General features: G+C 40.9%; 1 long non-coding RNA gene across 1 annotated transcript; it reads left to right on the top strand.

Moving 5' to 3' along the window:
* Nucleotides 1-123,765: 123,765 nt before the first annotated feature.
* Nucleotides 123,766-124,132, top strand: LOC139435966 (uncharacterized). The gene is made up of 2 exons (XR_011645176.1): nt 123,766-123,853; nt 124,094-124,132. It is a non-coding gene; the product is annotated as an uncharacterized lncRNA (long non-coding RNA).
* The last annotated feature ends 20,047 nt before the right edge of the window (nt 124,133-144,179 follow it).

Raw genomic sequence — 144,179 nt, 5'->3', positions numbered from 1 at the left:
AGTCCAGAGACTTTGACACCCTGCTAAATGTTTCCGCCTGGCTGCCACTCAGTGATAATGGTAGGCTGGTGCTTGGAAACACAAGCTTCAGCCTTCCCCCGGTGCTTACACTTTACATTTTAGGGCCAAGGGGTGCAGGGCCACAGCCAGTATTAGCCCTGTGTGACCGCTGTCAGTGGCCGGTGCTTATCCTGGGCATCCATCGAGTCAATGGATGCACAGTATTTCAAGTATACTGTCCATTGCATTGCATGGTAGGTCCCTGCATTGGGTTATGGGCCTATTGCATGTGTATCGATGTCTGGTAGGCAGAGGTGAAAGATGTACTGAGATATTGCACTTACAGTATAAAAGTATTATTTATACATTATATGTCTTGATTATAATTATTGATGCATTAAATTGTTATCAACGCTGGTAAAGGTGCAGCTAGTCTGAATGACTTTGTAGACTGCAGGGTAGCTTGTGGATTTACTCCAGGTGGAACTAAAGTCTGATTCAACACTTGATTATATTTCACATCATTCATCCACATCAAAGTAGCAAAAAAGGGTCTCAGGACCCCAAGCGCACGACACCAGAACCAGGTCAAGATCAACAAAGTCTTTTAACTAAAAAGGTAAAAATACAAGAAAAACACAAATCGCAAAGGCGAAAACAGAAAATGCTCACTTTGAGGATCAAAAACTGAGAAACTTGGGGATCAAAAATGCTAAACAAAAAAACACTTTCTTGAAAATCAACAAACTGAACACAAGGAGTCTGTCAAAGAATACTTAGTCATGAGCAGAGTCACGAGGGAGGGCTGGCCGACTTGATATGACGAGGCAAGACCAACTGTAAAATCATTTTAAAATCCGTAAATCTACCCGGTTTCTGAATTTCTGAATTTAAGGTTTTACATTAGAGGTAGACCCATGTTGTTTTTCTAATTTACAAAATGAATTATTGGAACATTATCTTTCTCATGCCCTTTTCTAAATTATTTGTAGTCTAATGTGAGGGATTGGTTGTTGCTTAAATTAACAGATATTCATGCCTTCAAAATATGTCACATTTAATTTTATATTGATAATATGGAATCTTCAATATCTGATTTGGTTAATATAAACATCATTTTGGTTGAAACATACAGTGCTGTTAATGGAAAGGTAGCAATCCATCCTTTTTTTTGTTTTATTAATGAATTAAAATAGTTTTTTCTGTCTCTTAAAAAAATACAGTCCTGGAGAATTGCTAAAAATATTCATAGTGATATTTCTACATTTGTATTATTTTAAGTAAGCCTCTTTCATTATTTTGTGTTATTTTTTTAACCCCCTGGCTCATGTTGGATGTGTTATTTAGGTTTATTGTCTTTAATGTGAATTAACTCTTATTTTGAAATGAAAAACAACAGGTACAAAAATACAGCTTCCTGTGTTCAGCTGCTCCGACCCTCGGTCCTGACGGACTCCAAAAGTCCGACATTATACAATCAAACAAATAAATAAACACAAGGATAATTATGTCTTAGTCTGTTATTTAGAAAAAATAGAACAAATTAGAAGGAAAAACGTATAAAAAAAAGCCCCATTTATTTTCCTCACGGACAGCAAAAAAAGTCAGACATTATAGAATTTAAAATAAAAACAATAACTGGCTTGATATTGAGTAAGAACATGTTTTTATGAACCACACAGCTTCCGGTCTTCCAAGACCCGACCGGACAAAAACACGTGCTGCAGGCACGAAACATACTACCAATAGAAATACATTGCTTTTAAAATCGTTCTGTGTGACACAAAAAAAAGGGGAAAATAGTGTTGGTGAACACGAATCAATAGATTACATGTCGTGACTATAACACGAAATGCCGTGGCACTGGGTTGATCAATAATAGCATTTGTACAAGTTTGAAAATGACTCATAGCATGAATAAATCACCATGTAAACTCAGTGACATCCATTGGAGCAGCGTTCTGTCATCAGCCTCAGAGTCTCAAGAACAACACAAAGCTACTGTTTCAAAATCAGATACATGAAATAATCAAAGTCAGAATGTAGCACTATTCTGGATCGTTATTATACTCTGAATCGAACAATCCTCTGTCAAAATCAGCAGGAAGTGGCGCTTTCTCATGTGTTCTCTGGCACTTCCTGTCTCTGGACTGTTCCAAAGGGTTGAAATATATATTTCCAGCCACCAAAAAGCCAGCAAGCTAAGAAACTGAATTGTGTCTGTCTGCTGTCGATTGATCAGAAGAATCAGAATGCCTTTATTCGTCCTGTCGAGGGGACATTGACATGTGACAGCACAAGTGAACAGGAATACACTGTGCTCTGTTTCAGGTCTGCAGACAAAGCAGCACACATTTAAATACTATTCAATTGTTCTGTGTGCATTAAGTGAAACAAGCTGTTGTCCAAGCAGTGTGTGCATGGTTACAAAGGATGATTTGCTTTCCACTCAATATAGTATGACTCACGGCTCTGATCACATGGTGAGGTTTTGTTGTTTCGCTATTTCTCTTTAGAGACGGCAATGCTAAAACAAAGGAAGATCAATACCAAAATGATTTGACCATCTCGACTATCTACATTTTGAGTCGGCTTAATCTTCTTTGCTGCTCCTTAACTTAACAAAGCAGCAAAGCTGAGAGATGTTTGGCTACACCGGATTTCAAAATGTGGAAGGATGGTGGGGCTAAGCAGTCCATCGTGAGGGATCGCACGATGAGAGCAAAGACACATTATGAAATGGTGCCACGGAGACACGATACATCACGGCGTAATGTCAGAGCCACCATTGTGCATTGCAGTGAGTTTGACCTTTCTCTGGACAGCTGTGCAGGGAAGACGGAAAACCTTCAGCATCTGGTTCTTCCATAGAGGGGAGAACAACACGTCACTTTCAGTGAGTGAACACCTATTTTAGAACAGGAAATGAGCCTCAGAAAGAGCCAACAATATTAGCCAGGGCCCCCACCTACCATTTAACAACAATAACAAAACAACCAAGGACGCGTTGAGAGAGCTGTGTGAGGAGGATGCTCCATCTGCAAAGACTGTGTTTAAAGGCACCACACAACTGACAACTCCGGACGAGATGGGATATTAACGCCTCCAGGAAATGTTATTGCTTTTGTGTATGTGTTGTTGTTTGTCAAAGATGTTCATATACTTTTGAAGAAAACAAGCACCTACACATGAGCACAACGACAAGCAGTCCCAAAAGAGAAACACAAAACGCACTAGGGCTGGAGAGATACTTCAAGACACTCAGAAGCATCACTCTTTGAACTGACTTCAACCAATAACACCCTGAAGCTGCTGAAGACTGTCTGCTTTAGAGTCAACTACATGTCATCTGATTTGATGCATGTATGAGACCAGTTGAATACGTTAAGTACGGGATCATGTGCAGCAAGGCGGTCATTGCTGGAGAAATAACAGCCGACAGGCGGTCGTGATGATGTGATGCTGGAGGCTACGGTTACCGTAAGCTCTCATCAGTACTGAACAGAGACCCTGCCTCAGCGTGGGAGTTACACACACCTCTCACAGTATCCCAGTCTGATGCGGAGTGTGCACTGAGCCCTCTCCCGACACGCTGCATCCACATGATGTCCAGTTGTTCTGTCTGTCAGCACTGAGGGAAATCCACTTCTCAGAACCCCACCCGTTCCTGGCCTACCAGTGAGAGGCTTTCATTGTTAGTGCACGAGGCAGGGGGGACAAGACCTCCTCCGGCTGAGCAGTGAATCACTTCTGTTAAAAATTGATCCGTTAATCACAACCTCTGACTTGTCCAGCGTATAAAGACAGGCTTTAAAGGACTGTTCCCTAACACACTGCCTCACAGCCTGCACTCTGCCATGTGAATGTAAAATATGTTGCACACAAACACACAATGAAACCCGGCCGAAAACCCACTGTTTTTCCTGCAAGAAAAATGAAGTGGTCGCAGTTTGTACCTGAAGGGACAACCTGCGGTGTGTGTGTGTGTGTGTGTGTGTGTGTGTGTGTGTGTGTGTGTGTGTGTGTGTGTGTGTGTGTGTGTGTGTGTGTGTGTGTGTGTGTGTGTGTGTGTGTGTGTGTGTGTGTGTGTTTTAGGGTGTTTTTCATTGGGTGGCGTTGGCATTTTGTGTCATGTGTCCAGCAGTGTGTGGTTGTATTTGAGAGTGAGTGTTCGTGCAAGAGGTGGGGCAACCTGTTAGTGGTAAATGTAATGATTCGCGGGCGGGCATGTGGTGTTTCTGTTACCCCTTTTCCACTGATATTCAGTTCGGTTCTAGCTCCGTGCTGGTGCTTGTTTGGTTCTCAGTTAGTTTTAAGTGAGAACTTGTTTTTTTCCCACCACCCAGAGCCCAGTGGCACGTCATGCCATCACCGTTTACGTCGCTGATGTTCTGGTTACGTCGTGTCGATGCTCATGTTGCTTTTAATCATACTTGACTGTTTGTTGCTCTCAAATGTTGGCATATGCCGTTAAGTACTGGCATATTTGACTAAAGTATTTTTCATTATGATCCTACTTTGTAACATGGCAACCTGTGTAGCCCATGTATCCACAACACCCAATCGCTGCTATAATAAATAAAAGGAAACAGGAAGAACGGTTCTTTATGGGGCACTGGCTCCGAACTGGCCCTGGATTCACTCTGGTGGAAAAGGGGTATGCAGGCTTATTATCAGCCCTTCTATAACTGAGGATGCCACTAGTATAAAGGGTACTGATGGCGAGAGATATATTACTGTACCTGTGTTCCTCTGCTTCTCTGATATGACCTGCTTCCTGAATTAGCAAGATCAAATAATCATAGATACATTACTCAAGTTACATGTTATAAAGATTCATTTAATATTATTTACATTTGATTACATTTAAATATTGTACTATGTCACTATCTGTTACCTATTTTATTTTGAAAAGTCTTCACTCCCTGTGTCATGTCTTTGTTTACTTCCTGTCTCTGAGTTTCCCCTCCTGTTTGATCAGCTGATTCTGTTCAACATGTCCCTTTGTGTGTTGCCTTCCCTCCCCAGCTGTGTCTTGTCCTTGTGATTAGTACGATGATTATGTATTTCAATTCGAGGTGTCTCTCAGTTATTGTCAGAGAGTACGTTCAGTTTCTTTTTGCCTTACCCTGTTTTTCTGAGACCTGGCCCTAAAGGTACTGGAACAACTGAAACGTTGACTTTAATTCAATGTATTATGTCAACACATGTCACACACCTGTATATTAATTTGAACCTAATATTGTTTTATGTAAACTTAATATTATTGCTTTCAACTAACCTAATACAATGATGTGTAATTTGTAAACAATACATGTATTAAAGTCAACGTTTCAGTTTTCAGTTTTTTCTGACGCACCAGATGGTTTGTTACGCAGAACCATCTGAGAAGCTGTCGTTGGGAACAGCTTGGAAAAAGAAATGAAAAACACACTCTGTCAATCACTGTCTTCACGGGCTGACAACATATATTTTCTGATATCATTGAACTCCAGTCAAATGTCCCTTTGCATGAAAAAAGAACATCAATAAAGAAAAGCCACTGAGCTGGCGTACGCCACTCTGCTCACCTCTGCTCACCTCAGCTCAGACTTTGCTGCATTTTCTCCTTTCTTATTGAATAAATAATGTCTGCTGCTGGGCAAACCAGGAGATCAATATCAATTTCAGATCCATTTGGCCACAATACAGTGGCCTGCCCAATTGCTGCGACCTCGGCTCAAGGTGCAGACAGATTGATCTGTGACAATCAGATTGCAGCACAGTAAATACTCTGAGTACAGACTGATCAATTCCTGCTCCTGCGGCGGCGGCGCTGCGTTTGGGCTCGCGGAGAGGAATCAGAGCACACAGCTGCACACTATGTTTCACTTCAGATGAGCACAGTCAATGTTTATTAAAGATGGGGAGGCTGAATGATGAATCACTTCATCGCCTACTGTTGTGGAAATCTATGCTTCATGCAGTATGAAGCATAGCGATGGCTGCCTTGCAGAAGACATGTCTGTTAATGTCATTATTCTGCATTGTGGAGTTGTTTATCTGTATGTGAAAGTTATCAAAGCAAACATATTTAATATACATTCAAGTCCGTCTGTGAGTGAGTTTCAGATAGCGTGTGTCTACGTCTGGTTTCAAAAAATCATGACATTCTCCTTAAGGCGACGCTTTGTGGTGTTGGACTCTCTGCACGACAGACTGCTAATCACTACTTTCACATACACGATTAAAAAATGACCATGATGATGTGTAATGTGAAGGAAGCAGGGTTATTAACCTAATCCGAGTACCAGAATATAATGTTATCTGATTTATTTTGTGGCTTTATTGTTATTTTATGTATTACTTAAATATCAAATGCAATGCATAAAATAGAAAATAAGTTTTAAAAAACGTTTATTCAAGTGTTTTTTGTACTGATGACAACAGGACAATGTAACCTTTGAAAAGAAGAAACAGAGATATTTAGTTACACAATTAGGAACACCTGCCTTTCATTCAGCATGTTCCGGCAGCAGCCAACACTGAAACACATGAGCACATACTACAGTTTAAAAAAAAGAAATCAAATCTGAGCTGACAGAAAATACTCCGTTTTAGTTTAATACACACGGTTAAGCTCACACACACTGTTCTATGAACATATAGGTTCACCTGCTGAATTAATCCTCCATGGGAGAATGCTAATGTTAATCAAGCAGCAATATCTGGATCTTACAAGTGAAGCCAATACGAAAGTACCTTCAACTTGCGTCGTCTATAATGGCAAGCAGGGTGCATTCTATTTTGTGAAAGAATATGTCAATTATATAGATGTTATATCACAAGTCATGTATGATGGCATTATATCCATTTTGTAAATGATAGTCCCATTTAGAGCAAAATAGAGGATGAAGAAGGGTGTACCCATATGATTGACAGGTTGCTGCTACGGCATTGTCCGTTTTAAGAGTTTGACATTGTTAACATTGTGTTTTCACTTCACAACACTTTATTGTTAGGTTTTCACCACCTAGGCAAGGCACGTTTATTTATATAGCACTTTTCAACACAAGGAAATTCAAAGTGCTTTACAAAAAATGAAAGACATTAAGCATTAAAAAAGAAAAGCTAATAAAATAAACATTAAAAGAAAAAATACATGGATGAAAGTTACAGTGCAGTTTAAGATATGAATAGTTCAATTAAAAGCAGTGGCAAAAAGAAAAGTCTTCAGCCTGGATTTAAAAGTAGTCAGAGTTGCAGCGGACCTGCAGGTTTCTGGGAGTTTGTTCCAGATGTTTGGAGCATAATAACTGAACGCTGCTTCTCCATGTTCAGTTCTGACTCTGGGGACAGAAAGCTGACCAGTCCCTGAAGACCTGAGAGATCTGGATGGTTCATCATTTAGCAGGAGGTCAGAAATGTATTTTGGGCCTAAACCATTCAAAGCTTTATAAACCAGCAGCAGTATTTAGAAATCTATTCTTTGACACACAGGAAGCCAGTGTAAAGACTTCAGAACAGGAGTGATGTGATCCACTTTCTTAGTGTTAGTGAGGACTCGAGCAGCGGCGTTCTGAATCTGCTGCAGCTTCCTAATAGATGTTTAGTGAGACCTGTGAAGACACCATTGCAGTAGTCGAGTCTACTGAAGATAAAAGCATGGACACGTTTTTTCAAATCCTGCTGTGACATTTTCATTTCATTTCAAACCTTTATTTATCCAGATTGGTCCCATTGAGATCATAGATCTCTTTTTCAAGGGAGACCTGCAGCATATAGGATCCACATGAAACATAAAACAATAAAGACATAAAAGCTGTCTTACCTAAGACAGTCCTTGCTCTTGGCACATCTAACAAGACTACATCATGTGACATTAGTCTTTTAATCCTAGATATGTTCTTTAGGTGATAGTAGGCTGATTTAGTAACTGTTTTAATGTGACTGTTGAAACTCAGGTCAGAGTCCATGACTACACCTAGATTTCTGGCTTTATCTGTTGGTTTGAACATGGCAGACTGAAGCTCAGCGCTAACTTTTAAACGTTCTGCCTTGGCTCCAAAGACCATTACCTCAGTTTTATCTTTGTTTAATTGGAGAAAGTTCTGACACATCCAGTCATTGATTTGTTCAATGCACTTACTCAGTGTTTGAATTGGAGCATAGTCTCCTGGTGAAATTGTTACGTACATTTGTGTGTCATCTGCATAGCTATGGTAACTTATTTTGTTGTTCTTCATTATCGGAGCCAGTGGTAGCATGTAGATGTTAAAGAGAAGAGACCCCAAGATGGAGCCTTGAGGAACCCCACATGTCATATTTGTCAACTCAGATGTGTATTTACCGATAGAAACAAAGTTGTTTCTGTCCTTTAAGTAGGATTCAAACCAATTTAGAACTGTTTCCGAAAGTCCCACCCAGTTTTCCAGTCGGTCTAGTAATATGCTGTGGTCAACAGTGTCAAACGCAGCACTGAGATCTAATAATACTAGCACTGAAGTTCTGCCACTGTCTGTGTTTAAGTGGATGTCATTAAAGACCTTTACAAGAGCAGTCTCAGTGCTGTGGTTTGGACGAAAGCCTGACTGGAACACATCAAAACAGTTATTTAAATGCAACAAATTACTCAACTGTTGAAAAACAACTTTTTCAATGATCTTACCTAGAAATGGCAGGTTTGATATGGGCCTGTAATTGTTCATTACTGAAGCATCTAGATTATTCATTTTTAAGAGCGGTTTAATGACTGCAGTTTTCAGGAACTGTGGAAAAATACCTGAGTGAAGAGATTTGTTTACTATATGAAGTAGTTCTGAGGCCATGCAAGGCAAAACATCAAGGCAGCAGGAGGAGGATTTCAGAAGTTGTATAATGTCCTCTAGGTTTTTATCATTAAGATAAGATAAGATAAGATAAGACTTTATTCATCCCGAAGGAAATTGTTGTGCCAGAGTAACAGTAACAGTAACAAAATACAACAAACACAATAAACACAGCAGAAAAAGAGCAATCAAACGTCCACCGACAACATGAAACATAGAAACATAGATGGTCACACAATCAATGCAATCATTATTAGCAGTATTCAGTAGTTTTCAAGTAGTTAGTAGTGCAAAAATTAAAACGTAGTGGCAGTTACGTAATTGCACATTATCATAGCATTATTAATAATAATACTAATAATAATAATAATATAATATAATATAATATTGCACATAGTTATGTATAGCAGCGAGTGTAATTGCAATGATGGTAATTATATTGATATATTGCACATAGTGTTGGTGTGGAAGTTCTCAGTGCCCTTTACTTAGGGGTGAAGAGTTAAAAAGTTTGATGGCCACTGGGAGGAAAGACCTCCTGTGGCGCTGTGTGGTGGTTATCGGTGATCTCAGTCTGTGGCTGAAAGTGCTCCGGTAGGAAACCAGCGTGGCATGCAGGGGGTGAGACCCGTTGTCCAGAATGCCGAGGAGTTTCCTCAGCATTCTCCCCTCCGACACCACTGCCAACGACTCCTGGTCCACTCCCAGGACAGAGCCTGCTCTCCTGATGAGCTTGCTGAGTCTGTTGGCATCAGCTGTCTTCACCCCGCTGCCCCAACACACCACAGCAAAGAAGATCACACTGGAGACCACCGAGTCATAAAACATCTGCAACATAGTGCTGCAGACGTTAAAGGACCTGAGCCTCCTTAGGAAATACAGGCGACTCTGGCCCTTCTTATATAGGGCGTCAGTGTTTTTACTCCAGTCCAGTTTATTGTCTATGTGGACACCCTGGAACTTGTAGCTGTCCACAATGTCCACATCCATGCCCACGATGGTAATTGGGCTTGGGGCGGTACTCCGCTTCCTGAAGTCAACCACTAGCTCCTTGGTTTTTGTGACGTTGAGCTGCAGATGGTTCTGACCGCACCACTCCACAAAACTGTCCACCACACTCCTGTACTCAGCTTCCTGGTCTCTGATGACACAGCCCACAATGGCAGAGTCATCTGAGAACTTCTGCAGATGGCAGGACTGTGAGCAGTGTCTGAAGTCTGATGTATAGACTGTGAACAGGAAGGGAGAGAGGACCGTGCCCTGAGGAGCGCCCGTGCTGCTCAATATAATGTCAGAGGTGTTGTTCTGCAGCTTCACGTACTGTGGCCGAGCTGTGAGATAGTTGGTTATCCAGCTCACTAATCTGATGGAATCTGATGGAATTGTGTCATGGTGCTTGAATTGATATTAGGTGGACACAGAGACAACACATTTGCTGTACCTGATGCAGAGGCACTGACTGCTTGTCAGATTTTCTGAATTTTGTCAGTGAAAAAGGCAAAGTCATTGCACGCCCTGGTGGTTAGAAATTCAGAGGCGACTGACACTGGGGGGTTAGTTAGTCTGTCGACGGTAGCAAACAAGGCACGTGCGTTGTTTTTGGTAATGATGTCAGAGAAGAACGATTGTCGTGCGTTTTTCAATTCCAAATTATCAAGGCCAAGTCTCTCTTTATAGATTTCAAAGTGAACCTGGAGATTTTTTTTTCGCCACCTGCGTTCAGCTTTTCAACATTCTCTTTTTTCTGTTTTAACGGTCATGGCCTTTCTCCATGGAGATAATTTCTTCCCAGTCACTTCCTTTACCTTAATTGGAGCAATGGCATCTATAACATTTTTAATTTTTGAATTAAAATGATCTACTAGCTCATTTACTGAGATGTTAGCAGGGGCAAGTGTGGTAGAACAATTCTGAGTAAACATTTCCCTAGTATTTTCAGTTAAATATCGCTTTGTGGTTACCTCTTTTTGAACACTTGTGTGAACAGAAATAGAGCTCTCAAAGAAAACACAGGAATGATCAGAGAGTCACCACAACCTTAGAGATATTCAGACCCTTTGAGATAATTAAGTCCAGAGTGTGCCCCTTATTGTGCGTGGGCTCCGTCACATGCTGAGTCAGTCCATAGCTATCAAGAACACAAAACAGTTCTTTAGCCCCTCTGACCTGGGGGTTGTCAACATGGATGTTAAAATCACCAACAATGACTAGACGGTCAAAGTCAATACACACTATAGACAGCAGTTCAGTAAAGTCATCAAAAAAGCTTGCACAGTATTTGGGTGGTCTATAGATATTTAGGAACAGAGCTCGAGAGGAGCATTTCAGCTGAAGGGCCACATATTCAAAAGAAGCAAAGTTCCCATACGATGTCTTCCTGCATTGAAGGGAATCATTGAACAGAATAGCAACTCCACCTCCTTTCTTATGCATTCTTTCCTGACTCATAAAACTAAAGTTGGGAGGGGTTGATTCGATAAGAACAGCTGCACTGTTATTTTGTTCAATCCAAGTTTCTGTTAAAAACATAAAATCGAGATTGTGCTCAGTGATAAAATCATTGATTTAAAAGACAATTTAAAAAAGGTTTTCAGTGTTTGGTAATGCTTAACCCTCTCGTGTCACTTCTCGTCGCAAAGAAAACACATGGCGACGGCCATACACACAGATCAGTTGAGAAGTGTGAGTTAATGTGTAACTGCATCCCAACATATGTTCCCTCAAATTTGGAGAATGTTTGTTGGACAAACAGTCTAAAGCAGACATTGTCCTGTTGTTGTTCTGTTGTTTATGTTTTTACGTCTTCTTGTGGAACCTACTGCTGCAGGTCTCCCTTGAAAAAGAGATCATTGATCTCAATGAGATTTTACCTGGATAAATAAAGGTTTTGAATTGAATTGAATAAAGTTCTGACTATATTCTTAGCCTGCAGTATATTTTCGTTTAGTCCATTATTTAATCATGCAGGATCTGATCCAGATGGACAAGCATTGATATGAGATTACAATAGCAGATATTTATCAGTTGGACTTTATCAGAGGCAGAGAGGTCTTATCTCTGTGTTCAGGGCACTAACAAGATGCACCTACTAACATGCATGCACACAAAAGTGAATATTACATACTATACAAGCTTGCGAGTGTGTTGTAACCAACAAACGATTAGCACTGGACAACAATTGATCGAAATGTGCAGTTCATGTACGGTCTGAGAGGTCGGGGGAGCATTTTGTCGCCGTTGTCCGTCTTTCCTCTTCAATACATTTTAATCAACCAAACACCAGTGCAATCAATAAGCCATTTCATGCCTCCACAGTAACATGTAATTCACTCCCCACTTCTGCTCATAATGAACCACTGCTGCCCGGCTCAGATGAACAACTGTGCTTACAGTCCTGAAGAAATAGCAGGAAATGCATCAATACACGTACATTCATGCAATGCGTCATGGGAAATCTGGGCTTCTTGTTACATAAGATTTGATTAAACTGCATTCTGTGGATGGATTTCCAAAGGATGTTTACTGAGAGTATGATTATGCACTGTTTAAAAATATTGAGCATGAAAACATTTAAGATACAGTTGTTCTAAAGATCAAGTCAGAATTCTGACTGTAATCTCAGAAAAAATAAGAATACAGTATATACATACTTTTAGTCAGATATCATAAATAAATTCACATTAGACCCCAATCATCTAACGTAAGGACTGTCCAAAGAGGTACAGTCATTTGGTTATCTCCAATGTTTTTAGTTATAATTAGGGCCGGGACTTTAACGCGTTAATTAAGATGAATTAATTACACAAAAATTAACGCGTTAAAAAAATTAACGCATTTTAATCGCACTTATTTTTGCACAGCGGAACGTTTCTCACTGGATGAGTTTCAGGCGTACCGATTATACTGGAGCACCAACTAACGTTCATGACTTCAGCATGGGACTTCAAACAACAACAAACCACGGTGAACAATAGTCAAACATGAACGAACAAGCTGATGAGACCGCTTTGGTCGGCCCCGTGGATGGGACATTTTGTTTTAAAAAACGGACGGATGGAAGCGTCGACAAGAGCACGGTTGTGTGCAAATTATGCAAAAAAGAATTTGCATATCACCGCAGCACATCAAGCCTAAAGTATCACCTAAATGCAAAGCATGTAGCAGCTAGCGTGGACGTTAGCCCGACTCCGAGTGCAAGGAACCACACCCTGACCCAACCCACACTCAACCAGATGACTGGTTTCAGGGCCAGGATAAGTAAGTCCACGTATGAGAGAATAACCAGCTCCCTGGCTCACTGGATTGCACTCGACTGTAGACCACTTGGAGTAACATCCATGTGAAAATTGCTTCTCACTGTTCTCAGGTCAAATATGTATATTTGATTAAAAATGCGATTAATTTCGATTAATTAATTACAAAGCCTCTAATTAATTAGATTAATTTTTTTAATCGAGTCCCGGCTCTAGTTATAATGTTTTCAAATGGATTTGTTTCAAACACCTTTAATTGAAAATGGTCAATATATTTTCCAAATGTATCAAATCATTGAGTCAGCGGTATTTTGATCTCTAATTTGCGCTTTAGTTCTCTTTAAAAAAAGAATCCTGTGAAGGCCATTTTCAGAAGAGAAAAGGGAACAAGAGCAACCTACAACTACGACTGTCATTTTTCATTAAAACAGATCAGTTTGGTCCATCTGATTTGTTTGGTTTTCAATTGAATCACATTTGTAAAGTTATATCTACTGATATTTGGCTAAATTGACAACAATGTAGCTGTAATGAACTGACCCATCTCCCATGCCATGCTGAACACACCACTGCTGAACAATGTATAGAACAACAAGGTTATGATTAAAAGTCATTCGTTTTGAAAGTTCTTTTTACATTAAATTATCTGCAACGTTATCTCCATGAACAAATATGTATAGAAATGCAGAAAATGTGGGCAAGGGGAAACTTATGTTGGTAATGGAAGCATTCTGCATGCATGTTAACACTGCAGCCTGTCCTCCTACAAATAACGACCGTATACTGTAGGCCGATTGTTCATGCCCTCATTACGACCCAGAGACACGTTTTAAAGTGTATGTTGTTTCTTACACGACCACTAGAGGTGCTCTAGTGGTCGTGTAAGAAACAACATGCTCCCGGCCCGTTCATTGCAAACGCTCCGGAGGGACGTTTATTCACAAATAACTAGGGGTGTAACGGTATCCGTATTCGTCCCGTACCGTCACGGTTCGGACGTCACGGTTCGGACGTCACGGTTCGGCACATGCAGTCACACGGCGAATACGCCTTTTTTAACGAGTGGGAAAAAAGTCTGTCACTCAGGGCAGTATTACACTATATATAATCCAGGGGGCGGTATTGCGCCTAAAAGCCAGCTGCCCGTAAATAACAAATGAAGAACAAGAACAAAACGAACACAATACATGAAGAAGAAAAGTTAGTTGCTACGGCGAGTTCACACAACACACAGGAGCTAGAAGACCCACCTGCTTCTTTTAAATCAGCTGTGTGGGAACATTTCGGGTTCCCTGTGGAATACAATAATGATGGGGTGCGAGTTGTGGATCGGACGAGGACGGTGTGTCGGCGTTGTTCGACAGCGGTGCGGTATGCTAGTGGTATCACGTCAAACATGCTCAATCACATCCGAGTCAGTCTCAGTCCCCAGCGAGAGCGGTTTCTCGACGGTGGGTGACATAGTTACCGCCAACAGATCTGCCCTCACTACTGACAACGTGGACTAACTCGTCTTTCTGAAGAACAACTTGAAAATAGAGTAAAGCTGGAGTACCTTTATTTAGGCATAATGGCCTCACACACTCACAAGGTAATTACACATGTTAGACATTGCTCCTAAAGGTAGAGATTTTATTTAGTTTTATATTTAACATTGTATTTATTTTCTATTTTGACAGCTGGAGATGTTATACAGTTCTGTATTGCCTTTTATTGATTGTGATTGAAACTTTCTTATTATTTATTTTAATATTTTCAAGACATTCTTTTTAGTTGTTCAGCTTATTTAACCTTTTAGTTTGACATCAGCCATTATAAATAATATGGCCATCTGAGTGTGTGTGTTACTGTTTGTGGTTTGTTTTTAACTGTGTAATACAGTTAATGATTCCAAATGTTAGAGTTCCTTATTTTCATACCATGTCGCAGTGCGACAAGGTTACGCTGAGCGTCAACAGCTCTTTGAAATGGAATGGAACCACGGCAGACTTTCCAAAACTGGAATTGGACGGGTCCAGCCCCCGGCTCCAGTTTACCCCCCCCCCAACTACACGTACTGGCTGTTGTGTGTTTCGCAACATGTTCTATGGCACGTCTCTTTATAAGACGTTTTCGTATTTCCCACAATTAGAAATTGCCAGTATTAAACTGTGTACACCCTGGAGGTTTAGGGGATACGAAACACAGTGGTGTTATCAAATGTAAAACATATAATTAATAAATGGGTGAATTAATATACCCACATGACAGCTAAGGTCAGAAGAGCTTTATTTAACAGCTGGTCTTATGTCTGTGACCCCTCCTGTTGCTCATTGATAAGCCTGAAACATGCACTTGTCAAGGTTCAGAGGCACATTTAGCAAATATGGAAATGTTTTTGTTACAGCAGCAAGTACTACTTTGTTCTACTCCACTACAATTCAGAGGTTAACCTGGTATTTTTACTCCACTACATTTATTTTAGTTACTTTGCAGATTCTGATTAATGATGTGAAATATAAACAACCCTTAAATCAAACTTTAGTTACACCTGAGTCAAATTCAGGGAAGGTGATTGTCAAGTGTCAAAATAAACTGCAATATATTGGACGTTAAGTACTTTGTCAGACTTCATATTTATCTGTGGATAACCCCAACGTTTTGTTCTTATTCAAAAGAAGACCTTAACTTAAAGTATTCTTTAATGTTTAAATAAAGCCTTATTAGTGTGTCTGTTTTGCACATCCTCCTGTTAATATCTGTGGACGTCCTGCACTAGCTGTTTTAATGTAGAGATCACTTCAGTGTCTTCTTGATACTTTCTATTCTATATTTCTATCATGCCTTCTACTTTCCCCCTATATTTTATGTAGGCTACTCTTAATATTTAAATGTATTCAACAACAACAACATTCAATAACATGCATTGTACCATGAACCTGTATAGACCTGTAACAGTCAACTGCATGAGGAGTTGGAAAGGTATTAAATAATATCTTTAAAAACTACAAAAAAAATCCCTTTCTATCAGCTGTGCACTGTTATGGTGTAAATACAGCCTATCTACCAATTGGATCAAATATAAAAGTCAGATGAATTAGTGTTGATACTGCAAGGAGACGTATTGTATGAAAATAAATGGAAGATGTTGTTTAATTGCTAATATATTTATGATCCACATCACGTATTCAGTTTCGGCGGCATTTCTTACAGTTTGTCAAAAGGTCTTCTGATCAGGGCTCTATAAATAAATATCAACGGCAGATATGTAATATTTAATACAGCTGAACCGTGTATTACAATGCCGTTATGTGATGACTTCCAAAGAGAAAAGCAAGAACATAATAATATTATTATTATTTAAAAAAAAGAAAATCCCGATTTCATATCGCATAAAAACCATATCCCAACATGCATTGCGGCTAAAACAATCAACGTTTTAGCCTATCAAAACCTCTGAAAAAAGAAAGGTGCCTCTCAGAATCGAAAGAGAAAAACCTAGGGGAAAAACACAAAAGCATTGTACACAATTTAAACCAATAAATGTTGTATAATTAACTAGGATAAACTGATGTTTTTTAGTTGGTGAGTACTGCAGATATCACTGTTAAATCATTTGATCATTGGTTTTATTATGAAAACGTCGAGACCGGAAATACTGTTTTCAACCCGTAACTTTACATGGAGGCTGCCGCATACCTCAAATCATCTTCGTAATATCTATCAAACTATAGATCCTACATATCGTCTGGACGTGGATTCTAAAAGTACAATATACACTTCTCGCTAGAAATCTAATAAAAAGCGTTTTAATGGCCAAACTATCCTAGAATTTAGGATTTTCCAGAGAGGGTTATTTGTGAATAAACGACCATCTGTAACGCTTGCATTCAACGGGAGCACTAATAATGCATTTTATTTATATAGCGCTTTTCACAACTCAAAGATGCTTTAAAGTATGAGGGAGGCGACAAACAAGGACAGGCGAACAAGTAAGTATAGTAAAATAAATAAAAAGGCAGTCAAGAGGAAGTTGATTGAGAGGGGGGGGGGGGGGCTTGTGGGTAGACAGAGTTGAAAAGATGTGTTTTGAGGCGGGACTGAAAGACTGTGAGGGACTCAGAGTCACGGAGATCTTGGGGAGGGAGTTCCAGAGCCTAGGAGCTGCCACTGAGAAGGCTCTGTCCCCAAAGCTGCAGAGTGTGGATGTGGGAGTGGATAGGAGTCCGGCTGCGGTGGATCTGAGGGACCGTGGGGGTTGATAAGGAGTGAGAAGGTTTGTGAGATAAGGGGGGGCCAGACGGTGGAGTGCTTTGTAGGTGAGGACCAGAACTAGAGGGTGAAAACTTTAAAATGTAATTATAGGACGTATTAAGCGCTTGAACAAACAACATATTTGGTCGTAATAAGGGCCTGAACAATCGGCCTATTTGGTCGTATGAGTTGGAGGACTTGTTGTAACACTGTATTCAAAAAGCCAAAAGGCAGAGCTCATGCAGTCTCAGAACGAATCAGCTTTCGTCCGTAGCTCCTCATTAGCTAAAATAATGAACTTTCAACTAACTGTAAGCGGCTATTTGTGAAACGACCCGTTCTTAGAGTCCACTTCTCAACATAAACTCCAGTCTTGTGCCTCAAGTCACGAATCGATTGTAAACAATGAACAGCTCAGGAAGGAGGAGTCTTTGCCTTGATATTTTCTGAAAAAAGGTTTAACATAAGACATAAGGACGTCTCAAACAGCATCTGAATCTACCTACACCTTCATAATTGGCAGTAGTAAGAGTGAGTCTGTGCTTTGAATCAATGACATTAAAACAGCACTGCCAATCACCTGCCTCTGATTGACAGGTACAATAAGACGCCTCGGATACCTGGGGCAGTGCTCCACTCGAGGTTAGCAACCTTGTATCTCACATATTCTGAATCAAGTGCAACTGAGGTTAAATATTGCATTGGGTGGGGAGCCACCAATGTTAAGCCCATAAAGAAAAGCATCCATGTAGGAAATTCGATATAACCTTGAGAAGCATAGCAAAGCTTATGACTAATAAATACACAGAGTGTTGTGGTGCAGCGCGGACTAATACCAGGTGGCTCAAAATACACCTCATGCTTATTGTGAATACAATGTTGATTTTATTTTCTGAAAAGCATGTTGAATTTACTTTTGCTTTTCAATCGGTGTGTGCAAAGGTGAAAATGAAGACTGCAAGGAAGAGAAGCATGAGATAGACAGAGTTTACTGCCGGTATGGATATACTAACCTCTGAACCCCAGCTGTGTCCATGGCAAATATCGAATTCAGAGTAAAAAAAAACAAGCACGGGTAACAAGAAAATATATATGCATCCTTTCTCCCACAGTGAAGAATGTTTCACGAATGATATTCCAACTGAGAGAGCCGACATACTTCATTTTGTTTTTCTTGTTGTTTTTTTCATTTTAAGACAATAGCCCCAGCATTACAGGGAAATAGTCTGACGTTTCTTCACTGTCCTCTTGCCAGGAACGTCAGCAATTGACAGCCTAATCACTGATCAGTGGAGCCAGACCTGGCGAGCCGAGCTGTCCACCAGCACAGCAGAACAGATGATTGGACTGGCTATTTCTGTGAGCAATGGACCGTAAACATCTGTGTCCTGAATGACTATCACCTCCAGAATGTGTTATGAAACGTTGTTTTCCCGGCAATAACCAAGAAATCTGTTGTCTTTCTGTTCCCTTTGACTTAATATGAAAGCTTCAATGCGACCATTAATGGATGTATACACCCGTCCAGCCTTATATTTAGTCCAAACTGAGTTTAAAGGTGCCCTATTCTGCTCCTCTTCAGATTCATATCAGTGTTATGTGCTGCAGCACCTCTTTTCACCCTCTGTCTGAAACCAGAGCCCAGTCTGCTCTGATTGGTTTGCTGGCCGGCTCTGTTGTGATTGGGCAGCCGCTTAGAGATGTCCCGCCCCTTTGCCTATCAGGTGCAATGTGTTGGGGCACTAGCCGATCTTTAAAAATTATATGTGTAGGCAACAGCAGACATCTGAGTATGGTGGGTAAGTCAGTCCAACACATACATCCTTAATGTCACTGATATCTTTTCTGTTTTATCTCAAGTACAACTTAAGTTTTCCCATTTGTTCATCATCACATGAGTGAACAACATACAATGAAAAGGACATTACATAAAGGAAGCTCAAGTCAACATTAATGTGTAGTGTGGTTGTGTTAAGGAGTGAACATATTCACTTCAGTATTTTTTGAGGGTTACATGCCACTGCTCAGGTGCTGATGATGCTTTACTCTTCTGGTCATACAAGTGTGTTCTGCCACTCGTGCCACTGATATGTGGACACTGCTCAAATCAGCATGAATTCATTTCCAAACTGCACAGTCAGTATTACAAGAAGCTGAGCAAACTACTCCTATTCCTAAGATTTTATAGAGAATTACAGTTTTGTTCTCCAGGATGAAGCACAGCTGGAACAAGTCACAAGCCAGCATTCATCTTTTTGTCTCTTATTGGCGGGGCAGTGAGAGGAAGTCTCAGCATGTTTCAAAGCTCTCAAGCAATTTCAGAATGCCTGACCTATGACTCCCTGCACTGCTGCCAACTGTTTCAAAGACGTTTGATTGAAGGAAAGGAAGAGCTTCTACACATCAAAGCCTTCCAGAACTGTTCAGCACTTGTAAGACTTTGATGTGAAAGCAGTGGGAAACCCCTCGCAAAAGGAAACATGATGGCATTGGGGGAACAATACAACGCCTGGAAAGAACTAGCTTAGAAAACCTAAACTAGTCTAAACACAGACACCCCATCACTAGTGATTGTCTAAATCATAACGTTTTTAGGCAAAAGGTTCTAATCCTCTGCTCTCCTAATAACCGTGCCCACATAGCTAAGATAACTGCTCTTTTAAGTTGATGCACGCCAACTAGTAGATAACAGATACTTAGGGGTGGCTCCGTTTGCCGTTGTCAGGCACTTCCGGGTCCGGCGTCCATGGAAGTCCACCGCCCAGGGCTGTACTTCCCCCTGGGTGATGACCATGGCAGCGGAGCGCAGCTGCTCCCAGCAGGCAGCAGGTTGGGCAGAGAGCTGAAAAGAGCTCTGCCCCGCTGCCGCGTGACAGGGCGGCTGCAAATAAACACGGGTGTGTGGGCATCTCGCTCATTGCTAGAGATGCCCCCGTCTCACCAGATTAGAGCAATAATTTGGCCGCAAGGCCGAATTAGTAGCTTGGTCTACGGTGTGGCCGCCGCCGCCGCTGCCTGCCGTGTGATGTCCCTGGGGGATCACGCCACATGGCACTTAGGACCGTGTTGATCTCCTGGGAGCCCCCGCGTTTACGGAAGGGCTCTTCGATCTCCTTGGTCACGTGGGTGAGGAGTAGTCGCAGCGTGGCTGCTTCTTGCTCATCCCCAGAGGAAAGAACATTGTCCCACACTCCCCGCCCTGCCCCAGCAGGTGGGATAAACCGAAGTGCTGTCAAAGCACTGTGTGGGTTCAATAGACGCTATTGCCGGCGTGCTGTTGTCAGAAAACACACCTTGCCTGGTATAATAGCTCCGATTAATGCATTTCACCGTTGAATGTGAAACAGTGTTAATACGAGGGTGCGCGGCCCCTGTGAGAGTGGCCGCGGTGCGTTCAGGGACCTCCGCAGAAGAACGGTTGGTTACGTGTTGTAAACCCTAGTTCTATGTGTGTGTGAAAAATGCATTCAGTAAAAACGATTGCATTTATCCCAGAGTAAGAGTCATCACTCTCCACAATTCCACATTTCCCCATTTGCATTCAAGGACCTCCGAGAGATAGAGAGACACTTTGCACATAACTCACAGTAGCGATATTTTATACTTCATGCTATCTGCATGCTATCTGCACAAACTATACTAAAATAAATCATATGAAAGCTGAGAGTCCACAGATTATATTGGTATAAGTTCCATCACTGTGCGATCAAAACTCACTGTTAACCCTGTGTTCTAGTTTGATAAATAAAAGAACATTGTACCTTGAAAATCAATGCATTCTAATGGAGGGTACATTTTACCCGTTGGCGGTTTTAGGTATACAGCGACCCCTGGCGGTTCTAGTGTTAAAGCTAGGGTCACAGAATCAGCCTTTTTGGAACAGGGCTGGAATAGAGGGGTATGAGCAGTATGAGGCATGGCTACAATGGGTGATCTGTTTGGTATTTTAAGCAAAAGACGTCACAGACATGCTTTGTATAGGTATGGCCCTACAATATATTTTTCAAATATCGCATAATAGGTCCACTTTAAATAGAAAGTCAGGCATCACTAAGGATTCATGTGTGATACTGACCGTCCTGTTATATTCTGTGCCATATTTGAAACTTCAGTAAATGTAAAGATCTTGCCTGTAACCTATTTGTAAATAATTTACATTTGGTTTTGGAAATCATGGCCCCTTTTTTTCTTCAGACCAAAACTATGGATACTGTTAATAACCTTGTTTGTAAGCTTTCCGCAAATCCAACTTTTTTTATTTTTAAAGAAAATTAATGTGTCATCCGATATGGGTCAACTTTCTGGGCTCCTGTCTCCTGAATAATACTTTATTATTATTAATCAAATCAAGTAGTAACACTTTTCTACAGGGAAAATAAGAATTATGATAACCATGAGGAATATCGTACGGAGGAAAACCTGTCTGGCCAAAAACACAACTGCATTTGTCTTTTTTTAAATTATATTAGAGAAATGACAAGGTTTCAGTAAAAAAAGTGAAAAACAGCTGGATAAGGAAGTGATACTGGATTATATCTCCATTCTTCTCCAGGGATCTAACAGCCACACCGGCTCATTCAGAACGCAGACTGTATCTCCCAAGATCAAAGCACTTGGTCTTTGCTGACCTACAGCACGCCCAAAATAGCTCCTTCACGTGGCTTCAACCAGGGTGAAATGAAAGCTCTTGCTAGCACAAAATGCCCCGTACACACACTGCAATCTGTTTCAGGAGGGCTCAGGCTATTTTATATACTGGATGTATGACTTTCCTGTTAATGTACATGCGCTACTGGCTTGGCTTTCAAAGCTACAGTGCTTTACACTAATGACCTCTCAGTGCTGCTCAGCGTCCAGCAGGACCATTCATTTAAAATGCAAAGAGTTATAATAGCTCCCAGAAAAGGTCCAACAATTATAATATCTAAATTGCCTTCTATAGCCTACCCCTATGTGTATCAAATAAAATCAGCAACATACATCTCTGTATTATTCCATGTATCTCAAAGTAGAATCATTTTACACATTGAAGAGAGGTGCCTCTTTTATCTACCATAAATACAACAAGTATAAACCATAAGCTTGACCATCAAACTGGCCATTCAGTATTCTGTGACGGTTTAAATATATCGTTGCAGACATATTTGAGCCCTTCAGAAATGAATGAAATACTTGAATTCACAGGAGGAAGAGGAACGTTCTTTCAGAATGTATGTTAGGAAACATCAACTGAAAACTGTAATACACTATATAATGTTCAATGTAGTATAGAACACTTATGGGGGGTTTATGGATGATAAAGAGGCTTGAGGCATCAGCTGAGGTTGCATCAACAGACATGAAATACAGACAGTAGAGAAGGGCATTTAGAAGACATGAAATGAATAGGCCATTTACACTGAGGTGTACTTTATATTTGAGATGTCTCCAGAGCGTCTTTGGGTTACAGAAAAGCGCTATATACATATAATTTCTTCTTATTATTATTATTATATTTACCAAGTCTATAGCAAGGAAGTTGTGGTTTTGGTTTAGTTTTTTTTTTCAGCAGAATTGCAGATACACTACTTGGCCAATTTGGAAACTTGGTGGAAGGGTGTAGCGTAGAGGTCAAGGAAGAACTCATTAAAATGTGGAACAGATCCAAATCACAGGGTGGACACATGCATTATTTAACTTAAGGAAACAGCCTTGGCGGAACTCTGCACTCTCCAAGGAGTTTCTGTTTTTAGCTCAGTTTGTTTTTTCAGTTTGTTAGTCTGTCAGTCAGCAGGAGAACGGAACACTCCTGGCACAATTGTAGGAATCTTGGTGAAACAATTGTTCATCATTATTGGTTAGTTAAAGGGGGCCTTATAACGGTCCTTATAACGGTCCTTATAACGGTCCTTTTCAGGTTCCTATCAGTATGTAGTGTCTCTACATGTCTCCATGCTGTAATGTCCAAAAAGCTCTTTATCTTTCTCATACTGCCTGTGCTGCAGCACCTCTTTTCACCCTCTGTCTGAAACCAGAGCCCAGTCTGCTCTGATTGGTTCGCTGGCCGGCTTTGTTGAGCCATTACAAGTGCAAATGTTAAGAAGTTCACATCGGTTAGTGTGGGAGAGAAACTGCTGTGGCCTTAGCAGAGAGTGGTTTCATACATAAAGTACTAAACCTCTAGTCATTGTGTTATTTAACAATGGCAACATGTGAGTGCAGAACACATGGTTAAATAAACCAAAAGTGTGAAAATCCATTATGTGGTTTCAAGAAATAAATGCTGTGTGGCCTCCATTACAGTGTCAGAGATAGCAGCGTTCATAACTCCAACACTTAAATAATGTTACGGTTTCATGGAAAGGATAAATATAAATAAAACATTTCCACTCACAACTTAAGGGTCTTCGTATGGAAGAAAACAAACACATTTCAGGTAAAAAACTCCTGATACAATTGTACACGCTATGTTGCTATTTGACTTGAATTCTCATTTCTTTATGGGAGAAGGGTAAGAACACTCCTTATGTCATGAGTGCTGCTGTCGCTTCCTGCAGCTGAGTGCCATCACAGCGTCCTCGGGTTAGATTCAGTCACTCTTTATTTCGCCAATGTAGCATATAACAACATCACATTGAAATGGAGTACAGAGCACTTCATAGGATGTGAAGGACCTGTCATCTGATAGTGTGTTGAGGTAAGGATGTGTGATGAGTCAAACTGTCGTAAAGTAGATACTGGCAAACATGGAAATGGGAAAACATATTGATTTCATCTTTTGAAAACTTTGAGGAGGTTTTTTTATTTGCCTTTAGATGTGTATTGGCCTAATGTTGTTTTGCCAAGCTGTCCTCAATGTTTACATGTAAAACATATTCCATTAAAGACAATGATTCTAACAGATCAACCCTTCAGTGAGCACTACTGGATGGATCAGAGATGTATACTAATACGCCTTTGTTTTAGCATCATATGAGCTGCATAACAAATAGCATGCCATGCTCTTACTTTGAGTTTATGAAATGATCGGAGGGCGTTTTGTCTTATCACCGTGGCAAACAGTAATGCTGCATATTGTTTTTATTCTCTGGGGGAGGGGGGGGGCAGTATATTATGAGCTTCTCGTGACAGAGTGCTAATGTGAGTTGATTGAGTCACCACTCCAACACTCAACCTGATGCTGTTGAAAACAATAACAATCTGAACTGCCATTAGATCTGATTGACTGCACACATGATGCGATACGCTGTACTGTAATGAATACACCTCCGTCCCGGCTCTCAGGTCAGGAAGGTAGAGCCGTTGTCCCAGTCTGTTTGGCCTCAAAATGTGCCGTGCCTCCTCCAACCCGCAGCTGAAAGGTCAGGCGCTCAGAGTTCCTGTGGCTTAGCACTCAATTAGATGAAAATTGCCTTTTGTCTGCTGGGAGCAGGTGGTAATTGCTGTGGGTCACAAGTGATAATTGCCAGTGAACCCCTCCGAGCCGCTGCCTATTAAAAGCAGTTATTTAAATCACATCACCTTTGGGGTGCTTCTCTTTTATTCCTGTCTTTAATTGGGGAGCAGATTTATGAAACTTTTCCCATCACCTGATCAGCTTAGACCTACATTGCAGTGCTGCACATCTAAACATCTGAGACAAACTGGACAGCCCGTCCAGAACATGGTATTAGTCTACTTTTGCTCAAAGCAAATACAATCAGCATCACATTTCTGATCATGTCTGAAACTCAGCTGTTTAAATAACACCTTAATCTAAAGGGGCATCACCACAGACAGTAATGGACTGGTTCATTTGACAAAAGCCTTCATCTTTGTGTTATTCTCTTAAAGCTCTCTCGTGCTACGTTCTAATTACTGACGGCTATGGCGTTGTGCTATAAAACTTCAGCCATACAAAGTAAGATAAGAACATGAAAGCGCGATAATGGGAAAGCCTGTCACTCAAACACGTAAGGGCCAGGTCTCATCAGAAAGTGGCCCGGAGAAATTCATCACCCATCTTAGCAGAACACAGGATGTGTTTGCAGAAGCTTTGTGACCTAAGGATTACTGTAGTCCATACATTGCTCGAGCTGAAGAGCAAACGCTAACAGGCTGGACACAAGGAGGCTGGCTCTAGCCGGTCCAAGTAGCTTTCAATGCTTCTTCTATTTTCTCTTTCCTTGTCCATATTTATTGTATTCTCAGGGCTGTGCTCAAATTGAATTCAGTAATAATGAGTAATATACATCTTTTATTCGTCACTTAGTGTCCAAAGAGAGGCTGGACAAAAGTAGGCGACGTTGTTAAGTACAGGAGCAAAAAGAGAAGAAGAACACAAAGGAGGTGAAAGGTGAAAGGAAGAAGCAGTCATCGTCATCACAGCGGTTAACAGCCCTCAGAGAAATATTCTGGGGGAAAGTGCCAAGTCAGCCTTTTCTAATTATCCCTACTGTGACACAGTACATCTAATCTGTAGGGGAGGATCACACGGCCAGGACTGTCTACCTCCATAACGTCTGTGTATGTAGATCATGACCCAGAATGAATGTATGAAACGATGTTCTGCCACTTTGATTACTAAAGTAGTACAGCATCAACACTTACTGTAACGCTTAAACATTTGAACGTTTTTTATTTACGTATCTTAATCCAATAATACTATGCCATGAAAACAGAGATTTAAAGTGTAAGGCCTTTATTCCTACTGTCCATAATACCCATGATCTGACCCTTTGACTGCACTAAGGCCAATATGAAGTGCCTATGCTGTGCAGGAACACTGGGCTTAATATAAGTCTATTAAGATCAGGTCACAATCTGTCATACTGTACCCAGTACTCGAGTTGAGGGGGGATGAGGGGGGATGGCATCCCCCCTGAAATAAAAACGGTCAAAATCATCCCCCTTCTAAAACTGCCATTCCCCCTTTCCATCCCTTATGTCATTTTATCAATGGACGTGGCACTGGTATTACTGCTATTTCAACATTCATTGTGCGCATTTTGAGTAAAATACTGTGGGCGAGGGAGCACGCACACACGCAATGACATTTTTACCAAGTCACTGACGCTATATTATGCGAGTGCCCTAGAGGGCGCCAGAGCGCCGTGATGCGCCTGTTTGATCGATGCCAGAAGCGCAGGTAACGGTCATCACAATGGCCAAGCAACCAGGAGGACAACGCGATCTGAGGGACTTCATATTTAAAAATACTATAAATAACATTTCAGGTAAGTCAAGAGTCAGTAATCTTAGTCATTACTCACTACTTTAGTCACCAAAGGTGGAATCTATGGACATAAGCAGCAATAACAACTTAGTTTGGAGTTTAGCTCTCGTGTTAGCTAGCTGGTCAGACTCACAACTGTTGATGAAATGATACCACCAGCACCAGAAGAGCTGAAACCCCTCCTTCAAGCAGTGAACACTCTTTCATCCCCACAGCTGAGTGTGAACGTGGGTTTAGTCAGAGGAACATTTTAACCACAACTAGAAGCTCCCTAGAGGTAAAAAGCATGTCAGGTTGCTTTTCATCAAGTGTGTTGGCCCTCCACTGAACAAGTTCAGAACTTCAGACCAGATGTATGTCAAGACTTGGCTTCAAAGCCATTGCTTAGCTAACAATCCGAAAGCAAGAGCCAGAAAAATTGAGACCAAAAAGCATGGTTATGAAAATCTTTGGAAACTTCTATGAGATGGGGGAGAGTGGAGAAGGCAGCCATTGACAACATTGGTCCTGTTTTGTATTATCTGTATAATCTTTTAATATATTTTAATATTTTGTAAACTATTTCAATTTGCACTTAATGCCCTGTTAAAAAAAGTAACATTGGGAATGTTAACATAACATTTTTGTATTTGAACTGCTATAAAATGAGTTTAATTTACATAATGATGTAATTAATTACGATACAAATGTAACCCTTTAGATACCAGTTTTGATCGTATACCAGTAACTGCTTTTTTGAAAAAATACACTATAATTCAATATTCTAAAAACTATTTTGACTTTATTAGTAGTATAATCAGTTGGTCCATCTGAATAATAAATGAGGGACTAGATTTGTACCATATACTTCCATTATAACCACATGTTTGTATCCCCTCCCTTTAAATAAAGTGAAAAAAATATTGTGCACTAATTGTCCTCTGCATTTGACCCTAAATGTTAGTGGTGCCACGGCAGCCCGGGGACCGACTCTAATTCTGAGGTGCCTTGGTCAAGAGCAATGAAAGGAGTATCTGAACATCCATAACATGCATGTTGTTTTAGGAGTATAATAATTATCTTTATGTTGGTTGGTCTCCCACCCTCGGCGGGTTATCGGCACAAATTATGTTCCCATATGATAAAATCCACCATCCCCCCCGATTTTTTTTTACACCTTGAGTACTGACTGTACCGTCTTGGAGCCAGATGGTGCATATGGTATTACATGTATAACATGTAAGGTCAACCTGATCTCACCAGAATGCGTGACTCCACCACGACTCCTTAACACTGCATTGCGTGGTGGACTCACGAACTTTGTTACATTTACGTGTCGGCACCACGCAAACAACCCCAATGTAAAGTGAATGAGGCTCCTTTGTCGTGGTGCACACACGCATTTCTACAACGTCCTGCAGTGAGCTTTTATTCTATACCATGTTTTTAAAATATACTTTATAGCTTGTAGTAACTCGCGGGAGGCTTCTTTTATTTTATTGTATTCATAATCATTTTTATTTTTCGTCAGAATGTATTATGGTGCATTAGTTACGATTTTGTGTTCTCAAAAAACAGTGCATTGTGTGTAATACAACTGTGATTTTTATTAAATTAGTTTGTTTTTAAGGAAGGCCAGAGCTTCAGCTGTGCCAAATAGATTGTTCCCTTTAGTTAACGTTTTTTAAAAGAACATTATATTCCTATTTGATCATGTCCCCTTTATTGTATTACGGAGAGCAATGTGAGCGTCCATTCCCATTGGATAACGGAGGATTTTACACCCGGAAGTAAGTATTCTCTTTACTGTCGATTAATTTTACAGTGCCATCTGCACTACTCATCAACTCAAAAACATCAGATTATCCTTGTTGATTACACAACATTGATTGGTTTAAATTGTGTACAATGCTTTTGTATTTTTCCCCTTCGATTCGGAGAAACAAATATGTGTTCAGTTTAGGATGGCCGAAGACACTACACTACCCAGAATCCTCAGCTATCATTTGGGACTCCACCATGTGCTTTGCTTGACAAACCCCGTGATTTGTCCTCAACCTCTGTGATTGGATGTTGGAGTGGCAGTGCGCGAAGCTTACGCTGAGACAAACAGCATTTTGAAATGAAATGAAACCGACGGCACACTATTCAAAACAGGAATCGAACGTCTCCTACCCCCCCCCCCCCCCCCTTAGGTCACAGGCTCCTCCAACAGTGCAACACAATAAAACAGATAAACAGAAAAAATAGTGTGCACGTCAATACAAAAAGAAAATTAGTAAAAAAGTGAAATAGTGCAATAAGAGTCTATACAAGTGATTGGAATATGATATATTACACAAATCATTTCTAAGTAGCAGCCAGATGAATGTTATGGATGTTATTTCAAAGTTCAGGTGTGTAATAGTCTTATGGCCTGTGGGATGAAACTGTCCCTGAGTCTGGTGGTTTTAGTCCGGATGTAAGATAAGATAAGATAAGATAAGATGGTACTTTATTGATCCCAATTTGGGAAATTGTTTTTGTTGCAGCAGCACAAAAGACAAGGCATTTTACAATAAAACAAAACTACAAACAAACAAGAATAGAAAAAAAAGAAAATAGAAAATATAGGCTACGTGTTGAAATAAAAAATATACATGTAGATATTATATATGCAAATATACATATTCAAAAATATATGACAATGGAATATGTAATATCAAATATTGAACAGATTATATATGTGTACAATGTACAGCGATGTTGTATTAGAGAAACTATGGAGCAGAGAGTTCTCTTCCAGCCAGAGGTGATTTATTGCACAGAGTTATGGCGTTCCACTAAACTTGAAGAATCTCGTTTAATTTGGCATATTACTCTCAATGAATATAAGAAAGCACTGCGTAAAGCGAGAGCAGCCTACTACTCTTCATTAATAGATGAGAATAAGAATAATGCAAGATTTCTTTTCAGCACTGTAGCCAGGCTGACAGAGAGCCACAGCTCGATTGAGCCTTCTATTCCCATAGCACTCAGTAGTAATGATTGTATGTGCTTTTTTAACGATAAAATTGTTACTCTTAGAAACAAAATTAATGACCTCTTGCCTTCGACCAGTATAGTGTTATCAACAGCTCCCGGAAACGTAAGTTCTAATATTACACTAGATAGTAAACTAGAATGCTTTTCAGCCATTAACCTTGAACAATTACATTCAATGATTCTCTCTTCTAAACCATCAACGTGCATGTTAGACCCAATTCCAACTAAGCTGTTGAAGGAAGTTTTTCCATTAATTAGCACTTCTTTATTAAATATTATGAATATGTCTTTATTATCAGGCTATGTTCCACAATCATTCAAAGTAGCAGTGATAAAACCGCTTCTTAAAAAGCACAACCTCGATCCAGAGGTTTTAGCCAACTATAGACCTATTTCTAATCTTCCGTTCCTCTCAAAAATTCTTGAGAAAGCGGTCGCAAAACAGTTGTGTGATTACTTAAAAAACAATGATTTATTTGAAGATTTTCAGTCTGGCTTTAGAACACATCATAGCACAGAGACAGCTCTGGTTAAAGTCACAAATGATATTCTAATAGCCTCAGACAAGGGACTTGTCTCTATTCTTGTTTTGCTCGATCTCAGTGCTGCATTTGATACTATTGACCATGATATCCTATTGCAAAGACTAGAGCACTTAGTTGGCATACAGGGAACTGCTTTAGGCTGGTTTAGGTCCTATCTATCTGAACGCTCTCAGTTTGTACGTGTTAACGATGAATCTTCCACGCAAACCAAAGTTAGCTATGGAGTGCCACAGGGCTCAGTGCTTGGACCTATTTTGTTCACATTATATATGCTTCCGTTAGGCAATATTATAAGGAATCATTCTGTAAACTTTCATTGTTATGCGGATGATACTCAACTATATTTATCAATCAAGCCTGATGAAATTAATCATCTAAATAAAATTCAAGACTGCCTTAAGGACTTAAAAACGTGGATGACCTTAAACTTTTTGATGTTAAACACGACCAAAACTGAAGTTATTGTACTTGGCCCGAAGAATCTACGAAACAAATTATCTAAAGACATACTAACTATGGATGGCATTAATTTGGCCTCCAGTGAGACTGTAAGGAATCTTGGTGTTATATTTGATCAGGATTTATCCTTTAACGCCCACATAAAATCAATTTCAAGGACCGCCTACTTCCATCTACGTAACATTGCAAAGATCAGGCATATCTTGCCTCAAAACGATGCAGAGAAACTAGTCCATGCATTTGTTACTTCTAGGCTGGATTATTGTAACTCTTTATTATCAGGGAGTACCAAGAAGTCAATCAAGTCGCTTCAGCTGATTCAAAATGCTGCGGCTCGTGTACTAACCAGAGTTAGGAAAAGGGACCACATTACTCCGGTTCTGGCTGCCTTACACTGGCTCCCTATAGAACACAGGATAGAATTTAAAATTCTTCTTCTCGCCTACAAAGCCCTTAATGGGCAGGCGCCATCTTACCTTAAAGAACTCATGATACCCTACTGTCCTACTAGGGCATTGCGTTCCAAGAATGCAGGGTTGTTGGTTGTTCCTAGAATCTTTAAAAGTACAATGGGAGCCAGAGCCTTTTCTTATCAAGCTCCACATTTGTGGAATCAGCTTCCAGTTTGTGTTCGGGCGGCAGACACCCTATCCATTTTTAAGAGTGCGCTTAAGACCTTCCTTTTTGATAAAGCTTATAGTTAGGGCTGATTCGATTCAGCCCCTAGTTTTGCTGATATAGGCTTAGTTTGTCGGGGGACATCTTACTTCTTCCTTCTCTCTGTCTATACCCGTGTACACTCATGTTCCGATTAACCCAGCTTCCCCAAATGTCTTTCTTTTTGGTGTCTATATACGCTGGGATCCGGAGTCATGGATGATCCTGCGGTCCTGTGTCCTGGATCGCGAGCGCTGGATCTTGAGTCGTGGCTGTGGTCCTGGATCATCGGTCCTGGATCATCGGTCCTGGATTAATCTTCCTATTATACACACATGCATTTCCAAACATTTGGACTACCTATGTTGCAAATGTATTATCTTTTCAATTTACACACGGCATCTATTGCACGTCTGTCCGTCCTGGGAGAGGGATCCCTCCTCTGTTGCTCTCCCTGAGGTTTCTCCCATTTTTCCCTTTAAACTGTGGGTTTTCTCTGGAAGTTTTTCCTTGTACGATGTGAGGGTCTAAGGACAGAGGGTGTAGTATTTTCATACTGATATTCTGTACACACTGTGAAGACCACTGAGACAAATGTAACATTTGTGATATTGGGCTATATAAATAAACATTGATTGATTGATTGATTATTGCAGTGGGCAGGAATGTGTTCCTGTATGGGTCCTTGTGACAGCGGAGCTGCAGCAGTCTGTTGGAGAAGGAGCTACGCTGTCTGTCCAGCTGCAGGTGGAGAGGATGGGTGGGGTTATCCATCATGGACAACAGCCTGTTCAGTGTCCTCCTCTCCACCACAGCTTCAAAGGGGTCCAGCTTGATGCCGATGACAGACCCAGCTTTCCGGATCAGTTTATTGATCCTGCTGGTGTCACCGGCTCTGATGCTGCCCCCCCCAGCAGACCGCAGCAAAGAAGAGTGCACTGGCCACAACAGACTAGAAGATCTCCAGCATCTTGCTGCACACGTGGAAGGATCTCAGCTTCCTCAGAAAATAGAGTCTGCTCATCCCCTTCTTGTACACAGCGTCAGTGTTGATCCTCCAGTTCAGCCCATAAGTGCACTCCCAGGTACTGTAGTCCTCCACAACAGCCACATCCTCTCCTAGAATGCGGCTGTTGTGCCAGATGGCAGCAGACAGAACAGTTTGTGGCTGGGGTGATGGGGGTCTTTTATAATCCTGAGGGCTTTCTTTAAGGTTAACCTGGTATTTTTACTCCACTACATTTATTTTAGTTACTTTACAGATTCTGATTAATGATGTGAAATATAAACAACCCTTAAAGCAGACTTTAGTTACACCTGAGTACAATTCAGGGAAGGTGATTGTCAAGTGCCAACAATCAGGAGAGATATTTGATTGGAGGACTGGCTTATCTAAAGCCAGTTGAGTAGCACTTGAAAGGTTTTTGCTCTATGAAGCCTGATGTACTTTATGATTCTGTTTTCTTCAAGCTTGTATTTTGTTGGTCGAACGCACTTATTGTAAGTCGCTTTGGATAAAAGCGTCAGCTAAATGCAATGTAATGTAATGATTGTTGGTGCTTGAGAAGACTAAATATTTGTCTGCAGATCCCTATAAAGTATATACATTACTCGTTATTCTCTACAAATTAATTAGTTAATTAAAAACTGTATATAATTGCTATTTTGGACATCCCTTTTCAAGATTTCAATATTACTCTAAACGTGTAATAACGTGCTTTAACCAGTAGGTGGTTTGGGTTAAAAAGCTGTCAAGTTTACAGTGTTAACAAAATAAAATATACTGCTGTTTCTGGTTTAGTTTACGACCGATATATTCTGTTATTGTTTTGATATTTGTAACACAAAAGCGATGGAAAAACCCCACAGTAACACAGAAAAGATAGTCTTAACATGACCCAGTCGTCTAGTAGTTAATAAAAAACAATAATATCAAAACAAATTATTACTACTAACTTTATTGTGAAATTAAAACAGAACGGTAAAAGAATAGTTTCCGGTTCTATTTTGAGGCCAGATCTCTGTAGATAAATACAAATACAGAACTACGACAGATGTGTAATATTTACAATGCATTCATGTGATGACTTTCAAAGAGTAAAGAAAGCACTGCAGAATAAAGTATAATTTCTCTTTTACGAAACGTTTTTTTTCATATGGAATGCAGTTGGAGGTCAACCAATCACAGAGCTTGAGGCAACGCAGAACAATAGCTGAGGATTCTGGGTAGTGTAGTGTCTTCGGCCATCCTAAACTGAACAAATCTTTGTTTCTCCGAATCGAAGGGGAAAATTACAAAAGCATTGTACACAACTTAAACCAATCAATGTTGTGTAATCAACAAGGATAATCTGGTGTTTTTGAGTTGATGAGTAGTGCAGATAGCACTGTAAAATCAATCGACAGTAAGGATAATACTTACTTCCGGGGTAAAATTCTCCGTTATCCAATGGGAATACGCTCACATTGCTCTCCGTAATACAATAAAGGGGACATGATCAAATAGGAATATAATGTTCTTTTAAAAAACGTTAACTAAAGGGAACAATCTATTTGACACAGCTGAAGCTCTGGCCTTCCTTAAAAACTAACTCATTTAATAAAAATCACAGTTGCATTACACACAATGCACTGTTTTTTGAGAACAAAAATTCGTAACTAATGCACCATAATACATTCTGACGAAAAATTAAAATGATTATGAATACAAATAAAATAAAAGAAGCCTCCCACGAGTTACTACAAGCTATAAAGTAGATTTGAAAAACGTTTTATAGAATAAAAGCTCCCTGCAGGACGTTGTAGAAATGCGTGTGTGCACCACGACAAAGGAGCCTCATTCACTTTAAATTGGGCTTGTTTGCGTGGTGCCGACACGTAAATGTAACAAAGTTCGTGAGTCCACCACGCATTGTGGTGTTAAGGAGTCGTGGTGGAGTCACGCATTCTGGTGAGATCAGGTTGTGTAAGGTAGGTGTGCTGTCTAAGACGCTGTCTTACTCCAGCCAGCAGGTGGTGCTGTTGCTTTTTGTTTCTTCTTCTTTTGTTAGTACCAGCCAATGGGAAAGACTTACATTGAAAACATAGGAAGTGATACCCACATGTGAGTCGTGGTTGAAAGGGGCAGAGGAGAAATATCATTGTTTGAATCTGCATCCATCCTTCTTTGCTATGTTGTTGAAAGCATTGCTTGTAAGTATGTTTGGCTTTTGTACGTATTCTTAAGAGGATATCAACGATTATTTTGAGGTTTCAATGTTTAAGTAGATTGCTATTCATTGATGTTTGATGTATGGTTAGCACATGTTTTGTAGTGTGTATGACACAACACTTTTGCATGTAAACATTTGATATGCATATGTTGTGATGTTTGTGACATAAATAACCATTGTATTATATATTTCTGCATCACAGCTAACTTTCAATATATTTAAAAAGAGATCTCTCTCTCTCTCATCTGTGTGCGTGGGCGGGGCCTCACAGACACGCTGCATCTCTCTCTCGCTCACAGACATGCTGCAGCGCTGTGCAGTGTGCACACAGTTCTGCCGGTAATGAATATTACATTTTGTGAGGAAACTTTTCCACCAATAATTCCAATAAGTATTCCAAAATGTATTCACTTCAGGTTTACGAAAGTAACTGTAATCAGATTACGTTTTTCATATGTAACGCCAGCTGAATACAGTTAGCCTACTTGATTTTTGTATTCTGATTACATAACGCCGTTATGTTTTCCGTTACAACCCAACCCTGCTTCCAGGCTACTGTCCCGCAGCTCCAGCCTCTCTTTGGACTGTGTCGCAGCGGGGCTACTGCTGTGGTGCGGAGCGCATTAACCAGACTCTTCACAACGAAGGATCACTTCTTCTTCAGGGGAGGGAAGGTTTCGCAGTATGCAGTCTACTGTCCCGCAGCTGCTGCCTCTCTGTTGGACTCCGGTACTGCACCTTTCTCACGAGACGTAAACAAATAAATGGGTGGGGGGCGAACGCAGTAACCACTCCGCCAACGCCACAATCACCCCCGTCGTGCGGGCCGGATGAGAATGTCTGGCGGGCCGGATGTGGCCCGTGGGCTGCCAGTTGGTGGTCACTGATCTACATCATCAAAGTATCAGGTGGATACACACGTCAGTCTTCCCTAAGAAACTAACCTTGTCTCAGCCAGGAGATAATGAATCAGTCCACACTCACGCATCAAAATCATCAAAGGGCTCCAGTAAGTCATCTGCCAGCTTGGCTGCGGTCAATGCACGGGCTAGAGCGGAGGCAGCACGAGCTAGAGCGGCCTATGCTCAAAAGGAAATTGAATTGAGAGTAAAACAAGCAGAACACAGCGTGGAAGAAACACGTCTGGAGGCTACATTGGAAGCGCTTCATCAGGAACGCGATGCAGAGGCAGCTCTCGCTGAAGCTAATGTGTACGAGAATGCGGCAAGCGAAATTGAAAAAGACCGCATAAGCGTTCACTTCCCACAGACATTTCACCCATTGGAACGCACAAGCGAGTATGTGAATGACCAATTACTCCAAAATGAGAAATCAACTCCACATGCAGCCCTGGAGCCTAACGAGGCTCCAGCGGACTCCACATTTAACCAACTCAAGCAGGAAGTTGAAATGCCTGACCCGAGATCTCCATACACGTTGCTGCCTTGCAAGAACAACGCAAACGACAGAGCATCTCAGCTACCTAAGAGCTTTGCAGTGCATGAACAACCACAATGGTCAAGTCCTCTGATTCACCCACTAGAAACCTCAAGTATTTCTGACCTTCCCAGATTTCTAGCTAGATGTGAGTTGCTCACTGGAGGTCTTACAAGGTTTAGCGACAAGCCAGGTGACTACTGCATGGAAATCCTCATTTGAAAATGCCATCCAAGGTCTACATCTAAAAGCTAGTGAAGAGCTTGACTTGTTGACTAAGTGGTTAGGCGACAAATCCTAACTACCCTTCCCTCGGTCTGAACAAAGTGTGGGAGAGACTTCAAGAGTGTTATGGATCTCCTGAGGCCTTAGAAAAGGCTATGTTTGATAGGCTAGAACACTTCCCCAGAATTACCAACAAGGAGCCTCATCTGCTACGGGACCTTGGTGACCTACTGTACTGTCTGCTAAGAGCGAAGAACACATACCAGGATTGATGTACCTCGACACGGCACGTGGAATCCATCCCATAGTGGATAAACTTTCATTTTGCCTGCAAGAGAAATGGATGACAGACGGAACCAGATACAAACACGATTATTCTGTGTCATTCCCTCCATGTTCGGTCTTTGCCACAAGATGAGGCCAAAATGAGAAATGACCACAGTTTCATGTCTATGGTTCCACCCACCTTCACGACCTTCAAAGCATCTGTAAAAACACGACAAATGCTATCACAGTCCACAGAACAGAAGTGGTAAGCTCCGAACAAACGCCAAGTGCTGAAAAAACCATTACAGACCCAAGCAAAGAGTGTCCCATCCACAAAAAACCTCATCCACTCAAAAAATGCAGGTTATTCCGGGAGAAGTCTCTGGAAGAACGTAAGGCTTATCTGAGACAAAATCAGATATGTTCAAGAAAAGAACTGTAAGTTGGAAATCCACTGTTCAGAATGTGAAAGTAACTCACATATCAGTGCTCTCCACGCTGGTCCTGCACCATGGGCGAAACACAGGTTTGCAGGACCTGCCTTTGATCACGGTGGGGAGCAAGGCTCAGCTTCACCCATTGCCACCTCTACATGCACACAGGTGTGTGGAAATAAGATAGGTGGACACGCATGTGCCAAGATTTGCCTCGTTGATGTCTATCCAAAGGATCACTACACTGTAAAACCTAACATCGTGTTAAATAAGAATGAATAAGTAAGCCTTACTTATGTTTTATTAACTTGTTAACAACACTCAGTTTAAATAATTAAGCTGTAATGCGGGGTCGAAAAATCTAACTAACTCAATGTAATTGATGTGAGCTAATTTAGAAAAACTAAGTTAGTGGAAATGGGGAACATTATGACATGCGCAGATCACTCCTTGACCACTTGGCGCTCAAAGTTACATTCGGGAACTTTCTGGAACATTTCTGAACATGCCCTGCAGCAGATGGACGTTTCCTCAATGGCTAGCCGCTATGGTCATTGTCATTATCGCATTACAGTGAATCTTGTGCTTTGCACACTGCTTTGGTGAGTACATATTAACATCCCAACCGTTTTGCTGTCTTGTTGTATTTAATCTCAAGGTTTATATGCTTGCTAGTTAAGATAACATTAGCTAACGTTAGCTAATGTTAGCTAATGCTATCTTAACTATTGCAGACATAATGTGGCGAAATCGTGTCGCAGCTTGGCCCAGGAGATAGTCTTAAGAGTGTCAACATTTAATATACGGAGATAGACAAGTGCTGACTTGATTTATCTGCATAAACGTTTTTGTATGAGTTGAGGTTCTGTTTAGAACACATTGAACAAAGACTAGCACGTGAGTAACTTCATTATTAATGTCAGTGTTTAGCCTAATGCCGTGACTTGTGGCTGTGTTCAGTTTCATATATATTAGCCTACAACAAAGTATGAAGTTACACTTCACAACGTGTGAGCGCCAATCAGTATATACTCCAAGTGGGTTGCGGTGCGGGATCGGGAGATTGAGGAGGGACTCTTCCGCTAGGGGCGGCCGTTCCTGGGTGCAGACTGCGGGTCCCTCCGCCAGCTCCGCGGTGCTGCAAGCCGTCACTGCGGCGCTGGCGGAGAGACCCTCCCGCTACGGGCGGCCGTGCCTGGGTGGAGACTGCGGGTGCAACCTCAAGCTCCGCGAAGCTGGCTTGGCCATATACCGGGCATTACTTCACCACGACTCGCTCTTTTGGCGAGGAAACAGCTGGAGTGTAAATGTGTCTGGCGGTTATGTATGTGGGTGTTACAATTCGCTGCAATGGGGAGTGGCGGGGGTCGTCAGGTTCCAACGTGAGGGGTAGATGTAACGTTCTTGCCGTCTGAAGTCACAGTTTAAATCTCAAGTCATATTACAGGATAAAGGAAATACAGTTTAAGCTGCCGTATGCAGAGAAGACGCCGACGTGTCGCACTTATCATTCATATCACATCATCAATCTGATCATCGATCATCAGTGTTCGATGATCACACCCAGACTAGTTACGCGTTGTAACGCAACTCCCTTTTGTGGTAACTAATAACGTTACTAGTTACCTATTCCCATTCAGTAACGCCGTTATAGTTACCGTGATTTAAATGGGTGCGTTACTGCGTTACATTATGTGATCCAACTGAACCGAATCTCCCTGCGGATGTAACTTACATGTGAATACAGTGATGTCCTCTCACACTACCATGGAGTGGTAGTGTGAATTATAGGTGACCTTTAATGAAGGTACACAAATATAGGATCTCCATTTATCTTTCCAAGACATACTGCTCAAAGGATAAGCCCAAATCGGCTTCATTATCTTAGAAACATCCGCTTATTTACTCTTATCCGTCTCTTTGCCGCTCCTTGGGGACTCATAGGAGAAGTAACTAAAAAATGAAACGCTTCAGTGAGTCCCAAGGGATCTGGATTAACCAATTAGCAACAGATTTCTTCTAATGGGGGGGGTGAGGTTGCGGAAATAAAACAAAGATTTGATAAGCAGCCAGCAGCGTGCAATGACTGCCGGTTAACAGGTAGTATTTATGAGCCATGACATTTATTTATATCCTTATATTATTCACTTTGTTTCCAACACCAGAAACAAATATGAGATTGAGTTGTGGGTTTCACAACAGTTACAAGAAACACATATTAAAAATAAAGTAGTAAAGCATAATCAACCCCTCAGTTATGCAATGCAGCCCCACAGTGTATGCAAGTTGCCCGTACAAAGCTGGCGTAATTTGACTGATAACAGGGGAGAGAGAAGTAGCTGAAAAGACATTGAAAATACAACCATGTCAACTTTCTAATAATATTAAAATATGTTTGGAATGCAAGTAACTATCAAGGTTTGTCCACAATTCCAAGAAACATTAGCCTCATAGTCTCAAACATGTATTATTTATAAGGTATACATATCAGGCTGTTTAATGTCATTCGATTTATCAATGTCATAGTCTGATTAATCTTTTTATTAATAGTTTTGTTTCTTCAAACCCCAAACATATGAATGCATTCAAACTATGTGATTCTGCTCCTCTTCTTTCTATTTAAAATGTCCAATAAATAAAAGTCCAAGAGCAATAAGGCTCTGCTTATCGAGTCATTTCATTATTACACAAGTACCAAGTAGAGTTTGCAGACACACACAAGTTCAGTATCAGCTAAATCCTGGTGTCAGTCCACAGACTGCCACCCTGAATGAAGCTGTGGACACTTCAGGCTGTGTGTACAGTCTGGATCTGAAGGTCTGATCCTCCAGCAGCCGGTGAGCTTACCCACTGAAAGCATTCGAGGTGCTTCTGTCTGCAGGTCAGACAGAAGCTCTGTCCGGGCAGGAGATTGTATAATGTCCTTTTTACCTTCATCTATGTGTCATTGAGTTGGGTTAAACTAAATGGGAATCATTTCTCATTCATTTACTTTGAAATGATAAAAGTCTCACTCACACTTAGAAATACAATGATATACATTCTTCCAGCTTGATGGGGCATACAATCCTGCCTCCAGAAAAACAGATTAAATGTAAAATTAACATCCAGAAAAACACTATCAGGACTCTCAATTCCTTTGACAAAATTAACAATAACTACGCAAAGGTTAATGATAACAACCAACAAAGTGTTGGTGGCTAACACATAGCATCAACTGTTCACTGCCACTGTTGTACAGTATGTGGTATAACTTAAAGCAGTATGGTAAAAGAAAAATAATAAAAGAGTACAAATTGTAACGTCCCATCTGTAACCCCGTTCTCCCCTACTGTGCAACAGCAGAGGAGTTCACAGGGAATGCGTCAGTCTGCATCCTGAGAGCATTTCAGAGGATGGCTTGAACTCTGCTGCATAAAACAGAAGCTGATTTAACAATGAGCAATTTAGCCAATATTTAGGACATTTTCTATGAGCGTTGAATTATGCAGTCCTTGCCAGTCAGGAGAGAAGCAACAGCCCAGCAGCTGGCAGAACACACACAGCATGGCACTGTAACACACACACACACACACACACACACACACACACACACACACACACACACACACACACACACACACACACACACACACACACACACACACACACACACACACACACACACACACACACACACACACATCCCTTCCACGCCACAGTGCTGTAGTTGGTTACCTTTGCAAAGCAATGTGTAAACAGAGCCCCCCCTTTCTGACATGATAATGACACATGCAGAGGCCCGAGCATGCTGCAACCTCTTTCTGGTGGTAGGAATGGTAATATAAATGCTTTTATTTTGCCACCATCTTTGCAACCCCACAAACCACTTTTTCAGATGCAAGTCAGCATTCACACTCTCACACAGAGGCAGAGGCTGCCATACAAGGTGCACCTGCATTCTCACATATTCACACACGCTACCACTGCCATGCCTTGGGGGGTAATCTGGTATTAAGTAGCTGGGGTGCTGGCTGTGGATCAAACTTCTGACAATCTTCCTTCAGAGCCACAGCCCAGAATTGGACACTTTGGACACTGCTTACATGCACTACTGTTGTATGACAGACTAGCTTCCCCCAATTGGGTTGTATAATCTGTTTGTGCTACTTCATATTTGTTTGACTTATGTTCCAACCAAAATATGCTTTAAAAAATGTCCACATTGTACGAATGTCTGATAGCTTTACAGTCTTTGTTTTGATCGTAGTTTCTGTCAGAAAGACGCTGCCAAAGACAAACTGCTCCACCAATGTTACAGTGATGTCACCGGCGCTTTTGTGAAAAGTTTAAATATGTTCATCTCCACGTGCTCCAAGCGGCTGCACAGAAAATGGTGAAGTGCTCATAAAAAGAAGATGGTGCATCACTTTTCCTCTCATTGTAAACAATAGGGATAAAAACATAAAACACGCTGCAAATATGGCAAAGCTGTGTCTTTCTGGTTGTTGAATAGGACACTTTTAAAAGTCTACTGCACAGTTTAGCCAGAAAAAAACCCTGCAGTCTCTGGAGCTCATGTAAGTGGCCGAGTTCCCTGTTAGATCACTATGACTGTTGGAAATGTCGCCAACCAAAAGAAATACAGAAGAAAAGGAAGGAAGGAGAACATGTTCCACTCTGTAATGCCCTTTAACGGGTCTGGGGTGTTGATTCCCATGGAGCCATTGTTAATGATTTCAGGTTGCCACAGTGCATCTCATTGACACCCAATAAAGAGTTAGTATTTACTGCTGTTCTCAATCACTGTCTTCAGGCATCCTACCTTAAGCATGGTCAGCGGAACAGACACTTTAGGAAGTCCACCAACCTTAAAAACACCTTAATACACTGACACTTAATATTTGTCACATGTCGTAGTGAGTCTGTGAAGGGGAATCACCTTGAGAACCACAACAGAAAGTCGTTTTCTTCACACTGAGATGAGATGGTACACTCACTGTGTACGTGTCCTTGAGGGGCTCATGTTGATGAGAAACCTCTTACAACGTTTTGGAGAGCTTCTTGTAAAGAGAAAGATTGCATTGTCTCAGAGAGTACTAGTTGTTGACAGTCAGAAAGGAGCATAACCTTACAACTGACACAATTAAGCAGACATCACACTGAAGCCGGGCCCCTGGAGATCTGCTGCTGAATCAGCCCGCACAAACAAACATGGATAGCAACCAGCAACATGAACTGTTTATATGCAGTGCGAATGGTACCCAAAAGGAAGTGATATCAGTCTCAAATCAACCATGTGGCTTCACGATCACTGGTACTGGTATACCGTGCGGTCCATGGATCAGGCCCTTCCTTCACTTACAAAACTGTAAGGTTGACTGCAATGACATCATGTCAACAGATTATTTAATAACTGTATTAGGTTAGTTGAAAGCAATAATATTAAGCATAAATACAAAATATTTGGTTCACCTTAATATTATTGCTCTCAACTAACCTTATCCAGTTACTGTATGTGAAATGTGTTGACATAATACCTTTAATTTAATTCAACGTTTCAGTTGTTACAGTGTACATCCGGGACATGCTTAAACCATACCCTCCAGCATGTGCACTTCCCTCTGCATCGACCAATCAGCTCGCTGCTCCATCACTGTGAGTGCGATAGGGACCCAAGTACCACTCAACAAAGACACTTCTGTTTACTATCCTGGCTCCAATGGTGGAAGGAGCTCCCCATTGATATCAGGAAAGCATTAAGTTTACTCATCTTCATCGCGGACTGAAAACAAATGTCTCTTCTACGTAGCACTTACAGAGGTTTGGCTTTCAGTGAAGCTAATGCAGTAGCACTTAATCTGGTTTACAGATAGGAAAGGTACCAGCAGGATTCTTGCTTTTGAGTTTGTCTCTTCATGGTTGAATGCACTTATTGTTAATTGCTTTGGATAAAAGCGTCAGCTAAAATAAATGTAAAACATTTAATTTAATGTTGAAGAAAAATCTTTTATCGAAACAACTTGCTGCAACTGGATGTGGAGACTTCTGATTAGTCAGCCTGGGGTCCTATAACTATGTTCACATACAAATAAACTGCAGTTTCAAGGATGTGGTGGATGGATGGTTCAAAAACCCACAGGACTTACACCTAAAGAGACTGGTGTTCATATCATTCATTTGACTCAATGTTGACGCTCATTTACGTATGTCTTAGGACAATGACAGAGAGAAAATATGCTACAAGCAAGGTTACTGTATAGCTAAAAACGAATTTCCATCTGCAGTCAATGAACCTGCATTGGTTATTTCAACACATCCTCTCTCCCAGGTCGGCCTATGTTGACGTTATGTCAAGTCCCCTGTGTCGGCTTTTTCCAACACAAGGGGGGGGGGCCCTTAGCGTACATTTTCAACTTTCCGGGATGTCCATAGGCTTCTATAGAGCTCCCTAAGCGTATGTTGTAGACGACTTGAGATCGCGTGCGAATGCTCTCCGCAGATAATAATAATAATAATAATAATAATTTCAATTTATATAGGGCCTTTCACGAAACCCAAGGACGCTTTACAATGGGAAGTAATCCATTCTCACAGCGTTTATCAACCTTTTTCTTACTCAATATCAGCCACACTTATTGTTTTTACTTCTTTATTTTAATTGAATAGTGTAGGACTTTTGTTGCCGTCAGTTATGGGGAGAGTAGGGGCTCAGAAAACTGAAATCTGTATTGTTTCATCGTTTTTTCCTTCTAATTTTGTATTATTTTCTAAACCACACACTGTTATTTACTCAACAATAACACATCATTATACTTGTGTTTATTTATTTGTTTGATTAATAAACACAAGTTGGAGTCCGTCAGGACCGAGGGTCAGAGCAGCTCATAGCAGTTGCTTTAGAGAATTGTACACCCGGAAGTAAGTATTCTCTCCGCTTCGCTTGACAAACCCCGTGATAGTCCTCCATCCCTGGAGGTTTAGGGGACAGGAAACTCTCACATTTAAAACATATAATTAATAAATGGGTGAAAATTGCTTGTGCCCATAATGGGCAGCATTAATATATATACCCACATGCCAGCTAAGGTCAGAAGAGCTTTATGTAACAGCTGGTCTTATGTTTGTGACCCCTCCTGTTGTTCATTGATGAGCCAGAAACATGCACCTGTCAAGGTTCAGAGGCACATTTTGCAAATATGGCAGTAGCCATCGATCATCTTAAGATAAGATATACTTTATTGATCCCAAGTTGGAAACATTTGCGTTACATCAGCATGTGTAACAGTTGTAAATATGCAGTGGTGTTTATTTGTAAATCATTTAGTATAATCACACAAATTCCGTGTTTTATATTTAATAATGCTGTGTTCTTTATTTATTGATTGTTCAATACCTGACAAGGCCAGAGATGAAATACTTGGGTTGCAGATTCCTCAACAGTGCATTACAAGACATCTATCAATATGTGTACCTCCACCATTAAACTGTCGTATTCTGCACATGTATTATACTATCTACATACATCTTATATAAGAGTATAATACATATGTATAATATCAGTTAAAATAAGTGCTTCAACATACAGTAATTAACATTTCAGGAAAGCAATATATTAGTACTTTGGCAGGATTAATATTTATACCCCCAAAGCTTTTTTCTTATTCAAAATAAGACATTAACCTAAAGTATTCTTTAATGTTTAAATAAAGCCTTATTAGCTTGTCTGTCTGTGTCTCCTATTAATATCTAATAATAAAAATAATACATTTCAATAACGTACTTTAACCACCAGGTGTCCCTTTCTATCAGCTGTGCGCCGTTATGGTGTAAATACACCAATATACCGATTGGATCAAATATAAAAGTCACCCAAATTAGTATCGATACTGAAAGGAGACTTATATTGTGAAGAGAAATTGAATATTTTGTTTAATTGCTAATATATTTATGATCCACGTCACATATTCAGTTTTGGCAGCAGTTCCTCCTGTTTGTCGAGAAGTCTTCTCATCAGGGCTCTATACATAAAGAACTACGGCAGATATGTAATATTTAATGCAGCCGAACCGTGTATTACAATGCCGTTATGTGATGACCTCCAAAGAGAAAAGCAAGCACACTCGGAATAAATTATTATTATTTTTTTTTTTTAAATGTTTTGGTATTTCACATCAACAGGAAGTCCGGTTAACTAAAATGTCCGTGCGGAACAATACCCCAACCCATAGATCTGTGGGTGAATAATCTCAATCACCACATTACACACATCCCTTCACATTTACATTTTAATTTACATTAAAGTATTTTGTAGGCCTTCTAAAATGTTTTTAAATATAATTAGGGTTGTAGTTGAATAGTTTGTAAATTATTGCACAATCACTTAATCGCACAATGGCACGTCCATTAACACAGATACAGATTTCAGTATTCTGAGCCCCTACTCTCCCCATAACTGATGGCAACAAAAGTCCTACAATATTCAATTAAAATAAAGAAGTAAAAACAATAAGTGTGGCTTGATATTGAGTAAGAAAAAGGTTGATAAACGCTGTGAGAATGGATTTGCGGGTAGCATTCGCTCGCCATCTCAAGTCGTCTACAACATACATTTAGGGAGCTATATAGAAGCCTATGGACATCCCGGAAAGTTGAAAATGTACGCTAAGGGCCGCTCCCCTTGCGTTGGAAAAAGCCGGCACGGCCGCCCCCCCTCTTGCGTTGGAAAAAGCCGACACAGTGGACTTGACATAACGTCAACATAGGCCGACCTGGGAGTGAGGATGTGTTGGTTATTTCGATAATGTAGTTAACCAAACATACCTATTTTGAGACAGATCATAAGCTATTGAACACAACCAAATATGTGTTCAGCGTTAACCATGTGTTTATAACTGCAAAGCGTAATCCGTAGACCTTATTATGTTGTAATATTGACTATGTTTATGTTGTCCCTTCACTGTAGGACTTTCCACTTTTAATACCAATAATCAGTGTTGTGCTAGTTACTGAAAACCAGTAACTAGTTACCATTACTAGTTACTTCATTTCAAAAGTAACTCAGTTACTTTACTGATTACTTACACCAGAAAGTAATGCGTTACTGTGAAAAGTAACGTTTTAGTTACTTAAAAAAAGGGCTCCCATTATATTAATGCCCTTAGCCTTCATTTCAGTACTGTTATTGCATTGGAGAATAATACAATCTGTTGATCAACTTGACATGCATTATATGCAATCTGGATAGCATCGATATTAGCTGGCTTTACATTTGTGTATATTCTTTCTCCAGGTAGTTGGAAAAAGTTTTCCGTCCCATATGCCGTGTGCCGCCCGGACATGCTATCATGCTAACTAGCTCCCTGAAAGCGGGTGACTCCACTGTAGCAACAGCCTGCATGTGTTCTACAACATACCGTGCAATGGCTTTATCGACTTTTCCCTGGCAAGCAGTCCCTTGGTTAAAATCCAGCCGCTGCTGCTTAGGTGCAGGTGGAGGTGGAGTGGCGTCGGCTGAGTCTCTGTGGTCTTAGCTACTAGCTTCGTCCCAGCATGTTGTTTCTGCAGATGTTTTAAGAGATTTGAATGACTGGTTTGGGCAGTAGATAGGCTCTTTGACCCGCCAGGACACAACTTACATTTAACTAAAACGTTCTTTTCTTTGTGCTCGACAAAAGTGAAATAGTGAGAATATCTCCAGGTGGAGAAACTAGACTTGAGCTCCGCCGCCGCCATGATAGTCTTGTTAGTAAACAACACAAACACGCCCACAGCCCGTCTCCGCATGTGACACAGGAAGTATCTAAGTACATTTACTCAAGTACTGTACTTAAGTACAGTTCTCATCTCTGTTCACCTGGCTGTTGACTATATAAAAAAACTAACGCAGTAACGGAGTAACGCACCATGTAGTAACGGTAACTGAGTTACTGAATTTAAAAAGTAATGCGTTAGAGTACTAGTTACTGCCAACAATAACGGCGTTACAGTAACGCGTTAGTCCCAACACTGCCAATAATGCACATATTTTATCTTATTTTAACATTGATATTGTCATGTTATACTCTACGTAGTGTTTGGGTATATTTCATGTAAATATTTCTCCATATTTCTAAATGTTTGTCTTACAATAACTGTGTTTATATATGCACCAAATACACCAAAGAAAATCCCTCCTATGTGTAAACCTACTTGGCAATAAACCTGATTCTGCTTCTGAACGCAGAGGGAGCAGAGGGGACTATAAGGCTTCCGATGTAGTCTGTCTTTAGACTCCCATGCATTACTCCAGGAGTTGCAGAGCGAGCTGTGTTCAGTGCCACACTGCCCCCCTGTGTCCTCTCCAGGCACAGTTTCTGTTCATCACACCTCTGAATTCCTTCCTCCCAGTTTCTCACTAAGTAAAACTGTCAGCCAATCTCCCCCTCTCTCTCTGTCTGTCACTCAGCTGTGTCCTACTCCCTTATTCAGCCAGTGCCTCGGCTCCTCAGTCTGTCAGTCTCTGCTCATTCAGTCGCTCCATCCCTCGCTCCTCATTCACACAGCTCACTTCCCCCCCACTCCCTCAACTGCACTTTCCTCCTATCCGTTGCAGTGCGTCTTAGTTGCCAGGTTTCTGTCCTTCTCTTCACCAGGGACACTTTATATCCCCTGAAAGCCCCTCATGTTTTTTTGTTTTGAAGAAGCTGCTTGTCTCCTTGGCCTCGAGCAATTCATGTAGTTCCTCCCACTCCCTGTGTTTGCCACCTTCAAGTCTTACACTTCTTCTTTTTCCTCCTTTGTCTGCCTCAAAGCTTACCTCTTGTCCTTTCTGTGGAATATTTCTCTGACCTATGCTTATGTTTTCTTTTAAGAGGAAATGCCTCTAAATTATATCGGGAGATTTAAAAATGACAAACTGAATTGGGCAGTTGAAGTTACAAATGATGGTAATAAATGTAAAACTGTGAATTAAGGTTTCATATTAGAACATGATCACAGCATGATAGGTTTAGTATGATTATAATGTTGTAACGAGAGAAGGTAAAAACCCTGTATTAGTTTGGACCTATTTTTCTTCAAATAAACTGATCCCACCTTTTGGACTGGGACAACTTAAAAGACATCTGCGCTATCCTCTCCTGCTTCTAAGGTAAGATTGCACCCTGCCACACTCACACTTAGGTAGGAACACACCTCATTTGCTGATATCAAAATCCTTCGGGATCGCCTAAACAGATTAAGAGAGTTGTCTGAATTGAAACAGCAGTTCATTGAACCTGGTTCTTCAGGAGTTAGTAGAGGTGAGATCTTGCTGACGTTGGTGGATCTGAGCCAAGCAGTAAACTTACATACAGTAGACTCAATCACTTTGGTTAGGTCAATTAATAGGTCTGAGTAATTTCCCGGAATACATTATCAGCCCTCCCGAAGTACTTTTATGATGATTGATTCAGTAGGACTTAAATCCAAAGCTGTGAGCTCTTTAGCATGTGGATGTTAGCATTAGGCTCAGATCACTGCGGTGTCTCGGTAAAGCCTCACAGAGCTGCTAGCATGGCTCTAGACCCAAGGTCCGGTTTTAAATCGTTACCACAATGTTTCCCTAACCTTAAATCATATTCAATTTGCTCAATAAACGTATTTCACAATATGTAACCAAGAGTTTTGACTAGCAATACGTTGACAAATCAATTAGTTGGTTAACCCTCCTGTTGTGTTCGTCCCTCCCCCTCTCTTTGAGGCAATCAAGTGTAAAACACAATAGTTATGATTGATGAAAGTAAATCGATCAGATTTGACCCGAACACGACAGGAGGGTTAACAGATACATTGATCATAAACTAATCGATTAATCATTAAAGTCATTTTAATCATATGAAGGTCAATATGATCATATAAACCCATTGGGCTTTGAGGAACTGGGATGGACAATTTTCTGGCTTTTTGTTGACCAAACCATTGTTGGACAAAATAATAGGCAGCAGATTACATAATAATACAATTGTTATCAGTTGCAATCTTAGTTTTAAAGAAAGGTCCAAAATCAACATTCTGTCTAGTTTAAGATTTCTACTTCCACCAACTATCCTTAACCTCCCTTCCTCCCTTATCTCCTCCTATCCTCCATATCTCAGTCTCTCCCTCTGCTCCCCTGTTGATCACATATCTCTCTCCAACGTCCTTCTCTAATCTCTCCTGGTGTGTATCCCCGAGGACCTATGCAGAGGGAGAACGCTCCTATAAACCTTGGCATTCAAACCAATGGTGCTCATGAATTTGAATATGCAGCACAAGAGTGTGGGCAGGCAGGTGCTCAGCGCTCAGACTCTCTGCGTGTCTCACCCCCGGACCCAATGGGTGCTCAGGGAATCAGGTTTTATCGCGCCTGTTTTGGCTTATCTCAGCAGCCACCCTGCAAGCCAAGGTCAATTCCATGCCTGGATAAGGGGTTCTCATGCTGCGGGGAGGGGGGGGGCGGCAGCGCCACGCTTTCATGGAAATGAAATGTGCTGGCATTTCCTGTCTGACTTTTAATGTATTTATACAGGAGGTCGAAAATATCATGGATTAAATTGAAACAACTTCACGGTCTTCTTCAACTTCAAAGGTCAGTTTACTGATCCAAGGAAGTACTATTCAGGTGTTTCTCTTCGGAGGGAGCTTTCCTGAGACTATGGGTCCTTCTCAGGTTGATTAAATGGAATCCTTGCATCCCTCCCTCACTCGTTTAGTCCCTCCCACCAGGGAAGCATGGAGAGACGCAAGGAAACCACGAGAAGCAGGGAAATTAGTTTTAAGAGCAATGGGACGTCCTTTCCTCCGGGGCGTCACGTGAAGCGACGTCTGTTTGTGATGACGCCGCACAGCTGATCGTCTGACAGCAGCTCTGTCCCCGTTATTTTCACAAACACCCCCGCCTCTGTTGGTACACATTTACTGACACAAACATTTGTATCATCTGTTGTAGACCCAAATAAATAAAATAAAATAAGAATTCATCCTCAAAAAAGATAAACGCCATTCTTAAAATGTATAAACGAAAAAAGCGATCATGAAAATGTTTCCAATAAATGAATAAAACATTTGTTGACTACTTTGTTCAGATATATCACATATTTGTAACTAAATGATACATGAATTGAAACAAAACACAGTATAGACTGAGGAGTGACTCTCGTGAGGTTCATGTGTTTTCTTCACTCCGCTGGGAAACTGCTCTCATGTCAAGAAGCATCAGATCAGTGCATGCACTGCATATCAAACCTCCCATTTCAGGTAAGATCATTGAAAAAGTGGTTTTTCAACAGTTGAGTAATTTCTCGCATTTAAATAACTGTTTTGATGTGTTCCAGTCAGGCTTTCGTCCAAACCACAGCACTGAGACTGCTCTTGTAAAGGTCTTTAATGACATCCACTTAAACACAGACAGTGGCAGAACCTCAGTGTTAGTATTATTAGATCTCAGTGCTGCGTTTGACACTGTTGACCACAGCATATTACTGGACCAACTGGAAAACTGGGTGGGACTTTCGGAAACAGTTCTAAATTGGTTTGAATCCTACCTAAAGGACAGAAACAACTTTGTTTCTATAGGTAAATACACATCTGAGTTGACAAATATGACATGTGGGGTTCCTCAAGGCTCTATCTTGGGGCCTCTTCTCTTTAGCATCTACATGCTACCACTGGCTCAGATAATGAAAAACAACAAAATAAGTTACCATAGCTATGCAGATGACACACAAATGTACGTAACAATTTCACCAGGAGACTATGCTCAGTGCATTGAACAAATCAATGACTGGATGTGTCAGAACTTTCTCCAATTAAACTAAGATGAAACTGAGGTAATGCTTTTTGGAGCCAAGGCAGAACGTATACAAGTTAGCGCTGAGCTTCAGTGTGCAATGTTCAAAACAACAGATAAAGCCAGAAATATAGGTGTAGTCATGGACTCTGACCTGAGTTTCAACAGTCACATTAAAACAGTTACTAAATCAGCCTACTATCAGCTAAAGAATATATCTAGGATTAAAAACTTGTCCATGCCTTTATCTTCAGTAGACTCGACTACTGCAATGGTGTCTTCACAGGTCTCACTAAAACATCTATTAGAAAGCTGCAGCTGATTCAGAACGCCGCTGCTTGAGTCCTCACCAACACTAAGAAAGTGGACCACATCACTCCTGTTCTGAAGTCTTTCCACTGGCTTCCTGTGTGTCAAAGAATAGATTTCAAAATATTGCTGCTGGTTTATAAAGCACTGAATGGTTTAGGCCCAAAATACATTACTGACCTCCTGCTAAATGATGAACCATCCAGATCTCTCAGGTCTTCAGGGACTGGTCAACTTTCTATCCCCAGAGTCAGAACTAAACATGGAGAAGCAGCGTTCAGTTATTATGCTCCAAATATCTGGAACAAACTCCCAGAAACCTGCAGGTCCGCTGCTATTACTACTTTTAAATCCAGGCTGAAGACTTTTATTTTTGTCGCTGCTTTTAATTGAACTATTCATATCTTAAACTGCACTGTAACTTTTATCCATGTATTTTTTATTTTAATGTTTATTTTATTAGCTTTTGTTTTTTAATGCTTAATGTCTTTCATTTTTTGTAAAGCACTTTGAATTGCCTTGTGTTGAGAAGTGCTATATAAATAAACTTGCCTTGCATCGTCCAATCAGTGAGCGATACACATTAAGGGGACGGGGCGAGTGTCTGAGGATTTCATCGGAGGATGGCCTGGTGATTCCTCGATTATCGCTCCTCCATTATCGCTCCTCGGTCCTCCGGCAGAAATAAGCGCCATGGTACGGTACTCAAGATGGCGCAGACAAATCAACTTCCGGTGATACCGAGGACCGAGGAGCGATAAAAACTTTGAGTTATCAAAAATACAATGCCTGCATTAGAACATGTGCAAAAGTGCCCACAGGTAGCATAGAGACCGTAAATAAAGGCGGGAGAAGCGTGGAGGGCTAAGAGCTAGGCTGAAGCTAACACCGCATCGGCTCGCACACAGCCTCCAGGAGTGTGTTTGCCACCCAGGCCACCTTGGATTCTCATACGGACATTGACCACTGCGCCTCCTCCGTACTGTACTACATCAGCACCACCATCAACAGTGTCACCACTCTGAAGCAACGTACCCAAACCAGAAGCCGTGGATGAATAAAGAAGTTTGCCAACTACTGAAAGCGCGAAAGATGGCCTTCAGATCAGGTGACGAACGGGCTTACAGCTTAGGAAGGCCAAGCACTGCTACAAACTGAGGATTGAGGAGCACTTCAATAACTCCAACCCCTGAAGAATGTGGCAGGGCATTCAGGCCATCACTGACTACAAACCCACCATCCCCTCTCTTCCTCAACGAGCTGAATAATTTCTATGCTCGCTTCGACAGGAGACAGCCACTAAGGCTGTTCCCCCTGCAGACCACCTGCCCCTCACACTCTCACCTTCTGACGTCTTCACCATACTGAGCAGGATTAATGCACGTAAGGCTGCTGGACCCAATGGCATCCCAGGCCGCGTTCTCAGGGCCTGTGCTGGGTAACGGGCCGTCCACACTACAGCTTCGACAGCTTCAAAAACGGTTTCCAACGTGTCTGCCCATTCACTTTGAATGGGGTGACGTCACGTTGCCTCACTTTTCACCGAACTAAATTGTGGGTAGCATAGCGGTCCGTCTCCGCTATGAACATTTTTCAACTTCTGAAGCCGGAGACACCGGAGTAGACAGCGCCAGCCAGCGCCAGCCAATCAAATCCCGTTTTTGAAAATCTGACAGCTCAAGCCCTAGCCAATCAAACCGCGTCTAAGCTGGGAGAGATATCCCGCCGTTCATTTCTATATTTAAAAAAAAGATGGAGGAGAAACTAATTATCGCCGTAGCAAATCACCCAGTTTTGTATGAACAGACCCTCTTCACCTACCGGGATACAAACCGTAAGAACCAGTCATGGAGGGAGGTGGCAGAGACAGTGGGTGAAACTGGTAGGTTTTCGCCTGTTTGGGGAGTTTATATATATATATATTGCTCGCATAAAATCCCCGGGGTTTTTTGCTTTGTATGTTGGGGACGGGAGATTCATGTGATTGGTTGTTGGTCGCATTGTTCGAATAAAATCCCCAAGCTTCAGACATGCCCAGCTCCAAGCTTTTTTTGAAGCTGTAGTGTGGACGCTCCGTAACTGACTGAGGTCATGACGAACATTTTCAACCTGTCCCTGGCCCAAAACTGTCCCCACCATAGTGCCAGTGCCCAAACACTCTGCTGCAGCAGGCCTGAATGACTTCCGTCCCTTTGCACTTACACCCATTCTCATGAAGTGCTTCGAGAAGTTGGTCCTAGCAAAGCTTAAATCCCGCCTATCACACACACTGGACCCCCATCAATTCGCATACCGGACTAATAGGAGCACGGAAGATGCTGTTTCCATAACACTTCACACCGTCCTCTCACATCTGGAAAAAAACAACTCCTATGCAAGATTACTGTTCATCGACTTCAGTTCAGCCTTCAACACCGTCATCCCCTCCAAGCTAATCTCAAAACTCAATGACCTGGGCATCGACGCCCCCCTTTGTAATTGGATTTTAGACTTTCTAACCAACAGACATATAATCTCTCTTCCATGACCCTCACCCTAAATACCGGTGTCCCACAAGGCTGCGTGCTGAGCCCCCTCCTCTACTCCACCTTCACCCACGACTGTACCCCTGTATGGTTCAAACACCATCTATGAGACGACATAACGGTGATCGGCCTCATCCACAACAACGAGGAGATGGCCTACAGGGAGGAGGTTCAGCATCTGACTGAGTGGTGTGCTGACAATAACCTGGCCCTTAACACAACAAAAACCAAATAACTCATTGTGGACTTCAGGAAATTGAAAGGCAACACACACGCTCCCATCCACCTAAATGGAACGGCGGTGGAGCGTGTGTCTAGCTTCAAGTTCCTGGGGGTCCACATATCCGATGACCACTCATGGTCCAATAATACCACCAGCATAGTAAAGAAGGCTCACCAGTGTCTCTTCTTCCTGAGGAGACTATAGAAAGATCACCTCTCCTCAGATTCTGGTGAACTTTTATCGCTGCACCATTGAGAGCATCCTGACCAGCTGTATCACAGCCTGGTATGGGAACTGTTCAATGCTCAACAGGAAGGCCTTGCAGAGGGTGACGAAAATCGCCCAACGCATCATCGGTGTCCCACTCCCTGCCATCGAGGACATCCAGGGGATACGGTGTTTGCAGAGGGTGCACAACATCTTTAAAGACACCTCTCATCATGCAAACTATCTGTTTGTCCTCATACCCTTGGGGAGGCACCTCAGGAGCCTCCGGTCCAAGACCAGCAGGTTCAAGGCAAGGCAAGGCAATTTTATTTATATAGCACTTTTCAGCACGTGTCGATTCAAAGTGCTTTACAGATTAAAAGCAAACAACATTTAAGAACAAATACAGCACAAATACATTATTAAAAAGGCATTTAAAAACAGGCATAATAAGCAAACGTAATGAAAAAAATGAAATAAATAAACACAGCAGGTACAGAATACATGACTAAAAAGGCATACTGTAGTGTGAGTATGGGCAGCTCAATTAAAAGCAGCGACGAATAGGTGTGTTTTTAGTCTGGATTTAAAAATAGGAAGTGTTTTATTTTCCATGTTTAGTGGTTATTCTCGGAACAGAGAGCAGACCCAACCCAGAAGACCTGTGACTCCTGGATGCTTCATAGTGATGGAGTAGGTCGTCTATATACCTCGGTCCTAAGCCATTTAGTGATTTAAAAACTATAGCTGTAGTTTTTAAAAATCAATTATTTGGCAGACTGGAAGCCAGTGTAATGATCTCAGAACCAGACTGATGTGATCCACTTTTCTAGTGTCAGTGAGGACTACTGCAAATAAAAGCATGGACAAGCATTCTAAATCCTGTTGCGACATTAGTTTTTTAATCCTTGATATATTCTTCAGGGTCAGCTTCTTCCCCAGGGCTGTTACCCTGCTGAACTCTGCCCCCTGATAAACCCAAGCCCATACCCACCACCCACCTGTTTATATATGTTACTGTCAATGCCGTTTATACTGTACATATTCATCTGTTTATAGCCTATTTATAATTATTCTATTTATAATTACTCTATTTATAATTATTCTATTTATAATTACTCTATTTATAATGATTCTTATTATGAAGAAGAATATCTTTATTATCTCCATTACCATTATCTCCTGAACTGCTATTTTGTACTTCTGGTCAGATGCCTAACTTACATTTTGTCACTATTACATGTAGTATGTAATGACAATAAAGTTGGATCTGATCTGAATCTGAATGAATAAGAATGGATCCTTGTTTGTCTCACCGTTTGCAAAGTATCATTTACTGTGTCATTCAGTTTTGTTAAATCATGTTTTCTGATGTATGTGTTTGATCAGAGGTCACACTGACTGTCAGATTTTAATTTAAAATCTTTCATCCAGCTCATATAATCTCCAGGATGAAATGACAGCTCCTCTGTGGAAATGACAGCTTTAACGACTCTCCAGTAATCTCTCCACACTGGAAAAAGGCACAGGAGCCTTTAACAGGACCTCAGGCCCCATTCTGTCATCGACCTCTCATGAATTAGATTCCCCCGGCCACCGTCGGCAAAGAGGATGAAGGAGAATCAGGTTAGGGAGCAAGAAGATTAGATGAAGAGAGTGCTGGTTACAAAGGTTCTCCATGGTGAGGCCTTTTAGTCTAAATGCTTTTGTCGTGCACTGAGGCTCAAATGTTGCTTGATAAAGGGGAGGCCATTTTGTTGTCAACATCACATGGTACTTACTTTTAGAGGATAAGATATGTGTATCTAATTCTATGTTCCTGTGTGTTTTGTTCAAGTATGTCAGACTTCTTTTCTTGTGACAATATTTCCCTGACTATTCTAACAGAATGAGCAATTGTAGACAAATATTGCATTCAAATGAAAATGTATTTTCTTATTGGTTGAACGTACAGATATTAAACAGGCTCTAGGGCACTCAGGTAAGGTCTATCAGTTTCAGTGATGGGAGATTTGCTGTGCTTCATCAGTCATGTGACTTAAAACCAACAAATGACTCGTACTCCTTAGTCTCCAAGTCAATGTCTTGTGTTTTTGGTGTTGGGTGTTTTGGGTGTCAGATGTCTGATATATGTCTGAGGTAAGCTTAAACGTTGTTCAATGACACAAAATACATAATTAAATACCCAATTAGAGAATCATTGAGCTTCAACGTGTCTTAAAAAAGGTAGTTGCTAAAAAGTCGCTAAATATTACAGAGGTTGTTTGGTACATTAAAACTTCATCTCACCAAACATAAGTATGCCTTTAGCTCATAGGTGGTGACAACCCTGTCTCCTAAAAATTACGTTCCCACAGAACTAAACTGCATTCTCAATTACGTTTAGCTAGAAACGTATTTTCTCCCACGTTACGTTAGTTATGAACATATCTCAAATACGTTTATTTTCTACATATCTTCTAGAAACGTGTTTTCTCCCACGTTACGTTTGTTATGAACGTATCTCAAATACGTTTATTTTCTACATATCTTCTAGAAACATATTTTCTCCCACGTTACGTTTGTTATGAACGTATCTTAAATACGTTTATTTTCTACATATCTTCTAGAAGCATATTTTCTTCCACGTTACGTTAGTTATGAATGTAACTTAAATACGTTTATTTTCTACATATCTTTGCCATTTATTGTCTTGCTTATAATAATGATAATTAGTTATTTATAAATATCATTTTAGAGCACACCTTTGAAATCGACAATCGGGCTCGATATATGGTTAAATTAAAATCAGTAGGCGAGGCTGTAATTTTGCCAGCTGTTACTCTCATGTGCGAGGCAGAACATAATAGTTTTAACATGCCAAAAAGCTGCTGTGTCGTTTATTGCACCTCAAACATTAAAACAAATCCAGAGTTACGTGTTTCTGTACTTCCTCTAAGAAGAAAGGACAGTATCAGAAGAGCTCTGTGGCTTCAGGCTTGATCGCCGTTCAAATGACAGCGCTGGTTTCCCCAAAAGTGGGCGGGGCTGTAAAGTGAAGTAGATTTACTCTCATCTATTATTCAAAACCATTCTATTTATTCTAACGTAAATTACATGCCAGTGTTTTATCTTTTATGTATTTGTTTTTATTTTAAATCGTATAATGTCTGACTTTTTTTTCTGTCTGTGAGGAAAAGAAATGGGGCTCAGAGCCTCAAAATACTGAAATCTGTATTTTTTAAAATCTTTTCTTTCTAATTTATTATTCTTTTCTAAATAACACACTATTATTTACTCAACAATAACACACAATTATCCTTGTTTTTATTTATTCATTTAATTCTATAATCTTGGGCTTTTTAGCCGTAAATAAAGTCACCGGAAACAGACGGGACATTTTGAGCGATACACACCACAAACCCACTAAACTGATTACCCAAGATCCTCAGCTTGAAGCTTGTTGATTGGATGTTTTAGCCGCAATGCACGCTGGGATATGGTGTTGATATGATATGGAGATATGATATCCGACAACGAAAAATAAAATAATACCTAATTCAGAGTGTGCTTGCTTTTCTCTTTGGAAGTCATCACATAACGGCATTGTAATACACGGTTCGGCTGCATTAAATATTACACATCTGCCGTAATTCTTTATTTATAGAGAGAGACAAACAGGAGAACTGCTGCCAAAACTGAATACTTGACGTGGATCATAAATATATCAACAATTAAACAACATCTTCAATTTCTTTTCACAAAATACGTCTCCTTGCAGTATCAATAGTAATTCGGCTGACTTTTATATTTGATCCAATTGGTATATTGGTTATATTTACACCATAACGGTGCACAGCTGATAAAAAAGGACTTGTAGTTTTTAAAGATATTACTGATTTTCTTTGAATATAAGAATCTAAATACTGAGTTGAGAGAATAGTCAGGGGATTTTGGTGATGGGAGACACATCTATGGAATCACAATTTCAATAGCTTACTATTAAATGAAGGATAGCCTATGCCTTTCTGTCTGTGATGTTTTACAAATCAGATATTAATGTGAAGAAGTAAAACAAGAGAAATAGTATAGCAATATCCTGTAAAATTATGTAAAAACATGAATAAAATTACACATCTTCAGATGTTATACATAAGTGTCTACACTAATAATACAAAGTTATTATTAGTATGCTGTGTGTACCTTGTGTGCACCGCCTAGTGGTTAAAGCATGTTATTTAATTATTTTTGTTGAATAATCTTATTTGATCAAAACAATATTAAGAGTACATACTTTCATAGGGGGAAAGTAGAAGGTCAATGATAGAAATATAGAATATAAAAAGTCAAGAAGATACTAAGTGATCTCTACAATAAAACAGTTTAGTGCTGGATGTTCAAAGATATTAATAAGAGGATGTGCAAAACAGAAAAACGAATTAACCTTTATTAACACATTAAAAAATACTTTAGGTTAAGGTCTTCTTTTAAACAAGAAACAAGCTCTGGGGGTATCTATCTACAAATGAATATTGAGCCTGACAAAGTACTTAACGTCTAAAATATTGCTTTCCTGCAATGTTAACTATGTTGAAACACTTATTTTAAATGATATTATACACATTAATTATACTCTTATGTATGTAGATAGAATAAGAAATGTGCAGAATATGACAGTTTAATGGTGGAGGTATACAGTACACACATATTGATAGATGTCTGTTGAGGAACCTGCGACCCAAGTTGTGTATAAGATCAATACACCTTAGAAAACCTTGAAATCTTGAAAGGGATATGCAAAATAGCCATTATACAGTTTTTAATTAACTATTAGTAGAGAATAACGAGTAATGAATATACTTTATAGGGATCTGCAGATAAATGTTTAGTCTTCTCAAGCACCAACTATCAAATATCTCTCCTGATTGTTGGCACTTGACAATCACCTTCCCTGAATTGTATTCAGGTGTAACTAAAGTCTGATTTAAGGGTTGTTTATATTCCACATCATTAATCAGAATCTGCAAAGTAACTAAACTAAATGTAGTGAAGTAAAAATACCAGGTTAACCTCTGAATTGTAGTGGAGTAGAATAACAAAGTAACAATGAGCTGTCATGTGGGTATATATTAATGCTGCCCATTAAGGATACAAGCGATTTTCACCCATTTAGTAATTACATGTTTTAAATGTGTACACACCAATGTGTTTCCTATCGCCTAAACCTCCAGGGCTGTACACAGTTTAATACTGTCAACTTCTACATTTGGGAAAAAACGTCTTTTAAAACTACAATTCCCAGTAGAGACGTGCCATAGAGAACATGTTGCGAAACACAATAGCCAGCATGTGTAGTTCTGGTGGGGCGTTCGAGTCCAGTTTTGAATAGTCTGCCGTGGTTTCGTTCCATTTCAAAGAGCTTGACGCTCGGCGTAACCTTGGCGCAACATCACGGGGTTTGTCAACGGGACTGTAGTCCCAAACGATAGCTGGGGATTATGGGTAGTGTAGTGTCTTGGGCCATCCTAAATCTCGAAATGTCCTGTCTGTTTCTGGTGACTTTATTTACGGCTAAAAAGCATGCTAAAATGCCCAAGATTATAGAATTAAACGAATAAATAAAAACAAGGATAATTGTGTGCTATTGTTGAGTAAATAACAGTGTGTTATTTAGAAAAGAATAACAAATTAGAAGGAAGAGATTTAAAAAAATACAGATTTCAGTATTTTGAATCTCTAAACCCCATTTCTTTTCCTCAAAGACGACAAAAAAAGTCCGACATTATACGATTTAAAATAAAAACAAATAAATAAAAAGATAAAACACTGGCATGTAATACGTTAGAATAAATAGAATGGTTTTGAATAATAGATGACAGTAAAATCTACTTCACTTTACAGCCCCGCCCACTTTTGGGGAAACCAGCGCTGTCATTTGAACGGCGATCAAGCCTGAAGCCACAGAGCTCTTCTGTTACTGTCCTTTCTTCTTAGAGGAAGTACAGAAACACGTAACTCTGGATTTGTTTTAATGTTTGAGGTGCAATGAACGACACAGCAGCTTTTTGGCATGTTAAAACTATTATGTTCTGCCTCGCACATGAGAGTAACAGCTGGCGAAATTACAGCCTCGCCTACTGATTTTAATTTAACCATATATCGAGCCCGATTGTCGATTTCAAAGGTGTGCTCTAAAATGATATTTATAAATGACTATTATCATTATTATAAGCAAGACAATAAATGGCAAAGATATGTAGAAAATAAACGTATTTCAGATACATTCATAAGGAACGTGACCTGGGAGAAAACATGTTTCTAGAAGATATGTAGAAAATAAACGTATTTGAGATACGTTCATAACAAACGTAACGTGGGAGTAAATACGTTTCTAGCTAAACGTAATTGAGAATGCAGTTTAGTTCTGTGGGAACGTAATTTTTAGGAGAAAGGGTTGGTGTAAGACATGTGAAAGTGGTTTGTTGATGGCCTTACAGTGTTTTGGCTTCTGGGGAATGAATTTAAGCTTGAAACAAATATAAATGGGAACTTCATTTGTGAAGATTATATTGCAGATCAAAACTTTTATCGTGACAAAGAGCTGATTTTCAGCAATATTCTAAAATCCAATGGAACAATTATTATGGAAGCCACTTCCTTGTTGCCCTAAATATAAATGTCATCCATGCCAAACATCACTAGTCTCTCTATTAACTGATAGTGTTGTCTTCCAGTGGATAATAGAAATACACTTCCTGTGGTGGACAACATGCGGGCAGTATCCACAGCAGCATCACATGAGCAAGCACCGGCTGGTTAATGTTAAGGCAGAGGATGGAGCACACTTAAAAATTATAATCCTGAAACAAGAAAGAAGCTTATTCTTTTTCAAATTAAAGGACACCTATCATGCTATATTTGAACAATATATTGTAGGGCCATACCTATATAAAGTATATAAATATAGTTTTTTTTTCAAGATACCAAAAATATCCTGCATTTTAGCCATGCCTCATTTCGCTCTATTTGTTCTTTCCAGCGCTGTTTTTGCAGGGGGCTGATTATGTGAGCTGCAGCTGACCACGCCCCCTGCAGCTGACCACGCCCCCCTGCAGGAGAGGGGAGCGTGCTTTGAGATCAGCTGCTAGGCTGCAGCGGGGAGAAGAGGGGGACAAAAAGAGATCTCCGTCCTCCGTGTTTTATTCTTATAGAAGTAAGAAGAGAAGTAATGGGGCAGAAACCCTCCTTTTTACGCATCAGTCCAGACATAGACATCATAGCTACGGCGACACATATTCAGTTGCCAGTTACTTTGGCATTAGGGCAGGGATATCTAGATACTTTCCAAGGTTTGACATAATGCATTGTGCTACTGTTAAAGCAAGCAACGATGTTTTCAAATCTGTAATCAAAAAGCTCCTCAAAAACACTATCGAAGCAGTTCCTGCCATTGTTACGTTAGCTCAAACAGTAACAACGGACTACTTTTCTTAGCGGATGCATGTCAATTTAAATCAATACAACTATTTTTTAAATCAATAAAATAATTTTCGAAATCCATAAAAGCATTTAAATTAATATTGGGAGTCATGTCGTTACTTTGTTGAGAATGTAGCCATGTAATAAGCGCGATAATGTGCACATTGCATAATGTGCCTTCATGCCGATCTAGATCCCTCCGCTTCGCGTCGGGCTCCTGATCAGCTGTCGGTGCTCTTTTCCCCATAATGACCGCGTCGCTGCACATTATCCCTTACATGTGATTATATAGAGTCATTATTCATTTGTTTTAAAGCAGGAGGCGCAAAGGCTTGCCTCGGGGAGGGAGAAAAAGAGCCACAGCGGAGAATAAACAGAAGGGCAACCATGGCAACCATGCAAGGGAAGTCTTCTTCGCTGCTTTTGTGGCAGACTACAGCGCCACTTACAGGCATGGCATATGTACTACAGCGTCTCCAGCGCTTTCGAGCAGCAATGGCCTCTCTTTCTCTCTACCTCTCCTGACAGTCGGTCTGCATCAGTCTCATGCAGCTCGCTGATCCAGTAATGAGTGACCCGACAGTAAAGAATAAACATCTATAGTTCACCGGTCCATCACAGCGGCGGAGCTGCGGCTGATTCTGATCACTGATCTCTCTCCCGATTATACTTCACACTTGTGTATGTTCATACCGATCAGACCTAGCTAGTTGTAGCTAATGATATGACTGCCTGCTTAAGAACTAATGGTAACATTTTCTTTTTATCATTATTATATGTTACATGTTAGACGCTTTTATCCAAAGAGACTTACATACTCAATACTGTGGGCAATCCCCACAGGAGCAATTTGGGGTGAAGTGTCTCAGGGACACAACGACATGCTGACTGCAGTGGGGTTTGAACCTGTGACCATCTGATCCGAACACCAACGCACTAGTCAACTACGCCACACGCCTTCCACTCATTCATCAAAGACAGCAGAAAACATGCATTATGTAGCCTACTATGGAGGGGACTCTGACAGAGTATTTCTCAAAAAATACACAGTAAAAGTAATTCATTTTATTTTTGGTAGCAGTCAAACAAACTAGTACCGAGTCCAACAGTGTCAGTAAGAACTTGTGGTAAAGAATATTTGTATCACTCGTCACATATAGCAGAGCAGAAATGAAGAGCAGCTGATTTGAAAAGACAAAGTAGAGAGACGGCTGAGTGACCGCAGTGCAGAATCACTGTACAGTTTAAATCTCCTAACAATGTTGTCCATTTTAGACATAGGCTTATTATATTTACAGCCCTTAATAACATTCATCTTCTGTGCTCAATGTGTGTATTGGCAGTTTTCGTTGTGATCACTAAATTCACCTTGTTTATAATATTAGCACCGTTCCAAGCAAACGAGTGCTTTTGTTTTGAAATCACTTCCGCGAGTTTCGTGCCCCCCCCCTCCTCGCTCCAATGACCATTAGACCATTTAGTAAGGTAAAAAGCAAAAGGGCAAAAACGCCTCACAGACAATCTTCCCTTTTTTAATAAAGAAAACAAATGGTCCGTAGATATACGGATTCATATCCCTCCATCATGTTGATTTGAATCCGAAGTCCTGAACATGAGCCCGCCCCGCTCGACCTTCTGAGCCAATCACAGCGCGATAATGACCTGCCTTCCGTTTCAACCATACTCCTTCCGTTTCCACTATACTTTCTCTCCCACATACACGCATTCTTCTCTTGCATACATATATTGTCTTCATACATACATACATACATACATACATTCTCCTCTTGCATATATTGTCTTCAAGCATGCATTATATTATTTATAATATTAAATGTAAACATTGAATGAATGTGCATGAGAGCAAAATGTATAAATATGAGCATTAAAATATATGAATATGAGAGCAAAATGTATGTGTGTGAGTGACAATATATGAATGTGTGAGTGTAAATATATACGTGTGTGAGATTGAACATGTGTGTATGTAAAAGGAGAATGTATGTGTGTAAGAGTGAAAATATATGTATGTATATGGAGAATGTATGTGTGTAAGAGTGAAAATATATGTATGTATAAGAATGTATGTGCGTGAGAGGACCAGTATGAATTACGGCCTGTACGGCCCCTCATCTATTTTTATATGTGTCATGCACATGTACGAGGATGCACATGCACACAACACAATTAACATCCCATGGTTTCACACAGTTTCACTGGTTGAAAGAGACAGCTTACAATAACCAATAAAGAATTCAGCTTTTCAAAGGTTTCATAACAAGAACATTGCCTTTATCCTTGTAAGACCTCAAGGATACGGACAATGTTTTCTGGTGGAAATACTGAATGTACTAAATATTGCTTTTCAAAAAAAGAACTCTGTTGGCTACCTTTTGTTTACTGCTGGGAGAATTTAGCCATCTAAATAATAGAGCTGTTATAGAACTGGTCCCTTTACCTGTTAGGAATTCAATAAGGTTATATTAGCTTGATCCTCTTTACTTATCTTCTCTTTGTCTTGCTCTTAAAACGTTTTTATAGTTGCTGTTGACCTGCGGTGAAAAACATTTCAACAGTAGACATTGTTCATGAGAATGAAGAGATAATGCTGTGTGAGTGAAACATTTATAAATATGTGAGTGACAATATATGAATGTGTGCATTGAAGATAATATGAGAGCAAAATGTATGAATGTGTGAGTGTAAATAATTATATACATGTGTGAGAGTGAAAATGTATGTATGTAAAAGGAGAATGTATTTACGTGAGAGGACCAGTATGAATTACGGCCTGTACGGCCCCTCATAAAAAGACAGTGATTCTTAAAAGACATAGTTACATTGCACGATTAGAGGTCAAATGCTACACAGGGTACCTATAAATGATACGTTATGAAAGCTTTAATGACATATATTGCGTTTAAAAAAAACTAGAACATTACATGTCACTTGTTAGACGCTTTTATCCAAAGTGACTTACATACTCAATACTGTGAGCAATCCCCACAGGAGCACTTCGGGGTGAAGTATCTTGCCCAGGGACACAAAGACATTCCGACTGCACTAGGGTTTGAACCTGGAACCCCATGATCCGAACACCGACGCACAACCCCCTAAAACAGATTGGCAAACTTTACTCAAAAAGAGGAGAACAGTGTATTTGTTGGGGACTATTTTAAGCGGTGGATTAATCCACATTTGCTGCACCATTGATATATCTACGCCAGCAGCAGAGTGCATAGTGTGGGTATTCATGGTTAGTAGAATATGACACCAACTAAAAAGGATTGGCTAACCGATGTGGTTTTAATAGTTGTTGTATACTGTTAAGCCCGGAGCCTGTTTTTCAGGTCTCAGGCTCGAAAATGACATTCCCAGAACAAATGACCATATCTTCCCTTCTAAAAGGGCTACATTAATAATCTTTTTTCTCAAAGTAATGATAAATATATATTTTGTACTTAGAGTGAAAACTAACCTTGGATGATGGGCAGAGTTGGGTGTAACGCGTTACAAAGTAACGCGTTACTGTAATAATATTACTTTGTCGGTAACGGAGTAGTGTAACGCGCTACTTTTATAATCCAGTAATCACACTACAGTTACTAACATTGCCCCGACATGCGTTACTTCGTTACTTTCTAAAATCAGTCATAATCAAACCTCAACAAACACCTGCAAAGAACACATGCTAAGGTGAAGCTAACGCACATAGCCGTTGTTTATTTATATCACACACGTAGTCTGTTCTTCTTCTCTGTTTTCCGGTTGTTGCCTGTTTTGAATGACGAATACACACTACCGCCGCCTGCTGGTAAGGAGAGTTATTGCCACTCACGCATGCACAGTTCGTACGTGCTCGGCTGAAGTCTTTGCGGTGTGCTCCAGTCTGGCTCCAGTGCAACACATGGCCAACACGCAGGAGAACACGCTGACGCAACAGCGTGAGCAGAGATAGACTGCGCAAAATATACAGATAGCAGGAGACAGAGGACAGCCATGGTCAGATAGGAAAACATTCAGGAGCTATCTGGATCAGTCTTATGGAAACTGAACTAAAGAGAACATTTGAAACTTTAGCAGTCTGCGTGATCTGCCTGGGAGGGGCGGGCGGCCCGGCCCTGCGAGTAAAGTAACGAGTAAAGTAACAAATTACTTTATGTAGAGAGTAACGAAGTAATATGTAATATGTAATATATTACTTTTTTTTTAGTAACGACCCCATCTCTGATGATGGGTTAGTAGACTAAAAGCTTTAGGAATCCAAAGTACAACATATAAGTACCCTGTATCAAGATTGATGCAAAACAAGTTACATTTGACCTTTTTAGACAGATTTAGCAACAAAAACCTCTTCTGGGGTCATTTGGGTGGATTTTCCTTATCTCTATGTGACATCTCTTTCTGACCGTTAGAGCCAATAGAATTGAAGGGGAATCGTCCCGCACACACTCATGTTAAAAAAAAAGATGGCGTCTTCGTGCACACGGTTTTGCTCCAGAGTGAAGCTGTCTCTAGGTCTGACATCTCAAAACCGAAAAGCAGATTTATTGCTCATGGATTATCAGAAATCATTCAAAGTGACACAGACATATTGGATTAACCTATGGATTAACTTCAGCATCGTTTTTATCGTTGTAATGCCATTGAAGACCACTTTTGACCAGACTACCACACAGGTGAGCCATTTTGCCGTTTTTTGATTCTGTGTCTCCTCACGATGTGAAACGATGGGTTGAGATGTGCAGCAAAGATAAATAATAAGGTTTTGTGAGTGAATTTCGGTGCAGTCATCTGTTAGCATTTTTCGCTCGTTGCTAATTCAGAGGCTCAGCATTAGCATTGTGGGGTTTTAAAAAAATAAATGATCAGTTAGATGAGTTTCTTCCCGTTACATGGATATAAAACATTCATAGTTTATTAAATGAACATGCCCTCAGACACTGTTTTCTGCAAGATGTTGCAGGAGGCCCCCGGAACCGGGGTCTCTCGGGCTTAACAGGCTAATACAGAGATATCTCAGATTCTAGAACACTGATAAAACGTATCGCTCATTTTTGGGCGTTTTTGTGGGATGTGATGACATTATAAACAATATCACATGCTTCTTTTGTTTCCTTAGATTCAAAAGAACATACCTTCCATCTCTTGTACAATGTGTCGGGCAGCTTGCTGAAGCCCCCTGGATAAAACAGCTGTCAAAGGGAAGGACACATCCCAGACAAAGGAGCGCCTCTGAGAGGAAAAGCTTGTGTTGTGTTAATTATGCACATCCCTGCATCATATGCCTCAATGCATTGTTTTGTATTAACATTCTGTGTGATTTAGTATGCAGAGGAGTCCCCGCTGTTTTACTGTCAAGGCTCTGAATGTCAGCGCTGTGCTGGCTGATTATACTGATATGTGAAAGATGAGAGGCGGATCTGAGCATGGGGGAATGCAGATAGGTACTCATTCTGAGAGATAGCCTTTTATATATTCATAACATTATGAACAGATCAGTTGAATACACACAACAGCCCTGTCAGATGTGAGGAGCTGTAAATGAAGATGGATCATTTTCATCTTGTCTCTGAGATGCAATCTAAGGGACAATGTAAATATGTAAACAGTGAAGCCTGCACTTTAATCGCCAAAAGGGTGTCAAACTATTTGCATTCATCACACGGCCCGACATGTTGACTCCACACAGTCTCTGTCATACTGCACTGTAAACGCTGCCAAGTATGTGTGTCTAATCTCTAGTCAGAATATGTCTTTCCACTTGATATAAGACATAATCACTTAAGCAGTAACAATGCAGTGAGATATACTGTAGGTTCTGGTTTTTAGAAAATGCATCTTAAGTGTCTTGTGAAGTCAAAGACTCTTGAAAACATCAAACCTTGAGTTGTACAGATGAAACACGTTTTTGTTGAGCTGCTGGGGTATTTGTAAAAAATGTGGATACTAGTTTCAATAAATGAATCTTACTTAATTTTAGAAAACACATTGTTATTGGAAAATCATCAACTAACATCTGAACACTTTTGAGCATTACTGGCTTATTTTGTAACACAACATTTCCTGATCCTGGTAATATAGTTCAAAATAAGTTTTCCAAGCTAATTACAAAATCAAATTTATCTAATTTTATCCCATCTTATTTCAAGAAATCTTACCAAGCCAATTTCACTTGTTCTATTGAAAGATTTTTTAAAACGTATTACAAGTGAAAACACGTTGTTTTTATTATTTTCTTATGAGTTCGGAGCAGCATTTTTTCCAGTGTGAAGGGCGGGGCTCATGGGGCGTCCTGGGGCGGGGTCAACAGGGGCCAGTGCCCCCGTAACACTAGTGCTGCGTACTGGTACGCCGAACCGGTACTGGACTTGTAAAAAGTTTCGGTTCAAGTCTGGTTAAAACCGGAACGTCGGGAACCGGTACTTACGTATATACTCCTTTTTGTTCTAAACCATCTAAAACCTTCCATAGATCGAGAAATGTGCGCTGAGAAAAGACGAAAAACATAGTTTCGGCTTCTGATATAGCGGCCATTACTAAGCTCACGAAGTCTCGCAAAATATCGCAACTGCTCGCGAGATCTGTGTGACGTCAAGGGAAGCTGGCTTAGACATAGTGGACAGCGTGGGCTGCTGCCGAAAGAGCAACACTTCACCAGACAATGTCAATATGCTGTTGTTCTTGAACAAGAACACTAGACTTGTACTCTTGCATATTGAGTCTTGAGTCTTGACAGTCCACAGTCTCCTCACTGTCCGAGTGACATAGATGATAGATGCTTAAGTTAACTATGTATGACATTTGTATCAAAATTGTATGTATGTATGTACATCACTATGTATGTAGTATGTACTGTATAATGTACACATGTATAGTTGTAGAAAATACATGGTGTACACAGACAGTACAGTACACTCTGACTGTACAGTCACTACAGTGTTTACTGTATAGTAGGTGTGTAACAGTGTAATGCGTATAGTCGACTCTACACTCTACCTTTCAGCACAGTTTTAGGGATGTAGACTCAGTCAGCTCAGGGACTGTTTGGTTACTTTAGTTTGGTAAATGAAATACATGTTTGAACTTTGTAGTAGTTCACTGTAGTTGCTGTCATAAGTCATTTGTAGACTAAGTGGCAAAAAGTGTTTTTTTACATTTGTACTTTGTAGAGAAATGTAGACACAAGTTAGATGGGAGCACAATAAACCTGACGAGTTTGAATTTGAGTTGATTATGAGTTTATTTTCAATTGATAATTACTTATAAGTCTGGACCTGCACCTGATCCTCTGGACTTGAGTCCGAACCTGAACCTGAATGTGAGTCCAGGTACGCAGGGACCCCCCTGTGCACCCCCCCCTCCAAAAGAAAAGGTTATAATATAACGATGTATTGGCTATAGCGGCCGTGATAGGCGGTAGGCCTACTAATGATACTCAGCATTCAAGTCAAACCCCTTAGAGCGCAACACCGCCACTGGCCGGCTGATGCGTGCAGGGAAAAAAACAACACTTCTCCAACCAAGTAAGATCCAAGCCTGGACGTTGACCGACTAAAAATCACCAAAACCGCAGGATGTTGTTGCTGTAGTGAAAGAAGAGGAAACTCCTGGGATGCAAAGACCCAGATGAACAGCAGTGATTTAACTGTTCAACACCCTATATTCAGTGATGCAGCAAATACTGTTTATGTGATTTAATACAATTGTAATTTAGTTACTGAAACAAATGTAAATGAATATAGACGCTTTTATCCAAAGTGACTTACATACTCAATACTGTGAGCAATCCCCACAGGAGCACTTCGGGGTGAAGTGTCTTGCCCAGGGACACAAAGACATTCCGACTGCACTAGGGTTTGAACCTGGAACCCCATGATCCGAACACCGACGCACAACCCCCTAAAACAGATTGGCAAACTTTACTCAAAAAGAGGAGAACAGTGTATTTGTTGGGGACTATTTTAAGCAGTGGATTAATACACATTTGCTGCACCATTGATATATCTACGCCAGCAGCAGAGTGCATAGTGTGGGTATTCATGGTTAGTAGAATATGACACCAACTAAAAAGGATTGGCTAACCGATGTGGTTTTAATAGTTGTTGTATACTGTTAAGCCCGGAGCCTGTTTTTCAGGTCTCAGGCTCGAAAATGACATTCCCAGAACAAATGACCATATCTTCCCTTCTAAAAGGGCTACATTAATAATCTTTTTTCTCAAAGTAATGATAAATATATATTTTGTACTTAGAGTGAAAACTAACCTTGGATGATGGGCAGAGTTGGGTGTAACGTAAATGAACGTAAATAACGTAAATTGCCACTGTAAATGAAAGAAAAAACGACTGAAACAATGTTGCTACTGAAACGAAGAACTGTAACTTAGAGTAACTGAAGCAGATTTGTAAAGAAACAAATACCAATTACTGTATTTTATTTTAATTGTACGCACACGTAATACTGCCCCTCTCATAAAATAACTGGCCCCAGCCTGCCCCCCCCCCCAGTCAAATGTGTCTAGAACCGCCACTGGGCGGGGTCAGGTGCTGGGTTCTATATTGTGTAAAAGCAGAGGGTAAACATTTGGGAAAGTCCTCCATCTTGCTGTGTCACAGCATCGAGGATTGATTTTCCGGCGGTGGCTGGTGGGAGTAATGATGAAGGCAGGAGGAGGGCTCTCTCGTTAGCCGTCCTGCTGGTGGTAAATCCTCCACACGCTGACAGAGTGTGAGTACAGCGGCAGACACGTGTATGAAAGGACCATTTCAAACTCCAGGTGTGACCCCTGAGGGCGATGTCATGACTACATGGAAGTTTTCCTATTATCTTTCTCGGTGCACTGTGATATGTTCTTGTTCTGGAGTTGATGCTCTCCTGCTGTCCATAGAGCTGAACCCCCTCGGCTTTCATAACTCCGGTTGTACCCTGTCTTCTTTCACCTTCCTCTACTCCACTTTAAAACCGTGACATTGCCTGACATCCAGACATCTTCAGAACGTCATAACATCTCAGAGGGCATTTGCTGTAAGGACAATGCATCCTCTGTAAACCAGTACTGTGTGCTCAGTATGGGTTTTGTAGATATAAATAATTAACAGCCAGTTGTATATGTACCCTTGACTCCTTCCTTATGGTATCATGCTGTTTGGAGCATGAAACATGTTGTTTTTAGCATACAGTGTGAATGTGTTATTTTAACTATGCTTGCTGCAATTGGTTTCTGCACACCGGTGTACTAAACAGTTTTAGAAATGCATAAATTGAGTGAATAGCTGAGACTCTTGTTGATTTATTGAGCCTAGTCTTGTCACTTGTAAAGATTACATTACAGGGATGCACTTATTTATGTTTTAACTTGACATCAATATTTAAAATGAGTTATTGTGACCTCTAGGATCATCTCAGCCTCATGACAATTTAGAACCACTAACTCGTGACTGAAGGCATTCAGAAGATGCATGGCTCTTCTAGTATCATTGACATAATGGCAGTTTCCATAACATAATTGCCTGCCATCCATTCTTTTGCACAAATCTCCTTAAAACCTGTTTTTTTTTCACGACACTGTGTCTCAGGGGATCTTAATATTTAAGAACCTATTAATGTGTTACAATGCTGTATTCTCCGCTATAGAGCTTCACCTCAGCCATTTTGAATGTGGCGCGCTCAGCAGCAGATTGATGCGGTGCAGATGTTATGATTATGTGCGGTCCCACGGGGGAGAGGTCTGTGGAATCTTTAAAGATTAAATTAAATTATTATTGTTTAAATATATTTATTATGCAACACCCGCGACCCGACCCGCATCTTCTTTGTTTTACCCAGAACCGAACCCGGAAAAAAAGTTTGAAAAAATACCACTCACGAATCACTTTTTTTGCGGGTCCCCGACCCGATGCAGGACTCTGCTTCCCGCATCATCCGCCTGTGCGCATCAAAGACACAGACTCATTGTTCCCACTAATGTAGGGGTGAGTGTAATATGGAGGCAAAGTTGACATTCAGTGTGTTGCCGGGAGCATATCAGGATTTATCCACGATGTTGAAAATGTAAAAAATGTAGTGTTTAAAGCATAACAAAAATGTATGTTTAAAACATAAAGATAAAAAGGTTTAAAAAAGTTATTGTTTAATGTTTTAAGGAGGTGACTCAGCCAATCAAATCGGTGCAGTCAGTGAGTAATTTCAATGGCGTGCTCAAAAAAGAGAAAGGTAGACAGCAAAAACAAAGCATTCAATGACATTTTCTCTTACTGGACCTCTTTGAAAAGCAATTGAATACCCCTGCATTATAGCAACAACAACAATACTAATTAAAACTGCGGTCACAGAAGCGCGAGTGCGTGCGCCTGTCGGGAAGGGCAGTCGGTCGCCACGGCATCAAGCAGACGCGTGAAAATACTCCCAGGTCCTCCGGCAGCAACCCGGAAACGGATGTCGGCGCGCCGCCTCGAAGGAAAACAAATGTCTCTAAAGAGTCGTCGAGGATCGATTATCGAGGAGGTTGTCTGGAGGAGCCATAACCGAGGATACACTGATTTAGAGGAGAGAGGAGTCTCTCTGGAGGAGCTATAACCGAGGGTACACTGATGTATTCTCCGGATTCCATTTCAGCCAACAGTGATGTTTAAAAGAGGCGTGGCGTGAAGTAGGGGTGCGTACATTTGAAAAACTGAGTGACCACCTAAATAAAAATGATTAAACTACATAAAATAGTTATGATTTTACTTAAAATAAAATTAGATGTATACAGGAGAATATATTAGTCATAGTATATATTTGTATCAGTCAGGTGGCTTGAATTTATTTTCAAAATAAATAAAATCAGAGTAATCCACCATCTAGGTAGTGGGATAGTGACGTAATTGACGCGACACACACACTGCAGAGAGGAGTGACAGTGACTTTCTTGAATGGCGCAAAAAAGGACCACCAGCTACTCCTCAGCCCACCACCTCTACAACTCCTCCGTCTACATGTGAGCCACCGGAGTCAGGAACTAGGAGAACTTCTCCCATTACCACCAGCGATCGAGAAAATGTGGAAGGATAAGAAGCTAGCGTCGAATCAATGGAGAAGTCACACCAGCCAACTGACTTAAATTCTCCCGGTAGAAAGTTTGGCAAAGAAACCTTCTGTCGGTCATTTAATGCAAGTTGGTTTGACAGATGGAAGTGGCTCCATTATTTTGAGGAAAGTGACCATATCATGTGTTTCACATGTGTCAAAGCAATTCAGAAACGGCTAATTAATGAAGACAGCGTGAGGATGGATGTTAGCAGCTTTGTAAAGGAGGGATTCTCTAACTGGCGGAAGGCAACAGAAAAATTCAATGAACAAGATAAATAAAAACGTCATAGTGATTCAAGCCAACATATTGCTGCTTGAGCACACCAATTAATGCCCTTCTGTCTGACGATGCCCGGAAAACACAGAACACCGCAAGGAATGTGCTTGAATTGATGTTCAGGTCAGTTATCTTTCTTGGTTAAAAAGGAATAACTTTTCGGGGTGACAACAGTCGTGATGGTGTTCTGTATGAACTTATGCTCGAGCGGACATACAGCCTCCCTAAAGAGAGAGAATGTGTGCTAAGGAGGGATACTTGGCTCTCGGATACGATACAGAATTAAATCATTAAACAGTGATGCTATCCAGGCTGACATTATGTCTCGCGCTCTAAAAAGCCCCTACTATGGAATAACCGCGGATGGTACAACAGATGTAAGTGCCATGGAAAAATGTTCACTGATGTGGACGAGAGCATGGAGATCCACACGGATTTTCTTGGATTTTACAATGCTCCCGACAGCACTGGACAAACACTGTTCAAGTGCATCACCGATGTGTTTCTTAGGCTGAACATCCCAATTGAACGTCTAAAAGGATACTGCTTTTATGGGGCAAGTAATATGTCGGGACGATTTTCGGGAGTTCAGGATCGACTCAAAGAAGTGTGCCCTGACTCTCTTTTTGTGCACTGTGCCAACCATTCGCTGGACTTGGTTCTTCAAGAGGTTGGTCGTGAGGTCAGTCTTGTTGCTGAGACATTGAACTTTGTTCAGGGCATAGCCACGGTCATCCGCGAGTCATCCAAACGCAAGGAGCTGTATGTGTCCATGTTTGGCTGTGATGATGTGGTTAACATATTGGCCATATGTGCGACAAGATGGTGTGTGCGGACAATAGCCATCAATCGTGTCTGCAGCTCTTACACAGAACTCCAGAAGACTCTGAACATACTCAAAGATGACAAAAGTGTGAGGGGAGATGCAAGAGCAAAGATCGGAGGCCTTTATAAACAGTCTTTAAAAGGGAGAACATTATGTGGCCTACTGTGCTGTGAGGCACTGTTTGAGCCATGTGAAGCAGTGGCTAAGGATTTGCAGAGCAACAACGCTAGAGCACAGGGTGCCCTGGAATGCACACATCTGCTGAGGGAGTGCATAGTAGCCCTTCGTGATGACACCGTGGTCCAGGGCATAGCATCCAAAGTGACTGCAGCGGAACTGAAAATACCAGATGCTCGTCAACACAGGGCAAGCAAAACCCCAGTCTGTTACCGTCACACAACAGAGCCAGAAGCGCATGCAATGAGTACATGGCGACAACAGTTTTTCGAGGCTGTGGATTTGCTCACTGCTGAGCTGAAAAGAAGATTCCATCAAGATGGCATGAAGATAGCAGTTCTCAGAGAGAACGTGCTCATTGAGGCAGCTAACAGTAGGGGCCAACAACAAACCCTGGAGCTAGAGTCTCTTCATCTTCCACAGCTAATCTCTGATGTGGACCGTTAACGACTGGACCTCCAGCTTAAGATGCTTGGAGATGCCATTGGTGATTCTCCCTGTCACATGGTACGAGACATAGCCACACGTGTGGCTAAGCTCCATCCACAAGCAAGAGGCATTTTCCAAGACGTTGAAAAACTCATACAACTTTGCCTCTGTATGCCAATCTCGGTTGCTTCATCCGAACGGTCTTTCTCAACCCTACGCCGTCTGAAAACATGGTTATGGAGTAATATGACACAGAAGAGACTGACACATCTGACTTTGATCCCTGTCCATAGTAACATGTTGGACAATGTGGATGTATCTGCTCTAATGTGGGTATTCATTAGTGCCACCCCAGAGAGGAAGGCTACATTTGGAGTTTTGTGAAGCCCCAACACAAGGTAAAACGATATGTTCCTTTAATGCTGCTGCCGCTGCGCAGTGTTTTGCCTTGTCAATCAGTTAAAATTGAATTATAGGTTTATTAATATTGTAAATAATAATAATGTTATGTAGGTTTGTAAGACCCATAGTTAGCATGTGGGCATGTGAAGCTGAGTGATGTAACCAAGGTCTATAATGGTTTATTGAGCCTAACAGTTAAAACAAACAATTTATGCGGCTCATACCGCTGACTGTGCTTCCCACCCCCAAAAGTTGTAAATTAAACAAGTTAAGTACAGTTATGTTATAAAGCCGTGGAGGGCGGTAGTTTATAAACCAAAGAGGAACCGTCCTTACGGGACGCTCTAATAAGTAAAGTGAACGCACTCGCAAGGAAACCAGGCCTCCTATTGGTTGAGGGATTTTGACAGGGTTGTTGCACAAAAGATCCAAGTGCGCACAGCAGAAATCTGAAAGCAAACATTTCACCAGCGCACAGAAACAGCCTGAGTGCGAGGAGAAGGTTTTAAACTGGAACACAGGAAATCTGTAAACCGCAATATATCTGAGTGCAAGTGTATGGAAGCAAACAAGATATCTATATTTGAATTTTATCAGACACCGAATTTATAGCATTGAAAATAATTACTTTGAAAATCATGTATCTGAATTGTTTTGCTCCGAATTTACCTATGTGAAATAAAATTGTAAAAATTCAAGTTAAAAAATGTTGAATGTTCAAATTCAGATCCCAAAAATTCAAGTGAAAACAATTTGACGTCAAAAATGTCGGTGTATAACATTTGACGTCCAATATTGCGATGCAGCATCACCCGGGATACTCAGACAGGATAAGCTATCGAGCCCGAATGCAATCAAACCGACTTCTGGCCTATCAGAGCACGGCTTTGTCAGTCATGTTATCACAACAACTCGGGAGAAAAATGATGGAGAACAGTGGGGCTCAGGTGAGTAGTCAGTTTGTGCTCTTTATTTTACAAGCAGTGAGGGCTCGACAGCATTTTGCATCTTACATTAACTAGCTAAATGAGTGAAGTCTATAGCCTTGTGCCTTACTGTTAGCAAGCTCCGTAGTTATCATTAATTGAAGTGAATCACAACGTTACTGTGTCCTTTTGTGTGTGTGTGGGGGGGTGACGGTTTGCAAAGTAACGTTACGATCACTTCGGTTAGATAAGTCAAGTAGACCATGCTACACTATACAAATACTCTCTTACAAAAGCCCTGCATTTAAACATGTTAATGTTACTTTAGTAAAAGTATGCTAGTATAATTAGGAAAGTGTTGTTAAAGTATAGACACAAGTTATATTATATTATATCATTTGTTTTATTGTTATTACCGATGCACGAGTTGGCTTAACTGTTGTAGTTGGAGCTCATTTCGAACAATGAGCTAACTAATGATTACTTTCATAATGGTTTACTGTGCTGACTATTTTCTACATTAATAGATGCAGGTCTGGTTTGTTCAAACTCTCAAAATAGTAGGACATGCTGTCATACTTACCCAGAGTCCGAAGTGACACCTTTACAATGTTAAAGCTGTTAGATAAATGTAGTGATGTAAAAACTAAAGTATTCAAGATAGTGTAGTGGAAAAGAGATAATGTTTTAAAAACATGTTACTAAAACAAAATCTCTTGTTTTGGACTGACAGTAATGATTCAAGAAATAGTAGATAAATAAATACACACACATCAATCTGTGTGCATTTGTTGTAGATGGAACACAACAAATGGTGCTCTCACCTGTGATGCCTCCTCCAAACATTATAACCAGACTGTATCATTCAAACTACAAGTAACAGTTCTGTACTTGACTTTAGACAAACAATTCAAAAGACAAAATCAACACAATTTATTGAAAGACCAATCTTTATTTTACGGTGTCTCTCCTTTTGTTTGTATTATTAAACCCTGTCAATCTAAAAAACTGAGCAACGCAACAGTTAACTTTATATTTCGTATTGTCCAAAGCATCTATTACACTATTTGTTCCACTCTCATATTCACAGGATGGATGATTAGAGACTTTGGGGGAGACCTCAGCTTTATGAACGTCCTGTCTGTTGCTTTGGCCAGAGAGGGCTGAGGGTCTTTCCCTGCGAGGAGGACCAGGCCTGATGGAGGAGGACCAGGCCTGAGGGAGGAGGACCAGGCCTGAGGGAGGAGGACCATGCCTGAGGGAGGAGGACCTGGAATGATGGAGGAGGACCTGGCCTGAGGGAGGAGGACCTGGCCTGAGGGAGGAGGAGGACCAGGCCTGAGGGAGGAGGACCAGGCCTGATGTAGGAGGACCAGGCCTGAGGGAGGAGGACCAGGCCTGAGGGAGGAGGACCAGGCCTGATGGAGGAGGACCAGGCCTGAGGGAGGAGGACCATACCTGATGGAGGAGGACCTGCACCAGCTGCACCTACAGAACTTAGCCCATGCTGGGCATAGCTGTTACCACCTGCACAGGCCTAGCCTGTCAATTAACATATTAACATTTAGTGTAACTTATGTATATTATTTTTAAAAAAAAGATGATGGTTGATAACTTTTAGTTCACATTTCAATAAATTATATTTGCACTCCTTTTGTCCGTTATTCTTACTGAAAATGTTAGATTACACATTCAAATCTGACTGAAGATTGGCCCCATTTATTTGTGACGTTGCAAACTCAAGGCAACAAGGCACAAGTATTGTGAAGCTCATAAAGTGAGGCAAATGCATTTGATCGGCTGACTTTTTTTGTGCCAAACTTTATAGACCTGACAATAATCACACTGTATCTGAGGTGCAATGTAAAACACAAACAACACAACAATTAAGTTCCTGTTAGACTACAAAATTATTCAGTGTGCAGGTCTTTGTGTTACAATACAAGTGTCTCTTAGTGAATGTCCTGTACTGCTCTTAAATCTCATCACATCAGCTTTTCCTTTCCCTCTTGGATGTTCTTCTGGACCCTCAGAGAAAGAGAAAATGGTGAAGCAGTCCTGTCTCTCAGGCGTGTCCTTTCCTAAGAGAAATATCAAAAAACATATTATTGCAGAGCAAGTGTGTTATTTAAGAAAGAGGTGTGTTTGTTTGTTCAGGGGCTATAAATATATAGATTTTTTTTTTTATTTGAATGTGTTTTTTAAATCCAACAGTGTACTACAAAGATAATCAGATTATGAATAAACCGTTCTAAATTCATCAACATTGAAATAAATGTATTATTAAAATAATATTTAACTGTTATCAAAACTTAGTGCAACTGTAGAAGCTTGCTCTGTCCGGTTGTCTCACTGAAAGACAAAGGGTCGCAGTTCTCACTATGTTCAATAATATTGCCTTAAATACATTGACATGTGAAAGTTGAACAAAAAAGTGAAGTTGCTTGGTACAATGTAAATGTAACCTTTAGCTAAGAAAGTGCACTCAACATCACTGATGTGCAGGTGGTCTAGTATTCAGTCATGTTTAATGGCATGTCTATCAGTGTATTAGAGTCATTACTTTATGCATTCTTTGCAAAGTATGAAAAAGGTGTACCTTGGAATCCGTGCTGAAGTTACCTGCTGTTAGGAGTCCAGATCTGTCTCTCCTCCTCTGGTCCAGCCTGTCTGGATCACCTTAAGGACACTTTGAACAAACAGATGTAAAGTTACATGCGTGGGTTACAGACTTCTTTACATGCAAACAACGTTTTATCTTCTTTTTAAAACAGGTCATAATCTTATTGTTATACTTAAGAAATTGCTGGATATCACAGTCCTTATACTGTATCAGTTTGATTGAGTATTATTGTCTAGGTCCTTTTTATTTTACTGTTACTTTGGATGAGGTTTTCATGAGTCAGTCAAATTAATTTGTTTTCATATGCGATATTCATATGCATCACACACGTAAGGGTAAGACACACACCTATTGAACAAATGCAATGGATAAGCTTAAGTCACAGATAACGTCATATCTAATATTTAAACAAATCATTTCTTCGTCACTAAAGCTGTGACTACGCTATTCATCGTCCTTAAATGCAGGCATTAAGTTACATGTTCCGTTCTACAGCCACGATAAGGCTGTTTCTCAAGTGTGAGGATAATACAATTAAAAGAGGCATTGGTAATAATATTAAAAACAACAATGTTTGGGTCGGATAGGCGGTTAGCTGCAATAAATAACTCCAGTTCAACAAACCATATTACAATATCTAAGGGAGCGTTATTTCTGGACCATCTTGAAATGTGACGTTCATATTTTAAAGATACACACATTTCATGGTGAGGTTGATTTAATATACACTAAGCCTCTCTTCAACAATACGTTGACGTTAGCTAGTCTATTGTATGCTATAGTAGAGCATAGTGAATTGAAATGAACCTTAACAATGCATACAGTAACCTAACTAGCAAACTAACTATCCAACGTACAAGGATGACCTTATTTTACCAACCTCGCACATAAGCCTTTTGGTATACAGTAGCATCCCACTTAATGTTTTACACTTCTCTATTACGTTTAACTTGGATACTACGCATAGCATTGTTAGCACAGATGGAGCTACAATTGCTCAAATGCTAACCCAACTCTAAACATTCATTAACGTTAGCTTAATAAAAACACCAGTAACATAACATAAAGTATGCAAGGTTGACTTACCGAAGAAACAGCATTCATGGACGGTCTGTTTTAACCGCAGATAAATCCTATATTTGCATGACGAGTTCAAGTAGTGTTCTCCTCATGAGCTGAGCCCCTGTAGCATCACAGAGCCAATGGAGCTAACGGAGCTAGCAGAGAGGAGCTAGGAGCAGCAGTCCCGTTGTCATGAAGGGGGAATCTATATACAGAAAATGTTTTTGTGGATCCAGGCTAGAAACATGTTCATTTTCTGATGTTAAGTTGGACATTTTAACACATGGTCTACTACGGGAATTGCTCCCATCTGCATCCATCGCCTACAGTTTGCAGCATTGGGCTTCACCACACTCCCGGAGTTCGCGGCTTGGCTCTGATAAGTCGGTTTGATTGCATTCGGGCTCGATTGCTTATCCTGTCTGAGTAGCCCGGATGATGTTGCATCGCAAATTTGGACATCGAATTTTAAACACCGACATTTTTTACGTCGAATTTTTAAATACCGAAATTGTACATTCAAATGATTTTCACTTGAATTTTTGGGATCTGAATTTGACTATTCAAAATGTTTTTAACTTGAATTGTTACATTTTTATTTCACATAGGTAAATTCAGACCAAAACAATTCAGATACATGATTTTCAAAGTAATTATTTTCAATGCTATAAATTTGGTGTCTGATAAAATTCAAATACTTCTGTCTCTTGTTTGCTTCCATACAGGCGTACAGTTTGAGCAGAAGCAGAGCAAATATAAGTGCAAGCAGGCACTATTTGAGTGTGAGGACAGGGTTTGAGGGAACGAAATACATAATCTGAACGTGAAATCAATAAAGTATGCTCTCAAATTTAAAGACCACGCTCTTGAATAAAGATAGGGAATAACCTCCATAGCCCCCCTCCCCACTTTTGGCAGCACCCCCTGAGCAAAATGACTTCCCGCGGCTATGGTGATGCATGGCTGGACTTGTCAACGAAGCACAGCTCTGCAAACTGTTCCCGTTGTGATTATAAGTTATTTGAGATGATCAAATGTGCATCAGACTTTCTGCCCTTTACCGTTTGTTTACTCACTAATCACATCTCCCCTGGATGTTAGGCTATTATTTTTTTTAATACAACTGCTTTCATTGTGACGCGATGTTTAAATTGAGAACAGCTGCTGAGGTCAGTGCAGAGAGCAGAACAGTGTGTATAATATATAGGCCTACATTACTACAAAGCCTTTGATACAGTCAATCATAAGCTCCTTCTGTCCAAACTGTCGGCTTTTAACTGCTCTCCATTAACACTCAGTTGGATTGAATCATACCTCACTGGTAGGCGTCAGCATGTTATCGTCAATAATCGACTCTCTCCAGCTCTAGACTTAAGCACCGGAGTACCACAAGGTTCAATAATTGGTCCGATGACACTGTGATATGTGTGCATGCCAACAAAAAGCAAAAAGCTGCGGATAAACTGACCTCAGCTTTAGTGCTGATCACTAGCTGGCTACACTGCTCCTGTCTTCAGCTTAATGTCAACAAAACAGTTGGAATGTTTTTCACAAAAAGAAAATGCAACATTGTGTCAAATATAAGCATCTCAGGAGACCATATTAACATTGTGCCTCATGTTAAGTACCTTGGAATCATTATTGACTCTAATTTAACATTCAAAACACAAGTCAAAAAAGTTTAGCCTAGCACATTTTAAATACATAAGAAACACAATGACATTGAATTATGCCAAATTATACATGAATGCCATGATCATGTCACATCTTACATGTTTGTAGCCTTTAATTAACCAGGTGAAGCCCCTTGAGATCAAAAGATCTATTTTTCAACGGTGACCTGCAGGACATTAGTTACACATGTAACATAAAAACAACAGAACAACAATAAGGATGACATACAACATACATGTAATGTACAGGGTACAGTTTACAAACTCTATTCACAGTGACAGGTACCATGAGTATCAGACAGCATGGCACCCAGCCGAGTTTTAAAATGATGCAGGGGAACCAAAGTGCTAAGTTTTAAACATGTTTGCAGACTGTTCCAATTTAGTGGAGCTGCTCAACTAAAAGCTTTCTTCCCTAAGACAGTCCTAGCACTTGGCACATTTAATAAAACAACATCATGAGATCTCAGGCAATAAGTACTTTCAATTCGTCGAGAGATCAGAGAGCAGATATAAAAATGTAGTTTACCCAACATGGCTTTATAGATGAACATGTACCAGTGACTGAGCCTCCGTACAGTTAGTGAAGGCAGACCTGCCTCGGCGTACAGGGTGCAGTGATGAGTACGTGCTTTACAGTTAGTAACAAATCTCAGGGCACTGTGATACGCAGCATCTAACTTACCAGGCAATGCGCAGGTGCATTCATATAGATCAAATCACCATAGTCCAGCACAGGTCAAAAGGTCACAGAGCCTTTTCCTGGCTTTAAATGAGAAACAGGACTTGTTTCTGAAAAAGAAACCTAGTCTAACCCTCAGCGTTTTAAGCAGATTAATGACCTGAAGTTTAAAAGTAAGAAAATCATCAAGCCAGATACCTAGGTATGTATAACAGGTAACCACTTTGAGTACTTGTCCTTGCATAGTAACAATATCCAAAACAGTGTCTCTAGTCTTTTTAGCTTTAGAAAAGAGCATTACCTTGGTTTTATCAACATTTAAAAGAAGCTTTAATTCAGCGAGCTGAGTCTGAATAATGTTAAAAACAGCCTGTAATTTAACACCAGCCTCCTTAATGGAGGGACCTGCACAGTACATCACGGTATCATCCGCATAAAAATGTAAAGTAGCTTCATCCACATTTTCACCTAAACTGTTGATGTAGATGGAGAATAAAAGTGGTCCTAAAACAGAACCTTGTGGTACACCATTAGAAATGTTTAACCACTCAGAAGACAGTCCATCAAAGTGAACACATTGGGACCTTTCAGAGAGGTAGTTCACAAACCACCCACTGCATGGCTGGATATGCCGATACTGATAGCCTCTGCTTTAAAATGCGATGATCAATGGTGTCAAACGCGTTGGAAAAGTCAATACATAGAGCTGCACAACTCTGCTTATTATCTAAAATACTCGTAATGTCATTCACCACTTTCATTGTCGCAGTGATGGTGAAGCTCCACACGTGGCGACCTATCAGTCCCATTCAGGAAGAGTACTTTTGGTCAGTCATAATTCTCGGTCACAGCAATACAAAACTGGAATTCTCTATCCACTCAAATCAAAGACATACACATCCCACCTTCACAGCTCACTTAAAAACATGGTTCACTGAGAACTACACCTGCACACACTAGTCTGTGTTGAGTATGGCGTGCGTGTTACATGTTGTGTTACATGTTGTGATCATGGATGTTGCCCCTCGTTTCTGTGATGTGATTGTGATGTTCTATACGTGACATGTAGCCTACTGTATATAGTAACGTGTGTTGTTTATTGTTCTCTTTTATCCTCACACCGGTATACTTGTCTTTCCTCCTTTTTATTTTATTTTATATATTTTCTTATAACTAATGCTGTTTATATATTGTAATTTTAAGGGTGTCTATTACCATCTGGCCGAGGACAACAGCTGGAAATTAGCCATGTCGGCTAAAGCTGCACCATTTACTGTTTTTGTGACAGTTCATCGATGGGGACTGTCCACGACACTATAAATAAATAAACTAAACTAAACTAAATTACTCACTTTATTTGTAGGCTTTAGGAGATATCTACAAATAAACAGTATATGTTGTTCATGACCATATAGTGCTTCACATAATACAATATACAAGGGCTGTAGCCTGATATTTATTATATGCTTTAGGAGTTGTTTATGTTTGTTTGTAATGTGTAGGTGTGTTTTGTAGAGTATATGTGTGTGTTGTACATTGTGTAGGTGTGTGTTTGTGTGTCTGTTTGTGTGTGTGTGTATTTGTGTGTGTGTGTGTGTGTGTGTGTGTGTGTGTGTGTGTGTGTGTGTGTGTGTGTGTGTGTGTGTATGTGTGTGTGTGTGTGTGTGTGTGTGTGTGTGTGTGTGTGTGTGTGTGTGTGTGTGTGTGTGTGTGTGTGTGTGAGAGAGTTGATGTGCCAGGCAGACAGGCAGGTCTCAGTAGGTTATCTGACATATAAATGGTAAAAAATGGTACATTCTCCGTTAGCCTAAGAACTCCCCGTTCGAGCGAACAACTATTCCATCACTTTGGATATGCGCTTGACTTGTTCTGGATTGGAATTTTTCCAATTATTTCCCTAGGAGGAGTTTGTAAACATGTGCTTAAAATGCACGAAAAACGCGCATTTTTCAGAATGTCCGTCTTCCTGGGGGGCGGGGCTAATGTAAAGCAATGTCGAATATGTGTGAAATTATAATAGCAATGTGTATACAGTGTTTCGTGAATATCGGAAAAACTATATGCGAGTAGTTTGGAGTAATTTGCGACATGTAAATCGTCAAAAATTGTGTATTCGCTGTTAGCTTACGACCTCCCCGATTGAGCTATCGAACTTTTTTTTTCAGAAGTGAAGACAAGTTTGGTCTATTATATATGTTGATCTTGTCACTGTGTCATGAATAATGTATAGTTATTAATAATTAATAAAGTTAACACTAGTCCCATTGGCAAATGCACACAGTGAACTGTCTTTGTTGATGCATATTCTGATCTTTCTGCTGTAGTATAGCTAAAGGTATTTAAGAAACTCAAAGGAAAGCAACAAGAAAACATCCAGCAAAACTTCAGCTTCTGTTAACGTTTTGGAAAATCCCAAATTAGATTTACTGGCACATGGAGTCATGATGAGTGAGCCTCTTTAATAAAACCGGGTAAAGGCTGTCCAATCGCATTAATAATTTTACTTTCATGGATATTTCAATCTAGAATTGTTTGGAAAAGCAGGGCAAAGTGAATGAAGCAAAACACGACTGAATTAAAAGACTTATTGTGGTTTTGAGGTCTATGTGTTTGCCATTTTAGCATCTGAATTAAAGAACACATTTACATGAAGTTAGATTTAATTGATTTCAACGTAAATACTAGTGGTATTGTAACACACATATAGCAAATCAGACATTAATTTAAACTATATGAACTATAAAAAAGTCAAAGTTGACAAAAGTTAACATGCACACTTTTTTTTATATAGGCAGTGAATGTATGGGTACATTTTTTCAAAGATACAAAATAAAGGCCTCTCCCTCTGTTAAAGAGTTAGTGAGGCCAGTCTGAAACTCTTCCTTCTGTAAATACGACTCTCTTCTTTTGTATGTTGGTATTTTATGTGGAACAATGCTGACTTCTGCTGGCCATCAGAAGGTAATACATGAGCCGGATACCTCCACAGAAGCTCAGCTTTTACTGTTTCCTCACAAACAGAGCAGCATCACAGATCCTGGAGAGTGAAGCTGGAGAGTGAAGCCTGGAGAGTGAAGCAGGAGAGTGAAGCCTGGAGAGTGAATCTGGAGAGTGAAGCTGGAGAGTGAAGCCAGGAGAGTGAAGCCTAGAGAGTGAATCTGGAGAGTGAAGCTGGAGAGTGAAGCCAGGAGAGTGAAGCCTAGAGAGTGAAGCTGGAGAGTGAAGCTGGAGAATGAAGTTGGAGAGTGAAGCCAGGAGAGTGAAGCTGGAGAGTGAAGCTGGAGAATGAAGCTGGAGAGTGAAGCCAGGAGAGTGAAGCCTAGAGAGTGAAGCTGGAGAGTGAAGTTGGAGAGTGAAGCCAGGAGAGTGAAGGTGGTACTTGCGTACCATGCTGCGAATGGATCTGGCCCTTCCTCCATCCAGGACATGGTTAAACCGTACACCCCAGCACGTGCACTCCGCTCTGCATCAGCCAAACGACTCGCTGCACCCTCGCTGCGAGGGGGACCCAAGTTCCCATCAGCAGAAACACGTGGGTTTGCTATCCTGGCTCCAAGATGGTGGAATGAGCTCCCCACTGACATCAGGACAGCAGAAAGCCTGCACACCTTCCGGCGCAGACTGAAAACTCATCTCTTTCGACTCCACTTCGAGCGATAGAACTATTAACAAAGCACTTATGGACTGGCTTACCTAAAGCCAGTTGAGTAGCACTTGAAATGTTTTTGCTCTATGAAACCTGATGTACTTATATGATTATGTTTTCTTCAAGTTTGTATTTTGTTGGTCGAACGCACTTATTGTAAGTCGCTTTGGATAAAGCGTCAGCTAAATGCAATGTAATGTAATAATTTATATTGACTATGTTGAATTTCTCCTTGAGATACAGTAATTGACTGACAGACAGATAACTTAAATGGAGAAATGTGATGTTTGTAAAGTTCAGCTATTTGAATGTAACTGTGTACTTTGGATTTTGAATAAGAAGCAATCCAGACGATCAACCGGATCCTGTGTATAATTATTGCTGCTGCACTTTTCTGTTTTCTACAGAAATCATTTATTGTTGCTGTGGTACCCAAGCTTTTGGGACCCGTAACACCATTTTTTGTGCAGCTGAGTATCAAGAACTGCTTCAAATAGTGATAGGATTAATTGTCGTGCTCCACCTGTATACATGTATGTTTGTTTGTTTGTTAATTTGAGTAAAGTTCCATTGTGATTGACATAATTGTTGTTTTCTATGGTTGCCAATTGACCCACAGTCAACAGTTCATGAACAGTTCATGAACAGTTCATAGCCAGCCATTGAATTATATTCAGTGACTGGGTATGAACTGTTCATGAACGGTTCATGAAGTTGTTATGAACAGTTCGTGATATGTTCATGAACAATTCTTGAAATGTTCTTGGTTGAATATCCCTACACACTCACTGAAAACTCCATTTCATGAATTGTTCATGAACCTGCCTAAAACCATATTCCATGAATTGTTCATGAACCATTCCAGCACAGGAGTTTCATGAGCAGTTCATGAACTGCCCTAGTGCCATTTAATGTTCATGGCACTTTCATGAACAGTTCATCAACTTTGTTATGAGCTGTTTATGAGCTGTTCACGAATATGGTTCACTGATATTTCATGAACTTTTCATGACAAGTTCATGAACAGTTCACTATCATCTCACTGGGGTAGTGAGCAGATAGTTCAGGGGCAGAATGTGTGTATAGAATACAGTGGAAGTCAGCAGCAGACAACTGCGTGTTCTCAAACAGAAGCAATGGGAAACCTGATTTCTGTTATTGAAGTAGAACCCTCTGGTGGTTCTGAGGGAGAACCAGAACCCCATATTATTAAACCCTAAGCTCTGCAGTGAATCATATCCCTGAATGTATAAAAAAGAGCTGAATACAACGTTGGATGTGGGACCCTTTTCATTTATATGAAAGCTCAGAGGAGCATTTAGCGACAACAAAAGAAATGCAGACTGAAAACCGACCTGTTTCCACTGCACCGCGCCCACTAAATTACAAATAATAATAACAATTGCAGTACTTAAAAGTGTAGGTCAGCTGAGACACTAGGGCTGAAGTCGAATAGTCCATTTAGCTTAGGAACCTTCCTAAAGGAGTGAAATGACCCGGAAGTCCCTCAGTGGCAGCCATGATAAGTGCCGTTCCAATTCTCTAGAATGATGAGAATGATAGGAAAGGAGGTTTCAAACTTCCTTTATAACCTCCTTTAGCTTAGGAACCACTGGACCTCCCTAACCGACAGGAGAAGGGAAAATGCTGCCCCACAATGCATTGCAGCCGCAGCATTTGCCGTCACTCAACAGTCGGCCGTTCACGGAAACAACCGATTATGACCGAGAAATGATATCATGAAAGTTACGGTGCTTATTAAGCTTTTTAAAACATAGGTGGTAAGTTGCCAAAGTGCTTTGTTTTGAACGTTCATCAGTATTATACTCAAAAAGAGAAATATGAACGTTAGTTTTCACTGAAATTATCAAATAAAGTCAACATTTCAGTCTTTACTGAGCTGTGTGGGGTTTGTTCAACTTTTAAAAGATGTTTGAATGGTGATATACACAGTGATAGATGTTAAGGACTAACGTTTATAATAAATACATCTGTATTGATTTTAAGATCTTTAGTTCATGCAATCATACGTATTGGGATCATTTGTATTAATGTGGACCGGAGGGAGAGGGGGACGAGCAGAAGTTTCACTTTCCTTTTTTATTTCAATTCCAACTTTGGTCCTGAAGAATATGTTTCTCTGTTGTCCACGTTCATAAAGCAAAGCAGCAGCATCAGAGCACGGAGCAGAGTCTCTAGATGAGTTTACAGTAGTCCCTCGTTCTTATTAAACATCCATGTTGTAGTCCGCTGTATAGAAAACTGTGGTTTCCACGGTTTCCCCACAGCAGCAGACGCACACAATGACGTCCGCTGGCGCATCATAAACACGTCAGATAGTGAAAGTGCATTCGGATTCTCTAAAGTACCGCAGTCTCTTCTCCTAAGTCCTTTTGAATTCTCCTATCCACTATCCCTTAACCCCGTGACGTTTCACTCAGAGGTCAAGGAATAGACGATAGGGTTAGAACTTAGGAGCTGATTTTTAAACTATCCGACTGCAGCCCAGCACTTACATGTGTTTGGCCGATTGAAAGCAAATGGACCTGCAGGATTCTTCTGGGTTCGTATATTTTTGATTTATAGCACTTTAGCATATTCTTCAAAGCCTGCCTGAAATGTGGGAATATAAATTAAGATTCCACAATAAGTAAATCCTACAACTTTCAGGACCTGATCATTTAAATACGTGGCTTTTTTAACTCTTCCTTCCGGGGGTTCATTTAGCAAGAAAGTAAGATCTGCTGATTTACAGACATTTCTTTAACAATGTCAATTAGACATTGTTAAAGAAATGGGTGGGCCTGTAAAACATAGGGTGGGCCAGATTTTTCTTCTGCGCATCAGAAGCTAACAACAATCCCCGCCGGTACCGGTGGCAGATTACTTTTAGAATACTTTTGGAATACTTTCTTTTTCCATAACAGATGGGTATGTTTTGGGGAACAGGAGACACGTATTTTACTGTTTTCATGGCTTATCAACAGCTCTCTCATCTGCACCACACGTAAAACACCCGGACTGCATTCTTTGTACTGTCTTAAACCTTTCCTTAGAATATGTTATGAATTGTAAGGTGTCCTTGGGTGCTTTGAAAGGCGCCCCTAAATAGAATGAATTATCATTATTATTTATTATTATCTGAAACGATGTAATAACTTTTAAAACTTTTTCCAGTCACTTGCCCCATGCATTCAGCAGCAGCAGGCCATTCACTTTGATTGTATCCCGTTATAAATGTCATCATTTCGACAAAAAAGAAATGCTACATAAATGTTATCTTGCACATTTTATCTAACCATCTCCGTTTCTAACTTTCAATATATTTAAAAAGAGATCTCTCTCTCTCATCTGCGTGCGGGGGCGGGGCCTCACAGACACGCTGCATCTCTCTCTTGCTCACAGACATGCTGCAGCGCTGTGCAGTGTGCACACAGTTCTGCCGGGAATGAATATTACATTTTGTGAGGAAACTTTTCCACCAACAATTCCAATAAGTATTCCAAAATGTATTCACTTCAGGTTTACGAAAGTAACTGTAATCAGATTACTCGTTTTTCAAATGTAACGCCAGCTGAATACACTTGATTTTTGTATTCTGATTACGTAACGCCGTTACATGTATTCTGTTACGACCCAACCCTGTGTACATCTCTCCGGACTGTCCACCAGCAGATGAAAAACACCCACCTCTCCGCCTCTTCCAAGGGACGAGGGAACCGTGCGGCAGAGTTTCCGTTAACATTGTTTTTCTTCTGACAGCCCAGCAGCAGCAGGAGAGGTGGGGAGAGGGAGGCGGGGCTATTTCATCGTTATCAGAAAATGATAGATCGCTGCTAGATGAGGGCAGTGGGGGCTTTTCTTGGAGTCTGGCTTTTTTTATAACACCAAAGTGAATCAGTGAACTTTGAGCCATCATTTATTTTGCAGGCAGCTCTCTGCCTCTCTCACGTTATTATGGCGCGCCGGAACCAACAATCCGTTTTTACCGTAAATGAGTTTGGTTCAGAGGATAAAGCACATACAACATTAATTAAACTCAATATTTGTTGACTTTAATTTCACTTTGAATTATTGGATATTCTCAATGGGTGAATACATTTTTTAATAATGATAATAAAAAAATATTATTATTATTATTATCTTTTTTTTTTTTAAATGACACTGAGGCTTTCTCAGGGTGGGCCAATGAGTAAACTGGGTGGGCCTGGGCCCACCCTGGCCCTATGGTGGCTACGCCACTGCTGTGACCACTGGCAGGACACAAAGCAGCTATTCTTACAGTGTATCTTGTACCATGTATCTTCTTCCTGTCCGACCACCTGCTTGGAGCCATTGCAGACACATATTAGCCCCTCTGTATGCTCTGTATATTCAATTTGCAATGCTTAGTAATCAGCAAATCCAGGAGGAAACGGATTATTGGCCACCAATCTGTCTCTGCCCGGTTTCCATATTGACTGCCGGCCCGAGCGGCAGCGACCACAGATACAATTGACATTCAGAATGGGGGACGCAAAGGCACACTTATTCTGAGAAGATATTGAAAATAATCGGTTGTGCTCCTTAATAGAACTATCGCTCCATTCTTCTCACTCCTTTAAAAGACAGATTGAGGTGTTATCTGAGCTGAGGGAGGCCTTTTTATTTTCTGGCTAATATCCTTCTCTCGTCCGTTGGAATTGCCTATCAGGTGTCCGTTTTTTTCTAAGGATCATTTATCAAGCTGCTCCTCTCCCCTTCCTCCCCTCTCGCTTTTTTGGTTTACAATCAGCCATCTTGAGAGAATATAAATAAATAAGTTGGAGCCATGGCAACTACACATCACAAAGTTCCTGCTGGTTGGGGGGGCAACAGAAGGCTTCTCCTTGAGTTTTTGTTACAGTTATAGTGTGAGTGTGAATGAGTAGGTGAGATGTGGGAGTGAAGGTGTGTGTCTGTTGTGTTATGAGACTGAATCGCAGAAACCCAGCAGTGACCAGTCTGCAAAAACTTCACTTGAATTTGACTCAAAGTCACCAGATATTAATATTTCAACAAGTCCTCCAACTCATACGACCAATAATCAGGTTTTAAAGTTTTCGACCTCTAGTGCTCCTGTTGACTGCAAACGCTCCGGAGGGTCGTATATTCACAAATAACCCTCTCTGGAAAATCCTAAATTGTAGGATAGTTTGGCCATTAAAATGCTTTTTGATTAGATTTCTAGCGATAAGTGTATATTGTACTTTCAGAGTCCACGTCCTGTGGATGTGTAAAGTTAGCGTCAACACTCACGGGGTGAAAACAGTATTTCCGGTCTCGAAGTTTTCATAATAAAACCGTATTCCCCTCACTGTCAAATAATTTTAAAGCTATATCTGCAGTACTCATCCACTACAAAACATCAGTTTATCCTTGTTAATTACACGACATTCCTTGTTTTAAATTGTGGTCACTGCTTTTGTGTTTTTCCCCTATGTTTTTCCCTTTCGATTCTGAGAGACACATTTCTTTTTTCAGAGGTTTTGATGTTTGCTAAAACATCAAACTACCCATAATCCTCAGCTATCGTTGAAGCTCTGTGATTGCACGTTGGGATATGGTGTTTATGCAATATGAAATCCGAAAACATTTAAAAAATAAGAAAATAATACTTTATTGTGCTTGCTTTTCTCTTCGAAAGTCATCACATAACGGCATTGTAATACACGGTTCGGCTGCATTACATATTACAGATCTGCCGTAGTTCTCTATTTATAGAGCCCTGATCAGAAGACCTTTGGAAAAACTGGAAGAAATGCCGCCGAAACTGGATACGTGACGTGGATCATAAATATATCTGCAATTAAACAATATCTTACATTTCTTTTCACACAATACGTCTCCTTGCAGTATCAACACTAATTCGGCTGACTTTTATATTTGATCCAATTGGTTATATTCACACCATAACGGTGCACAACTGATAGAAAAGGACTTGTAGTTTTTAAAAATATTACTGATTTTCTTTGTAGTAAAGAATGTAAATACTGAGTTGAGAGAATAGTCAGGGGTTTTGGGTGATGGGAGACACATCTATGGAATCAGAATTTCAATAGCTTACCATTAAATGACGGATATACTATATATATATATACCATACATACTAAGGATTGCACCACTGCTTTTTGCAGATGATGTGGTTCTGATGGCTTCATCGGTCTGGGACCTTCAGCACTCACTGGATCGGTTCGCAACCGAGTGTGAAGTGGCTGGGATGAGGATCAGCACCTCCAAATCTGAGGCCATGGTTCTCAGCAGGAAACCGATGGACTGTCCACTCCAAGTAGGGAATGAGTCCTTACCCCAAGTGAAGGAGTTCAAGTATCTCGGGGTCTTGTTCTCGAGTGAGGGAACAATGGAGCGTGAGATGGGCCGGAGAATCGGAGCAGTGGGAGCGGTACTGCAGTCGCTTTACCGCACCGTTGTGATGAAAAGGGAGCTGAGCCAGAAGGCAAAGCTCTCTGTCTACCGGGCCATTTTCGTTCCTACCCTCACCTATGGTCATGAAGGATGGGTCATGACCGAAAGAACGAGATCGCGGATACAAGCGGCCGAGATGGGTTTCCTCCGCCGGGTGGCTGGTGTCTCCCTTAGAGATAAGGTGAGAAGTTCGGTCATCAGGGAGGGACTCAGAGTTGAACCGCTCCTCCTTCGCGTCGAAAGGAGCCAGTTGAGGTGGTTCGGGCCCCTAGTTAGGATGCCACCTGGGCGCCTCCCTAGGGAGGTGTTCCAGGCACGTCCAGCTGGGAAGAGACCAAGGGGTAGACCTAGGACCAGGTGGAGGGATTATATCTCTTCGCTGGCCTGGGAGCGCCTTGGGATCCCCCAGTCAGAGCTGGTTGATGTCGCCAGGGAAAAGAAAGTTTGGGGCTCTCTGCTGGAACTGCTACCCCCGCGACCCGACCACGGATAAGCGGGAGAAGATGGATTGATGGATCTTCAGATGTTATACATACATAAGTGTCCTACACTAATTATAAAAAAACATTATGGCATTGTGTGCTGTGTGTTATTTGCAACATCTTCAGAAACTACCTTTCCAACTCATGCAGTTGACTGTTACAGGTCTATACAGGTTCATGGTACAATGCATAAGCTTAAAATCAAGAGACTGAAACTGTATTTTTCTTTACCGTTCTGTGTTCACAATACAGTTAATAGTAATATTATGTTTGATATTATTATGTTTTATAATAGACCATTTTTATTTATTTTTTGTACAAGTCTTTTTATTTCATTAGGCTATAGTGTACAGTAATCAATGCCATTGCATTTATATTGTAATATCACAGTACCACAGTACACTCCCCCCTCCCTCCCTCCACCTGCAAAAAAATGCTTATCAATATAACTTAAATACGGAGCCCTGGAGTATGGAAGCCCATTTCCGCCACTTGAAATCCCCATGAAAAGTCATAATTATGAGATAAAAAAGTCGAAATAATGAGATAAAAAGTCATAATTATGAGATAAGAAAGTCGAAATTATGAGATAAAAAGTCATAATAATGAGATAAAAAAGTCGAAATAATGAGATAAAAAGTCATAATTATTAGATAAAAAGTCATAATAATGAGATAAAAAGTCATAATTATGAGATAAGAAGTCATAATTATGAGATAAGAAGTGCGCATGCGCTGCAGTGGCGCTGTCTTCAAAGGTCCCTTCATCACCTTGCTGCTCTCCACCATGCAAACGGCATCTAGTCCTAAATAAGGTAACTATTACAGGTGACTTTTGTAAATGTTAGATGTTACATATAGCCTATATTGCAGCTACACTACAACAATGCAGTTTATAGCTTTGACATTACCTGTTATGAATATAATATATATAATATATATGCCTATAGTTTTGTGGTAACGTTCACGGGTTAGAGTTAGAGCAACTCACAGCAGCAGTATGCCTACACTATTGTCATTAGTGGCGTGAACGTTACCACAAAACTATAGGCATATATATTATAGTTCATAACAGGTAATGTCAAAGCTATGAACTGCATTGTTGTAGTGTTATTTTGAGGGATTCCTGTCCGTGACTTACAGTATCTGCTGCCCACAGCTGTTTTATAGAAGGAAAACATCCTTCACTTTATGAAATCTCTGTGGCACCAGTGGCTTGTACTACGAAACAGGATTTGCTATTTACACTATTCATTCATGAAGTATGACGCTGCGCTGTCAGCACCCGTCTCCATGTTTGTGATTGGTCAAATGTTGGTAACCCCGTCCCTTTCACGTGAACGCGCTCTCAGCCGGACAGAGAAACCCTGGTTGATTTGCTGAGTTGATAACCAGCTTCGTAGGACTGCTTAGCGACATCGCGTTTGTTAGGGTTAGTTAAGCCGGGTAACTCAAACATATACAGGGTCTGTTGAACTGGCTTCGTCGTACAGGGCACCGGAGGCAGTAACGTGTACCTCAGCAGAATCTGAGAAGAGCAGCACCAGCTGCAAAGAGCGGTGCCTTTTACTGTTTACTTCACTGCGTTGCCCTTCATTAGAACCGCTGGATAGAGATCGAGGCTGCTACGTTCAACCACACACACCTCTACACACATCGAACTACAAGAGTATTCCCCTCGTTCTATGAAGGAGATGTCCTGTCACCGGGGCGCATGATGTGTGTGTGTGTGTGTGTGTGTGTGTGTGTGTGTGTGTGTGTGTGTGTGTGTGTGTGTGTGTGTGTGTGTGTGTGTGTGTGTGTGCGTGCGTGTGTGTGTGTGTGTGCTCAGCTCCGCTCTGTGTGTGTGTGTGTGTGTGTGTGTGTGTGTGTGTGTGTGTGTGTGTGTGTGTGTGTGTGTGTGTGTGTGTGCTCAGCTCCGCTCTGTGTGTGTGTGTGTGTGTGTGTGTGTGTGTGTGTGTGTGTGTGTGTGTGTGTGTGTGTGTGTGTGTGTGTGTGTGTGTGTGTGTGTGTGTCCGACACCACCGGCATTTGTTTTCAAATGACCACGAACAGTAATTTACACAAATCTGGTTCTCCATAGTTATATGTGTATTCCCAAATGAAAGAAATGTGTTTAATCTTAATCTCGATGTGCTATAGTCCTGCCGGAGTGCACCGGAACGAACGATACTATCATAAACAAATGCCCACACACACACACACACACACACACACACACACACACACACACACACACACACACACACACACACACACACAAAACGAGGCCACGCTTTATTAACTCGTGCGCACGCTTTATTTATTTTTCTCTCTATGAACCCTCCAGGGGCCTATGCTACGAAGCTGGTTCAACCTAGCCTGGATATGTTTGAGTTAGCCGGTTGGCCTAATCCAAAACATACGCGCTCTCGCTAAACTGTCCTACGACGCTGGTTATCAAGTGGATCGCTCAGCCAGCCGTGTCCTATCTAGTTCGGTGCGCGTTCACATGAAAGGGGTGGTATCTGGAGCATTCGACCAATCACAAACATGGAGAAGCGCACTGACAGCGCAGCGTCATACTTCCTGAATGAAAAGTGAACTTTAATACTAGTCAAAAATGAAGAAGTTAAACTTTAAACATCCATGACTTAAACACTTGATCAGGATCAAAGCCTCAGAGCTGCACCTGCAAGGTGAACACAGCTGGAGCAGAACAAGTGTTTGAATGCGTACATCAACAGGTTTATGATATCACTGCCCTGTCTCTAAAACACGATCTGACTTTAATTACATTTGTCTCGAGTGTTTCCTCAATTTATGTGTTGCTTAAAATAATCCTTCTGCATCCAGTCTGTGACACTGAGTGTTGCACGGCCAGATACGGCTCAGCTGACTCAGATCAGGAGAGATATGATACATTATGAAGTGATATGCCGCGGACTGTACTTAATGTACTCTGATCCGGTTACTTATGTTGTGGCCGATATTTAAGTAAGCTTTCTTAACGCTAATGTTATAATAGTCAGATTGCTCTGAAGATGGAGGTGATATTCTATTCACGTTCACGTTCACACAGTCGGTGATTTCTGCCGGCCGTCTTTCCTGCGACGGCAGCTTTTCTGTATTTCCTTTCTCCTGTAATATGACTTGATCGCTTTAAACTCCGCACACTGAGCTCTGATTGGTCAGCAGGCGGTGCTTTCACTGAGTTGAGCTCTTAGCCTGCAACCTAACCTGGGGGGTATACTACGAACCTGGTTCAACCTAACCTGGATATGTTTGAGTTAGCCGGTTGGCTTAATCCAGAACATACGCGCTCTCGCTAAACTGTCCTACGACGCTGGTTATCAAGTGGATCGCTCAAGCCAGCCGTGTCCTATCTAGTTCGGTGCGCGTTGACATGAAAGGGGTGGTATCTGGAGCATTCGACCAATCACAAACATGGAGAAGAGCACTGACAGCGCAGCGTCATACTTCCTGAATGAAAAGTGAACTTTAATACTAGTCAAAAATGAAGAAGTTAAACTTTAAACATCCATGACTTAAACACTTGATCAGGATCAAAGCCTCAGAGCTGCACCTGCAAGGTGAACACAGCTGGAGCAGAACAAGTGTTTGAATGCGTACATTAACAGGTTTATGATATCACTGCCCCGTCTAAAACACGATCTGACTTTAATTACATTTGTCTCGAGTGTTTCGTCAACTTAATGTGTTGCTTAAAATAATACTTCTGCATACAGTCTGTGACACTGTGAGTGTTGCACGGCCAGATACGGCTCAGCTGACTCAGATAATAAAATATGTGATACATTATGAAGTGATATGCCGCGGACTGTACTTAATGTACTCTGATCCGGTTACTTATGTTGTGGCCGATATTTAAGTAAGCTTTCTTAACGCTAATGTTATAATAGTCAGATTGCTCTGAAGATGGGAGGTGATATTCTATTCATGTTCACGTTCACACAGTCGGTGATTTTTGCCGGCCGTCTTTCCTGCGACGGCAGCTTTTCTGTATTTCCTTTCTCCTGTGATATGACTTGATCGCTTTAAACTCCGCACACTGAGCTCTGATTGGTCAGCAGGCGGTGCTTTCACTGAGTTGAGCTCTTAGCCTGCAACCTAACCTGGTCCCGACCAGGTTAGCCGCTAAGCATCAGTTACCATGGAGATCTAGCCTGCTAAAAAGAGAACCAGCTTCGTAGGACCGGAAAGCCGGAGTTTCCCCTGAATTTAGCCGGCTAAGCGAAAATCCTGCTTCGCAGTATACCCCCCAGGGCTCAGTACTTAAACAACAAAGTCATGAAAATAAACATAAAACGAAAAAAAATAAAAATAAAATAAACCCACATCAAAGTAAAACAAACAAATAATTATACAATTAATTATACAATACAGCGACAATATAGACAATGACAACACAACTAGTATTTCCGGCTGTCAGGAAGTGCACCATTCCATCACTGGTCAAATCTCAGATATATTTTCCAAATAAGAAAACAGTGGCGACCACAGAGCTTGAAAGATATGTCCACGATTATATTTTTCCAATGTCATTTTCTCCAGAGGTAAAACATGTGTTATCTGATCAATGAAAAGTTAAAATGTTGGAGGACGTTCATTCTTCCAGAGTAAAAGTATACATTTCTTGGCAAAATATGTTATTGTGATTAGTATTCTGTAATGTTTGGGGTTCAGTTTAAAGTTTGGTGTCATTTCACAGGAGAAAACATGGATTTTGGCTCATTTCGATGCCTAAAACGGCTTTTGTGAGCGCATGAATCGAATCCCAGAAATGTTTCAAGAGACCACAGTCCCAAAACAGATGCATAAATGTTCCTTCTTTTACTTTACATCTCGGACATTTTGAAGAGTTTTCTTTGGAAATGTTATGCATCTTTATGGGTGTGAGGTCAAATTTGTTGAGAAATTTAAAGTTTGCTTCTTGGATTTTATTGCTTGTGAATGGAAAATGTGTTCTTTCACCGATATTCAGCCAAGTAGTTTCATCTATCTGCATCCCTAAGTCCTTTTCCCAGATCTTTTTTAAAGTTGGAAAGGATGACTGAGCTCTTTTAGAAAAAACTGCATTCAATTCTCTAATTTTACCTTTGATCGTGCTCGATGACATCAATATCTCCTCCTCTTCCAACAATCCCGATCTCAATTTATTGTTTTTAATAATTGAGTGGATAACGTTCCTAATTTGCAGGTATCTGAAAATATCCTTATTTGAAATGTCATATTCTGCTCTTAAATCATTAAATGATTTCAATGTTATATCTTTGTGGAACAAATGTTTCAATTGTTTTATACCTGATTTCGTCCATTTGTTTATATTGATTGACAACAAATATTTGCTAATATCAGGATTGTTCAAAATAGGAGAAAAGATTGAAATACCTGAGTTAACATGAACTTTTTTTGTACAGTCCCTCCAGGCTAAAAGTGTATTGACCACTGTTAAACATTTGGCCATATTGTTCACCTTATTGAAGTCTTTAACAAATATAAGAGTTTCCATGGCAACGGGTCAAAGACATTGGCTTCTATCTGAACCCATAGTGAATCCTTTCTTACCAGAGACCAAGATAGTACATTTCTTAATTGAGCCGACCAGAAATAGTGTTGAAAGTTGGGAAGACCAAGCCCACCCATAGTTTCTGGTTTCATAAGAGTAAGTAACTTGATTCTTGTTTTTTTATTACACCAGATACATTTTGAGATGTGTCTATTGAGAGATTTAAAATAGTCAGCGGATAAATAGCATGGTAACATTTGAAAAAGAAAAATACATCTCGGTAGAATATTCATTTTTATGACATTGATTCTTCCTAGCAGTGATATTGGTAATGTGGACCATTTAGATAAAGTTTGATTTTGTCAATGAGCGGATTGTAATTCTCTTTAAACAGATTATCCAGGTGTGGTGTTATATTTATTCCTAAGTATTTAAAGCCACCTGGTGACAAATTAAAAGAACAAGACTTTTCCAAATGTGCTGTTGGCGTCATATTTAAGAAACAAGCATCCGATTTCTTAAAATTAATTTTATATCCTGAGTATCTTCCAAATTGCTCTATCGTGTTGTGCAAGTGTGGTACTGAATGTTCTGGGTCTGTTAAGTAAAGAATGATATCGTCAGCATACAGAGACATGTTGTGTGCATCGTTAATCTTCACTCCTTTAATACTTATGTTGTCTCGCACACATGACGCCAGTGGTTCAATTACAATTGCAAAAAGCAAAGGTGACAGAGGACATCCCTGTCTTGTCCCCCTTGTTAGTGGAAACAAATCTGAGGAACTGCAGTTAGTGATAACCGCTGCTTTAGGATTTTTATAAATTGATTTGATCCACTCTATGAACCGAGAGCTCATATTTAACCTGTTCAAGATAGCAAAAAGAAAGTTCCACTCAACCCTGTCAAAAGCCTTCTCTGCATCTAAAGAAAGAAGCAGAGATGGCTTCTGACAGGTGTCCAAATGGTTTATAACATTCAAAAGTCTCCTTATATTATCAGAAGAATATCTGCCCTTGACAAAACCTGTTTGATCAGGACTAATTAGTTTAGGTAAAATAATTTCCAGTCGTTTTGCTAATAATTTGGTGATAATCTTATAATCATGATCCAAGAGGCTTAAAGGCCTAAATGAAGAACAATTCAAGGGGTCTTTCCCATATTTATGTAGTACAGTAATGTATGCAAGATTCATTGATTGAGGAAGTGTTCTGTTGTGAGAGAAGTTGTTAACCATTGACATAAATTTAGGTTGAAGTTCAGTCCAAAACTCTTTATAAAGTTCTGCCGAGAAGCCATCTGGCCCTGGGCTTTTATTTATAGGCATAGATTTTATTGCAGCCAAAACTTCTACTTCTGTAATTGATGAGTTTAGATACGCTTGATCTAAATCAGATAATGTAGGTACATTAATGTTATGGAGATAATTGTCCAGTTCATCTTGTGAGTAATCACTTTGAGATTTGTATAATTTGTTATAAAATTCATAAAAAGTCTGGTTAATCTGTTTTGGGTGGGAGGTTATCTTGTTGTCTTTCAGACCAATTGCCTTTATAGCCCTTTCTGCTTGCTGCTTCTTTAATTGATGGACAAGTAGTTTACTTGGTTTATTGCCGAATTCATAATTATTTTGTCTGATAAGTTTCATTTGTGTTATGATTTCATTTGTTAAATCAATATTTTGTTTATCACAATAGCTGTCCCTCTACTATGGGTTTTATATGATGAGAAATACACCTGACCTATCCAATCTCTTTTCAATTTAAGATGTTCAGTATCTGAGAGAAAGGTTTCTTGTAAGACCACATCAGCTTTGTCTTTTTTAAGAAGAGATAATACTTTATTCCTTTCTATGGGGTTTCCCAAGCCTTTAATATTCCAAGAATAGATGTTCATGTTTTGCATGGTGACTGCTGCATATCTGTGGGATTATATTTAATACGTTGTATATTTTGGCCCGGTTTTTTTTAATTAGGTCAACTAAAATATACGTCATGTCCTGCTGCGGTCCCGCACCAGCGCCTTTTCTTGCAGGCGAATAACCTGACCCCCGGCTCGATGAGCCAACTATGGATAAATCAAAGAAAAGAATAGTATCGGAGGAACACAGAGGGTTACATTCTGCGTGGACAGAGTTATGCTTTAAGAGCAAACGATGCTGGCTTACCGGTGTGTTTGATATGTGGAGAGAAGTTGTCAAAGGTGCTGCAGCCTTTACGTATTGGAGGAAAAACACAGAAGAGGAAGACAGCTGACGATCTTCAGTCATAATTCAATCAGTTAACTCTTTTTAGGGTGCAGCTATAGGTTTTATTTATTTTAATTATATTAATTTTCTTCAAATGTGCAGAGAACTCCCGAAGTGCTGTGTTGATTTATTTTAAAGTAGGCCTGTGTATGTGTGGATAACAAAATAAATCTGTCATAAACTAAATGGAAATTATACTGGAAAGTAGAATTGATTGTGTCAACACTGTAAACTTTTTTTGTTGAATATGTTATATTTGATGAAGCAATTAAAATATTAAGAGTAGAAGGCATGATAGAAATATAGAATAGAAAATATCAAGAAGATACTGAAGTGATCTCTACATTAAAACAGCTAGTGGAGGACGTCCAAAGATATTAACAGGAGGATGTGCAAAACAGACACACTAATAAGGCTTTATTTAAACATTAGAGAATACTTTAAGTTAAGGTCTTCTTTTGAATAAGAAACACACTTTGGGGGTATCTATCTACAGATAAATATGAAGTCTGACAAAGTACTTAACGTCTAATATATTGCAGTTTATTTTGGCACACGAATCACCTTCCCTGAATTTGACTCAGGTGTAACTAAAGTCTGATTTAAGGGTTGTTTATATTTCACATCATTAATCAGAATCTGCAAAGTAACTAAAATAAATGTAGTGGAGTAAAAATACCAGGTTAACCTCTGAATTGTAGTGGAGTAGAACAAAGTAGTATGCTGCTGTAACAAAAACATTTCCCAACTTGGGATCAATAAAGTATATCTTATCTTATCTTATCTTAAGATGATCGATGGCTACTGCCATATTTGCACAATGTGCCTTTGAACCTTGACAAGTGCATGTTTCAGGCTTATCAATGAACAACAGGAGGGGTCACAGACATAAGACCAGCTGTTACATAAAGCTCTTCTCACCTTAGGTGTCATGTGGTATTAATGCTGCCCATTATGGACACAAGCAATTTTCACCCATTTATGAATTATATGTTTTAAATTTGATAACACTAATGTGTTTCGTATCCCCTAAACCTCCAGGGATGTACACAGTTTAATACTGGCAACTTCTAATTGTGGGAAATACGAAAACGTCTTTTAAAACTACAACTCCCAGTAGAGACGTGCCATAGAGAACATGTTGCGAAACACAATTTGCCAGCATGTGTAGTTCTGGGGGGGAGGGCCGGGCTGGACCCGTTTAAGTCCAGTTTTGGATAGTCTGCCGTGGATCAATTCCATTTCAAAGAGCTCGGCATAACCTTGGCGCACTGCCACTCCAACATCCAATCACAGAGCTTGAGGACTAATCACAGGGTTTGTCAAGCAAAGCGGATGATGTAGTCTCAAACGATAGGATTATGGGTAGTGTAGTGTCTTCGGCCATCCTAAACTCAACTAGTTGTTTCTCCGAATCGAAGGGGAAAAACACAAAAGCATTGTACACAATTTAAACCAATCAATGTTGTGTAATTAACACTAGAACCGCCAGAGGTCGCTGTATACCTAAACCGCCAACGGGTCAAATGTACCCGCTATTGATTTTCAAGGTTCAATGTTCTTTTATTTATCATACAGAGCAGTGAGTTTTGATCGCACAGGGATGAAACTTATACCAATATAATCTGTGGACTCTCAGCTTTTCATAGGATATAGTTTGTGCAGATAGCATGAAGTATAAAATATCGCTACCAGTGCTAATTTAAACGCTCGGTGTTAGACTTGTGTTTTGTTTAGGTACAAATCTCTCTATCTATCTATATATAACTATATATCGATCTATCTGTAATGTTCTGTTCTATGGACATATAATTGTCTACATAAACAGACGACGCAGACTACTTCTCTCATTCCGAGTGTCCATCTTTATTCAACTGGCACGTAACCTGCATGCATTACGTCCTCAACGTGAGCTCAGTCATCCAAGATCTTGTATTCTCCAAGATGTTACACTATCTATAACTATCTATCTGTCTATCTCTCTCTATCCATCTATCAATATATATATATAGTATATCTCTCTCTCAATCTATCTCTCTATCTATAAGGAACCGCAGTAGACAACATGCGTTGCTATAGCAACACGTCATGTTTACGCTGCATTTTCTATGAGGTAAATATTACCCGCTGGCGGATATAGGTATAAAAGGCATTTTTTTTTTATCTGACTTCATATTGACAATTGTTAACAACAGAGGGGGCTACATAACACACTTTCAGGGAAAGTCACGGACTGGGAGACTTTAATATGTTATTGAAAAAAAGTGACATACAATCAAAAAACAGCTGCGGGTCAAATTTACCCGTTGGCGGTTCCAGTGTTAACAAGGATAATCTGGTGTTTTTTGTGTTGACGAGTAGTGCAGATATCACTGTAAAATCAATCGACAGTAAGGAGAATACTTATTTCCAGGTGTAAAATTCTCCGTTATCCAAATGGTCGCTCATATTGCCTTTAACTGCCGCCGACATGGACCGATGCGGTGCTTCCCTGAGCGTCAAATAGCGCCGCCGATGGGAATACATTGCAATCAGTTGAAAGCTCTTAGCGTCCATTTATGAAGCTGAAGGAGACTCGTGCGTTTGAACTGCACGTGAAAGGACCCTGACCACGCGTCGCTATTGGCAACACACTCTCACTTCCTAAACATCCAGAAGCGACGCTTGGTCAGGGTGACCGTGGCGTGCAGTTGTGACGCTCCGAGGCTCCTTCAGCTTCATAAACAGACGCAAAGAGATTTCAACTGATTGCAATGTATTCCCATCGGCGGCGGGATTTGACGCTCAGGGAAGCACCGCATCGGTCCATGTCGGCGGCAGTTAAAGGCAATGTGAGCGTCCATTCCCATTGGATAACGGAGAATTGTACACCCGGAAGTAAGTATTCTCCTTACTGTCGATTGATCTGACAGTGATATCTCCACTACTCATCAACTCAAAAACACCAGTTTACCTTTGTTAATTAAACGACATTGATTGGTTTAAATTGTGTGCAATTCTTTTGTGTTTTTCCCCTTCGATTCGGAGAAACAACTTGTTTTCTCTGAAATGTGGAGCGCCAAAGAGACTACTCTACCCACAATCCCCAGCTATTGTTGTGACGACGCCTGTGCGCTTTGACAAACCTCGTGATTAGTCAACAAGCTCTGTGATTGGATGAAACATACATTCATACAAAAAAAGTCCAACCCTGTCTCCTAAAAATCAGGTTCCCACAGAACTAAACTGCATTCTCAATTACGTTTAGCTAGAAGCATATTTTCTCCCACGTTACGTTTGTTATGAACGTATCTTAAATACGTTTATTTTCTACATATCTTTGCCATTTATTGTCTTGCTTATAATAATGATAATAGTCATTTATAAATATCATTTTTGAGCACACATTTGAAATCGAGAATCGGGCTCGATATATGGTTACATTAAAATCAGTAGGCGAGGCTGTAATTTTGCCAGCTGTTACTCTCCTGAGCGAGGCAGAACATAATAGTTTTATCAGCCAAAAAGCTGCAGTCGTTTATTGCACCTCAAACATTCAAACAAATCCAGAGTTACGTGTTTCTGTACTTCCTCTAAGAAGAAGAGCTCTGTGGCTTCAGGCTTGATCGCCGTTCAAATGACAGCGTTGGTTTCCCCAAAAGTGGGCGGGGCTGTAACGTGCTGTGACGTAGATTTTACTCTCATTATTATTCAAAACCATTCTATTTATTCTAACTTAAATTACATGCCAGTGTTTTATCTTTGTATTACTTGCATTTTTATACTTTATTTGCTATGAGTTATATCTGAAGCAAGTGTTTGTGTATGTTTCTGAAGATGTGTAGTCAATTCCACCCGTCCAACAGACGTAGGAAACATCCTCAGCTCGCTGATCGGATGTTTTAGCCGCAATGCACGTTTTTAAAGATATTACTGATTTTCTTTGAATATAAGAATGTAAATACTGAGTTGAGGGAATAGTCAGGGGATTTGGGCGATGGGAGACACATCTATGGAATCACAATTTCAATAGCTTACCATTAAATGACGGATATACCTTTCTGTCTGTGATGTTTTACAAATCAGATATTAATGTGTCGATGTAAAACATGAGAAATAATATAGCAATATCCTGTAAAATTATGTAAAAACATGAATAAAACTAAATATCTTCAGATGTTATACATACTACATAAGTGTCCTACACTAATAATACAAAGTTATTATTAGTATGCTGTGTGTACCTTGTGTGCACCGCTTAGTGGTTAAAGCACGTTATTGAATTATTTTTGTTGAATAATGTTATTTTTGTTGAATGATGTTATTTGATGAAAAACATATTAAGAGTACATACTTTCATAGGGGGAAAGTAGAAGGTCAATGATATAAATATAGAATATAAACAATCAATAAGATACTATAAGTGATCTCTACAATAAAACAGTTTAGTGCTGGATGTACACAGATATTAATGGGAGGATGTGCAAAACAGACAAACTAATTAACCTTTATTAACACATTAAAGAATACTTTAGGTTAAGGTCTTCTTTCAAATAAGAAAAAAGCTTTGGGGGTATCTATCTACAGATAAATATTAAGCCTGACAAAGTACTTAACGTCTAATATATTGCTTTCCTACAATGTTAACTATGTTGAAGCACTTATTTGAACTGATATTATACACATTAATTATACTCTTATGTATGTAGATAGAATAAGAAATGTGCAGAATATGACAGTTTAATGGTGGAGGTACACACATATTGATAGATGTCTTGTAATGCGCTGTTGAGGAACCTGTGACCCCAGTTTTTCATTCATTTCATAACTACACCGTAGTTGTGTATTTGATATGTCAATAAACCTTAGAAAATCTTGAAAGGGATGTGCAAAATAGCCATAATATACAGTTTTTAATTAACTAGCAGTAGAGAATAACGAGTAATGATCCCTTCCATGCATAGAGGTCACTACAGTGGACAGCTATTCAAAATGTGTTTTCTTGTATGCATTGTTTTTCTTTGCATAGTTGCACAATCAGCCACTACATAGGACCCTACTGCATCACCCCGTACACTGCTACTCAGTGCCAAGTCAGTGTAATGATACATGTCTCTAAACCAAGATGGACGACAGAAAGCCACATGGACCACTGGCACTTAGGGGTGTAACGGTTCACATAAGTCACGGTTCGGTTCATACCTCGGTTTGGGGGTCACGGTTCGGTACGGGTTCGGTACAACAAGGAAAAGCAAAAAAAAGTTCCAAATGCATAATTTTTTTTTGCTTTTATTTCTTTTTAACAGTAGTGCAAGTTTTGGTATGAAAAAAAGGAACTCTAACATTTGGAATCATTAACTGTATTACACAGTTAAAAACAAACCACAAACAGTAACACACACACTCAGATGGCCATATTATCTATAATGGCTGATGTCAAACAAAAAGGTTCAATAAGCTGAACAACTAAAAAGAATGTCTTGAAAATATTAAAATAAATAATAAGAAAGTGTTTCAATCACAATCAATAAAAGGCAATACCGAACTGTATAACATCTCCTGATGTCAACATATAAAATAAATACAATGTTAAATATAAAACTAAATAAAATCTGTACCTTTAGGAGCAATGTCTAACATGTGTAATTACCTTGTGAGTGTGTGAGGCCATTATGCCTAAATAAAGGTACTCCAGCTTTACTCTATTTTCAAGTTGTTCTTCAGAAAGATGAGTTTGTCCACGTTGTCAGTAGTGAGGGCAGATCTGTTGGCGGTAACTATGTCACCTGCCGTCGAGGAAACCCTCTCGCTGGGGACTGAGACTGACTCGGATGTGATTGAGCATGTTTGACGTGTTACCACTAGCATACCGCACCGCTGTCGAACAACGCCGACACACCGTCCTCGTCCGATCCACAACTCGCACCCCATCATTATTGTATTCCACAGGGAACCCGAAATGTTCCCATACAGCTGATTTAAAAGAAGCAGGTGGGTCTTCTAGTGGGTCTTCTTTTCTTCTTCATGTATTGTGTTCGTTTTGTTCTTGTTCTTCATTTGTTATTTACGGGCGGCTGGCTTTTAGGCGCAATACTGCCCCCTGGATTATATATAGTGTAATACTGCCCTGAGTGACAGACTTTTTTCCCACTCGTAAAAAAAGGCGTATTCGCCGTGTGACTGCATGTGCCGAACCGTGACGTCCGAACCGTGACGGTACGGGACGAATACGGATACCGTTACACCCCTACTAGCACCAGAGGTGTGGACTCGAGTCACATGACTTGGACTCGAATCAGACTCGAGTCACCAATTTGATGACTTGAGACTCGACTTGACAAAATCACAAAACACTTGCGACTCGACTTGGACTTGAACACCAATGACTCGGGACTTGACTTGGACTTGAGCCTTCTGACTTGAGGTGACTTGATCATTTAATTCAGGAGTCTACAACACGCCAATCGCGAGCTGCCGTTAGAAGAGCAGACTCCCGTCGGGGAGAGCAGAATCTTCAGCCGCTCCTACTCTTGCTGAGAATCCTTGCAGGCAAGGGCGGGACTTTATTTAGCTGCCACCATGCGGCCAATCATATGCGAGGACACACTAGGATCATACCATTATGTGAAAGAAGGGTGGGGGGCACAGCAGGTGTAGTGGTGTAGGCCAGCTGCACAGAGCGACGGGGAGACGGATTTAAATGCAAGTGCGTCGGAAAAAGTCAAGAAATGAGCGAAAACCGAAAAAATAAGCAGCATCTGGCTGCTTTTCAATGATATTGGAGAAAGCAAAGCTGAGTGCAGGATTTGTAAAATGAAAATAACCTTTTTTGGTTACCTTTATTTTGGTAACCACTCAGGATTTACTGTCAGAGGTGGGAGAAGTTCAGATCTTGTACTTGAGTACAAAAGTACCTGAGTGTAGGAATACTCTGTTACAATAAAATGTCCTGCATTCAAAATGTTACAAGTAAAAGTATTAGCATCAAAATATACTTAAAGTACCACCTGCAGAGGGATCTAGTTGCAGGTGTTATTTTCCCCATAGAGACCGCCTAGCTGCACATTATCCCTTGCATAGAGACAGATTCTGGGTCCCTTACAACATGTCGTACACAGTGGAAATAAACATTCTGGTTACCTTAACATCAGGGATCTTATACATTAAACTCCTTCTGAATCAAACCGTCACGATAGCCTTACCTTATTGTTCCCTCTTAAAATAGAAAAACACACGTTACTTTACCAGCAGAGAGAACATTAAATGTATTATTAAATTATTAATGTGACTAATAAAGAGCAATTTGATTATTAAGTATTATTCTGTTGATCGATGTCATTACATTTGGTGAAAAACACATGACTTGTTTATGACTCGTTTTGTCAAAGTTTAGGACTTGGACTTGACTTGAACTTGCCCAATCTGACTTGAGACTTGACTTGGACTTGAGCGCAAAGACTTGAGACTTGACTCGGACTTGAGCGCAAAGACTTGAGACTTGACTCGGACTTGAGCGCAAAGACTTGAGACTTGACTCGGACTTGAGCGCAAAGACTTGACTCGGACTTGCAAAACAATGACTTGGTCCCACCTCTGACTAGCACTGATCAAATAACTGTGCGTGGGGCCTCAAACTGGCCCCTGGCCCTCGTTATTCTTGAAACTACTTCATCTGCAATATCTTTTTGGGCCGTAAATCAACATACTTATGTTATTATAATGTCATTTTAAGTTTGCACATCTTTATTTATCATTTTTTGAAAATGTACATCTATTTAGTTCAAACCCTGAACGCATACAGTCCACCTGAGTGGACATATAAAAATATATTTGAAACAACTAGATTAAAAAAAACTAAAGTTCAAATCTTGTTTTTCATGCCCCAAGAGCAATAAAAACACTTGGTAAAAAAATCCTGACTGAGGTTTTCATAATTCATGCATGACAGGGATGACTTTATAGAGATATGCAGATAAATGTTTAGTCTTCTCAAGCACCAACTATCAAATATCTCTCCTGATTGTTGGCACTTGACAATCACCTTACCTGAATTGTACTCAGGTGTAACTAAAGTCTGATTTAAGGGTTGTTTATATTTCACATCATTAATCAGAATCTGCAAAGTAACTAAACTAAATGTAGTGGAGTAAAAATACCAGGTTAACCTCTGAATTGTAGTGGAGTAGAATTACAAAGTAACAATGAGCTGTCATGTGGGTATATATTGATGCTGCCCATTAAGCGATGTTCACCCATTTAGTAATTACATGTTTTAAATGTGTACACACCAATGTGTTTCCTATCGCCTAAACCTCCAGGGCTGTACACAGTTTAATACTGTCAACTTCTAATTTTGGGAAAAACGAAAACGTCTTTTAAAACTACAATTCCCATTAGAGACGTCCCATAGAGAACATGTTGCGAAACATAATAGCCAGCATGTGTAGTTCTGGGGGGGGGGCGTTCGAGTCCAGTTTTGAATGGTCTGCCGTGGTTTCGTTCCATTTCAAAGAGCTTGACGCTCGGCGTAACCTTGGCGCACTGCCACTCCAACATCCAATCCCAGAGCTTGAAGTTTAATCACAGGGTTTGTCGCAAAGCGGACAGGCGTCGTCACAACATTAGCTGGGGATTGTGGGTAGTGTAGTCTCTTTGGCGCGCCACATTTCAGAAAAAACAAGTTGTTTCTCAGAATTGAAGGGGAAACACACAAAAGCATTGCACACAATTTAAACCAATCAATGTCGTTTAATTAACAAATGTAATCTGGTGTTTTTGAGTTGATGAGTAGTGCAGATATCACTGTCAGATCAATCGACAGTAAGGAGAATACTTACTTCCGGGTGTAAAATCCTCCGTTATCCAATGGGAATGGACGCTCACATTGCCTTTAAGAGCTGCCGACATAAACGGGTGCGGTGCTTCCCTGAGCGTCAAATCCCTCCGTCGATGGGAATACATTGCAATCAGTTGAAAGCTCTTTGCGTCCGTTTATGAAGCTGAAGGAGCCTCGGCGCGTCACAACTGCACGCCACAGGACCCTGACCAAACGTCGCTCCTGGATGTTTAGGGAGTGAGAGTGTGTTGCTATTGGACTATCAGGGAGTGAGACTGTGTTGGACGCACACACCACCTCCTGACCCTGAGTTAAATAGTGAATCCGTCAGGAACAATGGCGGAATCCGGGATAGCGGGGTTTAGCCAAGTCTCGGTGAGAATGATGATGTTACAGTTCTTAATGTCCCGTTGAAAAGCAATCCGACATCTGAGTTGATCTAGCTTATTTTCAATCGATTGAACATTAGCCAGAAGAATACTCGGATGAGGGGGTCGGTTTTCTCGTTTTCTCAGTCTGACCAGCAGCCCGGCGCGGGACCCCCGCTTGGTCTTCCTCCTGCATCTCTCACAACAGGTAGCCATGGCGAATCTCCATTGTCTGTCGGTGGGCTATTGTCCACAAAGTGTATGATGTGAAGAAGTTCCTCTCTGCTATATTGCATAGCAGAGTTGGTGCGGTCGGCTTGCATGTTGCGAACCATGTTAAAAGCAAACGGCAAAAAGTAAACAAAACTAACAAAATACGAAAAAGGGCAAAGTGGGAGAGGAGCCGAAGGACAATGCGGCCATCTTCACCGGCGCGTCTCTGGGATCAGAATGTTAATATTAATGTTTCACATCTTGACCAAAGGGTGCAAACCATCTTCTCTTATCGACTATACAGCTGAGAGCTGGGGCACTCTGCTGGTGTCTAGAGGTGAACAAGTTTGTTGACTTTAAGAGAGAACATTTGATTTGTTCTCAACATTTCTGAAATCAGTTTTCTTCTTCAGTAGTTTTATGTAGCGACTCTATATTATTGATAATGTCAGCAGTGAAAAAAACTGTAATTGTTTAAAAGGTTGACCTGTCAAACATGGTGTCAACACATGGAGCATACAGGGGGATATATTAGAAGAAAGCAAACAGGAGGAGATAAAGAACGTATTGCAGAAGCCCACTGAATGTGTCATTAACTACCGTGAATAATCACTATCATTTGCTTTTCATCAGACGGTAATTACTGGTTGTGGGAAACAGGGCACAGCTTGCCACCACTCCTGAGCCTCGCCCAGCAGGCAGCTTCTTCCTCATTACAGTATCAGCCTCCACCGCTGTGTCTTTGCAGGAGTCGAGTGGCAGCAGCTTTGTGCTGGAGGGTCACTTGAGGATCTTACAGCAGATGCGTCCTATTATAATAAACCCTCTAAACTTGACACACAGCATGAAGACTCGTCAAACATGTTTACCCTATAATGCAGAGTTGCACCCCCAGGCCCTTTCCATCAGAGTTTAGGAGACTCAATGACAGAATACCTTCAGATTATTATACTATTTTACTGATAAAAATGGACAATTAAAATCGTACTTCACTTTTAATCATCACACATGTGCATAGCCAGGCGCGCCCCATATGCGCAGATCACGCAGACTGCGTGGGGCCTCATCTTGCGGAGGGAGCCTCATCTGATGCGCAAATGCGGCGCAATTAAGCGCGCCACAGTTTCGCCGCTGCGAGGCTCCAGCGCTCGCCGTTCACGCGCGTACTCCACTAGCATCCACTTTAAAGTCAACGTTTCAGTGCAAAGTATAAAATAAAGAGTGTTTTCCTCCATTGATTCTGATCTGTTTCAAAATGTGGCCTTGGACAATGCTTTACACACCAAGTTTTTGACAATCATGTATGTCGGTTTCCTGGGATCCTCCTGCCAAACACACTAACAGACATGAGCTACAATCAAGTAAGAGCTGCTGCATGAACCTTTGCTTCTCATCTCTCCCTCAGCCCCTACCCACAAGCCAACAGCCTGGAACCCTGTTATTTAGACCACAGGCAAAACACGTGTTATGGTACAATTAGGAGCCAGTGTGTGGACTGCTTGCTCTAAGGCAAACACAAGTCATCATTTAGCAGTGATGAGGTGAAAATGCACCTCGCATTGCCCGATCCTCCAACTCAGTGCAACACCATGAGATTGTGTAGTAAAATACATGAGAAGACATTTACAATAGATACAGTAAATATTGAGATACAGAGATATTGATACTGTACGTTCAATCTCTCTAATACACAATGCATAACTTGTATGTGCACAGCTTATATCTTCAGTCAGACCTGTTTTTGTACTGCTGCTCAATGATTCCATCCCACACTGTCAGGGTCCTGCCTTGGCGCTGTGATGGAAATGCATGCTTCATCAACTTTGTCACAAAGTCCATGCATTCTATAGTATAGCAAGACAAGCAGAGCGGCTGCAGAATACCAATGAAGCGCTGGTGTGGTGTCCCTGTCAACCCCAAAAACATCCAGGAGCCGAGTGCTGGCACCTTTCAGTGCGCAGAATAATCTCTTTCCAAGTAAATCATTTGCTGAGTACCCTGTCATATCAAGTGTGGCTTTGAGCACGCTAAAGGATCGTGGTCTGCTCACCCAGATTAAAGCTCCACCGAAGCTTCACATCCTATTAAACCAGATTAGAAGAAAAGCAAAGGCCCAGGAAATTGCATCACCTGTCGGGTTTTGCTGCTACAGATTATTACCGCCATTAAATCCTATTGCACCGTGAACCAGCTCTTTCTCAGAAGTGTGTTGTTGTTTGAGGATGTGGAAGGGGAGCGATAATCTAGTGCGGAATAAACACCCCTGAGAATCTCAGACAGATAATCACAGACCAAAAGCCAAAGATCAAACACTGAAGGTTTCTCATTTATCTAACTCCCCCCCAGACTCCCCTCTTCGACTCCCCTCCTCGACTCCTATCCTCGTGTCTTAGTCCCGCCCACAGGAGATGCAAGCGGAGGAGTCGAGGAGGGGAGCCGAGGAGAGAGGAGGGGAAGCAGCAGGCGGTTAGAGAAATGAGAACTCCTCTCCTCTGAGCGGTCATTTCAAAGAGACGTCCATTAATGATGACAGGAGGCAGCAGCCTCTGTCTGAGGGACAGATGTGCTCATGATGACTTCTATACTTACTTGGATTCATTCACAGTGCGGTGTCATGAGACAATAACAGGCTACAGATGCGGACACACACACACATATATATTGATATATATATTTATTTATATAAATATACAATTTCAGAACAACAAGTATGAGAGCGCTCTCATAATAACGTAACACTATCAGAGACTGGATATATCCCCCCCCCCCCCTCTGGTCGCTAGAATGGGGAATTTAAATGACGTACCAAAACCTTTATTTACAAGTATTAAAAGTAAGCATAGACACCAACCCAACTGAGACCCGTCTGTCCGCCGCATCTACGCACACACACACACACACACACACACACACACACACACACACACACACACACACACACACACCACGCGCACCTACACACCTACACACTGTACCACACGCACATACACACTGTGCCACACACACCTACACACTGTACCACACGCACCTACACACTGTACAACATGCACCTACACACTGTACCACACACACCTACACACTGTACCACACGCACCTACACACTGTACCACACACACCTACACACTGTACCACACGCACCTACACACTGTACCACACACACCTACACACTGTACCACACGCACCTACACACTGTACAACACGCACCTACACACTGTACCACACACACCTACACACTGTACCACACACACCTACACACTGTACCACACGCACATACACACTGTACCACACACACCTACACACTGTACCACACGCACCTACACACTGTACCACACACACCTACACACTGTACCACACGCACACCTACACACTGTACCACACACACCTACACATTGTACAACACGCACCTACACACTGTACCACACACACCTACACACTGTACCACACGCACCTACACACTGTACCACACACACCTACACACTGTACCACACGCACCTACACACTGTACCACACACACCTACACACTGTACCACACGCACACCTACACACTGTACCACACACACCTACACATTGTACAACACGCACCTACACACTGTACCACACACACACACCTACACACTGTACCACACACACCTACACACTGTACCACACGCACACCTACACACTGTACCACACGCACACCTACACACTGTACCACACGCACACCTACACACTGTACAACACGCACCTACACACTGGTACAGTGTGTAGGTGTGTGTGTGGTACAGTGTGTAGGTGTGTGTGTGGTACAGTGTGTAGGTGCGTGTGGTACAGTGTGTAGGTGTGTGTGTGGTACAGTGTGTAGGTGCGTGTGGTACAGTGTGTGTGTGTGGTACAGTGTGTAGGTGCGTGTTGTACAGTGTGTAGGTGTGTGTGGTACAGTGTGTAGGTGTGTGTGTGGTACAGTGTGTAGGTGCGTGTGGTACAGTGTGTAGGTGCGTGTGGTACAGTGTGTAGGTGCGTGTGGTACAGTGTGTAGGTGCGTGTTGTACAGTGTGTAGGTGTGTGTTGTACAGTGTGTAGGTGCGTGTGGTACAGTGTGTAGGTGTGTGTTGTACAGTGTGTAGGTGCGTGTTGTACAGTGTGTAGGTGCGTGTTGTACAGTGTGTAGGTGTGCGTGTGGTACAGTGTGTAGGTGTGCGTGTGGTACAGTGTGTAGGTGTGTGTGGTACAGTGTGTAGGTGTGTGTGTGTGGTACAGTGTGTAGGTGCGTGTTGTACAATGTGTAGGTGTGTGTGGTACAGTGTGTAGGTGTGCGTGTGGTACAGTGTGTAGGTGTGTGTGGTACAGTGTGTAGGTGCGTGTGGTACAGTGTGTAGGTGTGTGTGGTACAGTGTGTAGGTGCGTGTGGTACAGTGTGTAGGTGTGTGTGGTACAGTGTGTAGGTGTGTGTTGTACAATGTGTAGGTGTGTGTGGTACAGTGTGTAGGTGTGCGTGTGGTACAGTGTGTAGGTGTGTGTGGTACAGTGTGTAGGTGCGTGTGGTACAGTGTGTAGGTGCGTGTGGTACAGTGTGTAGGTGTGTGTGTGGTACAGTGTGTAGGTGCGTGTGGTACAGTGTGTGTGTGTGGTACAGTGTGTAGGTGCGTGTTGTACAGTGTGTAGGTGTGTGTGGTACAGTGTGTAGGTGTGTGTGTGGTACAGTGTGTAGGTGCGTGTGGTACAGTGTGTAGGTGCGTGTGGTACAGTGTGTAGGTGCGTGTGGTACAGTGTGTAGGTGCGTGTTGTACAGTGTGTAGGTGTGTGTTGTACAGTGTGTAGGTGCGTGTGGTACAGTGTGTAGGTGTGTGTTGTACAGTGTGTAGGTGCGTGTTGTACAGTGTGTAGGTGTGTAGGTGCGCGTGGTGTGTGTGTGTGTGTGTGTGTGTGTGTGTGTGTGTGTGTGTGTGTGTGTGTGTGTGTGTGTGTGTGTGCGTAGATGCGGCGGACAGACGGGTCTCAGTTGGGTTGGTGTCTATGCTTACTTTTAATACTTGTAAATAAAGGTTTTGGTACGTCATTTAAATTCCCCATTCTAGCGACCAGAGGGGGGGGGGGGATATATCCAGTCTCTGATAGTGTTACGTTATTATGAGAGCGCTCTCATACTTGTTGTTCTGAAATTGTACACTACCCACAATCCCCAGCTAATGTTGTGACGACGCCTGTCCGCTTTGCGACAAACCCCGTGATTAAACTTCAAGCTCTGGGATTGGATGTTGGAGTGGCAGTGCGCCAAAGTTACGCCGAGCGTCAAGCTCTTTGAAATGGAACGAAACCACGGCAGACTATTCAAAACTGGACTCGAACGCCCCCCCCCCAGAACTACACATGCTGGCTATTATGTTTCGCAACATGTTCTCTATGGGACGTCTCTAATGGGAATTGTAGTTTTAAAAGACGTTTTTGTTTTTCCCAAAATTAGAAGTTGACAGTATTAAACTGTGTACAGCCCTGGAGGTTTAGGCGATAGGAAACACATTGGTGTGTACACATTTAAAACATGTAATTACTAAATGGGTGAACATCGCTTGTATCCATAATGGGCAGCATCAATATATACCCACATGACAGCTCATTGTTACTTTGTAATTCTACTCCACTACAAATCAAAAGATGATCCACTTTGTGGATATGGCCTACGAAAAACCAAAATAGCCAAAAAACAGCAATGCTACTAAAAAGATGACAAGACAGTGGATTGATGCAGTATTCATTAAATCTCCTCACCCCTTCCTCTCAGACCCAATACTCATTCATATTAGAACACACACACATGGATCCAGTTGATTGTTTCCATTGTACCGGAGCAAACAGGAACTGATAGCAGTTAGCGTAGCATGACTTTTCAAAAAGTGTATTCAAAAACATTTAAAGGAATACAAGGCATAAAGAAAAAGACACTAAAAACAATGGCACCAGTACGTTCTTCACCTAAAGCAGGATGGCTAGTTGTTCCAAACACTGACCTTGTTTTACATTACGCCAACAAGATTCTTGATCTGGCAACACTTAATTTTGAAAAAAAAAGTTGCAGAAGAAAATAAATCAGGCAACGTGTAAAACAGTACAAGTAACATAAATGAGGGTCCTTTAACAATGCACTCATTACCGTAGAAAGTAGGGCTGTGCGATCATGGCAAAAATCCTAATCACGATTATTTTGGTCAATCATTGATATCACGATTATTAAAAACAATTATCCATTTACTTTGAAAACATCCATTTATTGAAAATGTATGTTTTTAACGATTGATTACCCTGAACTTTAAGTATAATTCAAATGATAAACCAAAAAATAAATAATGTTTTCAAAAAATTTAAATAATAATCGTTTTATTTCGATTACGTTATTTTCGTAATCGTTGCAAGCCAAAATCGTAATCCAGATTAAAATACGTTTAATTGGACAGCCCTAATAGAAAGTATTTGCCAGAAACAGAAAACTGTCTGAGAACAGGTAAAGCACTCGCAAATGAATGGTATATCTAAGTAGTACCACGTCTTCTGAAAATACTATATAGCATGCCTAGCTAGAATATGTAGTGACTGTGTTAAAGGCCTGTAAGAAACAGTGAGTGTAAAAAGGGCCAAATAACTAAATGCAGTCCTGCTGAACGTGTCCAGCACACGCTCACTTCCTCTGGGAAACAAAAGAGGCTCTGGTTCCAAACTGTATTTTGACCAGCTTTTCATGTGTGTGTGTGTTTTTGTGTACTTCTCTTCTCACAGCGACTCATTATGTGTGGCTCCTATTATTGCAGCTCGGTCACCACAGTGGAGCGGCGAATAGAGGAAAATACACAACCGTTCATTACTGTTCTGACACCTCTACCCCCCTCTACTGCGTTACTGGGATGAGCTTTGGTTTCCTCTTCAGGCACATTGGTACAACACTATATACATACAAATGAAGGAGGAACAAACATATAACAAGCTTAAGCAATAACTCCTCCTTCCCCTGAGATGTTTGGCAGCCTCGGGCCACAGCGAAGGCGATGAGGAATTCATTCATCTCAGCGTCCGGCCTGCTTTGTTCTGTGGATATCAGCCAGGGACTGCAACATGCTCTAAATGTATTCCTCATTCAGGTGCCTCCAAGCACTGAAAGTACAGTTCTCTGAACAGGTTATTCAAAAAAAGACAGAGCTAAAATAGTTGGTAAAAAGGTACTGTTACAGGAAAGTCCAGCTCTACCATCTTTTTAAATACCAATGCTTAGTCAGTACGTGTGATACCCTTCATGTAAAAAAAGCAGGCTAAAAAGGCCTTATAAAGTACATATACAATGTTTGTTTAAAGTACAAGGATAATTCAAACTAAATGTTAACTAAATTAGCGGTTGTAGTTAATAAAAGAAAACTACAACAAATAGGAAAGAAACGTTACAGTTCTGACTCTCGGTCCGAAATTATACAATTTAACAAATAAAAGCAAGGATAATTTTGATTTATTGTTGATTAAATAACAGTGTGTGGTTAGAATTAGAAGGAACAAATATTTGAAAAATACAGATTCCTGTATTCTGAGCCTTGAATCTCATATTCATTGACAGCAAAAGGAAGGAAATAATACAAATTAAAATAAAGAAGTAAAAACCCGACAAAAGTACATGGTGCCGGCCAGTGGCGACTGGCCGGCACAGCCCCACCTAGTGGCAGCAGAAAGTATTAAAATAATGATTACAACAAAATGCAAAAAATAAATTAAAAAATATATAAAATATATTTTAAGATCATGTTTAATCATCTGATTCGTCTGTACATTGCTGTTTTAGTATGTGTTCTTCTAATTAGTGTCTACAGTGTGTGCCTATTGAGCTGTTTAGAGCCATGTGGGACAACACCTGATCCTGCCCCTCCCTCTGACTGTCTAAGTGAACGGTGACTGCAAAAACTACACTGCGCATGCTCAGAGTATTTTCCTATTTAATGTGTGTGGCAAAAAATAATGACCATAGGGGCAAAGTGCTGCCATCCCCACCATACGTCATCTCACATCCTTCAGAGCTGATTGGCTGTAAGTACGTGTGCCGCGAAAAGTGTGGTGTGTGAAGAGGAGGAGAGAGAGCTGCAGTGAGGCGTCCTAAAACCAGGAAGTAAGCTGCGCATGGCTTCCCTCCACAAAAAAGCAACGAGATTTCTCCATAGGATTTTAGAAAATAGCTCAAAATAAGATCTGTGGGAAACGTAGCTGTTAGATAAATGTACGTTTTGTTCATCCGGATAATATCCACATGTCTACCCTACTTTTATCATTTTCGAATCAAAAATCTATTGATTAGATTAGATTTATGATAGACTTTTGAAACTACAAGAAGATAAGGAGGACTTTTACAACAAAGTAATAGAGATTTTTGTCCAGAAGGATAGGCAAATGGACTTAATCTTCAAGTCAAGGTAAGACTGCAATTTTATTGAAAATGGGATCTTACTAAGAGAGAACAATTCAATATTTAAATTATAAAATTACATTTTTTTGGGTATCCTTCTGTTGAACTGTCTGTTTAAATGTAATTGAAGCATCAGACAAAAAAAGCTTTTGAAAATAATATTATATTTTGATTTGATATATTTGTAAACCTGAAGAGTCAGTGCCAGTGCCTCACCAGCCATGAACCTCTCTGCAGAAGCTTATATGTAGACATCTGAGTTGTTTGTGCCCCACCACTTTTGTACATATAGAAACGCCACTGGTGCCGGCATGAAAGACACAGTGCTTCCAATATCAATTAGGGATGCACGATATTGGTTTTTTGAAACCGATACCGATAACTTCCTGCTTCTCAAGACCGATACCGATAACCGATAATAAAAATAAAAATTACGCCACTAATTATTTTAACGCAATTAATGCATGTGTATCTTTTGTCCTCGGCCGCCCCGTAGTTTCAGAGCGCATCGAGTTTAAAACACCATCTACAAGCTGATGCTGACAGCCCCGCTCCTGCCGCCCGCTTGTGGCAGACCACACTTCCACGCTCACCGGCAGGCACCGACTGGCCATCGGGAGGACCGGGAGGGTGTGTGTGTGTGTGTGTGTGTGTGTGTGTGTGTGTGTGTGTGTGTGTGTGTGTGTGTGTGTGTGTGTGTGTGTGTGTGTGTGTGTGTGTGTGTGTGTGTGTGTGTGTACGTGTGGCCCGAGCGAGCAAGAGAGAGACCTTACGTGCATTGTTGTTGTTGTTAGCATCTAGTGCTAGCTAGCTGCGCTAACGGATATAAGGAGTTGTTTAAATGAAAACAGAGGAGCGCTCTATCCACACAACTGCGCCGAGCACTTGACTTTATGCAGGAAGCAGACAGCGGGACATTGTAGGAGAAGTCAGCACACTCATGATTGCAGCGTCCAGGCAGCTCCGGTTCGAGCATATGCCTTGAGTTGCACATAGCTCCAACGCGCGCGCGCAGACACACACACACACACACACACACACACACACACACACACACACACACACACACACACACACACACACACACACACACACACTGTATTGTATTATTGTCTTCGTACGCTTTTAACACACCATCGTAGCGATGGCGATGTTTCAGGTGACTGATCAGGTTCGAAGTATTAGGGAGCGTTGGATTTGTGAAGAACTCCCCTCTTCCTAAACCACTAATACCACAGTACTGGCAAAACGGGAGGAGCCGAGTGAAAAACAAGCGCCCCTCATCCCAATCCACCCACACCGCAGTATTTTTTTTCTTTTTTTTTACCCAAAAAATATATTGTATATTATCGGGGCTATTAATACTGTCATCGGGTTTATCGGGATGACGTCATAATTCCTAATATCAGACCGATAATTATCGGGCCGATAATTATCGTGCATCCCTAATTTCAATATATTGTTTTTAAAATCGTTCTATGTGGCACAAAAAAAATTGGAACATGTGTCCGTGTACACAAATCAATAGATAACATTTTGTGAATATAACATGAAAAAGGACACACCGGGCTAATTCACCTATCCACATCATTATTTAATGGTCAGTCCATAGTATAAATAGTGAGAAATACTACATACACATAATGGAAAACAAACAGAGAGACCACTGTGTGTGACACAAAATCAATATTAGGACATCTTACCCAACTTTTGTAACATCAATTATGTCAACTAACAATCATACCTATTTGAACCCGAACCACAATCTTTTGATAAGCCTATTAAAGTACTTTTGTATTAGTAGTTTGTAGTAGTTGCCAAGGCCAGCCGTTTGTATTTAATGTTTGGGAGTGCAAATGTGTTGGTGTTGCCAAAGGATATAAAGCTTTGAGTCAAATGTCTAAGCTTAAATCTTCCAACTGAAGTTATTGACAACCTCTGAATGAGAACTGTTTCACTTGTATTTATTTGGCGGTTATAAATCACATTTAAGCCTATCAATGTGTCAGCTATGGTTTTATGTTGTACTGATTAAAAAAGCTTTCACTTAGCACTGCATTCGATTTCAAACCGTTAATTGGTCATGTTTTTTCGCATCAATCACAAAGTGTAGTACCAATCAACACCTTGCCTCTCTGCCAGATATACGGTACTAGGGTAACAAAATGCAGCCTCACAGTGAGGAGAATGTGCCGGAATGAGTCCTTGTTGCTGAGAGATGTCTTTGTCCTCACCAGGTGCAGGTTTAACTTTCTTCGGGGACAATGTTCATTTTATATTCTGCATAAAGAGCAACCTTTGTCAGTAAACGCTGGGTACAGCCGACGGATCCAATATGTTGCTTTCAAGCAACGAGTGGAGAGGAGCAAGACAGCCTCCCACACAGGCCCCCCCCCACACACACCTTAGCTACAGGTCATCTGCTGACTATGACCAGGAGCACGCGCTGTCAGATGGTCAGACTGAGGGAGGTTAGGAGCTTCTTCAGACCATCGCTGATCTTCTTTTTTCTATCCACTGTAGATTCTCCTAGGAAGTTCCTCATAAGTGATAGCAGTCAAAGCTTGGCAATAATTAAGTTACCAATAATGCATGATTGTTTAAAATGAGGGCATGATGGGTAGTTGTTAATGGTGGAAAATAGATCAATGCTTGCATTGCAATAAAAATTAAAGCTGCGAGCAGCGATGAGCAGGTCTTCGACAATCCGTGCAGGTTCGCTGTTGTCCGCACGCCGACGTTACACAGATGTTTTCCAGACTCGGCCGTTAGCAAACATGGGAAGTTTAGAGCAGTGACATAAACGTGCCGAGTGATCTGTCACCATGGCAACGGCATTTGATGACACCCCATATTAGGCTTAGATGTCTTGAGGTCTCTATCAGTATCAAACATGTGAAGTTTTGGGCCGTTTGTAACCATGTTTACTTGAGTTGCAACAACATTGTGTTTCATGGCGAAGGATCTGTCGCCACGGAAACGGCAATTGACAACATCTCAAAACTGACTTGTAGATCTCTTCAGGGCTGGACTGTTAGCACAGAAGTGAAGTTTGAGCACTTTTTGACCATTTCCTTTGGAGTTACAGCGTTATCGTGTTCCATGACGAGTAATGTGTTGTCATGGCAACAGCGTTTTAGTGAATCTCATAATTGTCATATAGACATGTTGAGGGCCAGACCATTAGCCATCATCTGAAGTCTGGTGCTCTTTGGACGATTTCCCTATGAGTCATGACAATATCGTGTTTTATGGCGAGCATTGTGTTTCCATGGCAACGGTATATGGTGAGATCTCAGATTTGGCGTAGAGCTGTTGAGGCATGGACCGGTGATATACAACTGTAGTTTTGGGGAACATCGGACCATGTCCATTGGAGTTATATCGACATCGTGATTTGGCGAGGGATGCGTTGCCATGGTAACACCACATTATGTAACCTCAGATTTGATGTAGAGCTGTTCAGGGCAGCAGTGTTAACCATCATGTGACGTTTGGAGGCGTTCTGAGCATGTCAGTTGGAGTTATGACATCATCGCATTCCATGGCGAGGGATCGCCTAGCATCGAGCGAACGTGAAAATCACTTCCATTTGGGCCCAGTTTCAGGAAAACAGAAGCAGGATTTTTGCTTGGCGGGCTAACTTCAGGAAAAACTCGGGTTTCCGGTCCTACGACGCTGGTTCGCTTTTTAGCGGGCTAGATCTCCATGGTAACTTATGCTTAGCGGCTAACCTGGTCGGGACCAGGTTAGGTTGCAGGCTAAGAGCTCAACTCAGTGAAAGCACCGCCTGCTGACCAATCAGAGCTCAGTGTGCGGAGTTTAAAGCGATCAAGTCATATTACAGGAGAAAGGAAATACAGAAAAGCTGCCGTTGCAGGAAAGACGGCCGGCAAAAATCACCGACTGTGTGAACGTGAACATGAATAGAATATCACCTCCATCTTCAGAGCAATCTGACTATTATAACTATAAGTTAGCATTAAGAAAGCTTATTTAAATATCTGCCACAACATAAGTAACCGGATCAAAGTAACATTACAGTCCGCGGCATATCACTTCATAATGTATCATATCTCTCCTGATCTGAGTCAGCTGAGCCGTATCTGGCCGTGCAACACTCACAGCGTCACAGACTGGATGCAGAAGTATTATTTTAAGCAACACATAAGTTGACGAAACACTCGAGACAAATGTAATTAAAGTCAGATCGTGTCTTAGAGACAGGGCAGTGATATCATAAACCTGTTAATGTACGCATTCAAACACTTTTTCTTTTACCAGCTGTATTCTACTCTGCTGGTCTTTGGAGGAGATTTGAAAGTAGTCACAGGCAATTACAGTGTTTCCTAAAGGGCTAGGTTGACATTTAAACAGTCTCATCATTATCTTTTGCATTCTTTGTATTAGATTTGAACCAATCTGTCGACACAAAGACACACATATAGACACACATGCACACACGCACACACACACACACACACACACACACACACACACACACACACACACACACACACACACACACACACACACACACACACACACACACACACACACACACACACAGACAGAGAAAACTGAAACGTTGAAATTAAGTGTTTTATGTTTCATATAACTGTATTAGGTTATTTGAAAGCAATAATATAAAGTTGAAATAGGTTCAACTTAATATTATTGCTTTCAACTAACCTACTACAGTTATGTGATATGTGTTGACATGATACATTTAATTAAAGTCAACGTTCCAGTTTTTTCATTGCAGACAGACAGACAGAACATTGTCTAGCCTCGCTCTGAAAGTTAAAATATGGAAATGTCAGAGCATGCCAGTAGGCCCACACTAGCGTACTGAATTATAAATGTCCTTTACTGCCAGGGGACGGTCATTTGAAAGCAGGGGTGGCCTGTTGGCCCCTCGCTGGCCGTGATACTCGCAGTCACGGTGAGATGTCAACACATGCTGATGTTTCTGTCCTCTGCTTCAGCCTATCCTCCACTCCATTTTATTTTGAACATCATTATTTACTGATAAAAACTATTTAAATGGACTGCAGGTTGGGCATGACGGAGTAGAGACGTGCGTAGTCCTGCTCCCGCAAACTTTTGTGTTGTAACTTTTCTGAAGCCTGTAACTCTTCTTTAACTTACATTCAAGTGAATATTAATATTATTCCGCTCACAACGCCACTGTAGTATGCCGTTCAAACCGGCGAAAAGCAACAAAAAAGAACAAAACGCCAGGACTGATAGCCCCGAGCTAGCTAGCAACAATCTCAGCATTGCGGGCATAGCTATCCTCCTTGAAGACCACCGTAGAGCTCTCTCTGCCGACTTTAAGTCTGACATCTCAACTCTCGAAGAAAAACTAGACCGAATCCAAGCGACTGTGTCAGACCACGGCAGACAATTGCTTCGCCCGAGTCCAATGCTAACTTTCAGGATGAACGCATGTTAGCCATGGAGGCTACTTGTGCTACGCTAACGGACAGCAATGCTAAACTGCTGGCCAAAGTCACTGATCTCAAGTCCCGCAGCCGGCGCAACAATATAAGAATTGTCGGTTTGCCAGAATCCATTGAGGGCCCTCATCCCTCGACATTCTTCCCGAAGCTGCTGATGGAGGTCCTTGGTGAGGGCGACCTTGATTCGCCGCCGTAGTGCGACAGGGCCCACCGCTCACTCACCGACAAGCCCAAGCCGGGACAAAGGCCACGGCCGGTCATCATCCGCGTCCACAGGTACCAGCAGAAGGAGACAATTATCCGCGAGGCCCGGGCCAGGAGAGGCAAGCTACAGTACCAAGGTACGCCCATCGCCATCTACGAGGACTACACACCCGAAGTGATGGAACAGCGCTATAAATACAGAGAGGTGATGGCGGAGCTTTACAACCTAGGGCTCAAGCCAGCCCTGCTGTTCCCTGCGAGGCTTTCCATCCGTCCTGACTCTGACTAGCACTAACAATGCCGATAACTCATGCGTCTGATGGAACGTTTAGTAAGAGACTATTACTACTTTTTTTTCGGATTCTGCTTTCATGGACACTTTTTGTACATGCACCTTAGGCGCTCTGGTATTTGCACTGATAGTTTAGTTTGAGCCTATTGCTGATATTGCAATGAACATGAATGCACCTGCTACTGTTTACACTACATGTGTTCTGTCCTCATCATTACATTGTTGTTCATTTGTTGGATTTGTCTCCCCCTGCTGGCGGTAGTCGTAATGTGTAAAATATGTACCATGTGACCTAGTGCATAAGGAAGCTGCATGTGAACAGGACAGCCACATGTTTTTTTGGTGACCACAATCTGCCCTAATCCTTGACGTTCCGTGCCTTTGGTCGCATTATTGGTACGTACAATTGATATAAACGTAGTGTTCTTTCATTTACAATGAATTTGTTTATAGAATAGTTTTGAGATGATAGTTAATGTGTGTTGTACATTCCTCTGTAGAACTACCGTTAGCCACAGCCATCCTGTTGTGCTACAGCCACGTGTGTGTATGTTCTTTGGTGTTGATTCAACGTATAATGTGTGTAAATATTCTTCCGCATATTTATGTACTTCTTGTATTGTGTTTATTTCCTAGTTTCACCCTTTCTTCATGATTAAAAGCGATTAAACGACATCTACGGTCTCTAGTCGTTGATGGTGGAAGGTGTTTAGCTGGCAGTCAAAGTGCACAAGAGATATGTGCACGTAGGACGACACAACATGGGACCCAAGTACTTGGACTGTTCTGAATGCTGTTTGAAATGATTCCTTATATGGGTTTTAACCTCTATAGTTTTAACCCTTAAAGTGCAATTTTATTTTGTTTTACTTGATCTCTGCGCCTTATTTTATTTATGTATGTTACTTGAGATCTATGTCAGTGCCTTATTGCCCCCTGCATTGCTTATATTGGCAGGATGTTTACCTATCTATGGATGTTATTATAATTACTATTCTATGCATATATATACACTTGAGTTTTTTTTGTTTGTTCACTTTGATACTCTTCCGTGTTACAATGGGCATCCCGCATTTAGTATAGGGAACGGGCCCCCGGAAGATAAGTTCAGCTGTTGAGCTTTGAGCTATAGCGCTCAGACAAGGTTTGTATTTGGGATGCTCCAGGTATGGTCACATTTGGGTTTATGGGTTGTGTTTTGTTTATGGTTTGTCTATTTTTGCCTTCGCTTGTTTTTTTTGTACTGTTTTTTCCCCTTCCCCGGTCTTCTTCTTCCCCCCCACCACTCCTCTCCCCTCACGGTTTCAGACCACCTTCATTAGACTCCCCATATGACTAACAGTATGACGACTGCTGGCAGAAGTGTGCGCCTGATCTCCTGGAACACCAGAGGCTATTCAAATTGGTAAGGTCTTGACTCGACTGCAACATCTTAAAGGGGACATTATATTTTTACACGAAACACACCTGAAAACGTCTGACACCCTTTGCATCAAGCGGGCGTGGATGGGCCATTACTTCCACTCAACATGTTCTAGTAAAGCCAGAGGTGCTGCCATTATTATTCACAAGAGTGTGATGTTCGTACCAACAAATACTATTCTCGACAATAATGGCCGCTACGTCATAGTTTCAGGTGTCTTGCAGGGCATGCCTGTAATTTTGGTTTACGTTTACGCACCCAACTGGAATGATGACCAATTCTTTATGAACCTTTTTGCTAAAATCCCGAACACAGACAATCACCGCTAAACCACCACTAACATCAAGGTTTTTCTACTATCTATCTGGCCACTGCCATCTTTAATTAATTCAAATTACTATTCCTAGCTTATACTGTTCCGTAATTGTTATTCTTGTATTTTATAACTGTCCTATTGCTTATTAGCTTTATTTTAATGTTATTCTCTTACATTTGTTGTGACTATGTTTACATATTGAGAAGTCATTGTATAATGTGTTTCTGCTGCACTATATCTTACAGCTCTTGATGTTTTTATTTTCTTTTGTAAACCACTGTGAAGTACCTTGTGTTGAAATGTGCTGTATAAACAAACTTGCCTTGCCTTATTAAAAAAATACTAAAACCTTATTGACTTGCCTAATATTTGCACACAAAATGATCTAAATCAGAGAAAGCATGTATTCTGAAGTAACAGTATTTGTGGTTTCAGTGTCTCTCAAACATCAAACCTCACTCAGATCCATTCTGACAACATGAAACATGCAGAGGTAATGCTGCTTGTCGCGCTTCTTCTTCTCTACATGACCCTTCACCGGGGCAGGACCTCACTTCCAAAGTCGTCAACTCATCCAGTCTGCAGCTGTCCACTCACTGTTCTCTTCACAAAATATAACAGCGTAAACTCCAACATCAGCTAACAAGAAGTCTATCATTATTGGTTGGGGCCCACATTATCCAATAAGTCCTCCTCACCTTCAACAACAAGGTTTTCTTTTGTATCTGATTGTTAACAAGTTATCTCACAAACTGCCTGATCTTAACTGTGACCTTAGTGATTCCAGACCAACCCAAAGTCACTCAATAACACAAGGAAACTAAACAATCAAGGCAGCAGAAGACCATCTCCATTGTTTTTGACTTCTGACAGAGCTGTGGAACAGCAAGGTGAAGCACTGAAATGATTCTTAATATAGTGTACACTTAGACTGATGTTGTTTTTGTTGTTGTTAAAATATGTTTTGCCCCGTCACCCATACTTGCCAACCTTGAGACCTCATAAATCGGGAGCATTTCAAAACCACCGCGGGGGGGGTTCCAGTGGATCGCCGGAGCTGTATTAGCTTAACATGCTTATTGTAGTTGTAAGTGCACTGTCTTGATGGAGCATGTGCGGGCTGGACCTGTGTTATACAGGAAGGGAGTGAGCAGGGGGGAGTTTTGTCGATTCTTGTTCTGTTTTCTGTGACTTATCTTCCTCACCCTCTCAGACTTTCAGTTGCGCGCGCTACTAAAGAGACGCGCTACCATGGAAACCAAACAATGGTGTAGCTGTATTAAAGTCAGAGTGGAAACAGTCGTCAGTAAATCTGATTTTGTCAGAAATCGGGAGAAATATGACCCCGGGAGGAAACCGGGAGAGGGCAGTGACATCGGGAGTCTCCCGCGAAAATCGGGAGGGTTGGCAAGTATGCCGTCACCGCTGACCTGATGGTTTCTCACCATCTGAGAATCTGTCACGGAAGTCATTTGGAGGTCAGGCACTTTACAAAAATACTTGGCAGGTGATATGTTGAACTATGTGTCAACTCTATCCTTATCTCTTGATGACTAAAGAGTGTGCTGTTCCTATATACAGTAACTGATGCTGCTGCAGTATCTAGGGTAACCTCTTTGAGCCGCCATTGTGATGTTGAACCTCTCCATGTGCACATTGAGGAGAACAGTGAAACATGAATGAACTGATCTAGATCACCTCCTTCAATCATCTGTTGATTTCTCAGTTCAGTTGACATCTCACAGAGTCCGTTGTAAGGGAATGTGCAGTGACTGGATATTTGGCCTTGTGTTAGTTCAGTACCTGGGACTACGTGTATGAAATCCGAAAGCTGTGTATTTGAGATCAAAATGAAAATGAAGTTTGAAGATGTATTAGGCGAGCCAGGGCACCGGCAGTGGGGGAATAGTAAGAGGATGATGTACTATTCCATTGGCCCTGACATTTAGCTTCCCAGGTCAGAATTGGCGTCACAGCTGGTATGATTCCATGGCAAAATGGTCTGTAATTTATTAAATGATAAGACGTCAGGAAAAAAATTAAAGGGCATACTTGATATAATATGATAAGCCAAACAAGGATAATGAGGATATATTAGAATCAGCGTTTGTTAGCATCTCTCTTTCAGTCAGGACTACCTGATGAGACAAAGACATCTGGCACATTCATATGGAACCATCATGAAAGACGGTAATAAAGCAAACAACAACTAATACAAACAACACCTGTGGGATGTAAACATATACAGTCCACCTTTTGGCGAGGATATAAAAAGGCATCGAATAAAAATGTATCTCCATGAAGATTTGAAAACGCTGAATGCTCTTTGCTCACTGAGTCACATACCGCCTGTCACTCTACTCAAATACTTTCAAAGCTTCCTCCCCTTTATTATTCACGACACGGAAAGGACTTTACTTCTTGGGTTATTACCAAAGCTCCATTCAGCGCATCCATCGAGCTTCATTCTTCATTCTTCATTTCCCATGAAGCTCCTTGTTACCTGACACAACCTGTCAGACACAACCTTAACAGACTCTACTTCGTCAGACATATATAAGTTATTGTTAAATGTTTTTAACAGCGATGAATAAAGACTCACTGCATTGTGTTTTAATTAATATGTTCAATCGTATCTAAATAGCATTTCTCCTCCCGCATGGCTTTCTCATTTGCAGACACCGCACACACTTTGGCAGAGTAAAATAAGAAGAGACAAACTCAGCATGTGAACAAACTCATCAATCTCTCTGATTGTGTTTTCAAAATAGAAACGTTCAGATTCCTGGAGCCATTAATCGTCAAGTGTATTGAGCTCCTTTTGGGAAATATGTCCTCCAGAGGAAGATTTGGGCAGAACTGTACCGCTTTACTGTGCTTTCAGCTTTTAAAGGAAAGTGTCTAATTGCAATATTTTTACACCAACTTTCATGATGTTCTCAGGAGCATGGACTTTAGATCTGAAAGAGTCGATGGACTTGTGCAGATAGCAGTGCATGCCTTTGCAAATGGTAGGTAATATCACGTTACATTTATCTGTACAGGGACAAACCAGCCTTCCCCAGAGGAAGCACTTTTAAGCACATGAGTGGCAGATACGTCTCAACCACAAAACAAATTAGAGACACATCTATCACTTATCCCTTGGTGAGGCTTTGAAATGAGAGATGTATTCGGGGGGGGGGGGGGGTATATTGAGATCAGCTGGCATAGCTCTATCATTTATAGACTCAGTGAGTCAAGAGCCAATGCAATCATTCTTATGAGAAGGTTTCCAGCAATCTATCAAACCCAGAGCCAGCCAGTCCCGAGCACTTTTTAAAGACTGTTTATGTGATAGATCTTGGGAACAGGGGAACGCCTCGCAGGTTCAATAACCTGCTGGCTGAGTTGTCGAGCAGCAGCGCGCTGAGTTACGGAGATGAGAGCTATCGGTGCTGGTGCTGGCAGAGAGATTGCAAACAATCCGCTCTTCCTGCCAGCGATAGGAAACCCTTGGAGGGAAAGTGTATGTGTACATAAATTGTGAAATATAAATGAATACGAGATGTTTGGAATTCAATATTTTATGTTCTATTTGTTTGTCTTTCTGAATATCCTTCATCATTTGATATTTTCAGTTTTTTGCACAAACACATCACGCAATACAGAGCAACAAGCAGTACTGTCATCTAGCATCACTTGAGTACATAATACATGGCGTATCTGTGAGAATTTGGCTTTGCAGACTCGAGAAAAAAAGTTTTTTTAAATGCACGAGTTTCTCATTATACTATTTAGTGACCTCATTGATGCTTCACCAGATGTGACAGTAGACATTCAAAATGGAAGACATGCTTTTTTCCCAGACTCAGGACAGAGTTTGATTGCAGCCCGACGTTGTCCTCATTACTTATCTTTCAAATCTAAGAGGCTTTCACTTCAACTGCAACATAAAAACTTGTCAAAGTATTCCATCTGAAGTAGGCGATAATTATCGGTCCGATAATTATCGGTCTGATATTAGGAATTATGACGTCATCCCGATAAACCCGATACAAGTATTAATAGCCCCGATAATATACAATATATTTGTTGGGTAAAAAAAAAGAAAAGATACTGCGGTGTGGGTGGATTGGGATGAGGGGCGCTTGTTTTTCACTCGGCTCCTCCCGTTTTGCCAGTACTGTGGTATTAGTGGTTTAGGAAGAGGGGAGTTCTTCACAAATCCAGCACTCCCTAATCATGCCTGGCTGTGACGTAAATGGTGTGCGGCCGTGAAGCCAGGACAGTAAACAAACATGTCGTCGGTAGTATGGGACTATTTCAAAGTTTCAGAGTTAGATAGTTCGCTTGCTATTTGTATTAACAAATGCAATGCAGACGTTCCACGAGGAGGGAAAAAGGCAACGAGCTATAATACTTCCAACCTGATCAGTCACCTGAAACATCGCCATGGCTACGATGGTGTGTTAAAAGCGTATGAAGACGCCTGCGCTGCTAAACTAGCGGCGAATCCAAAGCCAGCTGCAAAGGCACCGGGGCTTTTACCTATCCACGAGGCTTTTTGAAAAAGGCAAGAAGTTTATTTGGGAAAATAAATATGGTCACTTTGAAGAGTCAGAACTGTTCTTGGCTTTGTTTTGTTCATAGTAGTAATGCTCATGTCATGTGCTCACTACTAGTCTTTTTTTTACCACCAAGTGTGCAAAAACTACAGGTACATTTAATATATATATATATTAGGGCTGTCAAACGATTAACATTTGGGGGGGGGGAGAGAGTCTCCCTGCAGCCGGTTGGCGTAGTTTTGGCACAAGTCCGTTGTACAGACCGACGTTAACAGCAGCCCTGTCTGTGCACACGGAGACCGACTCTGTCGTCCGGTGATCTAACCGCCTTCTGGAAAAGCTTCACAAGTACGTTGGTACGCAAATGCGCTTTGTGACACAAGTGTGACAGACAGTATGCATTTCAGATTACGCACATAACCTGCGTACCAGTTATGTGCACCCCTGTAATACAGCAAGAGTATTCTCCGTCAGGACTTCCTGCAACAACACCACGCCGTTATCAAAGATGTTCTGTTGAGAAGACGATCACTACGTGACAAAAGTTTTCAAAACCGTGGCTGCTGAAATCAGTCTTACTAACTGCTGTCTGTGCAATTTAGTTGGTGGACTTTAGTTTGCTTACTTTAACATCATGTCTCATGGTGGGGCTAAGCCATTTATTGGTATGGCTGTAGCCTACCCCAGCCATACCCTGGCGCTGCCACTGGTGGCACGTATGGGGCGGGCCATTCTGCACATGCGTTAAATGCGTTAAATATTTTAACGCAATTAATAAAAAAAAAAAATTACCGCCGTTAACGCGATAATTTTGACAGCACTAATATATATATATATCGGTCTTGAGAAGCAGGAAGTTATCGGTATCGGTTTCAAAAAAACAATATCGTGCATCCCTACTTATAACTTAAATATATCTCCTGCAAAAAAAAGCTCTATTTTGAGAACAGGCAGTTTTCATGGACTACATGACAGACAAACCATTCCATTTCCATTCCACAGCAGAGCAACTCATTTATATTCATTAGGAGAGGAGGCTTTTTCAGATAAGACTGACCACTGAGTACCTTCCACTCATAAATATTGGTAAACCAGGATGCAATTAGCTCTCATAACCGTTATCTCACTGAATTATGCTGTTCAAAATAATAATTAGCCAGAGAAAATGTAGAACTAACGGCATGATGTGAAACTAGTTCACTGATGAGGTTCCTGTTTATGTGGTGGTCAATAAAGTCCACTGCAGCAAGTAGTATAAATATCATGTATGCACCAAAACATGCATTTCACACAAACTGGTGAAATCCAGTTGTACTTGGAAGTACACGTTCACAGTCAGAATGTTCAACTGGAACGCCCCCTGAGGTCAGACTTACGTCTAAGGAAACTCGGAGATACCTCACCATACCTGAGATCATCATTCAAAACAGAGTCTCTGCATATAAATATATATATAAATAAAAGATGTTTAGCTCTTCTTTGTTATTTGTGTCACATTAAATCCACTCTACATATGGCACAACTCTTCTTCTATCTGAGGATATGTTGCTCAATATTTGTATTCACAAAATACTAAATAAAGTGTAGTGATCAACTGGTATTGCTAACAATGGCTAACCCGAGGTGACTGCTAAAGCTGTAAACAAGACAAACAACTTTCATGCAGGCGTCCATCTTTTTCCCACCTGTGCTACTGGAACGCAGTCAACTCGGACTTCTGGGTAATTTAGGTGCCAGATTATGAAAAGATGAAAACATTTATGGAATAATATATCTATTTCTGATGAATTAATTTCTTATACTTTTTGTGAGACTGTTGCTGTTATAATACATTGGATACTCGTTACAGTACAGTTTCTCCAGGAAGAAAACCACTCATATCAGTTATAGTCAGTTTATTTTTTAGTGGAGCTAAAGAACATGTTACAATACAAAGGACTGATTGTCTGCGAGGGATCTGTCTGCCGATCCAGAGTGACTGAGTGATAAAACAGAATAATGCCTATGCAGCAGTTAATCGGTATGCACAAAGACAGACATATGCAGACACACTTTCTTTTGTAGTACACCTACACAGAGTGTTTTATGCATCCAGCCCCTGGAGCACAAACTGTACTTTTTTCCTCGGGTAGAGGTTTTATCAAGCAGGACATCTGGTTGTAATGAAAGACACTGTTTTTCCCCTGCTTAAAGGCTTTCTGCCACTTTAATGTTCAGTTCCAGGGTTTTTCTCAGTCAAGAACCTTGAAAGTGATGACTATAAATGTCCGGGAGGTAGTGGGTGTTGGATACAGCCATCTCGCTCAGATGTACTTTATATTGTCATCTTGAAACAGGATCCTAACATTGATATTTCACAAAAAACGGCTCAGTCCTCGGCACTTATATAAATCAGAGACGGTCGCTCTTACCCAAACTTTCTGCCAAGATCCCCGCTTGTTAATTCTGTGTAGATCCACAATATTACAGCACAGCTTGGGAAATATTGCACCTTCTCTCAGACAACCTCCCAACGCTGTGAGAGCAGCGCTGCCACAGCTCCCTTCTCCTTTAAAGCTGCAATCTGCATGTGGGTGGACCTGACACTTCCAAGGGCCGCCGATGACACCTGCCTCGGGCTACATCCAGCCTTGCTAGACCGCAGGAGTTAAGGCCCAGGAAAAATGCTGCTGCAACCTAATTGGATTTCTTATCTGGGCTTGTGGCATAGGGACACAGCTATGATATGAAAAAGGGGCATTTAAGAGGATAACAGAGAGCCGTTAAGACCTCAGTGCCAGAAGACGGAGGTCAGACATGGAGAGATTAGCGCTTTTTGTGCAACACAGAGGAGTTTTAAAGTACTTAATCCTGACTATGATCCCCGTTTGTTTCACTGATTTCTGACACATGTTCGCCGATGAAGGCAATGCATCATGCCGAGCTTCAGCAGAGGCCCAACCAATCCTTATAGTTTTAGGAAGGTTTTTCACAACACAGATTTCACAGCCAGAGGCCTGTACTACGAAGCAGGACTTTCGCTTAGCGGGCTAACTTCAGGGAAAACTCGGGGTTTCCGGTCCCTGTCGGACAAAGCAAACATCACATTTGGCTCAGCAAGTCTGATCCTGTAGAATATTGTGTTTTTTATTTGCTCAGTGTTCAGAAACCTGAAATGAATTGTTAAGAATGTTTACAGTTGTGTACAGACATTTGTTTCCCTCAAAACTCCACCGCTATGGAAATATGTCCAGTTCACAATGTGTGATCATCAGATACTTGCCTCATACCATTTCTTAAGACCTCACAAATGAAGATTGTCAGTGTCAGCTAAGTAATGAAGGGCAAATCATTGACAATTAAAATGCATAATTCATATCAATTTGCTTACTTGATCTAAATAAAAAAAAACAGAATCAAGAAAGGGTTCGACTTCTGAAACATATTCAACATAGCCGCTGAATGCATCCCATAATGACGCCTGGCTGCATCTGAAACATGCAGTGTGAAAGCCGCAGCCTCATTTGAAACACAGCCCGATGGCTTTTATGAGCATCCTATTCTGTGGCTTTATTGAATGCTGGGCTCTGGTGAACACCGGCAGGCAGAGACCGATGTACAGTTTCAGCTCAGGGAGCTCAGAGAGGCATCAGAAACACACACCAGCATGTGTTAACATATTATCTGATTCCAAACAGCTTACAACATTAAATATCACGAGATAACCAATTACATTTTTCCAATCATATTTCAAGAAGGTGATCTCCACTAATTGAAGTCTTTTGGGACATAGTGGGGAATTGGATCGATACATTTGCCCCAAGCTACATTTCTCTGGTGGGATTTCGGGGTTAAAAAGTGATATAGAACTCGCGGCAACATCGATACACAGCCGTTGAGTCACACACACGGCATGCAAGCCACTGCGCGCACACCAACACACACCTCAGTGCCTGAGCCCAGGTTTAGGTGCACTGTGTGAACACAATGCGGATGCTGCCGCGCAGAGACGGTTCTCCATCGTGACTCGATGAGAGAACACCGGGTTTCATTCCATTACACCTGCTGCCGATGCCTCACTGTATCCACTTTAATCACATGTGGAAACATGTGTTCACGGTCACAACAGGTCGAACATCAGGATGGAAGACCAGGTTTTCTCAGATTTAGCACGACAAAGTTAAGCAACTGATGCCTCAAAATGCATTTGTTTTGCCATATCGTAGCAGAAGTGGAGACTGACCTGAAATCTGTTTGAAGAAAGCCTCTATCATGTATTCTCTGCCCACAAAGATAACAAAGAATAAGGAGCACGACGTGATGTGAATGAAATATCGCCAATGCGCCAGTGGCTCCACATCCAACACATGCGAGAACCGGAGCCCACTCATTCAAACACGGCCAAAGCAACCAGGTGGCAACTTTCATGTCAGAATGTAAATGTTTAAAATTGTTACTTTTGAATGATGAGGATGCTGACATTCCCAACCCATCTCCAAAGCGCTGTGCGTCAATGCGCATATATATATCACCAAAGTAGCACTGAAGTTTGGAGCTGCCACAGAGCTGCAGCTGAGTTATATTAAACAGTCATATTAAGTTCATTCCAGCCAAGGAGAAACATTCAGAAAGCTTTACCTTGATGGTCTTCGTAGATTGGCATTTCACTTGGTGTGATACGGTGGCGGTTTGGTTCATGTTGGGACGCAGACGCAAACAGTCCAATCCAAGAGTCAAGCAGCCGGAGAGAGGAGCCGCGCGATATTGTCACTCTCTGCTTAGTGAGCTTCTGAAGCTCGCACACGCATCTGACAGCTACTGCATGGGCCTCGCGCAGCGCGGGAGGTGTGTGCACTAATGACCGGTGTTGACTGGTAACCAGGGGCGACCGCAGAAATGTCCGGACGGGGTGGCCGGAGGGAAGTAAAAGCTCAGCCGTGACATGGAGATGAGGCAACACCCACTTCATGCAACAAACGAGCACTGACAGAGTTCTGCAGACACACACATTTAATTAATGTGAGGAAAAGCTTCACATAGCATTCATAACACCCAGATATTCAAACGTGCTCAAAATGTCTAAATATTTTGGGTGGGAAATCATAAATAGTTAAAAACATTAACTGCGTTTAACCCAATAATAATCTCTGAATAATCATAATCAAATCAAGTTCAAAATACTAGTGTTTACTTGTATTTTGGGGGGGAGATAAATCATTTTCCTATCACTGCTATGTAATTCATCCACGATGGAATTATTAGAAGAAGCTGGAGTCAAACTTGGTAATGTAATTAATTTGCTTTTATTTTTTTAACGCATTCAAGTTACCAGATGAATCTCAAACTGTGTTAACATTGACATCCCCAGTTTATATATATATATATATATATATATATGCCAGGCAGTGGCGTAACAAGGTTGTGATTGGCCCCGGTGCAAATATTGTTTTGGGCCCCCCCCCCCCATCGCCCCAAACATAAGCGTACGCTGATGCGCTCACACACGCACGGCACGGACATACACTCTCTCTTGTCCTTTCTCTTTTGAGCGCCACTCTTGTGCTTTGGTTAGCTGTACATTATAAATGCAAGCTATTACATTTGTTATAATGCTGCCGAACTTGCTGCTGATACAGTACAGTACAGGTTGATTAAACGGTTCGCTCGTCACGCAAGGTATCACATGACATGAAAGCAGTTCCGGTTCTAGACAATTTGATGCCCTATTATGCAAGATGTTAGCTGGCGCCCCCCTCCCTATAGAATATATAAAGAATAAATGAAAAATCTCTACAAATACACTACAAAAACAGAAACTTATTGACATAGGTAATATCCACCAAAAAGGCTTCAAATGTATTCAGTATTGTATGAACATGTTTGAATTGGGGGTGGACGTCACATCCTCTAGGGGGGTCCGGGGATTAGCCCCCCCGGGAAGAAATGTTTGAACATTTTAAAGCAAAATGCTTCAAACTGGTGCACTTTGAGCCCACAATTACTAGAGACTAGATCTGGGGGTACAACTCTAAACACCCATATGAAAAATATCGATTTATATTTTAATAATCACATAAGTATGTGAACATACGATAACCTACGATAACAAATAAATGTAACTTATTTTATTTTTGTTGTTCATTGATATCTTATTTTACCTAGTTAACGTTTATTTAGTAATGCATGTTTTGTTATCTCTCCTGTTTTAAACGATATTTTTGGTTTACTATCCTATAGTATACATTGAAATGATTTCAAACCTGTTCATCCCAATAATTATAAAGGAGTGCCTTGGAAATATGTGTTTACATAAATTGTGATCAAAACGTTTGAGACCCACTGAGATAACTTAGACTAAAGTGAACTATCTAAACACTGAGAGAGTCCTTTAACTCACTGAGCTGTAGTTATCAGCCTCTCAGTCTGTCAGGAGAGAGCATCTTTGTTGTAGAAACATCTTCTTCTTATATCCGTTAGCGCAGATAGCACCAGATGCTAATAACAACAGCGCCAGTGTTACCGTTTAACTGGTGTCACTGGGAACTGCTGATATTCTATAACGGTAGGAAGATGTGTCAGGGGCGTGTACTTTGAGGAGCCATTGTCCAATAACCAGGAAATACACATTTCAATCACTTCTTCTGTCTTTTACATTCATCTTTTTGTATTCGTCTCCATAGGAACACTTTGATGATGCACATTCAGTACCAGTGAGTTGCGATGCGGATATCCGGACGCGTTGCGAGGACTACAAAATGACAATGAGGTGACTGGGGATGTCTGTTCAAAACATTGCAAGCTTGAATCAATAATTTAAACCGGTTATTTTTGCCAGACTTATTACTGAATATCGTTCTTAATGTGATACCAAGTCCATCTGAGACCTGTGTATACCTTCAGATAGCCTACAAGTGAAGCACATCTTGTTTACTCACAGTTTGAAAGCAGCATGGAGAAGTCTTCAGCTGTGGAGCTGTGATCCGCCCAGTTTAAACTGTGATACGACTTCTGTAGCTAATCTACCAGCGATCATGTTTAATATTAAAGACTACACACATGTATCCCTTATCAAAACGGTATTCTGCACTTTGCAACACTTATCCAGATAAGATGTGACTGGTTACTTGGTTAACTTTAGTTATGCATTGATACAGCGACACAAACCGAATGACGAGGATAGTCACATATATATAAAAAAAATATAATATTTTTTTTGCATGGGCCCCTGGCCGGCTCTGGGCCCTGGTGCGTTGCACCGGCTGCACCGTCGATAGTTACGCCACTGATGCCAGGCAACCAGGCACCCCCACAGTATCAGTAGCAAATGTAATTATATATAAAAGAAAATCTTTAAAAAAACATATTGTGACTTTTTTCTAACTAAATGATGCCTTTGGTTGCAAATTCCCCAAAAATAAAGTTACAGCTATGCAGCATGTGTTTTGACTGTACGAATACTTTTGAATATGATATCTTGCTGAAAAATATGAGCTATTACATTCCAGAGGTTTATACATGGATTCATATTGATTAATGTATTATTAATGTTTTAATGTAATTTAAAAAGGTTACTTCCCCAAATGAAAAACACAAAAGTGGAGTAAGTCCCGCCTGCGTGCTGACTCAGCAGGCTTAACATTAATGAGGAAAAAGTTGATCGCAGGAGAATAAATATGTGAGAGCACAAAGCCTGCAAGCTTTACTGCATGATAGTAAATGATGTGTGTATAGTTCATTGTATCCCGGTACCTAAATGGTGTGGTTTCCTGACATGAAGACATCTCCTCACACAATTGATATCTCATTAGCAGCATTGATAACAAAAAAATAAATGAAAATAATCATTGGACCAAGGCATTTTATTATTTATTTAGTATTTAGGTTATAGGAGTTACAAGACAGTGCATACGTGCATATGTGTGTGTGTGTGTGTGTGTGTGTGTGTGTGTGTGTGTGTGTGTGTGTGTGTGTGTGTGTGTGTGTGTGTGTGTGTGTGTGTGTGTGTGTGTGTGTTTGTGTGTGTGTGTGTGTGAGGGATTAGACAAAAAGAGAATAATAAATGACACAATTATAATTAAAATGATATGAGTAACAATATAATAGTCATGTATCCTGTGGGGGGGCATGTCAAGTAGCATGACCTTAACCCTCCTGTTCTCTTCGGGTCAACTCTGACCAATTTACTACTTTCATCAATCATCTTTTTTGTTTTACATTTGATTGCATTAAGGCTTTTGTTCCCGGTCCGGATCAGATCAAACACACACACACACACACACACACACACACACACACACACACACACACACACACACACACACACACACACACACACACACACACACACACACACACACACACACACACACACACACACACACACACACACACACACACACACACACACACACACACACACACACACACACACACACACACTCTAGTTGCGTTCCCCCCCTTATGTGCCCAATCCCCCCATGTCAATCACACCTGGCACTCACACACACACACACACACACACACACACACACACACACACACACACACACACACACACACACACACACACACACACACACACACACACACACACACACACACACACACACACACACACACACACACACACACACACACAGAACAATTTGACACGTTTCCCGCTCTTATGCGCCCCTCCCCCACATGGATCACACCTGGCTCACCAGTACATGTTCAGTGTCTATTCTTTGTATATTTACTGCAGTTGTTCATGTGTACCAGTACTCTGATACAATATGTACCGTTTGGAAGGGTGTTAAATTAAATTTGGTGATGATTAATGGTTTTTGTGTTCATGTAATAGCAGTTAAAACAGGACCGGTCAAATTTGACAGCGAACACCAAAGTAACGGGGGAAATGAAGACACTAGGAGGGTTAAAGAAGTAGAAAGGGGTGGTGGCTGGAATCGGATTGAGGATTATTAATTAAATGTATCAATGAATGGGTTCCAGATTGCATCAATATCAGTGGGTTTTTTTTATGCCGGCAGATCATTTTTCCATTGAATCCATAAGCAGGTGTTTTCCAAATTGTGATAATGCTTTTGTGTCGTGACTTCCAATTCATGAGGATAGTTTGTTTTGCAATGATTAGGGCTATGGACAGAATTATACTTGATGTAATATTGATGTTCACATTGGAAATGTCTCCTAGTAAACAAATGGATGGAAAAAGGGGGATGTGGCAGTCCAGCAAAAGGGAGAGGTTGTCAGTGATGTTATGCCAGAATTGCTTAACTGGTGTGCATTCCCATGTGGCATGCATGTAGGTGTCTGTGGTGTTAAGTGAGCAATGAGGAATCTGCAAAACCCATTTAAAACATCCTTTGCCCTGTGTACAATACAATACAATACAGCTTTATTTATATAGCACTTTAAACCTCCAGACCAAAGTCCTGTACAGGCAAATAAACAAAACAAAACATACAAAAAGTAACACAGCTCAGCTCACACACCATAAAACAAGTACAAGTAAAAACAATAGACAATTTAAAAGCAATAAAAGCAACGCTCTAAAAGATGTTAATACGCTAAGGAGAAGAGGTGGGTTTTAAGAAGCGATTTAAAAGCAGGCAGTGTGGCGGCCTGTCTGATGTGCAGGGGCAGATCGTTCCACAGTGTGGGAGCCTGTCTGATGTGCAGGGGCAGATCGTTCCACAGTGTGGGAGCCGCTAGGATTTTGAAATGAATCCTAAAATGTATTGGCAGCCAGTGGAGCGAAGCCAAAATGAGGGAAATGTGGTCATATTTCCGTGTGCCAGTTAAAAGCCTTGATACGGCATTTTGCACCCGCTACAGACGAGCGAGGGAGGACCCACTGACCAGCAGTACAGTAACGCACTCAAAGCAGCCCAATATAATTACTACTCACAACTCATTCAGTCTGGCTCCAGCAACCCCAAGCGTCTGTTCTCCACCATCAGCAAACTTCTCAAACCCTGTGACAACACCACCTCGTCCTTCTCCACCGAACAGTGCAACTCCTTCCTCTCGTTTTTCCAAACCAAAATCAGCAACATTTACAGCAATCTGACACCCTCATCAGCACCCCCCACCTCCACTCCTGTCTCCCCCCTTCACCTCACAGCCCCTGTCCCACTTCTCCCCTGTGACCCCCATGCAACTGTCCGACTTCATGCCTGGAATTAACTCTGCACACTTGACCCAATGCCCTCCAGATGTGTTAAAGAGAGCCTCCCTGCCATCTCCCAACTCATCGCCACCATCATTAACTCCTCCCTCAGATCTGGATCATTTCCCTCCTCTCTCAAACTGGCTGCTGTCACACCCATTCTCAGAAGACCTGGACTCACACCTGACATCATGTCCAACTTCCGGCCCATCTCAAATCTCCCCTTTCTGTCAAAAATACTTAAATCAACTTAACTTAAAGCCCACCTCAGCTCCAATGACCTCTTTGAGCTTTTCAATCCGGTTTCCGATCAAAACACAGCACAGAAACAGCTCTTCTGAAAATCACAAACGACCTCCTCCTCTCCTCTGACTCCGGCAACCAGAACATCCTCATCCTCCTTGACCTCACCGCAGCATTTGACACCATCAACCACGCCATCCTGCTGTCCCTCCTCTAATCATCACTCAACATCACTGACACTGCACTCTCCTGGCTGAAATCCTACCTCACCGACAGACATCAGTTTATCAACATCAACAACTGCACCTCCTCCACTGCTCCTCTGTCCCAAGGCGTCCCCCAGGGTTTGGTGCTTGGCCCCCTCCTCTTCATCCTTTACATGCTCCCCCTTGGCAAAATCATTCGTCGCCCAACCCACTCTCTTCAGTCTGCGTACAAATGACACGATTTTACAAATTGGAAATGCGTGCAATAGATAAAGTCCGATTTTGCGTGCCTGTCATACACCAACTATTCCCGTTGAGTTCTGATTCCGAGTTTTGCGTGCATATAAGACGCAAATGGATACGGTCGGGTCTGTGAAGACCGGAAGCTGTGTGGTCCATAAAAACATGTTATTACTCAATATCAAGACACGATTATTGATTTTATTTTAAATCGTATAATGTCGGACTTTTTTTGCCGTCCGTGAGGAAAAGAAATGGGGCTCAGAGCCTCAGAATACTGAAATCTGTATTTTTTTTTTTTCCTTCACATTTGTTATCCTTTTCTAAATAACACACTGTTATTTACTCAACAATAACACACAATTATCCTTGTTTTTATTTATTCGTTAAATTCTATAATATTGGGCTTTTTAGCCGTTCATCAGGAACTCATTTTTAAAATAAAGTCACCGGAAACAGACGTAGGCGCAGCTATGGTTCAAGCTCGGTGATTGGATGTTGTAACCGCAATGCACGCTGGGATATGGTGTTTCCCACATAGCACGTTTCGTTAAAGGTCCACAGCGTCACCAGAAAGAAGCATTATATGCTCCTACTGGTAGCGATTCACCATTAAACAAAAGAAGAAGAACAAGAAGAACAAGAAGAACAAGAAGAACAAGAAGAACAAGAAGGAAGCAGCATTGAACCCTCCTTGACCCGAACACGAACTTCCTCAAGGTAAACCCGTTTTCTGTAATGTAATAAAGACATTTACTGTGTTTTTTAAATGATTTCAGCTTTTGCATCACTTTACACAGCACCATGTGTTGACATACAAGCTTACGTGTGCAAATTATTTACTAGTTAAACCGTAAACTGCTCAGTTAGCATCATTGAGATAGCATCATTGATGTTAGCCTTAGCTAACTTCTGTCGTTTTATGGAGCTGTTGCAGTTTAAAATCAATCAATAGTAACATAGTTGATCATGTTGTAAATAGAATGGGGGTTCTTCAGTTTTTTGACAGTATTTCGGGTTTTAAAGCTTACATTCACTCTTTGAGCCGATCTGAGATCTGCTCAGATATTTGTCCCGTAGGATAATTAAACAGACATTACCTGCCGCTAGCCGATACATGATCCAGTCCATATAAACTGTGAGTTTAGGAGTAAGGCTAGATATGTAATTTATAATTTCATTTTATATTCTGTGCATTTATCAAAAGTAAAAACGCATTAGCAGGTACAGGTTACCAAAAAACATGCATCTGAAGATGGTATGTTATACATTAGGAATTCATAATAACTTAATTATTGTTAAAACCAGGGGTGGGGTTTCAAAGGAGATCTACATACTCTTGTTCCTCCACACTTTAATTCACTTAATATTAGGCTAGTTTAAATTACAACTACATCTATGATCTAACTAACACCTTTTTTTGTTTCAGCACAATGTCGAAAAAAACTGAAAAAATCCAGGATGCATATGTTGAGGACACACAGGCAAGTTTATTGTTTTTTTTATACTCAAAGTGTCATTATTTAAATCCAGTTAGTTAATGCCCATTTTTTTCTCCCTCTGTGTTTCATTACATTCCATGTCCATAAAGAAACTCAACAAGGAGACGCAAAAAGAAAACGAGCCACGACCAAAAGTGACCTGGTGGAAGAGAGACCAAGATGGGCAACGTGTGGCCAGCAGCAAACGAAGGAAAAAAAGTTATTCTAATGGTTAGTCTACATTTTATGAATTTAATCAAAGTCAGTATTTGTGATTTAAAGTAGCCACTGGTTTAATAATGCTGTTGATACTTCATATTTCTATATATTTGCACATCGATGTTGTCAAAGGACTAAGGACTAAAACCAATAAGTGGATGTAAATGACATGATAATGCAAAAATACATTGAGCTTTGATATTTTTCATGTTTGCTGAAGGTTGGTGTTTTTGTAACATTTCTTTAAATCTGTCAATTAGCTAAAATAATCTGTTTAATGGGTTTGAATCAATCCCCCCCCCCCCCCCCCAAACAGATGGTACTTCTCCATGCAGTAGTTCCACCATAACAACACCATGTCTAAGCTATCAAGATCCTGGTAAGAAAAAAGCTACTTTTGAAGACTTTTTCTATATAAGGTATATTAAATGTTTTCCTCATGGTATGTATTTATATTTCTGTATTTAAAGATTTACCGGACTCTGAGACCATTTAGGAGCAAGATGTTGGCGATGTGCCACCATTGTCATCTTGGACTCAAAGGCAACAAGAGGTTCAACAGTGTTGGCAACAGGCGAGGCCACAGAACGTTGACAACTTATTAATAACTAAGAATATCGTCAAGATGACCTGCAATCACTGTCTCGTGGAAGAAGCTGTCATCCGTATGCCATTAGACTGGTTTTGTGCAGAGTGTGATATCTTGGTTCATACAAAACACACTCTGCACAGTAGGCAAACCACCTGTAATGGATTTTACAAGTACATTCCTCCAACAGAGTCTGTGAAACTCCAGGATGGCAAATACATCATTTCTAAACAAGGTTAGTGTCCCATTTTCTTTAATTGATCAGCCTTGTTTCCCCTCACAAAAAAACAAATTGTTATCTCAAATTGAATTCTGTTATCATAGTGCTTGCTTACAACATTGATACATCTCATCCTGATTGTACTTTGACCTTGCAGATCGTTTGCTTCCAACATCCTTTCCTTCAAGGATATGTTCTTGTGAAGTTTTCGATGGTGCAGTCTCTGTTGGTAGACCTATCATATTGGTGTGCATAAATGGTAGGTTTTGGTGAAATAGTTTTTTTAAAAGTATTTTTTAACTAATACATTACTCCAATTCATTGTTATTGTTTTTTTTCTTTATGTGTTCTTAGGCCGTTACGATCTTAATGTTCCAGAGCTAACATGCAAACATTGCACTAAGAAATGGGGTCCAGAATTCAGTGACTTGGTTAGGAGTGGATACTGGCCAGCAACCATGCAATTACAGACCCTGTTCCACCAATATCTGTTCTATTCCTTTTAGGCTATGAAGACGGCAGCTCCAGGAATGTCTAGACAAGCCTTTACTGCAATGTCCCTTACGTAAAGAAAATATATTTCCCCATACAGTATATTAACTGTCAATATATTGCATTATTTTGTTTTCTGATTTACTGGTTGATTGAAAATATTTAATAAAGGAAATATTGCTGTTGGCTACACCAACTGATATAATAATCAACATGAAAAACATGAAAAACATGAAAAACATATATATTCATATTTACAAAATATATTGAAGATATATAGAATAATATATTGTGTTAATATATTGCAATATATGAGATAATACATCAGTAATTGCCGCTTTCCATATATTGAGTAATATATGTAGATGTATATAATATATTGGTTGTGTATATATGTGAACATACATTTACTATATATTAACATTTATATGGGGACCTGTATGTACTCTATATTCAGATGTATATGGAGACATGTATGTATTATATATTCACAATGATATGGGGACATGTATGTAGTATATATTCAGATTTATATGGGGACATGTATGTAGTATATATATTCACAATTATATGGGGAAATGTATGTACTATAT

Source organism: Pseudochaenichthys georgianus, chromosome 21 (genome assembly GCF_902827115.2).
Source record: "Pseudochaenichthys georgianus chromosome 21, fPseGeo1.2, whole genome shotgun sequence".
NCBI lineage: Eukaryota > Metazoa > Chordata > Actinopteri > Perciformes > Channichthyidae > Pseudochaenichthys > Pseudochaenichthys georgianus.
Note: the sequence above shows the minus strand (reverse complement) of the source record. Positions and strands in the feature narration are given on the sequence as shown.